Source organism: Myiozetetes cayanensis, unplaced genomic scaffold, assembly GCF_022539395.1.
Source record: "Myiozetetes cayanensis isolate MyiCay16 unplaced genomic scaffold, myiCay2020 scf1, whole genome shotgun sequence".
Classification (NCBI taxonomy): domain Eukaryota; kingdom Metazoa; phylum Chordata; class Aves; order Passeriformes; family Tyrannidae; genus Myiozetetes; species Myiozetetes cayanensis.
In genome coordinates, this window is record NW_026086604.1 from 149,181,232 (window position 1) to 149,322,818 (window position 141,587).

The 141,587-nt window shown below is 48.7% G+C and overlaps 1 protein-coding gene across 2 annotated transcripts; it reads left to right on the top strand.

Moving 5' to 3' along the window:
• Positions 1 to 2,926: 2,926 nt before the first annotated feature.
• Positions 2,927 to 58,494, top strand: WNT9A (Wnt family member 9A). Of its 2 annotated transcripts, none has more exons than XM_050309932.1 (4): positions 2,927 to 3,058; positions 38,289 to 38,504; positions 43,806 to 44,068; positions 54,785 to 58,494. In XM_050309932.1, exons 2-4 carry the CDS (start codon positions 38,291 to 38,293, stop codon positions 55,256 to 55,258), a joined length of 951 nt encoding a protein of 316 aa, XP_050165889.1. In that variant the 5' UTR covers positions 2,927 to 3,058; positions 38,289 to 38,290; the 3' UTR covers positions 55,259 to 58,494. The 2 variants fall into 2 exon arrangements, with proteins under 2 accessions (XP_050165889.1, XP_050165882.1); XM_050309925.1 differs by having other exon boundaries at positions 2,929 to 3,058; positions 38,245 to 38,504.
• Positions 58,495 to 141,587: the final 83,093 nt, after the last annotated feature.

Here is a 141,587-nt window from a genome sequence, read left to right on the forward strand (position 1 = left end):
GCCAGACCCTACGACCTGGGCCCTCACAGGTCACTCCCACAAGTGTTTTGGTGCAGCAATGTATTACATATTACATATTACATATTAATTAGAGCAGCACAACGGTGGGGTCGGGATTAGGAGGACACCGGGTTTCTGCTGATGCCAAACCAGAGGTGACAACCACCCTGGGGCTCTTTTCCCAGCATTATCCTTGCACCTTGGCATCTTCTTTTGACCCTACAGAAGGCAGCATGCTGCTGGCAGCAGCACTGTCCCCCGGTGTGGTCACAACCCTTTGGAGTTGCCACTTCAAGCATCACACTCCTTGGCTGCTTGGCCAAGCTCCGGTGTGTCCCCTCCATCCTGGACACAAACCACCCTGACGAAAAAGCCGAGGAATTCCAACGCGTCCCGGACAAGGCGCTGCGCCTGTGTGGCACTGCCCTCTGCTGTCGGTGGCCGTGGGGACACCGGGCTGAGCAGAAACACCGCGATTTATGTCACCTGAGGCAGCTGGGAAGCCGCAGAGCTGTCCCCAGGAGGACGCTGTGCCCGGGGCTGCTGGATGGTCCCCAAGGCGTGACGAGCAGCAAAGCCCCTGGAGGGCTCAGCCCTTGTCGGGCTTCCCTTTTTCCCGGGCTGAAAGCAGAAGTGGGGGGGCTATTTCTGGTGCTGCCTCACCTCGGAAAGAGTCACACGGAGCCCAGAGCATCACCCCGGCCACGGCACCTCCTGTGGGCAGAGGAAATGAGTAACAGCAGGGTCGCTGCCTTTCCGTGACCCTCTGCCTTGGGGCTGCCTGGAGGAACAGGAGTTTCCTTCCACGTGCTGGGATCACCAGCTTCTTGGGGACCTGCATGAAAAAATGACTCTTCAGCTGTCTTTTCCAGCAGAGAAACGCTCGGGAAAAGCCTCCCGGTGATAATATAGAACCTTGTTTGTCCTCCCCTCCATCAACAGCCTTATATTGCCTTTCCCAGAGCTGGAAGAACTCTTGGGAGAGGATAACAACACACAACATGACCCCAGAGGTGGTTCTATCTCCCAAATTCTCCTCAGTGAAAGGCCTCTAGATGGGGCTTTAATGCAATATTGCTGCCGGCCTCTGCCAGGCTGGGATGGCCCCCGGAGCCACCTCACCTCCCAGCACCCACGGGGGCAGCCGGGGGGGATGGCACGGTGGCACCTCACCCCCACCAGTGGGATGAGAGAACTGAAATATTCCCAGATCCTGGGGAATCACGGGGATTTGCGGAAGCTGGATTGGATTTCACACCCCTCCCAGCACGTTTCAGCCCCTACCCCAAGGGTGCTGATCCACAGACACAGTGGGAACCCCAAATCCCACGCAGGGGTGGATGTGGGAAGTTTGAACTGTGCTTTTCCATAAGGCAAAGGTTTGGTCAGGAACCGGGCTGAGATGTTTTATACATTAAAAATTAAAACATCTTCTCCTCTCCCACCCCCAAAATAAGCAGAATCCACATGGATTCCAGTGTTGGGAAAGCTGGAAATGCCTGAGTGCACGGCCAGTGGTGGGAATAAATTCATGGAGCTCCCAGTGTCACTCCAGGTGCTATTCCGGGACAAAAGGTTCATCTTCACTATCCCACCCCCTCCCCACCCCCGTGTGGCTCCTGAATTGGTTTGTCCACAGGCTCTGGGGGTCAGAATGACAGATGACCCCACCATGATCACTCAGGGTCTCACTTTGCTATGTACCCACTTGTCACCTGCTGGGCACAGCTTTGTGCAGATGAGCTCAAACCCCCAGACTTGGTGGCTTTTGAGATGAGAGCCCGGTGTGTGTCTTCCTGCCACGTGTCCCCGTGGGGACAGGGGGTGGCTCAGCAGTGACACACACACACGCTCAGGAGGGAAACCTTTTTGTTCCTGGGTGGCAGCAGCGCTGAAATTACCTCGGGGATGACGGTGCCAGTGACGTCACCTGGAAAAACGCTGCCACAAAGGGTGACATTTAGGGCATTAACCACTTCCCAGCCTCTGCACCACTGCTCAGCTCTTGCCTGAGCTCTGCACAACCACCCATCCCTGGCACGTGCACCCCTTGTACATCCAACCCCTGCACATCTGAGCCTGGCACATCAGCCCTGCCCTGGCACATCCACCCTTTCCATATCTGGCCCTTGCACTGCTGCCCATCCCTGGCCCAGCTGCCCATCTTTGGCACATCCAGCCCCTGCACACTTGGCCCTTGCACACCCAGCCCTTACACAACTGCTTGATCCTTGCCCAGCTGCCCAACCCTGCCACATCCAGCCCTTTCATGACCTCCCGGCCCTTTCTCAGCTGACCAGGTGTGGCAAATCCACCCTTGGCCCTTGCCCAGCTCCCCATGCCTGGCCCTTGCACTACTGCCCATCCCTTGCCCAATCCCTGGCACATCCAGCCAACCCCTGCACACCTGCCCTGATCCTTGCATGACTGCCCATCCCTGGCACACCCACCCCCTGCACACGTGGCGCTTGCACCGCTGCCCACCCCTTGATCCAATCCCTGGCACATCCACCCCTTGCACAACCACCCCACCGCGGGCACATCCAGCCCTCGCGCAATTCCCCGACCCTCGCACAAGCACCCAGACCCGGCACACGCAGCCCTTTCACACCTGCCCCCCTTGCCCCGCTCCCCATCTCTTCCCCAGCTCCCAACCCCTGTGCCACCCACCCCTCTCCCACATCCCTTCCCCCCCCAATCCGCACCGCACCCATCTGGGTGTCCCCCCCTTTTCCCCGGCTCCCTCTCCCTCTCCCGCTCGCTCTCCCCGCCCCGGCGCTCCGTCCCTCCCCCGGGGGGGGTGTCCCCTGCTGCCGTCCCTCCCCCCGGCCGTGTCCCGCCCCCGGCCCGCCCCGGCCGGCCGTGCTCTCGGTGCCGGCCGCGCTATAAGAAGCGGGGCGGGCGGCGGGGCCGCAGCGGGCGCGGCGGGGGAACGAGATGAGCAGCGCCGGCGCCGCTGCAAGATGCTGGATGGACACGTCCTGCTGGGATGGCTCTCCTCCTGCGCGCTCCTAGGGCTGCTCGCCTGCGCCCCGCGGCCCTCCGCCGCCTACTTCGGGTAGGTGCCCCCCTGTGCTCCTGCTCTTTAACTTTTACTTTAGTTTTTTTTTATTTTTGTTTAAATGTTTTTTGGGTTTTTTTCTCTATGTGCCTCGTCCGTCCCGCCCGACGTGGGGGATGCTGCTGCGCTCCTTCCCTCTCGCTGGGTGCGGGCATCCCGGGATGACAGCCCGTGCCGGGAGAGGGGTACCCGGGGGCGACATCCCCGCGCCTGTCCCGCGTCCCACCGCTCCACAGCCGGGCGACCCCCGAATTCCTTCGGCGCTGCCGGGCTCTCCGGGAGCCCACCCGGAGCTGCCGGGCTGCGGGAAGCGGCCGCTGAGCTCGGGGGAATGCTCTGTTCCCCCTTTTTTCCGAGGGGGTGACCCGCATGGAGGGGACCTGTAGCGCGCCAGGTGCGGGGCGTAACCCCCACCAGCTTGGGACAACTCCAAAAAACTCTTTTTTCGCCCAATTTAACCTCATGCCTCAACACCAGGTGCTGGCCAGCGGGTGCTGGCATCATCCCGGCGGTGTTGTTTTTTTTTAGGAGGGGTGCGTGCCGTATCCACCTTCCCGTGGCGTGGAGGTGATTCCCGAGGGAGCGGGGGGGTCCCCGCATCCCGGCGCTCACCTGTGCGCGGGGCAGGGTGTGGCCGGCAGGGGGCGCCCCGGCCCGGCAGGTGGATCCCGATCTTTCCCATTCCCGACCCCTTATCCCAGTTATCCTCTTTATCCCCCTTTTCCCCCTTATCCCCTCTCCGTGGGCGCGGGGTTGAGCTGGAGGACCCAAGTAAAACCCGCTCCCTCCCGCAGCCACGTCGCGGGGCTTCAGCTCTCAGTGTCTTTCCCCTCTCTGCTTTTTGGGGTGTCACTGCCTCTTATCCTTTATTTTAAAACTGTTTGTCCCAAAATGTTGTGTCGGATTGCGAGGGGAGTAGGACGCGAGCAGTCGTGTACGAGGTTTTGGTGCAGGTTTACTCCAGAATGGTGATTCTTGCTTTTCGGTTTTTTGTTTTTTTGGTTTTTTTTTTTTTTTGGGGGGGGAGGGATGTTATGTTGTGACCGCTGGTAGGAGCCACCGGACCAGCCCTGGAGAATGTTTTAGCAGACTTGAGGTTTTCCCCCCTTCTTTCCAGTAAAACAAATCCCGGTGTTGAGGCTTGTCCATTGCTTGTGGTCTGGCAAAGCTTTCCAAACAGTGCTACTTACATCTTCTGTTTCCAACTCCGCAACCATTTAAACTTCCTGCTGCCGGGGCTGCTTTTCTGAAGGCAGCAGCCTGCCCTGTGTGTGTGCAGGGTTTTTAGGAAAAGCCCTCTTCTGCCTCGGCAGCACACGGAGGGCTGCACTGAGCCCGCTGCTCGTGTGTCTGCTGGAGACCACCGGCACTGAGCGGCTGAATTGTGCCTTGGGGACCGATGGGGTTTGGAAGGAGCTTGGCTGGAACTCCCCTGTTAATCCGTGCAGTCTGGTGTCTGCTGCAGTGCAGCAGGTAACTCATTCCAGTTCCTTCTGGGATTTCTCTGCTGGCTGGGGGAGATTTTTAACTTAAGAGGGGAACACGTTGAGCCACGGCCGGGTCTGTCCTGAGCAGTCTGGGTTGTTCTCTGTCGTGGTACAGCTGCTGTCTCGGATTTGAGACTCCCTCTCTGGCAAGAAGGAGGGGATAGGAGGTTCCAGATGTGGACCCAGCCAGATGTGCACTCCAAGTGCTCCGGGGCTGCTGTGGTGTGGAGTTTGCTTATGCAAAGCATCCCGAGCTTAAAGCCCCAGCGAAGGAGCAGCATCTGCTGTTAATCTGCTCTTTGTTCTTCCAAGAGGCCTCAAGCAGAGGCTGCACTTGCTGAGCTGCTGGGGGGCACTGGGAGCACTCAGAGCCGAGATCCCAGGTCCTGATAATCCCTGGTGTGATATAACAAGTGCGTGTGGAAGAGCTGAGCCCTCCTCACCGCGGGCTTCTGTGTACTGATAAGGAAGGAAATCTTCCCTGGGGAAAAGCTGGATGTTCCTGCAGAACTCGGAGCCGGTCTCTGCCAGTGCCCTGTGAAGGCTCGTATTGACTTTTCTTCCGATGGAGAAGCTGCTCCAGGAGAGGCAGCACATCTGTTTATTCTAATAAATCTTTCCTGAATGTGTCACCTGAGCTAAAATACTGAATTGGGCTCAGCTGATGCCCCAGCCTTTCTAGGCAGGGGGAGGGATGCTCCTTCCCAACCCGGGGCATCACCAGAGCCACCAGGACACTTTTTGGTGGCCTGCTGGACCCTCTGCTCCGGGTGCTGCCACGCCTGTCACAGGAGGTGGTGGGGCACAGACCGTGTTAAGCAGATGTCGTGGTGTGGCTGCAGCTTGGCTGCTCCCTTCCCCAGTCTGGAGGGGGATAGGGACAGCTGTGGATGATCCCTTCCTTCCCCCCCCCCCATCCCCAATGTCTTATTTCAGGGAAAGAATTCGGTGTCTCCAAATGTGTGGCCTGGTGGGGAATTAGTGGGGACAGAAATGGGGCCCTGGTTATGTGATAACAAGATTGTGTCAGCGTGCAGTTATGTCTGGGGCTGTCCCCGGGGGCAGCAGGGGGTGCTGGGGTGGGAATAGCGCGGCTGGAGGCTGCTGCTTCCCTGGAATTCTGGCTGTGGTGTTCTTGGAGGGATGCATAAGCAGCCAAGAATGAGAAGTGCCCTCTGGAAGCTGAGCTTGGTGTGCGTGTGTGAGGTAATGCTGGTGCAGATGGGGCTCTGGCTGCTGCCTTGGAGGAGCTGTGCTGAAGGAAATGGTTCAGTGTCCATGGTGAAGGGAGGGACAGGTTTTTCCCTTGCCTTGGGGTGACCTGGGTGTTGCTGCTCTCCTCCCTGGAGCCAGGAGGGAAGCAGGTGCCCTGGAACTGATACCCAGCACAGGCAGGACCTCATGGGATGCTGGTCTGCAGCACCAGTGGAGGTGAGACCCTGCAGGCACCTGTTCAGGAGGGGTTTTAGGGCTTATAGTCAGCCCTAACCACTGGAAAACAGCTGGAAGAGACCATCTACAGGGATGTGGTGGTGCTACAGCTCCCAAGCCTTGTCTTCTTGATGGTAAAAAGGAAAACCCGTGTCTGCAAAACTGAGCACAGCCCCCGTGGCTTGCTGTGTGTTTAGAGCTGCACATGAGGACACCTGACGATGGTGGGTGTATTTTGGGGTAGGAGGTGGTGTAGGAGACGGCTACAGGCTCAGTCTGCACCAGAGGGGGAAGCATTGCCTTGAGAGAAGTGTCAGCTGAGAGCAGGGTGAGATGCTCTGGCCGTTCCAAAAGTTCCCCGAGCTTTTCTGCCCAGCCATCGCCTCTGCAGCTGGGCTGTCCGAAAACTAATTTGCACCATATTCCAACTGGCTGGTGGGGGTAGTTTGGAGCAGCCCCAGACTGCTGGGATCCCTGAGAAAGCATTGCATTTCACTTTTCCTCCTGCTCTGCTTTCCCCGTGCCTTTTGCACGCTCTGGGTGTGGGCACCTCCCCTCCTCCCTTTCCTCCTTCAGATGTGGCTGGGGGGTGGTGGAAATGCCGGAGCAGCATCTGGGAATTGCGTTGGGTCTTGCACTGCTGGGCTCTGGAAGTGGCAGATGACAAGATTAGCCGTGCTGGGATGACAGGCAGGCCGAGGAACTCCAATCCTGCTGCGCCCTGGTTGCTGGTGGGAAGGAAGGGAATCCAGCCCGGAGGAGCTGCTGCTTTCCCGAGCTGCCTGATCCTGTGGATCCGAGGTGACAGCCTGTGCAGGGCCATAAATCACCCCGCCCCGCCCTCTGTTTCTTTCTGGGTGTTCTGATTTAGAGTCTGATTCAGTTTTGATGCCCCCACCTCCCTTGTTTTTCCCTGGCCGAAGGAGCGTTCTCAGCGTGTCGGGATTTGCTCCGCTCTGCTTGAGCAGCAGAAGGAGCCGAGCAGCTCTGCCCCCTCTGCAAACACTTGTCAAGACAGTAGTAATGTTACAAGTGGCTCATGCTTACATAGTGTTTATATTGACAGATTGCAATGTTCTTCATAAATGTAACCGATCTGCGCTCCGCACGCAGGCAACAGGAACCCTCAAATGCTCACGAGGGGGAGAGGGAGGGAGGGGAAGCATAGCTTGCCCTAATTTACCAACACACCCCTGGGGAGAGCAGGTCTTTTGCTGCACAGTGTGTGTGTGGGGGGGGTTTCCAGCGTGGGAAGTGCAATAAATATATTTTTATTCCCTTTGGCAGGTGCAGAATAGGTGCCCACGGGCATAACCGCGCCCTGTAGGTGCTGTTGGGTGGAAACTTTGTAGTTCAGGGGTGTAATTTTGCTGAAAGCCCTCGGAAAAGAGCTGGATGTTGGATGCAAGGGGTGTTCAGGAGCTGCGATCGCCGAGGGGGTGGGTGGTCAGGCACTGAACAGGCTCCCCCAGGGCAGAGGGCACAGCCCCGAGGCTGCCGGAGCTCCGGGAGGGTTTGGATGATCCTCTGGGGCAGAGGGTTGGGACTGCTGGGAATGGGCCTGTGCAGGGCTGAGGGTTGGACTGGGTGATGATCCTTGTGGGTCCCTTCCAACAGGGGCACAATCCTTTGATTAGGGATGAGCCCAACCACTGTCACTCCGAGCGCCTGGCATCAGCTCGAGTGTCCCCTCCAACAAAACCAATCCCACGGCTCGGCTCTGCTGCCTGTTTTTTCCAGCCCGTGGGACGCTCCGGGTGCTGTCGCCCATCCAGGATTTCCGTGCCTGTCACTGGATGGTGGTGTGGGGCCACCCGAAGGCGCGGGAGCTCCCGGGGCGAAGCTGCGGCGCGCTGGCTTCTCTCGCTCGGCGTGCGTGAGATGGAGCAGCTGGTTCTCCCGGAGCAAACCCGAAAAAAACAAAAACCTGGGCTCGGGTGGCGAGGCAGGAATGCGCAGAGCGCAGGCAAACACAGCTGGAGCCTGCAGAGGCAGCTCCCCGGGGCTGGCAGGGCGGGCTCTGCCATCCCAACCCCGCCGCGTTCTGGGTGGGTTTTTAAGGGGCTGGTTTTTTTGGGTTTCTTACCAAGGGTGTGCCTGGTTTGGTTTGAGTGTTTTATCCCCCCCCCCCCCCCCCCCCTTTTTTTGTCACGTAGGGACTGCTCTGAGTCCTGCCTGGCTCCTCTCCCAAAGTTGGCCTCTCTGGGTCAACTCAAAGCAGTGTTTAACCTCCATTCCTTTAGCCCCGTTGGAGCCCCGTGCCCAGAAGCAGCATTTGCTTTGTAGATGCTTGGAAGTGGCACTGGATTTGATGGAGTGGTTCCCTGGCAAACCCAGGAACACTTGGAAAAATAAGTGTGTGCAGCTGAGGTCTGCCAGACCTGCATCTGCATCCCTGGGGACCAGGACCTGTCCCAAATCAGGCTGGGAAGTACCTGAAAGCTCCTCCTGCCTGCTGTGTACTTAGAGGATGGAACAACCCTTAATTTAGGTCAGGATTAGTGGTTTTTTTTATGCCTTAAGTACTGGATTGACCATGTGGCTTGAGACTTGGGGACCACTGCCTCGTGCCTCAGTTTCCCTCACTTGGGAAGACACTGGAGCTGTTTCTCTCTGAACTCAACTCAGTGGTGGGAATTTTCACAGCCTGTGCACCCAAATATTGCATATTTTCTTTGCAGGGCTGTAAATGACCCCCTGGGGGGAGAAGATGGCTTGTAATAAGGGGAATATTGAATGTATAATTGAATTGGCAAAGCAGGAGTGCAGTTCTTTAGCCTGGTGTGATGCAGGACTAGAGAGCAGAAATCCACAGGACTCTGGTCTCCTGGGGAAAGGCCTGGTCAATGATTAACTTGCTTTCTGGAAGCTGCTGACAACAATAAAAGAGAGTCCAGCCCCACAACCCCAACACAAAAAGCCCGGGAGTGTTTAATAATTAAAGGCCTTGTGCTTTATCCGGGGTAATGAGAATTGCCTTGAGGCTCATGCAGTGGCAGGTAATTGAATTAGCTGTGGGATTGGGAAGGGGGAGGACGTTGAGTGGAAGGTCTGGGAGACTTCGTGGAGTAGTCACTGTGATGCTTCTCAGTTTGAGTCTCTCTGACCAGGCTGAGTTTTGGCAGTTCTTGCTGCTTGCTTCATTTTTCAATATCCCATCTAACCCTGCTCTCTTCCAGTTCAGAGCCATCTCCCTTTGTCCTGTCGCTCTCTGCCTGTGTAAAAAGTCCCTCTCCAGCTCTCTTGTAGATGTTCCCCCCCAGGGATGCTCCATTCCATCCCCTTCACTTAAGGAGGTGCTGACAGTGTCTTTATTCCTAATAAATGTTAATATTTAAACACTCCTTAAGAGTTTCTTTTTGGTGGAAAATCTTCATCAGAAGACACCGTTGAACTTAAGATCCCATGGAGGTGACTGAGTAGGCAGAGGAGGTGCTGACCCCACTGCAGGAGGGAATTCCTGGTGCAGAGCTGTCCAGAGCTGCACAGGGGTGGTGGGACCTGCAAATCTTGGCTCAGCAGAGCTGAAGGTTGGACTTAACCAGCCCTGTCCCTGTTGCATCCCTGTGTACTGATGCCTTCTAGGAGGGACTTAAGTTGGAAGGGGGTTTTTGGAGATGTTCCACTGGAATATCCCCACTGGGGAGTCAGCCTTGGAATGTGGTTTGGGGTAACCCTTCTGAGGTTGGAAGGATTTCTGCTGCCAGAAGCTCCCAAATCTCTGCCCCAGTCACACAGAGCGATGTGGCACCTTCAAGGCTTGGACTGGATCAGCTCCCATCCGAATTTTTGCCATCTGAGGTGTTGGACAAGAGGGTTCAATGCATCAAAACTGTCTTGATCCGCTCTCTCCCTGTTTCTAACCGTGTGGTTCCAGCTGGCTCTTGGGTGGGGGATGGCACTTGCTTAATTCATACTTAAAAAATCTTTTGTTAGACACAAAACTTCACCCCAAGTGCCCAAACCATCCAGGCAGCAACCTGCCAGCTTCCCTGAGGGCGTGCTGAAGCAATCCAAGGAGTCTCCCACACCTGGCTTTCCAGACTGCAAACACGCTGAGCCCCTGGCTCCCCTCCACGCCGAAGCAGCCCTTGCTCTCTGCGGCCAAAAAAAAAAAGCTCTCTGGTGTCTTGTGGGGTGTTAATACGATTGGTTTCTCGATCTGAGGAGAAGCCCTCGAGCAGAGGGGCCCGTTGTTTGCACTCTTAAATGGCCATGGACTCAGGACTGGTGGGATGTGTTTTCCTGACTTACTGCCCCCAGAGCTCGGGAGCCAGCTCAGGTCAGGTTGGATAGGAGCTAGGCATTATTCTGGTGCTGGGTGGAAAGGGTTAACCCTTTTAGAACCCGGCTTTTTGACATCTAATTACAAATTTCCCCCTCTTCTCCTGTTCCTAACTGTGCTTTTTAAGGTTCCCTCAGACCGTGGCTGTAAGTGCTAATGAGCCTTATCTCTGGAGATAGCGTCAGAAAATACACTTATGAAGTTTATCAGCTCAGCAAGCTTTACATTTTATTGTAATGCGTGTTTGCACTGCTCTGAGTGGAACAGGGAGTTATTTTGACTGCGTGGATAAACACAGCAGTTACAAGATTTGCTGGAGCTGATAGAAAAATCTCTCCCGACTTTCTTCCCTCTCTCAGCTCTTGTTCCAAATGGATCCAGCAGCTCCTGCCTGCTCCCTGGTAGTTCTTCCAGCCTGCTTTGTGACCTTAAATCATTCTTCTCTGAGGTGTGGGGAGTGTTTTGTTAATTCAGTTGCTGAAGGGTTTTTTGGGGGGAGGGGGGGAGGAGAGGGGGGGAAATGACAGGTTAAAAAAACTTGAACTCTTTCTTTGGAAGGAACACAGAGGAAAACAGCTCTTCTGTGCATGCACTGCAGAACATGCAAACTCAACAGTACGTGACAGTACTGCTGAGTCTGTGCTGGCCTGGGAGAAGCTGCAGTTCCTGCTGGTGGGATCTTGGGCTCTATGGGAGCTGGCGTGGATTTTATGGGCAGATTTGACCTAGCTGATTAAAAAAAGGCGTTAATTGGACCGCCAGGTGCTCGTGGAGTTCGGGGTGAAACTTGCTCTGCCTCCTGCATCTGCTGTGCACTGGAGGGGTGAGTTTTGTAACTGGAGCAAAAAGTTTCCTTTCCTGGAAGAACTGCTCGGAGCCTTCCAGAGGCCTGAGGCAGCAGAGCTGGCCACTGACTGTGTGGAACAGGAGGTGGCTTCTTGTGCTGGGCAGCAACGTGTCACTTCCCCTGAATGTGAATGGATACATGGGCCTCCCAGGGCATGTCTGAGCTCAGCTCAAAACCCTGTCAGATGCTCCTGTCTGGCTGAGGAACGGGCAGAAGTTTAGGCAGAACCTTGGTCTGCTGTTGGAAACCTCTGAAACCAGGTGGTAAAGCAGCCTCCCAACTCAAGTGGGGTCAAGAAACTGTTGTTTCCAAGGCCAGGGGCTTTTGGAAGAGTTCAGCTGGTGAGCAAAAGAATTAGAATTCCATCTACTCTCGGTCTACTTATTTTTGTTTTCTCCTTCTGTTGTTGACAGTGGGAAATTAAGAGTTTATTTTGAGGGTGGGTCTGGAGTGGGACCCCTGGATGGTGTGTGATGAGCAGGTGGGTGAGACAGGAGGCCAAAAAGAATGGCTTTGACAGGCAGAGCCCACAGCTCGACACTGGGCTTTCTGCTCCTGGAACTTGAGCAGCCCTGGGGAGACCTGAGAGCTCTTTGCAGGGCCTAAAGGGGCTCCAGGAGAGCTGGAGAGGGTTTGGGGACAAGGCATGGAGTGACAGGACACAGGGAATGGCTTCAAACTGCCAGAGGGGCAGGGATAGTGGGATATTGGGAAGGAATTCCTGGCTTTGAGTGTGGGCAGGCCCTGGCACAGGTTGCCCAGAGAAGCTGTGGCTGCCCCTGGATCCCTGGAAGTGTCCAAGGCCAGGTTGGATGGGGCTTTGAGCAACCTGGGCTAGTGGAAGGTGTCCCTGCCCGTGCCAGGGGGTGGGACTGGATGAACTTTAAGGTCCCTTCCAACCCAAACCATCCTGTGATTCTCCTTAAAAGGAACTGCTCCAAAACCACCAGCAGTGCCACACGAGCATCTCCTTGTGGGGGGCGGGGGGGGGCTCTCCCGTATGTGCAAGAAAACCTGTTCTAACTCCCGGTCAGAGCAGGTTATTACCCTTTAAATTCCACCTCCACCGAGTGCCTCCTGTTCCCTGGGTGCCATCCATCAGCAGGAGGTGACAGCTCCCCAGCCCTGCCCGTGGGAGGGAGCCGTGTGTTGCTGCAGGGTGTGTGGGAGGGCTCTGGTGCTCGCTGACCCCGCTGGGGGGGCTGCAGGGTCCCCTCAGGGGCTGTCCCATCTGCTGAGCTCAGCCTGCCAGGCTCCTTCTCAGGACTTTCTGGGGGTCTTTGGTGCCTTCCCACCCGTCCTGATCCCTTCAGAGAAATGGCCCAGAGGCATCGCTGTGTGCCCTGCTTTTGCTCCCTGTTTTTCCCACAGCTGATTCCCAGGATAAACCTCACCCTGCTCAGCTGGGTGCATTGTTTTGGTTTTTTATTTCTTTTTTTTTATTATTATTTTTTTTTTTTGTTCAACTGTTACGGTGAGCTCAGGCCTTTAAATATCCTCATTTTAACGTCATCTCCGAAGATTGATTCTCTTTATTTAAAGATTGCCGATCTGATGCTTTGGTAATGCAACAAAAACAAAGCCAGGCAGCCCTGGGGGGTGTAACTGCACTTTTTTTTTCTTTTTTGAGATTCCAGCTGGAGGTTGGGGGGGGTGAAGGTGCTTCTTGCTGGCCCAGAGCACCCTGTGGGGCTTTGCAGCTCCGTTTTAGGGTTGCTGTCAGCACCCACCTTGCTCCCTGAAGCTGCCACGGCGAAATGTTCCGTCCTCTGGGTGTGTCCAGCTGCTTCTCCTTGGCTGTGCTGAAGTGGCTTCGTTTTGCCCTGGTGGCCAAGGCAATGCCATGCTTGGGATGGGGGTGGAAAACTGCAGAGTGTCTCCCAGAGGGACTCCTTCCCCCAAATCTTGCTGTGACTTCAGTGCCTCCTGATTCCTGTGGAAAACCACTCAGTGCTGTGTGCTGTGGGTGCAGAGCCCATGCTCCATGTCCCTCTGCCTCTGGCAGAGGTGGCTTTTGGAGAGCTGAGCCTCTTGCACTGACCCAGCTTTGGGCTTGCTCAGGGTGTGAGATGGGATGTGAATCCACGAGCTGTGACATCAGAGTGTCTGGGAGCCAAGTTCAGCTCCGGGATGAGGTGTCCACCTGGGAGTCAGAGCAGCTGGTGGGATTGGGAAACAGCTGAGGGATTGTGCTTGGGATGAGGGTCCTCTTCGAGCTGGATCCACTGGTGTTGGCTCCAGGGACCTCTCCCAGTGCAGTCAGTGCCTTCAGGGGACCATTCCCAGCTCAGGGACACGGAGTTCAGCTTACAGCCCTCCCGTGCTGCCCATCTCCTCTGCCAAGAAACCCAACCCTGGAGCCCAAACCCCCTCTGGGGACGGTTCACCAGAACTGAGACTTGATTTAAAAGAACTGACTTGTTCGGCTTAATCTTGACAAAATTCTTTTCCAGCCCTAATCCTCTCCTAGTGTAAGGTGAGATCTTGAAATACCTGGCAAACTTAGAGCCCGACTCTCTCTCTGCATCCCTGGGCCTCTCTGTAATCAAAGGTGAGGGGGGGGAGGGATGTTTTCAGCCCCTGCCAAAGATCAATCCCGTGCTGGGAGCAGGCAGGGAGCGATTTCCCTGCTCTGTGGTTTTAACAAGCTGATCTGACAGGCCAGAGGTGAAACAGCCACTTGAGCTGAATTACAGGGTCTGACCAAAGATCCAGCACTTCCCTTGGCTCATTAGCACAGCTGTGTTGCATCCCTGGTGACTGTTTCTATCTTCTGGCTTGTCCTGTGTTGACTCTGGGAATCCAGAGGGCTTAGCCTGAGTTTCAGGAGAGGACTGAAGCTGAAGAGCAGCTCTTGGGAGAGCTTGAGCCGGACTAAGGGCAGCTCTGAGCAGTGCCTGTGGTCAGTGGCACGGGCTGTGATGCCCACAGTGATTTCTGTAGCTGATGAAAATGTGTTTATGGGCAGAATCCTGATGTCCCTGCAGGGTGCAGGACACACACACTGGGCTAAGGAGGTGTTTGGAAAGGGGAGTGGGAATCCAGGAATAATCTGCATTTGTCTTCTGGGCTTGCAGAGGGATCGACAACCCTGCAGCAACAAATCTCACTGGATGTAGTGGAGATGCCTTAAAAGTAGCTGCAGGTCTGTGTCCCTGGGGATTTTGTGTTCCCAGTCTTCCCCAGTGCGTGGACTGGCTTCACCAGAGCTGTCCCAGGCACTGCCCTGTGGGAGGTACCAGGGTAAGGAAGGGCATCCTCCCTCATCCCTACATCCCTGGAGGCCCTTGTGCTGCTTGCAAAGCTCATGGAAAATCTGAGAGCGGGAGCTGGCGCTGGGAGGGGGGAGGTGAGCTCGACAGCTTGGCCTTGTCTGACTCACTGGGACAAAAATCCCTCAGTTTGGGACTGCACCAGGCTGCATGACCCTGTTCCATGATGCCACTGGGTGTATTTCTCAGCTGGCTGGGGTTGGGTGCTCTCCCTGTCAGCAGCAGGGGAGGGGGAAGGGGATCCCACCTGCTCCCAGAGGCTGAAGGCTCCAGCACCGAGGGAGGGATGGGGCTGGTGATGCTCTCAGGCGTGTTCTGCTGCAGCTGCTGTGGGACAGATGAGCAGGGACAGGGGAAGTTTTGGTGGCCTTGTCCAAACAGATGCTCCTGCCTGCGTGTGTGGGGCTGTTTGCTCTGTTAGCAGAGCTCTCGGGAGAGCTCCTCTCCAGTGCTGTGGATGGAGGTGGCTCTAAAGCTGGGCTCTGCTCTGTCTGGGTGTGTTCAGAGGCCTGAGGATAAGTTTGACCCAGTTGCCCTGTGGGGTGAAGGGAGTGCAGAAGGTTGCTCAGGATCTGCACAGCTTTGGGCACCTCAGGGTACTTCAGCTGTAAACCAGGACTGCTCTTGCAGTGAGCAGGCTGTGAGCTGGGTCAGGGACTTGGTGCACGTCCTTTGGTTCTTTCCAGGGCCCCAAAGGGCTGTTGGACTGTGGATCACATCTGAAAGTGCCTTCAGTAGATGCCTGATGAAGCAGAACCCTCTGGGTTGGAGTTCCTGCTCCTGTTGCAGCAGTAAAAGGAGTTCAGAGACAAAAGTATGGGGAGTCCTACCGATGGCTTAGTGAGCTCTGAAGTGTCTATAAGCAGGAGACACCAAGCTTCAGGCTGCAAGGTCTGACTGCAGAACAAGATGGGGAGTGGAGGCTTCATTTTAGGGGTGCAGTGTTGCACCTGCTCTCCTTTTCCGGGGCCTTGCTGGGGGATGTGTGGCTGCATTTCCAGGGCAGCTGCTGCCCTTGCTTAAAGCACCAGCCACGCATTTCTCTCGCTACTGTCAGCTGCCCCAGAGCCTCTGTTTGTGTGTCTAAAACTTGAAGGCTGGAGAAGGGAAGGAGAAACCTGACCAGTGCAATGGAAACCTCCAATTCCCTGCGGTCCCAGGAGGAGAAGAGTAGCTTCGGGCTGGAGCTAGGAATGAACTTCATTTGTACGCTGCCTCGCCTCTCCAGGAGGAGCAGCGGCCAGGAAAAATATCAACAGTTCCATTAAAAAGTCTGCTGGTTTGCTAAAGTAGTGGAATAAACATACCTGTAGGTAAAACGGCCCGAACCGCACAGGAAACATTAACGGGGGCGAACACACGCAGCCCCGCTGCCCGTCCCCTGCGGATCTCCCAGGGAAAAAACACTGCCTCCATGGCAATGTGGACATCAAACAGCAGCTGGGGGGATTATTCTTAGCTGGGGAAGAAACTGGCTCGGATCGAACAGGGGCTCGCTGCTTTCCTAGAAAGGCAAAACCTGCGCTCAGCCTGCTCGGTGCTGCTGCCCGGTGTGTGTGGGTGAGGGGGGAAGGCTGGAGTGAAAACTGGGGCAGGATGTGGTTTAGGGGTGGGTTTCAGCCCTCTCTTTGCTTGCTGTTGCCCCTCTTTAGCTTCCTGTTCCCTGTTTCTGTGGGAATTGTGACCTGCTTTTGCTCTAACCGGTTGAAAAGCTGCGGTGGAAACCGGGGGGAAGCGGGCAGAGATTTGGGAGTAGGGTGGCTGTGATGGCACTAAATGGGGATAACAACCACCCCTGGCATTGGTTGGTGGTGGAGTTGGTCCCTTCAGCCCTCCACTGAGCCCAGACACATCCTCTGGCTCCTTCAGGACGAGGGGAGTGGAGGCTACTCCATATTTCAGTGAGGGATGTGAGCCTGGAGCGTGGCTTGGCTGAGAGATGCTGCCAGCAACTTCTTGGAGCAGCAAGCTGGGCCTGGAGCTGCCCATGAAAACCAGCTGCCCCTTGGCCATGCCCAGGGAATATGGTCTGCACAGAAAATACACGTGGAAAATGCCTTTGGTTGCAACCAGATGGCACCTGTCAAGCACAAGTAGACGTTTCTATTAGTGTTCTTATTTGAGTGTTTTGGATCCCTCCCAGCCCCTCTCCCTGTCCTCCCAGAGCAGCCCCAGAGGCAGATTGATGGGATTATTGCAGCCCAGAGACAGTCCCTGCGCTCCCGGGCCTCATCTGCACAGCCACTTAGCACAACTAATCTGAACTGACTTTTAAAGTGGATTAGTTCAATTACTCTTAACTAGCCCTGGTGGAAACACTCTCCTTGGGGATTAAAGGTCCTTAATTCACTTTAACAGACTTGATTGCAATGCAAATCAGGCTAAACTGAATTAAGGGCACTTTAGAGCCTTGTTTGGAGGAGGCACTCCAAAAGTGATGTGGTTTAACCACCCCACTTTGCATTCCTGTGCTCGATTCATTCCACTTAGCATTGCTGGAGTGTCCCCTTACAGATGACTAATATAGGCAGCCTCTCTCAGAGAAAGCTGCAAACATTTTACCTCTGCTAATGTGTGAACCAGCTCCTCTGAAAAGCTTCTGCATCTGCTGATCCAGTGCTTTCTATTGCCCAACCAGGGCGTTTTAGAGGTTTTGCTCTCCCTTATTTTGTTCTTTTTTTTTTTACTCTTATTTTCTTTCCCTGATCGTGCCTTTTTTTTTTTTTTTTTTTTTTTCCTGTAATTCCCCAAACCAAGCTCTTTGCTTTTTCACTTAAAAAAATGCAGGGCAGTGAGTCACACCCCAGTTTTTCTCTGCTGTCCTGGAGGCACTGGATGAACTGGGAATACTTGACCAACAGCACACTCATCCTCCTGAGCTCAGTAATTTAACTCTCCAGTTGAGGATGAGCTGTGGTTGTAGAAGCCTCTGGCCTCTGTTTCCCTGAAGTTTGAGTGAAAAGCAGTCATGACATGAGCTTGGTGGGACGGGGTTTTCCTTGAGTGTTCTAAGAGTCAGACAGTGAGTGTGGTGAGGTGAAAAGGGGAATCCTGCCAGTGCCAGAGAAGATTCCTGAACAGAGGGGGGAAAAAACCCTGACCCAACACTTTTTTTCCCCTTGATTCTGACCCTAAACATTTGGGCTCTGCTCTCTGGAGGGCACAGGAGGTAACCCTGACCCTCTGCAGATGGTGCTCTCCATCCACTCTCTGTGTCCCCACAGCCCTGATCTCCTACCATGCTGAGAGATCCCTGTTTTGCTGCTCTGGGCCCGAATTTAATCCCTGCTCAGTGGCCACCAGTGGGCTGGGGAGGGAATGGCTCTTTGGCCCAGCTCTGCCACCTTTCATGGGCTGGTGGCTGAGGGAAGGAAGGGTTAAACCCAGGGACTGAAATAAGTGCCAGCATTGCTCTTGGTGCTGCTTCTCCAGCCTGCCAGGGAAGGTTTATTTTACTAATGGCCCCTGTGTAACTTCACCCTCCCCTCCTGCTTAGGATATTTCAGCTCCTCTACTTAGTTTAGCATCACTTGAGAAATGGGGGAGCAGTTTGGGTGGTCACAGCAGCAGCTGGCAGCTGTATAAGGATTTCTTTTTTTGGGAGGGGGACACACAAAAAACCTTTAGTTTCTTTAGGTTGGTTTTTTTTTTTTTCATGGCTCTCGTGGATAATCCCCACAGGCTGTGGAGAAGGGACCAGGCACTGCACACAAGCAGGATGTGGATGCTGCTGCCCTGGGGTGTGGGGGCTGTTTGGGAGGTTTTTTTCTTATTCTTGTCATAGAAAGGCTTGGGTTGGAAGGGACCTGAAAGCTCATCCAGTTCCAACCCTCTGCCATGGGCAGGGACACCTTCCATTATCCCAGGTTGCTCCAACCTGGCCTTGGACACTTCCAGGGATCCAGGGGCAGCCACAGCTTCTCTGGGCAACCTGTGCCAGGGCCTGCCCACCCACTGAGGAAAGAATTTCTTCCTAATATCTGACCTAAATCTCTATTCTTGCTCAAAGATTATTCTCTACCAGTATGGGGGGAAGTCTTATCACTGCATTAAATCCTCAGGTTTTTAATTACCTGACCAAGGAGTTTTGTCTCCCTGAGTTTTGGTGGCCATGCCTGGTGAGTTTAACACCCTGTGAGGTGTTGGCGTTTCCTCCTTGGAGATGTGAGGCCATCAACGTCATTTCTGGTCTTTCTTAAAGACTTTTTGGGACTATTGCTCTGGGAAGCACTGAAAACAATGACTGTGGAGAACACAGCACTTGTGTGTGAGCAGCCAAGTTGGAGCTTCACTCCTGAGGAGACAACGAGGTCTTGCTGAGAGATGTTTCAAGGCCAGGCTTGAAAAGGAGCTCCAGGGCTGTTTTTTAATTAATCAGAAGTTCAGGAAACCTAAAGGCAAGACCTTCATAGACTTGAGTTGTATTTGAGACCCAAATTAAATGATTCTGCTTGAGGTACAACCTCTTCCACTGTGCACTGCTCTGACCTTTGGGCAGGAGGGTGAAGGAGCTGCTGGAACAGCCCCTGAGATGGATCTTCAGTGGGTTGATAACATTTAAACTGAATTCCCCTTCCTGTGAATCTTGAATCTGGGGGATGTTGGCCTGTGGCATTCACGGGATTGGTGAAGTCTCCTTTGTTTCCAGGCTCTGTAAACTGACTCCTTCCTTCTGCTCCTGCAGCTTGTCCACAGGGTTGGAAATACCTGCTATTATAGGAGAATCTCAGCTTTCATCTACAAAAACAATCAGTATGAAAATTGGGAGTGATGGATCAAGTGAGATGGTGGTGTAAGGGTTTTTTATGGCTTTTTGTGATTGCAGGTGGGTGAGAACAAAGCTGAGAAGTTGAGTCCTTGCTGTGATCCTGATCCGACTCCAGATTTAATTCTGTTCAACTCCTCCTGGGTTGGAATTCAGTCTGGAGTGGTATCAAGGCTGCTGCCAAGCCCTGTCTCTGGGATTTGGGGACTGGTTTGCAGGATACCCAAGGGGGAAATTCCTTTCTTGCCCAGTTAGATAAGGCCAGCATCTCCTCCAGTAGTTATAAATGTGCCTTTAACAGAAAGGTGATGTTCTCAAAATCACTTTCAGACTCCTCAAAATCAATCAGAATCTCTGCTCTGGGATTTGTGTGCACCCTGCTTAAAGGGTTCAAACTGGAACACTTGTTGATCTCTTGCTGCCCTGTTTTCAGCAGCCTCTGGACAACCTGTGGGTCCTTGTGTTTAGGTGCCAGTGTAATTTGGTAAGGATTTGTCCTTTTTAATGGTTTCTTTGCCACCTCACTTTTTAAAGCTGCTCTAATTCCACGTTGCCCCAATTGTGATATGCAAACTTTAAAAGGGGAATCGCAGCCAATGTGTTTTAAGGTCCTTACAGGCCCCCCCCCTGCTTAACGTGATAAATTTGGACAGCTTTTCTCACTAAGAAAAATAGAAAGCCTTCCAAATCAAGAAAATTATGTAAGCAAATCCCATGAGTGCGCTCTAAAATTAAACCTGCCCTGCAAGCTCTCTGGGGCCTTCAGTGTGGAACCAGTGGGGTATTTTTGGGGGGGAAGGACATAAAAGCTTGTCTGGGGGATGGCCGGTGGTGTCCTGATGTTTTCTCCCTCTGATCCACCCACACATTTATTATGACCAAATGTTTAGGAATATAAACTTACCAGGGACCATCCTTGCCCAGGACCAGCTCACCATCCTAAACAAACCACGAGAGGTGTTTGCACAGAGACCTCATGGAAGCACTGGGTAACTTGTGCCATGTCCTCGTGCAGCATCCAGCTCAAAGGCAGCATGACTGCAGAATTCTAGAATGGTTTGGGCTGGAAGGGACCTTAAAGATCATCTTCCACTAGCCCAGGTTGCTCCATGTCCCATCCAGCTTGGCCTTGGATGCTTCCAGGGATGGTGAGTCCGCAACATCTCTGGGCAGTGCAGCTCAGTGGGGATTTGTTGCGCTGGAACAAAGTTACGGTGTCTCATCTGTGACCAGGGATGTCTGGTGTGAGTGTCCTAACTCTGGAGTTTGCAAACTGTGCTTGGTGAACTCTTCATATCCTGGTTATTTTAGGATGCAGGAGAGTTAGGCTTTGACTGCTAACTTTGTCATAAACCCCTCCCTCCTCCCTCCATGTGCCTTGAGGAATGGTCCTGGCTGTGTGTCTTCATCCTCCTCCCGTTGTGCCAACTAAACTCTTCTGTGCTTTGTATAAAGCATGTTTCTTCTCCACATTAAATATGTTTTTCTGTGGTACTTGGCCACAGTTGCTCTGGAGACCTTCATTCCCTTGCTGCAAACTGTGTTTGGAGGAGCTCAGCGTTTTCCTCCAGGGATGGCCACCAACACCTTCCTCACAAGGGGAGATGGAGGGGCAGGTGCTGATCTCTGCTCTCTGGTGAGCAGTGACAGGCTCTGAGGGAACAGCATGAAGCTGTTGGGGGGGGTTTGTGTTGGATCCCAGGGACAGGTTCTTCCCCCAGAGGGTGTTTGGGCACTGAACAGGCTCCCCAGGGCAGTGGGCACAGCCCCAAGGTGACAGAGCTCCAGGAGGGTTTGGACGTGGTGGGATTGTTGGGGTGTCTGTGCAGGGCCAGGAGTTGGATTGGATGGTCCTTGTGAGTCCCAGCTCAGGATATTCTCTGATTTGAGTGTCTCCATGAGGTTCCCTGTGGAGACTCTGGTGCCAAACACCCTTCCAGTTTGGAGTGGGAGAAGGGAAGACCCTCATCTCTCTGCGTGTGGTTGCTGGAACAGTTTCTCCAGTCAGAGCAGGAGTTAATTGACCTCCTCCTTAGCATTTGTGCTGAGGCAGCTTTGGGCTGCTGATGGGCTGGGGTGACCTAAAGGCATTCCTGGCACTTCTGCCTGAAGCCACAAACACACACCTGGAAAGTCTTAACATTTCATCCTCTGCAGTCTCACGTTTTGCTCCGAGTCCTTCTTGCACACCATAGATTTGTCAGCTTGGCCACGCAAGGTATTTCCATCTGGGGGAAAATCTCCCCTGGTTGTGTTTCCCTCTTTTATCTGGGGGCTGGTGACAGGTTTCCAGCAAACACAGGAACATTTGTTAGCGTTGCTATCCCTTCCCTTCGCCCGGCTCGCCCTCTCTCGTTCTTGGCCCTTGGTCCTCCCGAGCTCTCGCAGCCAGGAGGCACTGAAATCACAAGTGTGCAGAACACAGGAGGGATAAACATCTTAATCTCGTGGATACTTCAATCTAAATGTTTTCTGAGGCCCTCCTTCGGGCAGGATTAGCCGGTAACGGCGTCTCAAAGGTCGCAGCCTTACTTTGACTCGCGCCGCCGCTCGGGATGCTGGGCGCGTGTGAAAGCTTCAGCAAAAGGCCTGGGATGCCATCACTGTTCTCTTAAGGCTCCAGGGAGCATCTGTGTGTCCTCTTGGGCTTTGGACATTCGTCTTGGAGCCCTGCCTGCCTGTATTAGCCATTGTGATAGCGTTGCCTGGAGCGCCCAAATGTGACATGTATCAACTGGCATTTTGGCTGCGCTAAGTGCAAGATTTTTCCAGTGTAGGTTTATATCTGTTGTTTTTTTTCCCCTCTCAAGTGTGTGCATATTACTGTTATGATTTATTTTCAGGCTGTAACTTTTGGTTTTATCACTTGAAACGCTTTTGGAAACTTGGAGGGCTTTTTTTTTTTTTTTTTTTTCTTTTTTTTTTAAATTAGTCGCAAGCCCTCTTTACCTCGGAGGAAAATTCCAGTGTGAAGAACGCTTTTGATTCACAAAGAAATCGTGTTACAGAGCTCCAGCAGAAAGCTTTCCTGTTATCTTTGTGTTCTTTGGGCCTTACTTTCCTCCTTGAAGCTGCCATTTGCTTTGCTGAAGTTCCCTTTGCTCCTTGACAGCTCCAGAGCAGATCAGAGTTTGTTATTGAAATGTCAGCGCTCTCAACGTGGACGTCCTTCGGCAAGGAGTTGGGTGGGAAATCAAGAGCTTAGGAGACCAGTCTTGAGTACTTGCTTAAACTCTTTGACACAGGGTGGAAGGAATGAATATTTTTGATGACAAATGGCAGTAATTGTGTACTGGGATGGGTTGGTTGCTCTTGCTGCCTTCATGCTGAGACCTGCTAGTCAGCCTGAAACAACAAAGAGAACGTCTCCCAGTTGTTCCCTTGCTATAAGATGCCTTTCCCTTGATTTTCAGTTTCAGTGGTTTTTATTTCTCCAGCTGTGTGTGAGAGCTACATGTTGTTGGGGCGCTCTGAACCACTGCTATTTTGGGGCTGGAGGGGGTAAAGTGGAGGGATTCCTTTCTCCACCACCGAGGAGACAAACGGCACTCCGGGGGGACTGTGGTGGGAGCGAGAGCTGGCGAAGCAAAGCGAGGGGAGCTCCTGCCGCTCTTTGTTCCCGTGGTTCAGCCCTCAGAGCCGTAACCCGCGCCTCGAGGAAGCGAAGTGTGAGACTTGTGGGATGGTGTCCCTTGGGAATGGCAGCTCAGGGGATGCTGGATGCCTCCAGAACCTCGGGCAGGGCCGGAGGGAGCCGGCGCAGGGCTCGGCAGGAGGCGAGAGAGAGAGACCAAGGCTGGGGGTGGGACAGTTCTCTTGACACGGGGCCAACCGGAGAGTCTCAGGCTCAGACGGGGAGAGGGGCTGGGGAATGTGATGCCGTCTCCCAGGGAAGGACGTAAAGCCCCGGAGGAGGACGTGGGCCAAGTTTCGTGGCGGCGCTCTTGGGTTTCAGCTGCTGCCTCAGCAACGAGGCCGGGCAGGGATTCGCTTGGAGCTCGGGGAGTTCTGGCTGGGTTTGTACCACAAACCAAGGGGAGAGGAGCTCTCTGTTGGAACTCAAAAATGCCCTGAGTTTCCTAATTGTGTTCACCTTCATGCCCTTCCTGTCAAGCATGCCTTGCCCCAGGACCCACGGGAAAACATCACTGCTGCTGAATTCAAGTGCAGGCAGGGTAGAGATGGTGGCTCAGCCAGAGTTTAGCTTCTTTTATCCCAAATTATCTTTGTGTTATCTTGTGCTGAATGGGTGGGCAGCTCTGGTGCTGCTTATCCCCATGGGGAGGAAACCTGCTGGGGAGATTTATCCATGGACATATTCTTTTTTTGTTATTTTTTTTCATGGAAATACCGATTTACTTTTGCTCAACTTTCATTATTCATATTTTTTCTTAGATTTTATTCTGTAACTGAGCACCTTTGTGTCTCTTGGAAATGAAGTCAGATCTTCTGCTTTTTATTTTTTAATTCTTTTTTTTTACCCTATTGGTTCTGATTCTGATTGGTTCCATGTAGTTGTGCCCTGTGTCATTCTGGGAATATTGACTGCAGTCCCACTGAAATAGGTGGGATGTGGGAATTGCAGAGCAAGCCCACGTGCATTTTGAAGACAGATGGAAACTGCATTTCAGGCTGGAGCTGCTCTGGTTGTGATTAACTCTAATGAGCATCTGTTGATGGAGTAGTTTGAGAGGAGTTCTGGGTGTTCTTTATTACTGGTCATGTTGGGATATAAAGGGCTGAGCTGAAAAGGGAGACTCAGGTTGGTTGTGAAGCAAAGTTCTCTTGCTTGTGGGATATGCCCAATGTAGGGGGGTTATTTTTATATTTTATTTTTATTTTTGTGGTATTTTCTATTTTTTAATTTTTTATTTTTATTATTAATATTTTATGTTTAATTTTTCTTTTCTATTATTTGTTACTTTTATTTTTATTATTTAGTTTTATTTATTTCCATTTTTATTTTTGTGGGGTTTTCTAATTTTAATTTTTATTATTTATTTTTATTATTTTTATTTTAATTATTTTTATTTTTATTAGGTTTTATTATTTTTATATTATTATTTTTGTTACTTTATTTTTATTTTATTATTTTTGTTACTTTATTTTTATTTTATTATTTTATTTCTTTTCATTTAATATTTTTTTTATTTTTATTTTTTCATTTTCAGTTTGTATTTTATTTTGATTTCTTTCTTATAGTGTACCATTCCCATATTGGACAAATTCCACCTGATTGTCAAACATACTACCTTTTTATTTATCCATGCCACGGGATTTCCCTGGTATCCCAAATACAGGTTGGAGTCCTTGGAATTTGCTTGTTCCTTGGAACATAATTTCTGACAAATACATGTAAAAATTGACCCTAATTACTGAAGTGCATCAACCCAGACATGCCAGCACCCAAAGTATCTGGAGATACCTTAGCATACCCAGTTACTGTTCTCAGTTTAATTTGGGAAACTCCAGAGGTGAACTGGGGGAGTGACCTCAATCATCCCTGCGCTGCCCTGGAATTCTGCCTCGTGATTCCATGCGAGCTTTGTCCTGCAAGTTCCTCCCCTGTCCCGGTGACTGGGCAATTATTGAATATTCCCTGCCCGTTCCCATGAACTGCCTGGCCCCAGGGCTGATTTAGAGCTCGTTATCCCCGTTCTCTGCTCCGTGGAAAACACATTTAGTTCCTCCTGGGTGTTTTTGGGATGCTGTCTGAGCCACAGAGCTTGGAGAAGGCTGTCTAGAGTCCACTCACCCACAGCATCCCTTTTCATCCTGGAGCTTTTCCTCTCGTTCCTTTGGAGCCCTGGGAATTATTATCGGTCACGCCACGTTCCGTTGTCACACCAGGGAAAGGTAAAGGCTGGAAGATGAGGCTTGCAGATGACTTGGGGACGACTGCAAGAGCTCTCTGGCTGAATTTGCCCTCTGCTGTGGCCCTGCAGGAGTGGATTTTAATCTTGGAAGTGGCACCTGTACCATCAGTTTGCTCCTCCCGTGGTCCTTTGCCTTGAGTTGTCCTAAGGGAATGAAGGCAAGGTGGGAATCTGGGCAGGGATATCTCGTGCAGAGTAACCTTTTAAAATAGAATTGATTTCCTACTGCTTGCACATCATTATGCTGCTGTTTCCCGGCCCTTGAGGTGCCTGAAGTACAAACAGTTTGTATGGAACAATTTAGTTCTTTTTTGCTTCTTCCACTTTTGGTCCTCCAAGGAATTCCCAAGGAGTAATTTAGAGAGCAAACTTTCAAACCCCTTCATCTGTTTCGCAGGTGTTTCACTCTGTATGGTTTTGAATTCAAGGGGAGTTTGGGGATGTCGATAATTGTTTCAAAGGAGACGTCAGCTAAATGTCTTTTAAATTTGGGAAAAACTCATCACCCAGCCCTGGGCTGGGAGCTGGATCTCCCAGTGTGCCTTCAGACCTGCACAAACAATTTATGTTGTGAGGCAGAGCATCGTCCTGGGTCAGCACTCCACGGCTGAGTGCAGGAAGTGCAGCAGTTGGCTTTGATTCTTCCCAGAGGAGTAGATTTGATGGGATATCTCTCAGTTGGAGCTTCTGTGGTTTCTCACAGTCGGCTGGAGCCTTGTGCCCTCCTGTTCAGCTGTAATTTGGGAATCTTTCTGAAGGAAAAGATTCATATCCTGTACTGGGCATTTGGTGAAGAGGTTGCACCTGCTGACATTTCTGGGCTCTGAGGAGTAAAACTGTTAAGACAAAGGGAAATCACAGAATCCCAGAATGGGTTGGGCTGGAAGGGACCTTGAAGGCCATCTAGTTCCAAATCCCTGCCATGGGCAGGGATACCTTCCACTAGCCCAGATTGCTCCAAGCCCCATCCAACCTGGCCTTGGATGCTTCCAGGGATGGGGCAGCCCAACCTGTACCAGGGCCTCCCCACCCTCACAGGGAGGAACTCCTTCCCAATATCCCTTCTAACCCTGCAGTTTAAAGCCATTCCCCCTTGTTCTGTCACTCCATGGCCTCGTCCAAAGTCCCTCTCCAGCTCTTGTAGGGTCCCATTAGGTACTAGAAGTGTTTTCCCTCAATTAACTTGGGATTGTTCTCTGCATGTGGCCACCATTTCCCCCTCCAGTCCTTGGCAATGGCCATTGTATGGAATTTTGGAAGGACACACTCAGTATTACCCGTGGCAGCTTTATTGATCTCAGTAATCTCTCAGTATGGGAAGATGGGGCATCATTTTGCTTGGGTAACCCTCGATTTAAGGACTGTCTTTCTGCTCTGCTTGTTGTCAGTGGATGGTTTAGAAAATGGGAACTTGCACAAACTGGCTGAAGGTCTCTTGGATGATCTTTGCCTGCTGGGATAACTCCAAGCCTTTGGATCCTCTTCCCACAAGAGGCAGTTTTTCCCTCAGGATCTTTCCAGCATGTTTTCTTGCACTTCTTTACCTTAGAATTGAAAATGTTTCACCTTTTCTCTATCTGCAGGAACTGGGAAAGGGATTAGGATAGGAATAACAGTGTAGCTCTGCTTTTGTTGGGACTTCTTTCTCAGGCATGAACAACTTGCAGCTCAAGTGGTTTCTTTGCCTGCTTTGCTGCTTCTGAGGTCCCCTTTTTTAGGCAGTGGTTGTGACTCAAGGCTTGCTCTGAGCTGCTTCTTGGAACTGAGGTGAAACAGTCCCGGCTGGATGAAGGATGTGTCTCATGGAGCTGGGGAGCAGCCAAATGGATCATCTCTGCTAAATGAATATGGATGCAGCTGTGGCATCCCACAACGTGCATCTTTACATCCAGCCTTACAGCCAGGCTCTGTCCCCCCCCCCACCAAAAGTAACTTGAAATCTCTCAAAATGCAGCGAGGAACAGCTCTGACATTCAGTGAGGATTGGGCTGGCAAGGTACAGAGTGACATAATATGTCTTTGCCCTCTAATCTTTTACCCCTTCCAAGCTCCAGGCACACAAGAGCCGATTCAGTCCTTAATCTTGGTGTAACGAAACCACCTCGTGGTTTTCTGTGTGTTTGAGTTGATCTAAATTGGGATGGCAGGAGCTCCCGAATCCAGCAGCTTTAGGCTATTTTAGGTGGTGAAAATCTGCCATTGGCACTATGGGAGGCATTTATAAGTAACAAGCTAATTATGTAAAATGCACACTGTCCACTTGTTAAGATCTTCTTAAAGTTTCATAATCTAATCAGAATTTGCTATGAATAACACTTGGCTTGTTGTCCTCCCCTCTGCCTTTTTAATGCCACTTTGGGGGGTGGGTGGGTGGGTGGGTGGATGGATGGATGATCAATACAGGAAGGAAATGCTTTCCTTAAGACTGCTTGGTTGAGTGTCCCCACGTGCTGCTTTAGTAATTAAGGATTTATTTAATAATAAAGGATTTTCCTCTTTAATCGCTGAGCACAAATTGCGTTGATTTGAAGGTGGATCATGGAATCTGAGAATGGTTTGGGTTGGAAGGGACTTTAAAGGCCACCTAGTTCCAAATCCCTGCCGTGGGCAGGGACACCTTCCACTAGCCCAGGTTGCTCCAAGCTCTGTTCAACCTGGCCTTGGACACTTCCAGGGATGGAACAGCCACAGCTTCTCTGGGCAACCTGTGCCAGGGCCTGCCCACCCTCACAGGGAGGAATTTCTTCCTCATATCTAATCACAGTCTCTCCTCTTTTAGTTTAAAACTGTTCCCCTTTGTCCCATCAGTATCTCCCTGTGTAAAAAATTGCTCTCCCTGATGTTTTAAAGTTGGTTGTTTTTTTTTTTTATGGATGATAAGCAGTCCCATCTGCTCAGCAGCGCTCACAGAATGAAACCTTGGCTCTCCTGGCCTGTAGTATTTTGGTTAATGTGACTTTTTGCTGGCATAGACCTTACATGGCATCATAGAAAAAGGTGGATGTGCCAAAATCAGCAAGTATTCTGAGGGTGTTCACCTGAAGTGTTGGCAGGGGCAGGTCTGGCTGAGGTCCTGGCCAGTATTCCATAGTCATGTCACCTTCAGAAGGCAGGTGAGGGTCCTGCCAGCAGCACAGGCCTGTGAACAGCAGGTGATTCAATCATCCCCTGTGATTAACCACTGCAGCAGCATCTGCTCCCCTTCCACAAAACCCGAGTCCTTTGAGGAAGGGTGATCCCATTCCCGTAGTGCTGTGGGATCTGGGCCTGTCTTGGTGAGTGCCCATCAGGAGATGTTCAGGGGGTTTGTTCTTTCCCTCCTCTCCTGGTTTGCACCAACTGTGGTGTGGATGAGCAGAGTTTCAGGGTGCTGGGGGAGATCCAGGGAAAAGCAATGCCTGAAGGATGTCAGGGAGGGAAGCATCACACTTGCATCTGCAGCAGAAAAGAGTGGTGTGTGGTGTTGGTTAACTTGACTTCAGTAAGGACATAATCTCCTGCACTGGTGGTTTGTCCTTGTCTGATGAGTTTGAAGCCTTGGCCAGAGCTTTTTTGTTCAGCTGCAGCTCTGACCACTGAAATCTCACTTGAAGCTTGTAGACCCTCAGGACTTCAAAGGTCCTTCAGAAAGACATTCAAGAGACCCCTTTAGTCATGGGATAACCTCCATCTGAGAGCCTTTGAGTGTCCTCCTGTTGAGTTTTGTGAGGAACCAACCTCTGTGCTCACAATTGACTCCCCCACAACCTCTGCTGGGGCTCAGGAGGAGGACAAACTCTCCCATCCCATCCCATCCCATCCCCACGCTGCCTCCAGTGCATCCCGCTCTCTCCAGCGCCCCGAAAGTTTGTTTTTTCACCTGTTTAGTTTTGAAACCTGCCACGAGGATAATGTGACATTAGAGTGGAAAAGCAATCGCTGCTGTGCAGGGGAGGAATTGCAGACCCGTAAACTGCTCCCAAAATAGACGAGATGATGTGTCAACCCGCCCAACCATCTAAATACTCCACGAGCTGACCTCCCTGCGATATCTAATAGGGGCTGGGGAGCGTGTTTTGAGGGGAGGGAGAGGTGAACCCCCCCCCGAATCCACATGCTCGTTTCTAGAAGTTGTCATTTATCCAGAAGTTTGACTAGGAGCCAGTCTCTGCTTCCAGCTGGGACCTCCAGGTCCTGAGTGTAAAACGAGGGGAAGGAGGAAGAGGCTCATTCTCCAGTTGTTTTTTCTGTCCCGGTGAACTCGAGGAGCTCTTTGCACTCGCTGTGTTTCCCTCAGAGGTTTCATTGCCGTTGTGTTGTCGCAGAGTAAACTTTTATTTTCTCTTTAGCTGCTGTGCTGCTCCTCCTGTGTGTGTGTGTGTGGGTGTGTGCACAGGGATATCTCCAGGCAGCTTGGGAAGCTGCTGTGTTGGCTACAAGGAGTTTCTTCCCTGGCTGCCAGTGGCTGTGGTCTGGACAAGGGCAGCTCTGAGAACAGAGCGGGCAGTGTTTGGGAGGGACAGCGGGGTTTATCCAGCGGGATTTATCCCACAGGCAGGCAGAGGAGCAGCCCAGATCCCGCTGGATCGCGTCTGCTGCGGAGCTGCTTGAGGCTTTATCTCCCAAACCGAACAAAAGGGCTGGCTGAGGTGTTGGGGAGACAAATGGGCAATTCATTAAGGAGCCGGATCATTCCCTGGCAGGGGCGGCGGCAGAGACTGACACGGACACATGGCCGGCCCTGCCAGGCATTCCCACGTCCTGCCGTGGGTGGGAGGCTTGCTGGGGACGTGGAAGGACTGCTGGGAGGTTGCTCCAGGCCCCATCCAACCTGGCCTTGAACCACCTCCAGGGATGGGGCGTCCACAGCTTCTCTGGGCAACCCGTGCCAGAGCCTCGCAGCTAAGAATTGTTCCAAACGCCTAATTTAAATTTCTCTCACGGGTTAAAACTGTTCCCCCTGGTCCTGTCAGTATTCCACGTAAAAAGTCACTCTTCCTCTTATTTTATAAAGTCCTGGAAGGCCCCAGTTGCAGAACTAGCAGGTGGTGTGTGCTTGGCACCTCTGGGTTGGTTCTTGCCGTCACCCGAAGGGTTGGAGAGCGGGTGGGTTAAATGCTGCAGCCACACCGAGCTGCATCTTCCAGGGGACCTTTTCAGGTGCTGAGGACACAGCAGGAAGGTAATTCCTTCCTTCAGGACGTCCCACATGGGCTCAAATCAGTGGTTTGTCCAGCCAGACGTGGCCATCCAAGGAGAAGCGGGACAAGCGATGTGGCTCCTGACGTGTCCTGCTGGCTCCTGGCAGTCAGTGCTTTAAAAGCTTCCTGAGCCCTCGTGTTTCATCACCCATCTGGATGAACCCTCCTCCCTTTTCCTGAATTTGTCTAATCCCTTCTGGAATCTGGCCATCGTTTTGGGCTTCACAACATCCGGTGGCAATGAGCCTTGAAGTTTAATGAGGTGCTGGTTGGAAAAAAGGCTCCGTTCGCCCCGTCCAACATTTATTATTATTATTATTATTATTATTTTAATGCTGTGCCTGCTCTGCATCAAAAGGTCTGATCCTTGCACTGCCCTGAGTGAAGAGATCCCTGTGGAGCTTCCAGCAGACCTGCAGGACTTGCTTGGGTTTCCTGGCAGTGGCTTGACCTGCAGAGAGCCAGAAGGGACGGGCAGGAGGTGTTTTGGGATCTGGAGGTTACCCTGTGTGTGATGCTTTTCTGATTCCTTCTTTTTTAGAACTGCAGGGATAAATATAAAGCAGCAGCAGTGCCAAAAAAAAAAAAAAAAAGGGGAAAAAAGGCACAGGGAAGAAACATTTATGGAGTTTTTCTGGTTCCTCTTTTGGTTTAGATTTCAAATGCCAAATATCCTTTGCTCTGTGCAACTCTTCCTAGGCAAGGGAAGCTGCTAAGACCATGAACTTGGATTTTTGTTTGCTTGGAACAGGAAAACAAAGCTGTTGTTGCAGGTTTATAGCACAGATGACTTTTCTGGCTTTTAGGAATTCGAGTTTCATGGTAGGAGTAGATGTAAGAGTTTTTTATGGCTCAACTTTTTTGCAAGAAAATCATGCTGTTGAATATTGTGGCCTGTTTCCTGTCTTGAAAATCTGGTGTAAATTCTTTTGCTGTATCTGTCCTGTGGTCCTCAGTGCCACCAAAAAAATATTCAGAAGGAAGGCAGAGGGAGGGACAATCGTGTGTATTCTCTGTAAGGGTCATGTAGAAATGTCCCTTTTTTCCCCATGTAGTGTCATGGAAAACTGTTAGACTCAACTCTGGATGAAAATCATTGAATATCTGGAGTAGGGATGGACCCACAAGGATCAAATCCAGCTCCTGGCCAACCCCAAGAATCACACTGTGTGCCTGAGACCATGAACTACTTGAACCCCATATCAGGAGTAGAGCTGAGCTGTTTTTTGTTGGAGCAGGGAGCTGAGATCCTGGGATAGCAGGATTTTCAGCAGTTAAAAAAAACCCCAAAACAAACCCCAAACAAACAAAAAACCTCTCTATATTCTGAAAACAGCTTTGTTTTTTCCCCCTTTTGGACCATATGGAGCTAAAGAGGTTTAAACAAACCTTTTAATTTCTTCCCTGGGTTTATATCTTCATTTTCCATCGCATTTCTCCCACTTAACTGCTTCCCTGCTCCCAACTCCACGTTGCCCAAGGAGCAATGGGATTCAGGCCAAAAGAAATGATGTCAGGCTACCAAAAAAAAAAAAATTAAATAAAAATAAGCAGTGGCTGGCTAAGGAGCAGGGGTGTGTTGTTGGGGTGGGGGTCCAGGAGCTGTCCAGCTGGGCAAGGGGGGTAATTCCTGGCACAGGCTGCCAAGGGCCAAGCTAATTCCAACTTAAATCCAGAGTGAAAGCCCCTGTTGCTGCCTGGCCCATGCATTCCACTGGCACAGGCTGGTCTTAAGTTGGGTTGAAAATCCTTCTTAAATCTCCCTGATTGCTGTTTCATTCTTGAGAGGATGAAGGGGAGAGGAAACAGCCTTTCCCTCTTTCCCTCCCTGCCTCCTTCCTCCACCTCTGCTCCCTTAGGGACGGAAGGGCTCGTTCCAGTGGGATTGTTCCAGTGGAATTAGGTCTTGGGGCCAAGCTACCTGCGGCCTCCCTGGGTAAAGACCCCTCCTCCAACACCCCTGCAGTGTTTCCTGAAGGTGGTTTGGTGCTGGGAACTGCTCAGCACTCAGGAATTGTGAGGGAATGCTGGAAATGCCTGGAGAGCTGGTGCTGATGTTTGTCCTCGTGCCGCTTCCAATCTGGTTGAATCTTCTTCTCCATCCGAGATATTTACCTAAAATAAAGATATCTTTTGCTCTACCAGACCAGAAACTTCCTGAATAAGGTTTGTTGTGAGGAGAGGAAGGGAAAGGAGGGAGAGGTAGTTCAGCCTTCTGCTTCGGATACACCAACAAGGGCTGAAAGGCTCAAATTTGATTCTTTTCTCCTTTTTCTGGTTGTTTGTGCCCCCCTCACTGGGGGAAAGGAGGCAGGAGGGAAGGCAGTTCCTCCCTTCAATGAAGGAAATTTATAACACATTTATAAATACATAATAATTTCCTATGCCTGTAACTCATAACCTGTGCAGGTCTCCTGCTTGGCATGAATGGGAAATGCTGCAGCAGCTTGAAGTGTCTCCTTGTGGTGCAAACCCAGCTGGTCCCTGGGGCACAGTGATCCCAAAAATCCTATACAGGAAGGTGCCATCACAGGGACATCTCCAGCCTTCCACATAAGAGCTCCTCGCTCGTTCACTGAGATATTTTTCCTTCAGTCGAAGGAAATTATTTACCCTCATCTGTTATGGACCAAACTTTCTGGTAAATTGGGCAGGAGAAGGTGAGGGCGAATTTTGGCAGGAAATTGGTTGGAGGGTTATTTATACATAGAACAACCATCCTGTATCTGGGAGAAAACCATCCCTGTCTTGCTCCATGCACAGGAAAATCCCTTCTGAAGTGATGCGACAACCCCTTTTTTTTGGGGGGGGGTTTTTTTGTCCTCAATCCAGGACAAGTGGCCTGGGGAAATTCCTCTTGGACCTCTGTGTTCAGCAGCCTGGGAGAAGTTGGAAGTCTTCCAGCTCCTGTGTGGAGGTTAAAATGGGGAACTCCAGCATCTCTGTGGTGACACCTGGGCCTGAAAAGAGCTCTGGGATCAGAGTGGTTGCCGTGAGCGCTGGAAACATTTGGGAAAGCTGTGCTGGAAAGGAAGATTTGCACCAGCAAATTCTTGTGTCCAGAAGCAGCTGTTGTTTCTCCCTTTTTTTTTTTTTTTTGATGCTGAAAGTAGCTCTTGACAGCACCCAAGGCAAGGGTAGCAGAGCTCTTACATGTCCACTTGTCCATGCTGAGAATCTCAGAGGAAACCCCTGTAGGGATCTCTGCAGGCATGGTTGAAAACAAGCCTGAATGAGTGACACCTACAAGAATCTGCACCTTTTTCTCCTAAAAGCAACCCCAAAAAAATCTGTTGGAGCATATTGCACTGGGAATGTGATTGAGACTGGTGTGTCCTTCCCTGGTGAGTGATTTTTTTAGGGTCTAAACTAGCCAGGGTAGGAAAGCTTTGGCTTTGTAGCCCAGAGGATGGCAGGGAATTTAGAAACCAACTTGAGTGGCTCCAGGTTTTGTGGAATAGCAAATGCCTGAATTTTGGGGTGAGTGATGTGTCTTGGGGCAAAAAAAAAACCCCCACCAACTTAGTCCTGACTTTGAGGGGTGGAAAGAAAACAGAGAATTGATTATTTAGTAGAAAAGAGAAAACTTTCTGTGATACCAAGTGATTTTGGGGGTCCACCAGTGGTTCTGGCAGCTCTGGGAAGAGCAGAACTGAGGCTGGTGAATGTTCTTGAGATGGTTTCCTCTAGGGGACGTTGAGTGTGAGCAAAATGGTGACACTTGGACCTATAAACACTTAAAAACACCAAACAACACAGTGCACAACGAGGAGGTTGATCCTTCACTGGCAACTCTTGGTCCAAATCTCAAATCTTCATTGCTCGCCGTGAAATTCAGATTATTTTCTTGGATTTTGGGCTTTTTATGCTTCAGATATTCAGTTGGATTTTGGGGGGTTAGGAAGAAATAGTGGTGGAAAATGGAGAAAAAGGAATGGAAGTTGTCCATTTTCCATGAGTCTTTTTAATTATTAAAAAAGAAGAAATAGGGGTGGAAGGAGAAGGAAAAGGGCTGGAAGTTGCTGATTTTCCAGGAGTGGTTTTTTTGTTTTGTTTTGTTTTTTATTATTAAAAGGAAGAAATAGGATTGGGAAGAGAAGAAAAAGGGCTGGAAGTTGTCAGTTTTCCAGGAGTTTTTTTAATTATTACAAGGAAGAAATAGTGATGGTAAGAGAGGAAAAAGGGCTGGAAGCTGTTGATTTTTCAGCAGTCTTTTTAATCATTAGAGGGAAGAAATAGGGGTGGGAAGAGAAGGAAAAGGGCTGAAAGTTGTCAGTTTTCTAGGAGTTTTTCTTAATTATTAAAAGGAAAAAACAGTGGTGGGAAGAGAAGGAAAAAGGGCTGGAAGTTGTCAGTTTTCCAGGAGTTTTTTTAATTATTAAAAGGAAGAAAAAGGGCTGGGAGAGCAGCAACGCTGCAGGAAAACCGGTGCCACAGAAAGTGAGAACAGAATCAATCGAGTCACTGTGCAGATGTGCCACAGATAAATCTCCCAGCAGGAGGAAGTGCCAGGACAGGAATGCAATATTTCAGCAGGGCCTGTCGTTCCAGGTGGGGATGGCAGAGGCTTTTCCTTGCAGGAAAACAGCTCACCTTGGCCAGTGGCACTTGGAAAGGAAACTCCTGGGCGCCCCAAAAATGAGGGAGCACCCCCAGGTCCTTGTGGGGGCCCTTAAATCTGTGTCACCCTCCCCTCAAATTCCCATCAGGAAAGTCCCCACTTGAGCAAGGGAAAATCCAGGGACACTGCTGGAGGTGTGAGCTGATGAGGCAAGGAAAAAACTCTTGACTTCTGGAGATGAGCTGCAAGCAGGGCCAGCCTCAGATGGCCTGTCTGGAAGGAAGAATCCCACGGATAAAATCCCGCAGATAAAACTCGGCTCCACGGCTATCAGGGCGAGCTGTGCCGTGTTTGGGATCTCTCCCAAGTCCTGGATACTCAACCCCAGGCAAACAAAGCACTTAGCAACGTTTGGGATGAAGTTCCCCCACCCCAGGGAGCCAAATGCCACCAGGTAGAGTGTGTGTGTGCCAACTGGATGGGGTCTTGTAATTCCAGCAGGTGACAAGGAACCTTCTGGATCCCTGGTTTAAAAGTGGGGATAGGTGGAACTGGAGGGGGAATAGGGTGTTGCAAAGCTGGGACAGGTCCTTGCTGAGGTGTGGATGGTGCAAGTGTGAGGAGAAAGTCAGGAAAGATTAGACCAAAGCTTGGGTTATGCTGAGTGTCCTGGCTTTGCAGGTTCATGTTGCTCTCAGAGAGGCCGGGGTTAAATTGCAGACAGGTGAAGCTTCCTGGGTTGTGTGCAGTGAGCTGTTTGGTCCCTCTCCAGGTGCCACCATCTTGGAGAATCTTAAAATCCAGTTTAGAATGGTTTGGGTGGAAGGGACCTTAAAGATCACCCAGTTCCAACCCCCTCCTTCCTGCCTGCCACGGGCACTAGAAGGTGTGCACCTCACACTCAGCCCCCTCTTGATGCAATCCCAAAGGCCTGGCTGGCAGTTAAATCGTAACAGTTGTGGATTGGGGGTGTAAAAAAAAACAAAAAACAAAAAGCATGCCCTCCCTGAGAAATTTCCTTGGAAAGAACAGCTTGGCCTTTGTGAGGAGCTGAGAAAGCGTCCGACTGACACCGTTGCCTCACAGGACCTCACTCAGCCCGGGGTTGCATAAAAGGGCTTTATGGGATTAGGAGGGTTCTGTGCAGCGTGTCAGGTGGAGCTCCCTGGCTCTGCCTGCACTCTTGTTATTGATGCCATGCTCTGGGAAGTGCCACCTCACCCCTTTTTTTCCGGGCTTCTGGAATGTGTGTGCCGAGCTGAGGCTGCTGGACACCCACCCAGTGCTGGGGAGGGAGAACGTGTGTGATTCCGTGGGTGTGTGGCTTCTACTCAGGGGATTCTTCACCTGGAAGACTTTCATTGCTTGTTGGCTTTGAAAACCTTTTTTTCCCCCCTAAATTTACTCCATCTCTTATTGTAGGGATGCTCTTGAGCACTAATCCAGGCAGTCGTGGATCCATCTCTGCTCATTCCATACGTTGAGTGGCTTGTTCTTGCAGCAGCCCTGGCAGTGTTGTGCCTCTGTGCAGCACCAGAAATCCCCTTTTTCACCTTCTCCCTGTCCCTGGATCTTTACTGTGATCATACTTAGGTGACTTTTATCAGAGATCCCCCAGACCAGCTAGCTGAACAGCACCTGCTCAGATGGAAAGGTGAAATGGGAAGGGGGAGCTGTCAAAAATGCTCTGCCTCCCTCTCTCTCCTTTGCCAGCTGAGGGTCTCTTATGCCAACCGGTTTTCCATGTTTCCAGTGAATTTTTATCACTACAGGTTTTTTTCTGATCTTAATACTCTTGGAGGTAACTGAAGGAGAACATCTCCCTGCCCATCTTTTTTCTCCTAAAAATCCCAACTCAGCTATTTCCCCCCTCACTCCCCCCTCAGATATCTGATGTTAAATCACCTCGTCAGTGCATCAGGAATGATTAGATCTGTCCTGGATGCTGCTGGCTGGGACTCAGGGCAGGATTTTATGCCCTTTGTGCACCAAGGTTTGGGATTTAGAGCATCCAAGCTGCCTGCCCTTGGGAGCTGTGCTCCTGGCAGGATGCATCCCACTAATTAGAATTAAAACCAAGAAATCTCTGCTTCTATGGGACAGGTGGGAATTTAAAAACTTTCCAGGATCCATCAGCATCCAGCAAAGGGGGTGAGTGTGAGCTCCCCTCCAGGTTTTCCCTGGTGGTCCTGCAGCAACGGAGATGTCCCAGCCTGTGACCCATCCCCATGCTCCCCTCTTCAGGATTGCCATGTCCCAGCGACCCTGGAATTCCAGATTTAAGCCATCCTTCCTTTTTTTGGCTGGGGAATGTGTGTCCAGGTGCTCCAAAACGCTGCCTGGTGATCCCCATTGACTGCCTGGACTGGCACCCGGCCTTGGCCAGGGCAGGGCCAGGAGAGTGGGGTACAGCCAGCCTGGCCAACAAACCATTCCTGAGCCCAGCAGATGTTCCTGCAGCCTCTCTGCTCCCTGGGGCCGATGCCAGGCTGGTCCTTTTCCAGCAGCTCCGTCACTTGACACCGGGAACAGTTCTCTGGGCTTTTGTGGCACAGTGTACAGAGAGTCAAGGACCTTGTGCTGGGAGGAGGGAGGGGAGAAGGCAATGGGACATGAACTTTGTACTTCTTCAGGGCATTTTTTTTTAGGGGGGGGGGGATTTTGAGCTTGTTCTGTCTTGTAAAAGCTCTTGGCAGTGTCTCCTGGAAAGTGTATCCTGCTCTCAGACCTCAGGCTGTGGCTCACTGGGTTTTATGTCAGGATCTCCTCTGCTGAGGGCAGGGAGGCTTTATGTGCTTTCTCAGTGTCTTTTGGGGATTTGGTGGGACACACCATCCTCTACCCCTTCCCAAGCTGGTTTCTGGCTCTGCTTGATGTGCCAAAATGATTTTTTTTCCTTATGCACAGGACAGTGACAGTAGAGCTCGTGTCTCTTTGCTGTTTTCCCAAGTTCCTGCAGTTGGGAACCTTCAATTATTTCTTTCCAGTTTCGGTTTTGAACACAGTCCTACAGTGAAGGTGGCCAAGGGTTTATGTCCAAACATAATGTCCATTATGTCTGTGAGAGCTGGTAGGGAACATAAATCTACTTTTTACCCTTCTCCTGCTCCCACCCTGCTTTAAAATCCCTCTGTGCCCAGGCATCAAGTCCACGTGGTGGGTGCTCAACCACTGATGCCACATTAACCCCATGGGCTGTGTTTCATAGAATCACAGGATGATTTGGGTTGGAAGGACCTTCTGAAGACCATTGAGATCCAACCCACATGAGTGGGGACACCTTCCACTAGCCCAGGTTGCTCCAAGCCCTGTCCAACCTGGCCTCAGACACTTCCAGGCATGGGGCATCCACAGCCTCTCTGGTCAACCTGTTCCACTGCTCTGAAAGAAGAATTCCTCCCTAAAATTTCCTCTGAGTAAAGAACCTCTCCCTAAAATCCCTTCCCTCACCGCTGCGCCCGCTCTCTGTTTCTTCGCAGGCTGACGGGGAACGAACCCCTGACCATCCTCCCTCTGACCTCAGAAATGGAGGAGGCCGCAGTCAAAGCCCACTACAAGGTGTGTGACCGGCTGAAGCTGGAGAAGAAGCAGCGCAGGATGTGCCGGCGGGACCCGGGCGTGGCCGAGACCCTGATGGAGGCCATCAGCATGAGCGCCCTCGAGTGCCAGTACCAGTTCCGCTTCGAGCGCTGGAACTGCACCCTGGAGGGCCGCTACCGCGCCAGTCTGCTCAAGAGAGGTCAGTAGGGTGGGGGTTAAAGGTTTTTTGGGGTGGTGGCACCCCCTGCACCCATCTCCTCCCCCGGCATCCTGCTGTGTCCCGTGCCACCGGTGCATCCCCACCTCGCTGGAGAGCCAGAAAGAGCTGGCAGGAGGCTCCAGCTCAGCCGTCAAAGTGCCCAGCGGACAAAGGATGTGCTTAATGGGGGTAATTGATGTGCTGATGGCGGTAGTTTATGTCCTTCTGAACCCTTCTGCTTCCCGCTGGAAGTTGAGCTCTTGCTGGAGACGAAGGTTTTGAAACTCCCAAAGCTGTCGCCTCTTTTTTTTTCCCCCTAATTTTTCCCAGATTTTTTCTCCATTTTCCCTTGTTTTCCCTGATTTTCTCCCGATTTTTCCTTCCTATTTATTTTTCCTCTTTGTTTCCCTTCTTTTCCTCCCTTCTTTTCCCCCCCTTCTTTCCCCCTTCTTTTCCCCCTTCTTTTCCCCCCTTCTTTTCCCCCTTCTTTTGCCCCCTTCTTCTTTTGCCCCCTCTTCTTTTGCCCCCTTCTTCTTTTGCCCCCTTCTTCTTTTGCCCCCTTCTTCTTTTGCCCCCTTCTTCTTTTGCCCCCTTCTTCTTTTGCCCCCTTCTTCTTTTGCCCCCTTCTTCTTTTGCCCCCTTCTTCTTTTTGTCTTTTTATTCCCTTTTATTCTGCCTCTTCTTTTTATTTCCCCCTTTTGATTTCTTCCCCCTTTTGATTTCTTCCCCCTTTTGATTTCTTCCCCCCTTTTGATTTCTTCCCCCTTTTGATTTCTTCCCCCTTTTGATTTCTTCCCCCCTTTTGATTTCTTCCCCCCTTTTGATTTCTTCCCCCCTTTTGATTTCTTCCCCCCTTTTGATTTCTTCCCCCTTTTGATTTCTTCCCTCCCTTTTGATTTCTTCCCCCCTTTTGATTTCTTCCCCCCTTTTGATTTCTTCCCCCCTTTTGATTTCTTCCCCCTTTTGATTTCTTCCCCCCTTTTGATTTCTTCCCCCCTTTGATTTCTTCCCCCTTTTGATTTCTTCCCCCCTTTTGATTTCTTCCCCCCCTTTTATTTCTTCTCCCTCTTTTGATTTCTTCTCCCCCTCTCCCTTTTAATTTTTCCCTATTTATTATGCAAACATGGCAAATATGGAAACAAGGCAAACCAGCCTGTTCTGTGCTGTCCTGCTGGAGAGGGCAAAGGGAGCCCCATCACAGCACAGGGCAAAGCCTTCAAATGTTCGTGTCCTGTTACTGCCCTACCCAGGGAAAAGCTCCAGGTTGTGTGTGGAGGGTAATTCCCACACCTCTTCCCAGCAGTTCAGATGGAGGTGACCATCTGAATATTGGAGGATAGGGTGGTACTTTTATCTCCTTCCTTTGTGCTGTCTCACACAGTCCAGTTTCCCCCACTCTCCTGGTAAATCCAGTTATTTCCAGCTCACAGCTGAAATGCAGCAGGACTGTTTTACAGACAACGTGGATTGGTTTGGAGGGTTTTAGTGACTTCCAGAGAGGAGGGACCTGCACCTGGAAACCCAGGCGCTGATGATGTCTTTAAAGACAAGAGCAGAGGTTTGCAGTGCTCCCTCCCTCGCTAATTAGTGAGGAGGAGTAATTCAGAAGCGCCAGGGCTTAACTAATGCACTGTCACTGAGTGGTGGAAACAAGGAAAGTCCTTATGAAACCCAAGAGGTCCAAGAGCCAGAGCTGCAAGACGTTTAAAAATATCCCCGCATGCCAGAGGAGTCCCTGGATTAGTGGCGCCTTGGGAGAGCCAAGCACTTTCTCATGCTGACACCTGGAGGCCACAGCTTGTTCCTTCAGACGGGACCGTCCCCTGGACGAGGAGCAGCCCGAAGTTGAGCTGCCCCCAAAACACCATGGGGACCTCCCCGCTCGTCCCCCGCCTTGTCAGGGAGCTGGGTGATGAATGGCAGCCCTGAGGGCTGCAGGGCTCTGCCTGCTGCCTCCCTGGGGCGTGTTTTATATCCCTGCACCATCCCTGCCCTCCACCGGCGCTGTAAATCCTTCAGGTGCTGCTCCGTGGAGGAGCACCCTGCCCTGTAAATCTTTCCCCCCCTCCTCTCCGGGAGCTGCCGGTTCCTGGTTCAGCGTTGCAGCAAGGGACACCCCCGGGGCAAAGAGGCACATGGATCACCCTCTCAGACACAGCTATTCGGTGTGGGGGCTTCTTTCCTCTCCTCCAGGAGCTGCTTCTTAAGGAGAAATTAAAAAGGGGGCAAAAAACCCCCCAAAACAAACCAAAACAACACCAAAGCCCAACAACACTTTTTCCACTTAAAAACTTGGATCACCAGCAGAGCCCTGGCTGCTGGTTTAGCAGCTTGGGCTGATGCAGCCCGTTTCTTAAAATAACAGGGGATTGTTTGAGGGACTCGTTATCCTCTTCGGATCCTCGCAAACAATTTTTGGAAATGGCTGAAACTGGATAGCTGCGGCCTGCAGGCTGTCAGTGCAAGGGGGTGGGGGGTTAGAATGCCTGCATTGATCTGAAGCTCGTTATCTCGTTACCAAATCTCTTGGTGCAGTCAAACAGTGCGTGGCAGAGATGGCTCTGGGCCTGGCCAGGGCCAGATGTCACGAGGAGTTGGTTGGAAGAGCTGCACCGTGGTGGGTGAGACGATGCCTGGGGTGATGTGATGGGCACTGGGAACCTGTGGAGCTTCCAGGGATGGAGAATGGGAAGGGGCAGAGAGGCCAGGCTGGTGGGTGGAGGTTGATGGAAGGGGAGAACCTGGCAGATGAACCGTTTCTCCTGGATTTCTGTTGTGGTGGAATGGCACTGACCTTCATGCTGAGGTTTCCCACCTGCTCTGAACCCAGGGCTTCACATCAGGAGCTCTTCAGGCAGGGTGTGGAGCTGGGCTGATAAATCAGACCACATCCAGGCAGTTTGCTGTGATTTAAGTGCCCAAGGCCAGGTTGGACGGGGTTTGGAGCAACCTGGTGTAGAGGAAGGTGTCCCTGCCTGTGGCACAGGGGTTGGAACGAGATGGACTTAAAGGTCCCTTCCAACCCAAATTATTCATGATTGCAGTGTCTCAGACCTTCAGAGGAGAGTGCACACCCCCTGTTCCATCGAGGACTCTCTCAGCACACTGGTACCTCTCTATTTTGTAGCACAGTGGCAAGAAGCCAGTTCTACAATCCAGGAGCACAGAGGCTTGGGAACATCTGTCTGCAGCAGTGGCATCCCCTGACAGGCATGTGGGCAGGCTGACCTAGGGTGTAACCTATTAAAAACACCCTGCAAAGGGGGAAAGCTGCTTAGAAGGCATTTGCTACCCAGAGGAGTTCAGAATCCATGATATTTTAGTGTGTGAATTAAATAAAGGATTCTCCCAGCAGTTCCAATGAGAGTGTTTGCAGTGCTGGAGATGTTTCTGTGGTGTCAGAGGATGTGGTCTCACTTTTGGAGGGGAAAACAGATGGAAAAAGTATGAATTTGGTTTCTCAACCCTCACTAGTCCTTAAAATGTCCTCAGTGAGTGTGGAGTAGAGCCTTTTTTATTTTAACTTTCCTTCAAGTGAGGAAAAGGTTCCTGCTCTTCTTTTCCAGGTGAGCAGTAGAACGGTTGGATAATTCCTACCAGAGTCTGGTTTGAGTCTGAACCCTTGGGAGGACCAAACCTCAGTCTCCTGGGCTGGATTTTCCTCAGTCCTTGTGCACCTGGGAGTGTTTTGGGAAGGCAGGCTCTGGGAATGGGCCAGGTAGTGCCCCATGAGCTTGGACTATCATGGACCTCCCAAGGAACAGTTCCAAAAATGACCTGGCAGTGTCTCTGCATGTCCTTGGTTGACACACCAGCTCACAGATATATCCACTACTGTCACCATCCACTTGTGTTATTTTTGAGTGGGGGATTTCTTGAGCCCCATCCAAAGCTGGCCTGGAATTGCATCTCAAATATGCAGTCGTTTACGGCTTCCACGGCTGGAGAATGGGCAGCTATAAATACTGCCATGTTTGCTTTTTATTTCTGGCTTTTGTGATTTGGATTGAAATCCTGGGTCTCTCTGAGTGTCACTCAGGCTGCTGAGGGGAGTGGATGCTGGCACATCTCTGCAGGTGAGGGTGGAGGTGTAAAGGAGGGGGTTGTGCATGGAAGGTTTGAGGTGTAAACTGCTTTTTGAGGCACTCAAGTGAGGTGCTGTGTTGGGGTCCCAACCCTCAGGTGCCTACTGTTAATTTTGTAGGACTGGAGTAAGACCCAATGACTTTTTTTCAGGAGGGAGAGGGAAGAACAAGGAGCACTTGTGGTTCCTGCCCCAGCCATCAGACTGGAATCTGTGCTGGGTTTGGTGTCCCCTTGGTAGCAGCATTGCTGTCCCATGATACCTCCAAGGCCTGTCCAACCCTTCATGGAATCATGGAGTGGTTTGGCTTTGAGGGGACCTTAAAGAAAATCTCACTCCAACTCCCCTTCTGTGGGCAGGGACACCTTCCACTATCCCAGGTTGCTCCAAGCCGTGTCCAACCTGGCCTGGGACACTTCCAGGGATGGGACAACTCCTGCTCTACTCTGTTATCAGGCACAGACTGTGCACACAGTGACATCCACAGAGATGGCCAGACTTTGTTCACATCCTTTAATCCTAGCTTTTGGCACCTCCACACATTCCTTGCCCCCTCTGTGTCCTCTTCACCATCAGTGATGCACATAGAGCTTGACCTGCTTTGAGGGTGTCACAGGATGGACCAGGCTCTTCTCAGTGGTGCCGAGCAACAGGACAAGAGGCAACAGGCAGAAAGTGATGCCTCACAGGCTGAGAACAAACTTCATGGTCTGAATTTCCTCCTTCCTCAGTGTATGGAAAAGGATGGTATCAGCTGATGGGATGGGAGCTCTCAATGAGTCAAAACTGCAGGAGCCCAGAACCAAGTGACTGTCCTTAAAAAACACCTTTCACAGACTCACTGAATCCCAGAGTGGTTTGGGTTGGAAGGGACCTTAAAGATCATCTCGAATCTGATGCCCAGGATGTTCCACCTGAACCTGAGGAAGAAACTTCTTTCCTGTGCAGCGACCCAGCACTGGAACACATTGTCCAGGGAGGGTGTGGAGTCTCCCTCACTGGAGACATTCCAGAGCCATCTGGACACCATCCTGTGCTGTGGGATGACCCAGAGAGGGAGACAGTCCCAGACGACCCTCCGTGATCCCGCCCTGCGATCCCGCGGCTCGAGCTCTTCTCACGGCGGGGTTTTCCCTCCGCTTCCTACTGATTTTTTTTTTTTCTCCAACCCTTCCTCCACCTGCAACTAAAGCCTCTCCCTCCTCCCCCTGCCGCAGGTTTCAAGGAGACGGCCTTCCTGTACGCCATCTCGTCGGCGGGGCTGACGCACGCCATGGCCAAGGCGTGCAGCGCGGGCCGCATGGAGCGCTGCACGTGCGACGAGGCGCCCGACCTGGAGAACAGGGAGGCCTGGCAGTGGGGCGGCTGCGGGGACAACCTCAAGTACAGCAACAAGTTCGTCAAGGAGTTCCTGGGCAGGAAGCCCAACAAGGACCTGCGAGCCCGGGTGGACTTCCACAACAACCTGGTGGGCATGAAGGTGAGCCGGAGGCCGCTCGGGGGTCTCGGGGTGAGGGGAGTTCACGTTCGGGGGGGGGGATGCAAAAATGCGTGGGGTGATCTTTCTTCTGGAAGGGCGAGGGCTCACTCGTGGGGCTGTGCCCTTGGTTTTGTCGCTGTGCAAAATGTTGGAGGGACCAGAGGGGAAAGAAATGGGAGTGCCCAGGTCCAGGAAGTGGGAGGTGGGGATAAGGAGTGCTGGTTTTCCACAGGAAAGATGGGTTCTTCAGGCTTACATGGGGTGGGACACAGAAGAAGGGATTTTTCCTGCTGAAAAATGGGTTGGGAGATGTTCTTCTTGAGCAGTTCAGTAGAACGTGGGCAGTAGAGCATCTCCATGGCCAGGTTTCTTTAACACTGGCTGGAGAACCTGGCAGGGGACCAGGGTGGACAGATTAATTTGTGACTGTCCCCAGACCCAAAAGTCCCTTCAGCTTTGTTTCCTGGCAGAAAACCTTCCATATCACCCAGAGCTGATGTGTTTGCAGGTGACAGTGCTTGGGTGTAGAGTCCCTTTTTCCTTTCCCATCCTTATCCTCTCTGCTGGAGGACTTCCTAGCCTTGACACCTTGCTCTTCCTGTGAGTCTTTACTCTCCTGCAGGAATGTTCAGGAAACATTTGGACAATACTCTTGAGCACATGGCGTGATTTTGGGGGTTGTCCTGTGCAGGGCCAGGATTTGGACTCAATGATCCTCGTATGGCCCTTCCAACTCAGGATATCCTCTGACTGATGTAAAGGACAAAGTGTCTGCAATTGTGGGTCATCCCAGCAAGGAAGAGGGGGAGAGGAAGGGGCTTTCCACCTTCTCCCCTAATCTGCTTGGCTGTACCTAGAGTTGCCCAAACACGAAAATCCCTCAGATTGGCCAGCACAGGTGCTCAGGATCAGTGTTTCACTGCACCAACCTCCAAGGGGGGACATACTGTAAGGCCAGAAATAGCCTTCGAGCCTTGTTATTGTCTGTGTGATTGGACGCGGGCTTGGGGCTGGGATGGGGGACCTGGGTCTCCAGTTTCCCAGGCAAGTGCAGCCCCAGCCAGTTGTGCATTCTAGGAATGGCCACCCCAGCTCAGTTGTTCCCCTGTGTATGTAGAAAATGCCATTCCTCGCGACAGAGTTGGGCCATCGGGGAATGCCACCAGCCAGGGCTGGCCAGCAAGAGGTCTGCCCCTCTCCCCACCACCAGATGCTCCTAGACAGTGCCGAGATCAGGATTAGAAACATCCTGGATTTAGCTGCTGTCTGGTTTTGGCTGACAGCTTTGCTGCTCTGGATTAGAGGGCTCAGTGGCTGTGAACTGCAGTGGCAGCTCTCTGACGTGTGAAACAGGCTTTTGCGGGATGATGAAACCCGTTTTAGTCCCTGTGGTTGGTTGCTCCTGAGGGCCTGTCCCGTCTCTGTGGGCAGATGGGATTGACAGTGGAAGGTGGTCCATGGAGGCTGTGATTTCATGGTGGGTGTTGCTGTGAGATGTCCTGGCTCTCCTCCCGTTCCACAGGCACATAACAGAGCCTCAGCAAAACCTGCAAGGCTGTGGCTTTAGGTGCCGTTGGCATGTTCTAGTGATTCCATGGACATCTACCAACAGTGGTGGGGCTAAAAAACTTGCCCAATGGATTTGACACAACTCCCAGTGTTCCCAACCCCAGAAGCTGCAGTCAGGATGCCCCATATGGCTGAGGCCAGTCTTGGAATTAGGTCAGGTGTCCTTACTTATCACCTGTGCTCTCCACTGTGTCACTTGGGGCTAAACAAATCCCAAGGATGAGCTGGAGGGGTTGAATCTTCCCTTTCCTTCCCTTTCTTGATCCCACTGTGAGTTAGTTCCCAGGGGAGAAGATGCAGGACTCTCCAGCATCCTCTGCCTCCCCTTTTTTTTTGGCACAGTTGGGCTCTGGTCATTGGCAGTGGTTTCTGAGTGTAATATCTGCAGCTAAACAGCTGAGTAACAGTTGTGACAGTTGTCCAGACACTCAGAGCCCTCCTGGCAATCCAAGTCAAAGACCTTCGCTGCAGGTCAGTGCTCCACTCACTGTTCCTATTTTTGTCCACCCACACCGTGTGTGTCGAGTTGGGGTTGCTTTCCTTGCCCGTTTGCAGCAGCAGATGAACCGATTCCTCCGCTTGTGCCGCTGCAATAATTGGAACGTGGTCTGGTTGAAAGGCAAGCCAAGCACCAGATCCACACCACCACCACGAAACCAGGCACAGAACGAGTGAACTTCACGCTGAGAAGGAAGTTCTTAGGTGGATGGTGGTTCAGGATCAGGAGGACATAGACCTGTAGAGTCAGGATATGTGGACCTGAACCACTGGCACAATGTGGTGCCATTACGATGATCAGAAATGAGGACTCCAAACTGGCTTTGGAACTGCAAGGTCAAAACTTGCAGTGCTTCCTTCAGGTTCCAAAGTTGAAACCAGCTGGAAACCTGAGGCCATTGACCCTCTCGGGGTGGCTGGTGGATTGTCTTTGACATTGCTTACCTTGAGGTGTAGATTAATATCAGGTTCCACCTGTGCCCTTCCTCCTGGTCCCACTGCGAGTGCAGCGCTGGAGGAAGAGGTTGCTCAGCAGGTACCACCGAGTTTTCCTTGCTGAACTTACTCATAATTTTCCTTGAGGAAGGTAGTGGGTTAAATATGATCCTCAGCATGTTTTCTGCACTTGTCTGTCCTCAAAAGGAGCTGCCCATCGGTAGCTCCTGCCGTTCCAACCCCTGAGCAGCATTTGCCAACCCAGTGACTACAGCAGCCTGAAAGCACTTTGAACTTAGCCTGATCTGGCTGTTTTAACAGTAACTCTCATGGATTTGAGCACAGGCAGTGCAGGAGTGCAGATAGCCCAAAGTTGGGCCATTTTGGAGCTGAGCAGTTTGGAACTGGAGCACTTGGATGGGCATGTGTGTGTTCACCGAGGGAGTGGAGGGATATCCATTAAAGATGCAGCACAAGCTTGGTGGTCTCTCCCATGTCATTTTTCCCATCTAATCACTCCCAACCATGGCAAAACATACGAACAGTCCCTTGAGACCCAGCAAAAAAACAACAAAAAACCTGTGCTTAACTGAGTAATTTGGCAACCAACCTCCTGGTCAACACAGCAGTTTCTCCATGGTGTCACCCCAGCAAACAATCCGTGTGTTTCTGAAGGGTGACATTATCCCATCCCGCCTAGTTTTAGTGTCTCTTGGTGGAAGTTCTCATTTAATTATGATTTTACTTCTGCTTTTTTTTTAACAACCTTGATGGGCTGCCTGTAATTTCGCTGCCACCAGTGAACTAATCACCGAACATGTTGTGCCCGTGGTGGCTCACCAAGTTATATGATATGAGCTCAGTGGTTAATGAAAGGGCGAGCTTGTCTGGTGTGAGGATGAGGTAATTAGACCAGGACTTCTCCAGCCTCCTCTTTATTGAAAAGTAGGAGCTCTGAATAGACCACTTATTAAAAAAGCAATTTCCCTTCCTTTGCCCAAATCTGCTCTTTTCTCATCCAGCCATTCTTTCCGAGGGGTCCTGGGTGGAGAGGGTGTGTGCTGGGGGGGGGGAGATGGTTGTGTGTGTCGAGGGGGTGGTGCTGGTGAGAGAAGCCAACTGTATTAAAGCCCCATTGCCAGCAGTGAAGTCTCTTAGTTATATTAAAAGAAGCCCAGGCAGCCTTGCTAAACCTCTCATCTTCTCTCTATATCCTCCCCCCACTCCCTCCCCCTTGTACACACAAGTGCAGCCCTCTTTTGTAACCCATTAATGAAAAGTCGGAATATTAGAGCACTCAATTAGTTCCACTGGGCTTGAGTAAGTGATGTTTTAATTAAATTTGCCCAGTTTCTCAGCAAAGTATCATTAAACATGACTTTCCAACTCCCTCTCTGGAGCGTTGCTAAGTTTCTTAATCCCAGGAGTGCTGACCTCTTCCAGAGGTATGTCTGGTCAAGCATGTCTTACAGATCCAAGGGGCACTATTAAAGGGGGCTGCTGTTACCCAAGTTAAAAAAAAAAAATAAAAAAATTATCCTGTTCTCATTCCCTTTTTCCTTTATCCCTCCAGAAGGAGGGACACAACCCTTTGCCTTCAGGACCCTTGAGAGCCACAAGTGTGTAGTGCAGAACTGTGGGAGGGCAGAAATGGAGAGCAAAAAAAAAGGCATTTTCCCCTAAAAGGTCTCCCTTTAAGCAATGAAATGGAAAGCAAAAAAGTCTTCCCCCCCCCCCCAAAAAAAAAAGGTCTCTCTTTAGGAAATATCCTGCTTTGAAACTGGTTCCCTTCATGGGGCTTAATTGCTTCCCTGCCATGATCATCGTCAACCTTGCTGTAGGATTTAGGTCCAGACCCATCCTGAGACAGGTTACACCTGGAACACGTTGTACCTTGAGTCATATGGGATGCTCTGGGGGAGGATAGCGGGAGGTGCATTGACTTTTCCTTGCTTATTTTGGAATTCCATGCAAGGAATGGCTTTTTTTTTCCCCGCCTCAGGCAGTGCTGGCAGGGATCTCTCTGGAGGGGCCAAGCGTGCTGGAGACGGGCTCTCCATATCAGGGAGATGTTTGCCCGAGCTATCATCTGTCTGAGGAGCTTCATGAGCTATCACATAACAGGTTATCAGAGCCCAGCACCCTCCTCATTTCTGGAGCTCCGTTTTACAGGGTGGGGAAACTGAGACCCCGAAAGATTAAGTGACTCCCTAAAGGTCACACACACAGGCGTAGCAAGGCACAGGCTTGCACCCTGGGCTCCTGTTGCAGAGGCTGTGTTTACAAGCACTGACCATCCAGTCCCATCCAGTTCCTCCCAGTAAACACGATTCCAGTTGAATTCCAGAGTTTTGTCCAACAGGCAAATTTAAATGTTAATACCTGTATTGTTATTTTTTTTTCTGCACCCTCCAGATGAGTAATAATGGAAAAAAAAAAAGGGGGGGGGGATATAATGCATCCTTTAGGCAGCTTCTTCAGGGTTGTGCTTGCAGTGAGAAATCCCATCACATGTTTACCAGGGTACAAACCAAACCTAGAAAATAACGTCCTGAGACGAGCCCCAGACTCGATGCACAGATCAGTTTTCAGGGCCACCACCAGTATTAATTGCTGCAGGTTGTGACAGGTAGGAATGCCTATGGAATGTTTTCTGGATTTTTCCCTCTTTTCAGGCTGAGGTTGGCTCAGCCAAAGTCTTTCTAAGGCCTGGAAATCATAACTCTGGAAAAAATTGCTTGTTGTTGCCCATAAGTGTTTGCAGTTAATTGTTTACGTGGATGTGAGGCACATTAGGAATACTGAAGGAGGGGAAAACACTTCTAAAGGTCTCAGTTTTAAGTAGGGTTATGTTCTTCTGTGCTCAAGTGCTTGTATTTTAATACATATGTCACTAAAACACGAGTGTCCGTATTTTTGAAGAAGGAGGGGCGGTGGAAAGGGAAAACTGCTCTGAAGAAACAAGTTGAGAACAGGCTCAGAGGAAGGTTTGTTTGTTTGTTTGTTTGTTTTTTTAACAAGAGAGAAGGAAAAAGAAGGGAAAACTTCTAATCCAGCCAGTGTCATGGGGCAGTGCTAAGGGACAAGTCTGGTGTGCCGGCTGTGTGGGGACCGTGGCTGCTGTCCAAACAAACACTAACGCTCGGGCTGAGAGGCAATGACTAAGCCTGTTTAAATCGGAGAGGGAATCTGTGCAGAGGGGATGGAAGGCCTTCGATTTGTGGAGAAGCATCCCTGAGCCCTTCCTGGAGCCCTGGGCAGGCTTTTTCCCTGGATGAGCTGGCTCCGGGGAGGGCTCGGCTGCTCTGCCCCGACCATAGCGAATGGTCGGAAGCCTCGGAGCCGCAGCCCAGCCATGACGACAGCGGAGCCATAACCCAGGAATTCCCACTGCTGCTGCCCAGACAAGAGTTTGTCTGAAAACCACGGCCAGGGCCCCGTGACCCAGCTGGGAATGAATGGGAATCTGTCCTCAGCTAAAACACTGAGAAATTGTGTGTTGCAGCATGTCTGAGACTGATCATTACGGGGGCACTTAGTCTGAGCTTCGCAGCGAAACCATTGTTGGGAGGAAGGATTACATGTTGCATAGCAATGCTCTGCTGTGATCCCTTCTCCCCATGGCTCTTGTAAAGCCATTTGGGCAGCCAGTCCAGCAGCCCTATCTGATTTCCTCAGAGCGGCGAACGCCAGGAAAGATGGTTCTGTCTGGCTTTGTTTTCCTCGTTCCGCCTTTGTCGGTGTTTGGTGTTCTCACAGCGAGATCAATGGCAATGTGTGTTCCTAAGTCAAGCTGATTAGCTCAAAAAAGCTTCAATCCCCTCCCAAACTACTCTGTTTGAGGCTACCAAGACCAGGTGGTTGTTCAGAGGAGAGAGGGAGGACATAATTTCCGTGTGTGGTGCTATCCCTGACCCGCTAGTTGGCTTTGTTTGGCTTTGTTTGGCTTTGTTTTCATGGTGGAAGCTCTTCACAGCATAAAACACAAAGGATACTGCTTATTGTTTCTACTCCTGAGTTTACAGCTCTGCTGTGGAGTTTGGAGCAGAGGGAGCAAAATGAAATACTTTGTGCTTTGGATTGAATTGAGTTCATTCTGCCTCACGTCTGTGAGAAGGTAGAGGCATTTCAGGTGGCCATTTCCTTGGTGTGGATGAAATGGTTATTCAGTGGTGATGCTGTGTGGGTTCAGGAGAGGTTCAGGTCTGTGTAGGATGGAAGTAAATCTGGCTCTGAGCCGTGATATGCCTTGAAAAGAAAGCAGGAACTACCTCCTTATGAGATACCTTTAACACAAAATTATAAGTTTATAATAAAATCTTATTCTGCCTCATCTCCCCTAGACTTTTTTGGCTAATAAAAGCCATTTTCTTCTATCCTGGAAGCCCCTCCAGGTTTGAAAGCATGATCTAGACGTTTCCCCACTTGTCCCAGGGTCCAAGCCAGGAAACCTTTCTCCAGCAGCGCCCCAAGCAACCTGCTGACTTGGATCAGCCTCGCTCTGCTTCCTGAAGAAACGAGGTGGATTTAAGTGCCTGTGACAGGGGCTTGCAACAAGAGGAGGGAAGGTCTCTGTGGAAGCTGGGGAGCCAGACGAGAAACAGAGGAGGGGCTTTGCCAAGGCTCCTTCTGGCTCGTGGGTGGTTTGGGGCCCGTGGGCGGCGGTTCCCCGTCAGGCGTCGCCTGCGGGAGCTGCAGCGTGACTGACAGCGGCAGGGGAGGCTGCTGGGCAGGAGGTTTTTCCAGGATTTTCGCTTCTGCTGCCTCGTAACATTCTTGAGTCATTCGCAGCCCTTCCAGGAGCGGGTTTATGGGGCGGTTGGGATGCCCCACGCTCGCCCAGCGGCCGCGTGAAAAGCCACACGCCGCGTTCCGTGAACCGCCGCATTCATGGGAGCGGGGACAAGGGGAACCTTTTATGCTTGGGGCCACCAGGGCGTGACACCAGAGCTGTCCCAGCTTAACAAGGAGCTAGAAGTGAGTCAGGAAAAGCCAGGCTGGGATTCATTAGGGGCTTTGTTTGAGCCCAGATGAGGAGAACGGGTTCATCCACCTAAATATGCTCACTGATACCCTCTCAGAGACCCCTGGAGGGGCAGCTGGTGGTGAAGAGCAATGTTTTTCAGCAGCATTATTTGGAGTAGTGTTATTTAAACACCTGGGTTCGTCCCAGAGGGTGGGATGCTCCCAGGTGGGAATGGCTAAACTGAGGTGCCTCTGTGTGTGTGAGCTGGGTCCCCAGGCTCTCCTTGGGGAGTAGGGATGTGGTGAGGACACTTGGTGGGAGCCTGGAGAGCTGTTCAGTGGAGCAGGTGCTGCCTCACTGCACGATCCTCTGCCTGCTCTGGCGCTGCTGGGTCAGATGGGAGTTCAGAGGTGTTCCTCAAGTGTAGGTGTTTAAAATGTTTGCCTCAGTGAGGTCAACCCTGGCTGGCTGCTGTGATTTGAGTGCCTAAACCCACATGCTTATTCCTGGCTCCATCCACCAGCTGCCAATCCATCGGGATCTGGTTTTCTGACACGTGCTGTGCCCTTTCTACCAGCCCCATGTGGGTACCCTGGCAGTGCTGAACCTGCAATGCCAGCCCTCCCACAGAGCTCTGGTGAGAGGTGGCTCCTGACCAGAACAGCCCCATCTCCGGGTTCCCTTCCTGAATTTCCTGACCCTGTCCTGTTCAGTCAGCTCTAAATCCAGGAGCTTGTCTGCCAGCTGAGCCAGTTCCCGTTGGTTTCTTGCTTTCCCATCTCCTGTACAGTGGTGGGCGTCTCCTTTTCCAGGTGGAGCAGATGCAAAAGCTTCGAGGAGGGGGGTGGAAGGGTTGAGAAAAGCCTGAGCTGATGAATGACTGCAGTGTGCAGCCCTTCTCCGAGGACCCCAGCAATTTTTTGCTGATGGCCTGGGTGTGAAATCAGGTGGAGGAGCTTTGTTTCACATGAACTCAGCTCTCGCTGCTGGACAGGCAGTGAAATGTGACTTCACATGAGGGACCCTGTGGGTGAGGGCTGGATTTTTCACCCCCCCTCCTTCCTCCTCGCTGTTGAAACGTGTTCTGTACACTCTTGTCTGACATTGTGGGATTTCTTGTGGACTTGGCCAGACACTTTGGCACACAGGAGCGTGACAGCCCTTAACCAGGCCGGCCCAGCTGAGCGCTCTGAGCAGCAACACATCCCCCTCTGTAACCCCCCACTCGTCTGAATGCTACTGTGGATTACTGGGTTGCATTGGAAAAGGTCTTGGCTGTCACAGGAATGAAGTGTGACCACTGGCCGGGCTGTGTGATGCGTATTGTCTTTCTAAAAACGTTTCTGGAATATCGGGATTGGGCCGGGCCCCAATTCCGAGTCCGTGACCTATCGCGCATTTGCACATGGAGCTCAGCAGGATTCCTGCAGCCAAATCATTAAGGGCCGGATGGTCAGGAAGTGGATTGGAGCCAGTGCTGTGCTGTCAGGAGGCCACAACGTGGGCAGATGCCACAATGGGCAGAGGAGGAGGTTGTTTTCTCCTCCGTCGAATACCACGGATGCCCAAAGGAAGGGCACTTTCAGCAGGACCTCGTTAGGAGCCAGCTCTGTAAAAAAACCCCCTTATTATCTGCTATTTTAGGGGTTGGCTGTACCTTACCCATTTAAAGTCAAAATGCAACTTATTTGGGGGGGGAGGGAAGGAAGGGAGAATTAGAACTATAAATATCAGTTTATAACCTGTGGACAGAAGGCAGGTTATCTGTGACTGTCCAAGTCATGTCTCTGCTCCCATGCAGCCCGTGGAACGGTCCCAGGTGTAAATCTCTCTCTGTGGGAGGTGGGCTGGGACATCCCAATGCCATTTCTAAGGAGGTGGATGTGCTCTTGTGCCATGAAGCATCTTTATTGCAGCCTCATTTGCAAAGGATGGGATCCTCTGTTGAGCATCAGTCAGTTGATGGGTTTGGGATTGGGGTCCTTTACAGCACCCAGGGGCTGTTACCACCTTCATCTCTCTCCAAGATGAGTAACCATTGACTCTCTCCTTGTTTTCTCTTCCCTTCCTGATATTGCTTCTCCTCCCTGTGCTGCTTTTCCTGTTGAAAATAACCTTGTCTCTCTGTTCCCTCCATCTCAAATGTGAACACTGTGGTTCCACTGGCTCTGATATCTCTTCTCCATTTACACTTTGTGGTGATCTGATGAGAACCATCCCCATCCAAGCTCCCCCCAAAGCAGGATTTGGACATTTTGCTCCGTGGAGACTCGATTCTTTTTGTTTTGGGAGTAAATCAGATATTTTTGTTTTGGGAATAAATCAGACATTTGCTTTCTGATGTTTTGAACAAATTATTTCTCCTTTTAAGGGGCTTGAGAGATGAGTCTTACTCTTTGTGACAATGCCCATTGCAAGATTTTGAGCTTTAAAAATAAATAAACCAAATCAGTTAAGAAAGGATTTGAAACTAAGCCTTGCACTCAGTAGTGCCACAGTCTGGAATAATATCCTGAACACAGGTCGGAGTGGTGGAAGCTCCGTGGATGTTTTGGGAGCAGCTGCTTTTGTTGATGGTGATTCAGGCTGTTGTTCTCCCAAGTTTTTTTATATATTTATATCTATTTATTTCAGCTATATGAATGTTTTTCCCCCACTCACGAAGAGAATTGGGTGGGATGTCAAGCCCAGCCACTGCTGGTGGGAACAGCACAGCTTGTCCACGTTCTCACTGAGCCTGTGCTGCGAATTGCTTGAGTTTAGGGATGGTTCCAGTGTGTTGTGGTGTGGAGAAGGTTCCTGCTGCCCATGCCCCTCTTCTGGAGCCTCCCACCTCTGTCCACTAAACTGGCCCCTACCACTTCCACCACAACTTATCTGCATGTTATTACTGACACAGATAAATAAGTGTTAAAATACATATTAATCTCTCAGTTGCCTCACGGTTTCAGATCTCTGCCCACAGGATGAGTGGCAGCACTGGACAACCTTTGCGCACCTTTCTAGTACTACCAATTAGCAAAGTTCTGGCAGGTGGATGTCACATTCTGGAAAACTGGGACCCTCCTAGAACAGGTATTTCCTGGAGGATGATGATTTTTCTCTCCCCTTCCAGCAGATAGCCTTCCGAATTGTCGTCGCCTCGGTGCGCTCCCGAAATGTCTCCTAGCAGACGTTGATTGCGGTGGGTGTTTTGATTCCCTCCCCCGTAACTGACTTGTCTCTTGGGGCCCGTGTGTTGTCTGCAGGTCATCAAGGCCGGGGTGGAGACAACCTGCAAGTGCCACGGCGTGTCGGGGTCCTGCACCGTCCGCACGTGCTGGAGGCAGCTCTCCCCCTTCCACGAGATCGGGAAGCAGCTGAAGCAGAAGTACGAGACGTCCCTCAAGGTGGGCAGCACCACCAACGAGGCCACGGGGGAAGGGGACATCTCCCCGCCCAAGAAATCCTCCCCGGGGCACAGCGATCAAATCCCAAGGACTACAGACCTCGTCTACATCGACGACTCCCCGAGCTTCTGCATGATGAGCCGGTACTCGCCGGGCACCTCGGGCAGGAAGTGCTACAAGGACAAGAACTGCGACAGCATCTGCTGCGGCCGCGGGCACAACACGCAGAGCCGGGTGGTGACCCGGCCGTGCCAGTGCCAGGTGCGGTGGTGCTGCTACGTGGAGTGCAAGCAGTGCACCCAGAGAGAGGAGGTTTACACCTGCAAGGACTGACGCGGGCCCCGGGGCTGTCCTCGCCCTTCCTTCTGCCCGAGGCGGGGAGAACCCTCGGGCCACGGGCGGACCGCGGACGGAGACGAAACAGGGTTTGTGACGGACCTTCTGGGATCTGAACGCTGTGTTGAGACATGAGCACTTTGTAGGGTACAGGTGACCCAGCTGTGTTGCTGTTTTGTTCTGTTTTGGTTTTTTTTTTTGTTTGTTTGTTGTTTTTGTGGGGTGTTTTTTTTTCTTTTGTTTTGTTTGTTGGGGTTTTTTTCGGTGTTTTTTTCCTGTAGACTGAATTTCGATGAGGTCCAACCATGTGGAAATAAGTGCCTGTCCCACTGGGCTCAGACACCAGTGGTCCTTCACCTCGGTCGTCCACGCAGTTTTGACGGATCGCCTTTCCTTGGAACATCTCGGTTGTTTTCGCCGACCCTCTGTGAACTCCCCCCGGGCTGACAGATTTCTCTTGGGCTTAAATTATCTGTTCTACTTTACTCCTGGAGCTTCTCCAGCTGCTCGCAGAGCTGAGCAGCTACAAAAGGAAGATCTTTCTGCCCTGAGCACGATGGTTCGTTTCTCCCCAGACTGGAGAGAGGAGTGTTGGGTAGTGATGGTTCCCGACGGTTCTCCCAGTGGAGTTCCTGCACATGGAGCAAACAAGGCTCTGACAAAGAGACCCACTGGGAGGGTCAGCTCTTTAGTGACAGCTAAAGTTGGGTCCACCACGCTGCAGACAGAAATGCGTCCAAGGAAGAGGTTGGGAAGACAAGTGGAAAACCAGCCGTGCCTGTCCCCTCCAGTCCAATCACCTGTTCTATATTTAAAACAATTTCTCCAAATGCAGGTTCTTTAGCACTATCTCTGTCTTAAATCTAATTATTATTATTATTATAATTTTTTTTTAAAGAACCACTAGATATTTGGCCTCATTTTTGTGCATGATTGATTTTTTTTTTTTTTTTTCCCCCTCTCCTCTTCCCACCTCTTGCTGATGGAATATTCACCCTGTGGAAACCGCTTCAGGCCTCTGGATCTGGAACTTTATTCAGTCTCGTGCCAGCTGAACTGGGACTTGTGTTTTTGAGGAGGACAAGAGAAAAAAACCTCCAAGTGCCTCTTGGAAGCCAGGGCTGTCCTGCATCGTACAGCAGCAGTTTGGGCCTGGATCAGACCTCTGGAGGAGTTGACTTTTCCTTCCCTAGGTCATCATTCCATTTTCTCTGAACCATGGCAGTGGTACCTGACACAAGCTGTATGGAAACCCTATGACCTTAAGGTTTTTATTTTTTTTATTTTTTATTTTTTTTTTTAACCACTAGATCGAGAGCTTGTGCTTTCAAAATGCAAACTCTTGGATTTGGGAATAACCAACGGACACGGAGACAAAGCAGCAAGTGGCCAGAGAGGGCAGGAATTTGACTGCAGTGGTAGATCAATCCCAGTGCTGTGAAACAGATGACAACCTTCAGCTTTTCTTGGTTTTTTTTTTTCCCTTGGAAGAGGAGACTCCAGGGTTTGATGCAACAATATTCTTCCCTCGGATAAAAGCGGATTGGAAGCAGCCAGTGGATGCCCCAAGGAAGCTTCCTAAGGGAACAACGGAGTGTGGAGTGCGTTTAGTTGGATTTTTTGGTGGCAATTTTTGTTGTCCAGCAGCAGTTTCCACCAGTTCTGTGTAAGCCATTCAGTCCGTTTCTCAAAAGAAGAATTTTTCAACCATGAGTAGAAATCAGCGAGGAAAATGAGAGCAGTTTTCCTAGATGGACCATTATTTTTTCAAAGCCTTTTTTTCTCCTTATTTTTTCTTTAGTTTTGTGGGTTTTTTCCCCTCACCTCACAAACAGTAGCCACTAATTGAAGCTGTTCCTGTGCATCTGCTGGGAGGAGAAAAGATCTGGTTTGCTTTTTCTTGCTGACAAACACCTGCAGTTCCAGCCTGGTTGGCCCCATGGCATCAGATCTTGATTTGGGGGCGTGGGGAGAGACGGGGGGTGTCAATGGCACCCTGCAAAGTGAAGCGACCTTGGCTCTTTTTGGCTGTTTTCTGACTTGCTGTACAATTCCCAAGGTTTTGGGTAGTGCTGGAGGAGGAATGGTGGTGGAATTCCCACCTTCCACCTCGTGGGAAGGTCTCCTAGTTGTTTTTTTTTTGGTTGGTTGTTTTTTTTGGGTGGGGGGAGGGGATGCAGTGCTTTGAAAGTCACCCACGAGCAGTTTATCTGATGGTTTATAAAAATAAACAAGGCTAGAAACTTCTAATTCAGCGTGCACGTGTGTATATGTATATATATATTTATATATACACACATGCCGACACATAAATATATATATATATATATATATAAATATTGAACGGACATTTATTTATTGTAAAGCCCTTCAGAAGGACCTTCTTATGGTTTCATTGTGGTATTATGTTAAATTCTCTGTCTCCCTCTGCCTCTCTCTCTCTCTCTCACACGTCTGTGCAAACTCACTGTTAGGTTTTTGTGTGTGTTTTAGGATAGCTCTCCCCCTGCTCCCAAGTAAAGCTGGGCCCAAAACCTCCTCAAGACACGAGGAATTTTGGGGGGTCTCTGAATTCCTGTTTCTGGCTCCAGTCTTTTTATTTAAAAAAAAAAAAAAAAAAAAGAAAAAAAAAAGAAAGTCCTTAATTAAAGGATGGGCCGCAACTTACGTGCATTATTATTATTATTATTATTATTATTATTAATTATTATTATTGTTATATTTAAACCATGGGCCTCATTTTGCCTCTTTTCACTGGTGTCTCTGTCTCCATTGACCTCGCTGGAGTAAATCCACATTGCACTGGTGTGAGAGGAGAAGGAGTCCCTAGGACAGAGGAGAGGGTGGTGGTGGCACAAATATCCTCGGAGAGAAAATACTGGAGTGGGCTGGGATAGGGAAGCTGGGTGTGTTTGGTGTGGGAAAAGAGAGAGAGAGAGAGCTGGGTGGGAAATAAGGCAGATTGTCCAAGCAGCAAAGAGTGAATGAACTACTGAGTGAAAGAGCTCTTCTGTGTGTTAGAACTCAGCACTGAAGTCTGGATGCTTTCTGTAAGTATTTACAAAAAAAAAAAAAGAAAAAAAAACTAAAAAGAGAAAAAAAAATAATGCAAAACCACCACAAAATCCCCCCCTCCAAACTGTATTTATGTTTTAATGTTGTTATAATGTTGTATATTGTAAATAGCAAGGTTTATTCTCCTGTGGTTAAACAAACAAAAAAAAAAAACAAAACACACACACAAAAAAATAATTATAAATAACTAAACAGTAGCGAGGCACATGTGTTAAATGTATAGTGTATAAAATATACTAACACTCTGCAATCAGGAGAACTTGTCTTCTTGGCCTTCCGACCTAGGGTGGTAAAACAGATGTGGGTTATTTTTTCTTCTCCCCCCTCCCCTCCTCTCCCTGCACCGTGTTTGGGAGGGGGGGGGGTTGTGTTTAATTCCAGCGTTTTCCAACGTTTGCCTTATCCTTGAGGAAAGAATGGGGTTGGGAGGGGAGGGGGGGGAAAGCCTTGGTTTGGAAAAATCCCGCAGGATGGAAAGGAGAGAAGATGTAAAACCACCTCAGAGCCCTCCTGAGCGCTGGGGGGGTTTTGCTGGTGGTCCTTGAGGTGTGTTGGAGTTGAATGAACTCCTGCAGGAGCAGCTTCTGCTTGTGCTGCTCCCAAACCTTCCTTGTTCCACCTGCATTCAACTGGATTTTTCCAGAGAGGTGATTCCACTCCACCCCCTCCCTCCACTATTGGATCTCCAGTGCAGTTCAGTGGAATTACTCCTTTTTTTTTTTTTTTTTTTTGGTAAAACTACCACCAGAGAGGATTTGGGTCCCTGGTGTTATTTCATAGATATATTAAAAAAAAAAGAAAAAAAAAAAGACAACAAAAAGTGCAAAGCAACTTTCCCCCTTTTTTCTTACCCCCAGAGAAACAGGTTTGTGCTCAGATGTAACTGGAGAAGGAACAGGTGGGTGGAGGGGACATCTCTGCCCCCTTTCCACCCCCTGTGTCCCCCAAAATAGTGTTGGTTCTCCTCAGCTGATCAAGCAAGACTTGTGAGATCAGTTTTTGGGGTTGGGGGGGTGGTGCAACCATTATTTATATAACTTTTTTATTAATTTTTTTTTTTTTAAAAAAAAGAGAATTTAGCTGATGGAAGAATATTTTTATTGAATAGTGCATTTAGTTATGTCAGAAATATAAAAAAAATAATAAATATATAATATTTTTGTAAACAAGGCAAACTGAAAACGTTTGTTGTTTTATATTAGAATTTTCTATTAAAAGAAATAAAAACCCACGGAAATAATTGTTGCACCCGTCATCTGTTTTTTTTTAACAAGCTTCTGTTCTGTGTGACTGACTCATATATGTGGAGACATGCAAAACAAGTCCTAAACATTACATTCTCATTGTCTTCCAGTTACAAAATCTTGCTGAAACAGTCAGTGTTTAGTCAGAAGGGGCCCTTTTATTATTATTATTAATATTATTATTATCAACAGTAAAAATGAGTTGTTTACAATTCAGATATAAAAAAATCGACCCCAGATTTTCAAATTTACCCTTTTTTTTTTTTTTTTTTAGTTGAGCATCCTGGTTTTGAGATGGGTCTGGATGAAGAAAAGCCAAACCTATTGACAATAACCAGGGATTTGCCACTGAGAAAAATGATCCTTAAAAAAGATGATTTGGGGGTGGGGGGTAAAAAAAAAACATAATCTGAGTTAAATGACGAGGACCAAATTCCAGGCTTGATCCAACACAAGCAGTTTTAATCTGGTTGAGTGGGACAGTGTAAATTTGGGGAGCTGGGAATGACCTGCTGTGGTGCAGGATGCCTTTGGAAGCAGGGAATGACTTACGGACCCTCTGTTTTTCAAAGGAACTTTTGGGATTGCTGCTTTGGAGACCTGAGCTGGGGGCAAAATAACGTCTGAGAGGGGTTTGTTTGTTGGGTTTTTTGTTGTTGTTGTTGGCAACCAGCTCATTCCCAGGTCTGGAATTCTTTTGGGAATCATTTCTCAGCTGCCCTCCTTTAGCAGACGTGGTTTGGCCGTGGCGGGGTCGGACGAGACCCCGGCTGGAGGGGCAGATTCCTCCAGGCTCCTTTCATGGAGTAGATGCTGCTTAAGGTGATTTTCTGGTGGATTATGGTGCCTGTGAAAAATTCCTCAGTTGATGCTGCAGGGAAATCGGCTCTGTTCTGTTCCAGCTCAAACAGGTGCAGTAAAGCTCCCCGTTCCCGGCTGATCCAGCTCGGGGGGCACATCTGCTGCCTCGGCCTTGGCTGCCATGCCCAGCTCATCCTGCCTTTCCCTTTCCAAGGGCTGCTAACTAGGTGATGACTTCTGGAGAGCAGGGTTTTCCTGCAGGAGGTGCAGGAAAGGCCTTTCTGGTCCCGTGCTGTTGGTGTAAACGTGAAGGAGGCTGGGTACGGCACCCTAGAAATCCATGGAAATCCATGGAATGCTTTGGCTGGGAAGGGATCTCAGAGATCATCCAGTTCCTGGTTGAATCTGGTCAACCCCCTGAAATCTGTTCAGTGCTAAAGCAGCCAAGCTGAGGGCCGTGGATATTATCCCTGAATAGCTTTCATTTCTGCTCTTCACCGAGAGTTAAACGTTGGATCTGACCAAATTATTTACAAGTTCCAGGAAACAGAATATTCCTAAATCTTTCTGGGCAGGCTGTTTTCTTGGTGGGATGGGGAGGAGAAGCAGATGGACGTTGCAGGGCACTTTGGCTTCCTGGAGCTGCGTTTCTTCAGGTGTAGGTTCAGCCCAGAAATGATTCCAGACAATTTCAGCTGCCAGGGTGGGGTTTTTTTTTCCTCGGTGGTGGTTGCAACAGCCCTGGAATCTTCCCTCCTTGAACAAGGAGTCCTGGCTTTGCAATCACCGTCAGGTCCCTCCAGAAGGTCTTTTGACCCGTGTGGAGCTGCCACTTTCTCCCTGCCGACAACAGAAGGGGGATAAGGACACGGACACCCAGGTTGAGAGAGGCAGGGGTTGAATTCAGGATTAATCCAAATATGGGGATAATCCCCCCAGCTCCCCTTGGGCCCGTTTGAAGCAGCAACCCCAAACTAGCCCAGGAATTTCCCTTCTTCCACCCCCAGTCTCCAAAGATGTCCTTCGAGACACGAATGTAAAGTCTAGGATTTGTTTTGCACACCTGGGATGGCATTTCCTTTCAAAGGGAGGTGGGAATACTAACATGAAGGATTAGTATTTTTCTTGTTTTTCTTTGTTTTGTTTCGGTTTTGTTTTTTTTTTTTTTTTTTCCAATGTCTTATGGGAGCCTAAGTTATTTTTCTCTACCTCATATGTACAGCTTGTAGGTATAAATCTGATTCTGAGTGACTGTTGAGAATGTATTTAAGTTATTTAACATCTTTGTATAACAAAAAAAAAAAAAAAAAGAAAAAAAGCCAGAACAAATGGAACAATAAATGTATTTTAAATTATACTTGAAGTGTGCTCCTCTTTCTTCAAGTCTGTTGGAAAAGGTGTGTGTGCAGTGGCTGTGGGAGAGCCTGTGCCTCCTTCAGCCTTATTCCTGACCTTGAACCTGTCCTTGAAGCCTAATTTAAGCCTCCAAAGACCATAAAGCCTTGCAGACAAGAGTGTTGTGGTGGTGCCATGAGCTGGAGAGCTGTCTCCACACCCCTTTGCATGAGGAAAGAGTGACTTGTCTACAGAAAGGCCAAAACCCCCAGATTCCTGCTTTTTCCTCCCTCCCAGACATTCTGCTCTCCCTGTGGAACAGCTCAGGAAGCGGGATCTGACTCAGGATTGCTGGAGGGTGCTCTGATTTGGGCCAGCAATGCAAAGTTAAACGAGCTCAGGAGGCTGATGGGCTCCACCAGCTTCCCATGGAATTGCATAGTCATCATAGTTGTCTGGAGAAGTCATGGTATGCCTTGGCAGAGTGGCACTGGCGTGGTGTGGCCGCAAAGTGACTCTGATCAAGTAACTGGCCAAAGCTCGGAATAGGTTGGATGTGGCCAAATTTAGTCTGGATCAACGACAACAATTACAAAAATTGTCATTAGCCCAGGCTGCACATTGTCCTCCTTGATCAGATGTCTTGTTTTTGTTCTTCCCAGTGGCCCCCTGGAGCTGTTCACTACCTGAATGTCGTGGCAGCTGAGCTTTAAATGACCAGAGCCTGTTGTTGTTCATCTTGCAGCCTGCTAAGGACTCAAACAGGGGTCATTTGGGTTTGCAGAGCCCCTGAGGAAACACATGGTGGCCCCTTGTGTGGGTGCATGGGATGAGGTGCTGCTTCTTCCTCCAGCTGTGGGATATTCATGGAATCACAGAATATCCTGAGTTGGAAGGGACCTACAAGGATCTTTTGAGTCCAACCCTCAGCCCTGCACAGCCCCATCCCCAAGAGTCACCCCCTGTGCCCCAGAGGATCATCCAGAAGCTCCTGGAGCTCTGGCAGCCTTGGGGCTGTGCCCACTGCCCTGGGGAACCTGTTCAGTGCCAACCACCCTCTGGGGGATGAATCTTTTCCCTGGTATCCAACCTATCCCTGCCCTGACAGTTCCCAGGTGCTGCTTTTCCACGTGCACCAGGAGAAATCTGATTCACAAATCAACCAGCAGCCACCTGAGGTTCAGCTGCTCAAGATCCATCTCCAGGCATCCTTCTCACCTCCCTTGGGGGTCAAAGCTCAACTGGCAGGACTTCCCACCCTGCAGTCCCTTCCTGGCTCTCAGACACAATGGCCAGGTACTTCTTACCAACTGTTTGATGCCCAGTAGAGCCAACTGAGTGTGGTCCAAGTGATTCAAACAAGCAGAGAGACAGCCCAATTTGTGTGTCAGGCTCAGCTGGGCATGGGATAGAAACACTGAGCTTGGGAAGAGCTTTAGTCCCAGCTGTCCTTTCAGTGCACCCCTGGGAAGCTGCTCTGCAAGCCAGGTTAGACCATTAAACAAGGGCTGCTGTGCTCCTGGTGGGGTGCTGGGAGACCTTCCAGTGGGAGGTGTCCCTGCCTATGGCAGGGGTTTGGAATGAGATGATCCTAAAGGTCCCTTCCAACCCAAACCATTCTCTTGATTCTATTCCTTTGAAAACCCTGGCTGGTGCCTCCAAAGTGTTGCCCAAAATCCTCTGGGTTATCCAACCCTCCCATGCATTCAAAACTCCTTGCAGTTATTTACCTTCCACTGCCATTTCCTGCTGTGGTGCAGCAATCCCACCCAGGCTTTTAACCAACCCTTGAAGAGAGGGTTCTTTCCTCAGAACTGTCCATCCCCAAACAGAGATGATGGATCTCCACCCAGGATCCTGCTGATGCTGGGATGGTATCACGCTGTTTTACCCCTCACAGCTTCTTATTCACCCGAGGGAATGTGACTGAATCAGTGAAAAGCTTCACAGTAAACTCACCTCCTGCTTTTTGCTCTGCTTGGCCCCTTCTTGGGACGAGAAAAAATGGAACCGGGCAAATGCTCTGGCTGATGTTTGGCCCAGGTGGTTTTCACAGACTCGTGGAATGGTTTGGGTTGGAAAAGACCTGAAAGATCCTCCAGTTCCAACCCCCTGCCACGGGCAGGGACACCTTCCACTAGAGCAGGTTCAAAGCAAGAAGGGCAGATTGGAGATGGTGGGATGGGAGGTGGATCTGCCTCTGGTTTACTCCCCCCAAACCCCTCAGTGCACCTCCCTGGCTCCTTCAGCTCCCCGACTGACCTCTCATCACGCTTCCTGGAAGCGGGTAATGAGAAATCTCCGGCTCGAAACCTCCCAGCCAGCCCGGCCAGCCCCTTAAGGAGCTGCTAATGGGAGTCGTAAAGCCGCAGTAGCCGAGGATGGAGCAGCGTTTTGACAGCTGTTCCCGCAGAGGAAGTGGGGGAAACGAGAACGCGTTGGAAGAATTTGGGATTAAAAACAGTGTCAAACGAGAGATTTCACCTCCTGGAAAAAATAAAGCAGGTTTCTTTCCCCCTCCTCTCTCGCCGTGGCTTTGCTCGGTGTCGCTGCTGAGTGGTGTCATCCTGCAGCTGTGGGTGTGATGAGCACTAAGTAAAATCCAATTAAAAAAAAATAGAGGTGCCTTTAGTTTGGAAATAAATAATGGCTTGCCTGAACCTCTTACAAGCTTCCAGATAGACTGAGAAATGCATTCAGTGTGGAATTCTTACGGAATCCACCCAGGAAAGTAATGACTGAGAATGAGGAGGAAGAGAGAGAAAATAATGCATGGACAGATTTCATACAGAGCTTCCCCTTAAATAGTGCTGAAAGGAGAGAATCTGACTGTTAATGGGACAGAAATAATATTAATGAGCAAGAGATGAGATGGAAGAGTCAGGTCCCAGAATCATGGAATGGTTTGGGGTGGAAGGGACCTTAAAGGTCAATTCACCTTCCACTGGATCAGGTTGCTCAGAGCCCTGTCCAGCTGTTGATTCATCATCATCACTAACATAAGATGTCTTGGTGCTTTTGAAAATCTCCTCGTAGAGGTTCTCACTGAGTTATTTAAGAGACAGATGTGATTCCTACTCCTTTTTTTTTAGTCTAAATAGAATTACAGACACGGGGCCAGAGAGGTGAAGGAGAGGTAAAGTCGAGATGAGATTGGCCCAGACTCAGACCTCCCTCCCTCTGAGAACTGATCCTGGCACCAGCGAGTGCCTCAACCCCGTTTGTGGGGGTGCTACAGGAGACCAGGAAAGGAGCATTCCAGAATTCACCTCCTGCCCCTCTGCTGTGGGATGTGGATGGGATAGCAGCACGATTTCTGTGTTTCCCAGTGGATTTGCTCCCAGCTGGCTCTCCAGGCTCGCACCAGAGGTTGTCTCCTCCACTCCTGCCAAGCAGCAGCCCTGCAGAGGCAATCAGAGATGACTCTGAATGTGTTGGCTCCAGCACTGGGGGGGCTGTAGCCAGGCTAATAAAACAAAAAATGCTGTCAAATCCAAAGGGAGCATTTCCCTCAGGACCTGGGATACAGAGTTAGGGAGAGGAGCTGCTCCCAGCTGCTTGGAAAAGAGGAGGAGCCATTTAACATCCTACATCCTCTCCCAGGTTGCCGGGGCTTTTCTGATGTTGTAACAATATATTTGACCACTTCCCAGTGCCCAGGAATGCTCCTTGCCACTCTAAAAAAAAAATGGATGCAGAAACTCCAAGTGCTCCACAAATAATCCTCACAAGCCAAGCCTGAAGTTTTTGTTTGGTTGGTGCTTTTGATTTCTGCTGGTGGGGAAACCACAGTTCAGGAAGGTTGACCTTCCTGGCTGGCCAGGATTAAAGCAAGGACCAAGTCCAGCACATTTACCCCTGAAAGTGGCTTTCTTTAATGGTGAGTAAATATAATTAGACCTCAAAAAACTCATCCCTTTTTTGGATAAAGCACAGCCAGCCCTTGAAAAAAGCCTCATGTCAAATGACAACCAAAGCAGGGGTAATTAATTTGTGGGCTTATCAGTGTCTGTAGGTCCCTAAAATCCTCCCACTGCTTCATTCCACGTGCTCAAGGACTGAACTGCTGTAAGTTCTTTAATTACTTAACTGAGGTACTTATATAAGGAATTATATTTAATTCTTTGAGGTACCTATATAAGGAATTATATTCAATTATTTAACTGAGGCACCTGTATAAGGAATTATATTTAATTACTTAAACTGGGGTGCCTATATAAGGAATGCAGGTGGCATGACCTCCCCCTGTGGTTAATAGGGAGATAATCAGAGGTAGGTGGTGCCTTTCCTACACCTCTTTATCCATATTCCTACCTTGGGTTGTCAACATATGCCTGTGCTGGCACTCAGGTATTTCTTCCTTGCATGTGCTTTCCCTGGAATTGTCCAAAATAAATGTGTAGATGTGGCACCTGGGATGTGGTTTGGTGGTGCTGGGTTAATGGTTGGACTTGGTGATCCTAAAGGTCTTTTGTAATCTTGATGATTCTCTGATTTCCACTCACATATCCTATAAATTTAAGGGCTGGAAGAATTCACTGTAAGAATTCCAAACCCAGGGACTGAGAGAAAACCTTCAGGAGTCCACAGGCAGGCACTGATGGGCTCTGATCACAACTAGTGTTAAAATAGCAATCATAAATATTAGGATTCAGGTCCAGAGCCTGTTTTCCAGCCCGTTTTCCACCTCTGTTCCACGATGAACTACCCAGAATGGCATTTCTGTCCCGGCTGCTCTTTCATCTCTGGCCTTCTCAGCTTCCCCGGGCAGTGTTAATTTTCAAGGTGCTAATTACAAGGGCACTCATCATAAATTATCACTCATTTCTCCCTCCCGCTCGCAGGGAGGAATTCCTTGAGGGATTAGGCCAGGTTGGACAGGGCTTGGAGCAACCTGGGTTAGTGGAAGGTGTTTGGAACGAGATCATCTTTAAAGTCCCTTCCAACCCAAACCATTCTGGGGTTCAGTGATTCCTCTTGTTAAAGGCTCTCTGTGAGGGATATCCCAGGAGAGCTGGGGGGAGGGCTGAGGGAATAAAGTGAAAACAAAGGTGGTTTGGCACTGGATGGACCTTCAGCCCTAAGGAATGCCCCAAAATGCGCTGGGAAACGCTGCCAGTTAACCCTGCTCGATGGCTGGGACAGAAGGCTCTGCATGGCTGAAATCTCACTTCACTTTTTGGAGGAATTAGAGATGAAAAAATAGGGTTGATTACTTCTAATGAGGTAGCATTTGAAGGATTTGACACAGCTTAAAAAGAAAAACCCGAAAAGGCATTAAAATAAAAGACATTTGAGGCACCAGTGGGTGTCCTGGTGGAACCTCCCAGGCATCAAGGCTGGTCTGCTGTTGTGTTTTCCGTGAGCTTCCTCTCTCTTGTTCTTCTGTTTCTTGTGTCCTGAGGCAAGGAGAATCCAACAAACCCCCAGGTTTCCCTTCCTCAGGTGGGAATGACCTCACTTGAGCCTGTTTGCCTTCCTTTATTCCCTGGGAGGAACCCCTGGGATACACACCCAGCTCAGAAGCTCCACGAGGCCACAGCGAGGAGGGGATTTATTTACAGCTGAGTTTTATTCCTGGATTGCATTTGCCATCAGCTTTAAATTTTCCCTCTTTTTCTACCAGCTGATGTTTGGAAAAACCAGGAAAAAAGCCATCCCAGCTTTTTTTTTTTGGATCCTTGAAGCATCCCAGCTCAAAGCCCATGAGCTGATGATTGTCTTGCCCAGACCTTGCTGGGTTGAGTTTTCCACGATTCCTTCTCCCTGCTGGGCTGGTCCATCTCAGCTCTGATGGCACTGAGATGTTAATAATCATCAGCCATCAAGAGGAATTACTTTCCAGGCAGTCAAATCATTTGTGTCCTGATTTCCAGGTCGCAGAGGAAGGAATTCCAGGCCACATTTTGAGGTGAGAATCTTCAGTCCCTCAATCCTGTGGACTCCAGTGGGTGTCTCCTGCTCTTGATCCCCTCAGGGATAGTTTGTGGTGCCTCTGAGTGAAAGAGGAATGATTTTAAATCATTGTGTCCATCTGGGTGGTTCCATGCAGGGAAGTTGTTTTTTTTTTGTTTTTCCTTTCCTGAAGCTTCAGCAAGGCTTGGTGACAGAAAATGAGCTGGAATGGGATATTCCAACAGCATAAGCAGGACATTGGTGATAAGTGGCTGCAGGGGATTGGATGATGTTTCAGATTGTTTCTTTTTTAACTGTGCAAAAAGCAATTGTTTGTTTGTTTGTTTTTGGGTTTTTGTTTGTTTTTTTTTGTTTGGTTTTTTTTTTTTGTTTTGTTTTGTTTTGTTGGTGATATGAGGAAAAAAAGCTTAGAAAAAGTAAGAATTTCTGAATTCAGAATTCTGGCTGAATTACACCAGCTGTGATGGCTCCTGAAAATCAAAATTCAACTATTTCTCCTCCCGCTCTTCCCTGTGGATTGGCCTCCAGGTCACACCAGACTGTCCTAAAGCTCCACATGTCCTCTCTGTGGGGGCTGTGGGGGATGAACTGGGGGGAACTTGGGCTGTGTCAGAGGGCTGATAATTTAAATATTCAGCAGTTAGAGAATTGAAAATATGGTCCATAATTTAAGAAATGTATATTTTAAATTAGACTTTTTTTCCCCCCATTCCTTTCTGTCCAAATTATAATTTTGGAACATTCTTGCTTTACACAGGGCTTTTAATTCACTAATTAAAGTACCTATCAGGTCCATTCAATGTAGGAATCACTAATGGAAGGAAACAGCTGCTGTTTCCTAATTAGTCCTAAAACATTTAAGGAATAAAAACCATAAAATGTGAGCAGATATCAAAATGAAAACATTTTACTAAATTCCCTCTCCAATTCCAGGCTCCCACCTGAGCTGTAGCTCAATTAGTGATCATGGGAATTAGGACAATTCCCAAAGATCCTTTGGAACTAATGAACTATTCCTGGCTTTACTCTGGTTATTTCCAAGCCCCTTGTTTTATTCTGGGGTTAAGGGAGATAACGTGGCTTTGGACTTAATTTTTCATTTACAATCAGCTTTATGACACAAGTCAAAAATATTACATATTTGGGGCTGTAGCCTCTTGATTAGCCAGGAGCCAGTCCCAGCACTCCCTGCCACTTCATGAGTTCTGATTCATTTTGATGTTTAAAAATGAGAAATTTCATATTTAGGGAAAAAGCTGAGACATTTTCATGATTCTTTTTACTTTTTTCTCTCTGTTTTCCTCGGAAATATGTTCTTTCATACATTTAAAATATCAAATTTCTAGTACATGAAAAAAGAGCTGTAATTAATTCCTGCTTTTAGGGAACTCTCTGCCTTTGGTCTGGAACTAGGGGGATTTTCTTTCTTTCCTTTTTTTCTTTTTTTCTTTCTTTTTTCTTTCTTTCTTTCTTTCTTTCTTTCTTTCTTTCTTTCTTTCTTTCTTTCTTTCCTTCTTTCTTTCTTTCTTTCTTTCTTTCTTTTTCTTTCTTTCTTTCTTTCTTTCTTTCTTTCTTTCTTTTTCTTTCCTTCTTTCTTTCCTTCCTTCTTTCCTTCTTTCTTTCTTTCTGTCTTTCTTTCTTTCTTTCTTTCTTTCTTTCTTTCTCTCTTTCTCTCTCTCTTTCTTTCTCTCTCTCTTTCTTTCTCTCTTTCTCTCTCTCTTTCTCCCCCTCTGTTTTTAATTCTCTTTTCCTTTCCTTCTCTCAGTAGGCACCAGCACAAACCAGACAATGATGTTTCTGTTGCTGTTCTGATTGTTTGATCTCAAGAAATCTGTGTTAAGGACCTGAGCTCAGACCAGTTGGACCTCCTCAGTGCAGTCTAAACATCTCACTGCTCTAGCTGCACTCAGAGAAGACTCATGATGGTCTTTGGGGATCTTTGATGGTCAAGAGGGACTCAGCTCCAAGGAAAATTCTGGAAAGAGCTGCCAGCTATGCCCCACCCCACTCACTCTGGGGACTGAATTTACCCACCACCTCATGAGGTGGCCAAAGCCACACAGAGTGGGGGACACTGGTAGCAGCAAACTGGCAGCAGCAGCAGCAGCTCCTCAATCCCTGGTCCTTGGAGCCCATCCCAGTGGCCACAGCAGTGACCCAGATGTCCCGTTTGCCACCAGGTGGAGCTGGGGGAGAAGTGCTTGGAAAGGGCCAGCTGAGAGCACCCCTGGGAATGCACAACCCCCGGTGGATCACCAAAAGGGGGAACCTTTGTTTGGCCATTTGGTTGTTTCCTTCCCTCCTCCCAGCCTAGGAAATTCATGTCTTACTGAGAAATTTCTTCCCCCCCAAAAAAAAAGATCAAAGAAGGGGAAGCTGCAAATCGCTCAGCCCGCGATGAGAGAACTGCTGCTCCATGGCTGGTCGGAACGAGGTGACCTTTAAGGTCCCTTCCAACCCAAACCATTCCAGGATTCTGAGATTCCATGGCTGCCTGTTGGCTGGGAGGAGCAGCTGATGCAACATTCATTTACCTCAGATGAGATTCTCCTGGGTGACAAGTGGTGGGACAAGAAGAAACCTCCCCATCACCAGTTCAAACCACCCCCACTGGGGGAGCTGACACTGGGCAGAGCAGAGAAGTGTTTGCTCCCAGGGTTCATGGAATCCTGGAATGGTTTGGGTTGGAAGGGACCTTCAAACTCATTCCAACCCCTGTGCCACGGGCAGGGACATTTTCCACTAGCCCAGGTTGCTCCAAGCTCCATCCAACCTGCCCTTGGACACTTCCAGGGGTGGGGCAGCCACTTCTTCTTCACCTCACAGTGAAGAATTTCCCTCGCAGTTTTATTCACACCCCACCAATGCGTTTGCAGCCTCTCTTTTTTTGTTTCACCCAGCTGTGCCACTCCTCCCTCCAGCTGCTTTATGTCTTTTTCCATGTGCTCCAAATCCTTCCCAGGGCTGCTGGAAAGGCTTTGCAAGCTCTCATGGAGGTACCATAGGTAATAAAATACATGTTACTGGATGCTATGCAAACAAGTGAGCTCACTGTGTTTAGTAAATCTGTTTTTCCCCCGACTGAGGATAAAACCTTGTTCTCTCAGAATGCTGGAAAGTCTTAACACCTTCCTTTTTTCCCCCTCTCCTTTTACTTCTTTTGCTCCTTTTTAATTCCCTCAGCTGGTTCCCCTGGTGAGTATCCCACCTCCTTATCCAAGGCCATTGTTGTTTTTAGGTGAGATTTTTTTTTTTTTTTTAGGTAAGATCTTGGTTTTTTGGCCAAGATGTTCCTTTGGTGAGCAGCCTCCCCAGCCCACAATGCTGCCTTTTTCTCAGCAGAGAAGCTGAGGATCACTAATACCAGCTTTATTTTCCTTGGCACTTCCCAGAGCTGGAGCCACCCAGCCTTTCCTTACCTTCTTAATCAATACTAAATGTCTGACAGGGCAGGCAGCTTCCCTCTGCAAGGAATTATTAATCAACAGGGAGGGGCTTGAGGGGTGAAGGGATAGTAATAAAAATAAGCCTTTAAGGTGGGAGGGAATGGGAAGGTGAAGCCTGAATCGGGTTTTGGCAGAGAGGGGGGGGCTGTGCTTGTGTCAGTTGTTGGTATTTAGAGTAGACATAAGTAAGAGATTTTATATAAAAAGGTTTCTCAGAGAAGCTGTGGATGCCCCATCCCTGCAAACATTCAATGCCCAGGGGGATGGAGCTCTGAGCAACCTGTTGAAGATGTCCCTGCTCCTTGCAGATCACCTTGGGAAGGTCCCTTCCAGCCCAAACCATTCCATGATCGAAAAATCCACATCAAGCCCAGACTTAAAATTAAGCTCTGGAGTAGCTCAAGTTGTACATTGACAATTTAATTGAATTGAATTTAAGGAACATTGCAGTTCTTGACTGACCAAATATATTTAGAAAACAAAGGGTCCAAGAATTAAAATCCTAAGAAAAGAAAGAGTTGGCTCTACCTGACTCTTTGAAGTCCTGCACTGCTGCTGAATGCATTGAGGAAAATATTTCAATTCCTTCCATTTCAATATAATAATTTCCTTTGAAGTGCATCTTCTGGGAAAGAAACAGTTGGGCAGCTGAAATTCTTGGAGAGCACAAACAACCCCCACTCTTTCTGACCTTCATATTGCAAAGCCAATGGGCAGTTTCCTGAAGGAATGTTTTCCTGCTGGAATTTGATAAAACTGATATGGGTTTGCAAATGCTAATTCTGATGCACTTTCAGTAAAAAGAAAAGCTTTGGTTTCCAGTTTCAGAAAGTGGTTTTATTTCCAATTTTTTTTTTCCCTTTTATGCTGCAGTGTCTTGGTCATAGATACCAATAAGAACCGTAATATTAATAATAATAATAATAATAATAATAATAATAATAATAATAATAATAATAGAATAAATATTTAAAATAGAGATTTAAAATATACATTTCAATATATAATTAAAATACATAATAATAATAAATATAGAATAAATATTAAAAATATAGAAACAATAAACCCCAAATCCAGCCCCCCAAAATTTGCCTTTATTTCCACGAACACTTTAATCAAATGCAAGGATCCTTTTCTCTGTTGTGTAGGAAATTTCGGAAAATATTTTGCTTTCCTTTGGATCTAGACTGGAAAGACATTTGAAAGCCTGGGATTTACCACGGGATGGACCCTCTCCAGCTCCGGTGTTTGCAGGTAACAGGCACTTCAGGGTGCTTTTAAAAGGGGATCCAGGCACAGATTGTGGAATTCCCTTTCCAGGAACGTGGTGGAAGCCCCTGTTTCTTGGGGAACGTTAGAGCTGATTTGACAAAGCCCTGGAGAGCAAGTTCTTGAGGGCAATTTGGGCTTGGCAGGCGAGTGGAGAGCTTGACTTAAGGCATTTTTGCTGCTGCCATGAAGGGAGGACAAGCTGTTTATTTTGGTTTCGGGGTTTAATAGGTCTGGAGATATTTCAAGCTACTGGAGGCTTCGAAATTATTCAGCCTGGAGACGTCTCCATTGGGGTTTTTTATTTTTTTATTATTTTTTTTCCTAGGTTTAAGGAGTAACAAAACTACATTTACCTCCACAAACCCTTCCTCGTGGCCCAGTTTGGGTCAGAAAGCCCTTTCCCATCTCGGGGATGGGGATTTTAGAGGGGGAAAAATCTGCCAAGGTTGAGTCTCCTTCAATCTTCAGCCGAAAAGTTGAGCTGGGGAGAAATAAAATCCCTCGGGTGAGTTTTAATTCCTCAAGTGAGTGAGTATTAATTCCTCAAGTGAACATTAACACCAATAAAACAGCTGCTTTCTGCACTAGGGGCTGATGTCTCGTGGCTTGCTCGCCTTCCTTGCTGTTGATGTTCCCGTGGGGCTTCATGGGGAACTGTGGAGACTTCTCCTGCCTTTCAGTTTTCCAACTGCAATTTTTTGGGCTTTCCAAACGTTGGTTTTCCAAAGCCAAACCCCTTCCTGCCTTGCAAAGGTCGACTCGAAGAGGAAACAGGTGATGTGAAGCCACCTGTGAGCAAGGCTGGAGCTGGAGGGTGGCTGCAGGAATATGGCATTCCAAGGGTTTTATCCAGAAATGCTGACCTGCTGAAGGGTGAAATGACCCTGATGGTCTTTTTTTCCTTTTTTTCCCCCTCTTTTTTTTTTCTTTTTCCCCCTCTCCTGTTTTTTTCCCTCTTCCTTTTTCTCCTTCCTCTTTTAGTGCTGGGTGTCCTTTTCCCTGCCCAGTGGGTTGTGTGTTTTGGATGAGGAGGAACCTCCCACTCTCTCCTGTGATGGGATTTCGAGGACAGGGCCCACCAGGAGCTGATAAAAACCTTGGGAAATCTCCCAGTCCAAGGGCTGAGTCACCAGAAGAGCTGATTTGAAAGGACAGCTGTACTAACATTGACTAAGATGCCTATTAAAAATATTGGCAAGTCCGGGAAGGATCACTCAGTATTTGATCATCCAGTTTGGAAATGAGCAAAAACAATCCTCAGAGATTGTGAATAATATTTTCATGCCGAGATAAGGACTTGGCCCTCGTGGGTGTCTTGTAGGGTTTTATGATTTCCTCCCACTTTTATTCAGGAAATTGTAGAAACACAAAATACTCCTACTCTGGTGGGGCTGATGTCTGAAATAAAAACAGAAGCCTGGGGGTGCATTTTGTGACCCTAATTATGAGTTTTTTCTCCCCCATGATCCATTATTCTCTCCATTAGCCTGAGGCAAACTGAGGCTGAGGGTTCTGGGAAATGAGTGATTAACTCCATGTCCTCAGGGGCTCAGGGGTGGGGTGTGGGTTTGTGCCTGGGGGAGGCATGAAGCTTTGGGGGCAGTTGGAGCCTTTTTGGGCAAGTTTCTCAGGGAGGAAGACCTCTTCTCCATGGGACCAGATGGACATTGTAAGATCTCCCAAAAGCTCCATGGTTCAGGTGTGATTTTTGGGAGATGCTCCATCCCCAAAAAGCTCCATGTTCAGGTGTGATTTTTGGGATATGCTCCATCTCCCAAAAGTTCCATGTTCAGGTGTGGTTTTGGGATCACCTCACAAGGTTTGTGCCTGTACCTGGCAATCCTAAGCCTCCATGGATTTTATCCATCAGGAATGTCTTGTTAAGCCCAGTAAGGTGCCCATCCATTCAGAGCATCGTTGTATCAAAGTTGAGGGGAAATGTTGAACCTCAAACCCTTGAAAACAGGAGGAACTGGTTCTTCTTCTCTGTTCATTCCAGGCTGGGATGATCCTGGTCCTTTCCATGCCCAAAGACAGCTGAAAATGCAGGGCAGAGGGTTAGGATGACTTTGGTGAGGAAGGACCAAATTCCTGGGATGTGGGTGAGCTTCAGGGAGGGATTCTCCCTGAGTTTCCTTCCAGGGAATCCCAACCTTCAGCCTCTGTCAGTCAATCCTTTCTACTTTCCCCCTTTATCTCTTACCAGAATGGGAAGTAACAGCGAAGGGGCTTTGCTGTTTGTCTGATCCCAACAGAGATTGTGAGGAATATCAGGACTGGATTCAGTGTGGAGACCTCTTGGCACCTATGGAATCACAGAACATCCTGAATGGGAAGGGACCCCCATGGATCACCCAAGTCCAGCTCCTGTAGACGTGACATTTCTAGAGCTGCCCCCATCTCCTCACCCATCTGCATTTGGGGTTTGTTGGACACCAGGGGCCCTTTTGCCTTTTGGTTCAACACAAATGATCATTTTCATGAGAACAAAATAACTTTTCACGTGGAAATCACCTCCAACTGAAGAGATAAAAAGAGCATTTCCTGGTTTTTCTTGGCAGAGGAGGGAGGGGCAAAATGTCTTCTCTTGTGTAAAGATCCAGTGCAAACAAGTTGAAGCTGAACCTGATGATCTCAAAGATCTTTTCCACCCTAAAGAATCCTGTGATTCTCTGAGCAGGACCTGCCCTGCCTGTTTGTGTGAGCCTGTGTGCAAATGAAAGCAAAGCACAAATAATATGAGTAAGAAACCATATATATTTTTTTTTTTCCCACAAGTACCATAAATATCTATTTTTTAAGAGCTTTCATTTATTTTTCTTACATCAGGGCTTACAAAACTGAGCTCCCTTGTCACAAAACAACAGAGACAGGGAGCCCCTTGGCAGAACAGCCAAAGAACTGCCCAAGGGTGACCAAGGCTGTCCTGAAATTCGAATTTGGGTATCCCATGCCCAGGAGAAGGTGCAGCCCCACCCAGGACAGGTGCTGGAGGGAGGGTGATGGGTGGATGCTGTGGCAGATAAACCTTTGCCTCATCTTCTCATGTTTTCTTCCAGCCAGGGCCTCGATGTTTGTGTGTGAGAGGGAATTCACTGAAAGCCTCTTCCCTGCCCAGCCAGAGCCCACCCAGTGAGAAGCAGGCTGGTGGCTTGACAAAACTCGGATTATTCTGTCCAGAAAACTCCACTTTTAATGGATTAAACATCTCTGCCTTTTGTGGTCGCCCTCTTAAGGAAGAAAATCGTTGCAAGAAGAAAATGTTGAGCTGGTGTGTATTTTCCTCGTTTGATTCAGAGTCATTTTTCTTCCCTCCCAGCCTTCCTCCCTCCTCCTCCTCTTCTGCTTTGCTGCAAATAGAGAAGTAAATTTTGTCTGCCTGATATTTCTTTGGCTGAACACGATTCAGCTCTGCTGGTGCTTTAAAATCAAGGTAATCAAAATAATCATGTTCTTTTAATCCATCCACCGGACCCAACCCTGTGTACTCCACACATACACATTTTTTTTTCTTTTTTTTTTTTTTTCCCCCTAAGGTTTGGCTCTGACATCACTGAAATACTGCACCAAAAAAAAAAAAAAAGCTCAGGAATAAACCAGCATTGTTAGTTCCTCCTTTCATCCCCAGCCAAGCACCAGCAGCTCTCCACAGGCCTCAAAGAAAACCTCGAGGTGCCCGAGCAGGATTCCTTCTCCAGGGCTGTGCTGCTGCTGCAAGGAGTGGATTCATTAAGGGGAAAAGCTGGAGTCAGGGATTCCAGGTGAATTGTAAGGAGTGGGGGGGAAAAAAAATCACCACAAAAATCAAAGAGAAGGGCTGATATCAAGCAGGAGGGCTCTGCTCAAATCAAAACCCATCACAATTTACTCCAGCTGATGATTTGACACAGGTCCTTCCACCTGAGCCTCTCAGTTGCAGTGCAAGGATGTGGAATCAGTGCTGATTTTCCTCATGAGTTCCTGAGTTCTCCTGATCCCCCAAGGTCTGCTCAGCAGAAAGCTCTGAGCTCCCTGTCCCCTCTTCCAGCCCATCCAGGCTGCTCCGTGTCTCATCCATGGCTGGGAATGGTGCTGGTGGATTGGATTTACCTCTTGAGGGACTGAGATGCTCGTGAGGGTTGTGGAAACTCCACCAGCAAGTTGGGCAATATCAGATAGCCCAGACTTCAGTCTTGGTTTGGGATCTAAATCTCCTCTTTGAGGAGCTTTCTCCTCTTGCTTCCAGGGCTCTGCACCAGCTAAACCTACTGGAAAGCAGGATTTGTCAGCTCAAATGCAACATTTAATGCAAACTTTGTTGTTTAAAGGACCAAACTGGTATCTCCATGTGGTTCCAGGCTAGACTGGAAGAGGAGAACTGGCTGGAGTGCAAGACTCTGCTCCATGTTCCACTCCCACCTGTGATATTCCCTACTTTTGGAGCTTCTTTTGTAGAAAAGACAAGACCTGCTGCCCTCCCTCAAACAACTACAGATGATTGCCAGTGTTGAAAATACAGGCTTTGGGGCCTCAATCTGGATGTGCAGAAAACCAGAGGGAAAGATGCATCTGAAACCACATCCAGCTTCTGAAAATGTCGTGGGTGTTCTTCCCGAGAGCTTTGGGAGCTGGAAATCAGCTCTGGAAATCAGCTCTGGAAATCAGCTCTGGAAATCAGCCCCAGCAGTTGCATTTTGCACCCAGTCTCTGGACACTGATATTTAGGGAGACTGCAGCCATTCCTCCCTGGAAATCTTGGCTCTGGGAAATTACTAGAAGTTCCTGGGAAGTTCCCAGCTCGAAGTTTCAAGGAATCTCACTGAGGAGTGATGAGTAACAGGAAAACAACAAAGGCCAAGGCTGGCTTTCCAGCTAACCATTTATTTTTTTCCCGAGAAGTCCCTTATTAATTTTTATGGTGCATAAATACCAGAAAACCAGACACCAATAATTAGTGACTGGTTTTGGTCTTCATGCTCAACTCAGTTCAATCCAAACCAAACTGGGATTTTTTTTTTTTTTTTTAAAAAATTTTTTTTTGTAAGGTTTAGAGAAAAGTCCATATGTGGGTAGATGGAGTTTGGTGTTTCTGAGCAAGTCTGCTCCTAATTTAAATTAGTTCAATTTTCTTTTCTATTCCAGTCACTGAGACCCTCCCTGCCTTCCCAGGCATTTTTCTTCCCATCTACCCCGTGTGTGCTGGGTTTAGGGACAGACACAGGATCCTGAAGAGTGAGTTCCATTTGGTTTGGATCTTGACCCAAAATCTCTTGGCTCTTGCACAGATATCCCTGGGCATCTTCAAGCTGGCAGGAGAGCCCTTTTGGGAAGTGTCTTGCTGAGGTGGTCCCAGTGCTGGGTGTGGATTCCATCTCTAATCCAAAAGCAGGAGGAGAAAGGCAGGAGGCAAAAGATGCACAGCAGATCCCTGCCTGTGTCTGCACGGGGGGCTCCAGCAGCAAGAAGCATTTTGGTTGCCAGAGTGGCATCAACAACATGTTCCTCCTCTGGTATAAAGGTCCCTGGACTTGACCTTCACCCCTCATGTCCCCCAGAGGAGGATTTGGATGGGCCCCTCCGTTGTAATCCAGGGGGATTCTCTCCACCCTGATCACCTGGAGTTTGGAGAAGACATCCCAGGCAGCCCTGACTGTCAGGGACCAATCTGCAGCTCCTCTCTTGGCTGGCAGTTGCTGACAGGTTTCTTCCTCGTGTGGAGTTTGTTTTAAGGTTTAGATGGTAGGGCCATCATTTAAAAAAAACCCCAAACAAACAGAAAATCACACCAAGAATCTGATCTATGGAACTGTTGAAGCTGAGAGGGTTTGAGTGTGATGAGTTATTGGCCACTGGGACTGGTAAAGGATGATGTTTCTCTGAGTCTGCACATGCCAGTAAATCACTCAGAGGTCCAACTTTAAATCTATTTGCATTTTGGAAGCATTCCTGAGGTATTGTGTTAACCCTTTTGTTGTCAGGCTGGATTTCAGCACCAGAGGTCCACAAGAGGTGTAGGAGGGGAGTGCACTGATTCCTCAGCACCTAATTCACTTGGATCCCGAGAAAACCTGTCAAATCTAAATATCTAAGCCCAGTTTGGTGGGACAGCCTTGGAGGTTGGACCTGCTGGCAGGATCCCACACTGGTGGTGTGTCTGTACAACACCCCCTCAACCCAACACACCGATATCCTCCTGTGGAGACCAAGCCTTGGCTTTGTGTCAAGCTCTTCTTGCAGATCCAGCTCTTGTGTTCCAACTCCCACAAAGTCAGGACGAGAAATCCACCTTACAAGGTGTTTTTCCGTGTCCTCCTCTGTCACATCTGATGAAAGATTAGATTGGTTACACCTCATGCCGGGTTTAGGTGTAAAATTCTTTCAAATCTCGCCATCTGGAACAGATTTGCTGTCTTTTCTGGGAGGGCATTGACGGTGTGTGAGCAGCTCCAGCTGAGAGAAGAGCCTGTTCCATTCCTCACTGCTCACATGGTGACTGATGACTGACAACAACCAATTTGCAAATTTATAATTCCTCTATTTGTTTTTTGGTTTTTTGTTTGTTTGTTTTTGGTGTTTTTTGTTGGTTTTGGTGGTTTTTTTTTGTGGGGTTTTTTGGTTGTTTTTTTTTTGTTTGTTTGTTGTTTTGTTTGTTTTTGTTGGGTTTTGTTTGTTTTGGTTTTGTTTGTGTTTTTTTAATCACAGGAATGGTAGAACCTGAGTACCTCTGTTATCTCGAGGAGTGTGTGTGTTTGTTCCAAGAGATGGGTGAAGCAGGGCTGAAGGTTGCAAGGATTTCTCCTCCCCCAAAAGGAGCAGGTGGGAAGGAGGTAAAGCAGCACGTTTTCTGCTTCTCTGTGGTGTGATTTTTCTCGTTGCCAGATCTCAGTGTCCCACCTCACTCCCAGCTGTTGTGCAGTAAAGCCACCAAGAAATATCCATCAACCCATCCAGGTAGGTTCTGTTGTTTGATTATTTGTAACCGCTCTCTGCTTAATGAAGCAGTTATTAAACAGAGGATCTAATTCCAGAAGCCATCAGAAAACAGAGCAAGGAGCTCAGCAGACTGAAAGCATTTTGCCTCCAGGCGCTGCCAACCCTTCTGAAGGAGGGGACAAAGTGAAAACTGGAGATGTGTGCGCTCAGACCGCAGGGCTGGGAAAGTGGAGCCGTCTGAGTGTTCGCTGGTGAGAAATGGTGTGAAAATTACATGTCTCCCGGACTCCAGCCCAGCTGTGCAGCACCCAGGGGTATGCACTGCTCTGCCTTTCTGCTATTCTTGGCTCTCTTCGTCCCTCTGAAGTGGCAGATGACATCTCAGGAGGCTCCATACGCGACACGATCCGCGCGCTCCGCAAAACCCCCATGCGGGATTAACGCGCTGTTCGCTCGGGAGAAGAATCTCAGGGTCTTGGGGGGGGGAGGGGGCTGGAACTCGGTACCACTGGGCGAATTCACTCCCTGAGTGGAGCACTGGGGAGTTTTGGAGCCTTGGGAAGGGCCTGTGTGTGTTCAGCTTGACCTTGTGTCCGTACTGCGATGTTATCCCCGCAGACAGCGCAGGGAGCGCTGGAGGCGCTCGGGTGGGATGGGGTAAGAGCGGTGAATGCTCTCTCTGGGTCCCTCTTTGCTTTGCTGCCCTCCACCAGTGACCAACAGCCCGTGTGTGGGCACGGAGATCCCCTCAAGAGGCTGCTTTACAGCCCAGTGACTTCACTGAACCCATTTTTTTTTGATGTTTGCCTGAAATACCTGTTGACATCACAGTTTAGCTGAAGACAGACTGGTCCATGGCTTGGGAGATGTAGGTGCAAGTCCCCCTGATTGTTCTGGGCAAGCCACTTTAACCTCCCCATGCCTTGGCTTTTATTTTCTTTTTTTCTCAGAAATGAAATGTTTTGGTTTTAGGCAAAACTTCCCCCTCCCACCAAATGGTTTTTCCCTCCTGATTTTATATTTTGGATGGATATTTTCTAAAAGTTGGGGTTTGATTTGTTTTGTTTTCCCGGTCCCAGTTCCTGTCGGAGAACTTTTTTTTTTTGATGGAAAACACAACTTTTCCCATAAAGTGTTCTGAGCTCCACCAGAGGAAAGTGCAATATAAGATCTATTATTCTTGTGGTGCCTTTGGGGTCAGGGCACATTCATTGGTCACGTAGCCTTACCCAGGCTGCTCTCCTGGAACGGGAATGCTGATGGGAGACAAACCCTCAAGGACATGGTTTGGGGTTTTTTGGGTCTATATTTGCTCTTTAAACATTTCTAACCTCTTTTAAATGCAGGTTTCTGCTCCCTTTTTTTTTTTTTTCATTTTATTTTTCTTTTCTTTTCCCAACTGTTTCCAAAGGGAGGAATCCCAAATCCATTCCTCCAGGCTTTTTACTTTATTTTTTCGCTGTGGAAGTACCACACACAGCTCTGATTACCCTCCTTCACCTCTCCCCCTCCCCACTCTTCATCCTCTGCCCCGGATCCCTCCCAAACACTTGGGTTTGGCTCCTTCCCGAAGCCAGTTTGGTTTTCCTTCAAGAAGCCTTTCCACAGCTCCTGTTGCAAACCACACATTAGCAAAGCAATGAGCTCCTCCAGCCCTCTTTGCTCCTTGCTGGCTGTTGGGAATCCAGGAAAAAAACCACAGAAAACACAACAAAATCTGTCCTCAGGAATAACAAACATCCTTCCCCCCGCCTGCAGCCCTGAGTGGAAAATTGGGATGCTCCAATCCCGAAGCAGAAATTCGTCGGGTCACCATCCCTGAAGTCCGGGATGGGGATTTGCAAGGAGTTGTTCCACAACCCTGAACTCTTTTACTGACCTTTCGGTGGGTTCTCTGCCTGGTTTGGAGCAGGACCCACGACCTGGATGGGAATGTTTGATTTCAAAGGGAACCTGGAGTTTAATTGTCCTTTGGGTTTGGCTCTGCTGCGAGCAGAGCCCTGGCTGAGAGCGTCTCGCAGAAAAGGCAGCAAACCCAAACCCAGGCAGGGCTGACTTGCTCTGGTTTGTTTTGTTTCCTTCACAGGAACGTAAACCAAGAGAGAAATGGTTTAAAAGTGTGTGGGGAGTGAGCAGAGGAGCCGGAATGTGCCGGAGGAAAGGGAAGAAGGAGTCACTCTGCAGCAGCTGGCGGCGTTCGCGCCCAGCCCTCGGATCTCCAACCTCGACTTCTGCTCGTTCTCACTCAGCCACCAGACGTGACGGGGAGTCAGGGCTCCGAGAGAGACACCAGGAGCCTTCCTGAGGCTGCAGTAACGAGATTTAATGACGAGTTTGGTGTGTGGGTTTGTGGCCGGGGAGGTATCGGTGCGTTCATCCCCACAGGCGCAGACTGGAAGGCACGCGGGGCGTGTGGGATCCAACCCCGGCTTTGAAGGGGGATGCTGGAATTTCAAAATCACTCTAAACTTCACCCAGCAGTTAATCCCCTTCCTTACCCTCTCTCCCCCAGATTGCTTGAATAACATGAATCATTCCACCCTCTGCATGTCAGACAGGGAAATTTTAAACTATTAATTTTCTTTTTTTTTTCTTTTTTTTTCTGGAGTACAGTGTTATCAAAGTCAACACGTTCCTATGTGACATTCCCATCTTTTTGCATGAAAAAAACCCCATATTCCAGATTAAAATTAAAAACCTCCCAGACACTCAAGAGCAACCTAGATCCTGACAAATTTTGGCACTGCTCCTTTCTTTGCCACTGGTTAAAACCAACCCAACCACGGGCAGAGTGTTGGAATGCCCCACTCTGCCCCGCTGGGAAGGAAAAGACTGGGATGAAAACATCACTGACTGAAGTCCAGGTTCTTTATTTGCTGCACAGCAGGACCCTGAGATGTTCTTCAGGTCACAGGTATCAATATTAACTTTCAAACGTGGGTATTTTAAAGTCTGTCCTTTGCTCTCTCTCTTTTGTGGCTGATGTTTTTGTACTTGCTCAGGGTTCCCTGTTCCTCCTTCCTCTGCCCAAATCCATCTTTTTCCCAATTCCTTGTGTGTGTTTGTAGCAGTACCTTGAAACAAGATTTATGTTGTTTAATGGCATTATGGCCTCATTTAGTCCATAACATCCATACAATGTACAAAGTGAGGAATATTTTAGGGAGATTATGGGGACAGAGCTGGCTTGTCCCAAGCACTGTCACCCTTGGAGATGGACTGGTGGGATGAGCCTGCTGGGAAGGTGATGTGGGCAGATGGAGAGATTTTCCTGTCATAGAGCATTATTGGTCTTCCCACAGGGAAAAATAGGTTTGGTTTTCCCCTTTTCATCCAGAGGGGGAAGCTATTCATGAAATCACAGAATCACAGGATGGTTTGGGCTGGAAGGATCCTTAAAGATCATCCCATTCCACCCCCTGCCATGGGCAGGGACACCTTCCATAGACCAGGTTGCTCCAACCTGGCCTTGGACACTTCCAGGGATCCAAGGGCAGCCACAGCTTCTCTGGGCAACCTGTGCCAGGGCCTGCCCACCCTCCCAGCCAGGAATCCCTTCCCAATATCCCATCTGTCCCTGCCCCTGGCAGTGGGAAGCCATTCCCTGTGTGCTGTCCCTCCATGCCTTGTCCCCAGCCCCTCTCCAGCTCTCCTGGAGCCCCTTTAGGCCCTGGGAAGGGCTCTCAGGTGCCCCTGGAGCCTTCTCTTCTCCAGGGGAACCCCCCCAGCTCTCCCAGCCTGGCTTATTTTGCTGCCCACTCATGTCCAGCTCCTCCCTGGCTCTGGCAGGGTAAATGATTAATAATAGTCAGGAGCAGATAACTTTTGGGAAGGATGAGGAGTGATCTGAAGCCAAGGAGAGGAGATTAAATTATTATTATTATTATTATTATAAATCACTCCAGAGCTCCCCTGTTTGTTGGACATTTCTGTCCAAGCCCAGAAAACCCCTCCCAAATCTCTTTTAGCTCCACTTTTTGTCTGTGTCCCTCCCTTGCAGTGACCCCAGTTTCCTTTGCCGTGAATGCATTTTGCACGAAGAGCGGCATTTTCCCTCCTCCCCATCCTCTCCCCGTTTTCCAGCCTGCCCTGGAATGTGGGATTAGATGTTGTAATGCAGCATTAGGAGCCCCAAAGGTCAATATGTTGCCCCCCAAAGTCACTGGGAGGCTCTCAGGCTTTGCTGATGAAAGAACCCCGTAACCCTCCCCCACAAAACGGGATTTAGGGAACAGCTCTGGGTGAGAAAGGGGGAGGGAAATAATAATGATAAATAAATTCAATAAAGACCTGCCCCAGGCAGGAGTCAGGAGCCCTTTGGCATCTGAGACACCCAGCAATTACGGACTAATCCATTTGGCAAATGCAAGATGGTGCCTGGGTCGATTCTTCCCAGCCCAGTTGTTTTGTGTGGCGAATGTTTGCTGACTGAATTAAGGAACAAGCCGAGAAAATCCCCTCCTTGTTCCCCCCAGGGCAGCAGAGGAGCTGGACAAAGCCTCTGGCTCCTTGGGCTGCAGCTTTGGGGAAGGTGGAGGATGCTGAGCCTGGGGATGTCTGGGAAGGCTGGAGGAGGAAGGGACATTTGGGGGGGGAAATTCCTGCCTGCACCTTGGCCCCCTCCCTGCTGGGGGGAGCTAATCCTGTGCAGTTTCATCTCTCACTGACCACGGTTCAGGCCAGGCTTTAGCACAAGCCAGGCTTTAGCACAAGGCTGGGGGCAGGAAGGAGGTCGTGGTGTGAGAGGGGAGGGTGGGAAAGGTGGAGATGCCGCGGCGATGGAATCGCCTCACCCTGGAACTCTGGGATTGCTTCTGCCAAGGACAGGATTTGCCAGGAGGAGGTGGGAGGTGTTGGCATGGAGAGCTGAATCCCAGCTGGTGAGGTCCCTTTTCCTGTTCCCTGGGGTCCTGGGAAGAATGAGGCTCTGGAGGACCTGGTAGGGATGTGTGGTCCTGTCCTTCCTTCCCTGCTGCTGGTGACATCCAAGGGTGGAATGGCTCCTTATCCTTCCTCTTCCTGCTCATCCTCACCTCTGGAAAGTCCTCTCCTAGGACAGAGGACTGCAGATACCTCTGGAAAACCCACTCCTTGGACTAGGGACTGCAGGTACCGTCTGGAACCCAGCACAGTCCATCCCTTTGTCTGAGCCACGAGGAAAACTGAAAGAGGTTGAGTTTGGAAACACCCCAAGAGTCTGACCCATAGGAAAGGAAATACAGGGCCAAGTTCAGCTTTTTCCTTAAAATCCAGAGCTGGCAAATAGATTCCTTCAGTATTTTTGTTGTTGTTGTGGTGGTTGTTTGCCTGTAAAACCTTGTATTTCTTTGTCTGAGGAGTTGAACCCTGCAGGAAGCCAAGGAGCTCCACAGGGAAAGAGCTGGGAAGGAGGGATGGCTATGGAATAAAACCTCTGCTCCATCATAAATCCCACAAACTGGTCACTGACTGGTTTCCTCATCCAATCTGTTTTCCCAGGCACCATCCTGATGTCTTGGGAAGCTTTTTGAGGCTCTGATGGGACTTTTACCCTAAACCTGAGAGGCTCCAAGGCAACATCTGCCTGGAAAACAAAGAGTTTTGAATGACAAAGAGCTTTTGAAATGACATTTTTCCATTAAAATCAAATAATCCAGGAACAAGGAGGTGTCCCACCAGCAAATTCTCAACTTCATCTGAGTGGCAGAGAGGAGAAAGAATTCACAGGCTGGTTGAGCAGGACTGTCATGTCAGAGTTTTTTTAGGGGGAAATCCCTAAGAAATCATAATAATAGTTTGGTCTGTTCTGGTTATTTCATGACTAATTTCATAAAATAAGAAGAGAAAACAAAATGTTCATTAGAATACTTCTGCTCTGGACTAGAGAGCTTTGTGCCTCTTCTTATTTGAATTCCTATAAAATGCTAAATGATCCCCATCTATCCGAATGCATCCAGTAAAGTGTGAGAATGAGCAATTGTAGGTGCAAAATTCAATTTGTATTTCAGGTTTTTTTTGCTTGTTTCTTTTCTTGGGTGTGATATTTTAACCTGCAATATCCCCTGAGGTGATAATCAGTAACCTCAGCATCGACTTCTAGAGCTGTGTAAGTGAGAAATAAATGAGTAGGTTGTTAAATCAATATTTTTAGAAATACCTGAGAGGTCAGAAACACGTCCCAGAGACTCTTATCACTGCCCTGGGTTTCTTGGGGGAATAAACCCATAAATTTATCCATGAGAAATCCACAGCAACACTTGGTTCCACAAGTCCTGTCCCAGCAGGCTCTGGGACGGTTGGATTTACACTAAAGTTGGATTGAGCTGGAATCTTTAAGAGGGTTTGTTTTTCTTTTTTCTTTTTTTCATTCTCAGATTTCCAAACCCCTCCTCAGGAACCTGCTGGAGGCTCCACAACACCCAAAACATGTTGGTTTTCTCAATTTTTCTGAATTTCTTACGAAAAGCTCCTATTCTGTAACATCTTGATTTCAAGAAGCATCAAGAGAGGTGGGGAAACTTTTGAGGGGCCAAAAGGTGCTTTGTTTAAAATACAAGTGCAAGGGAGCAATGCCCACTTCTCCCAATCTCCATTTTTTTAATAGCTCACTGTTATTGCATGATTTATTTAATAGCTCACTGTGATCATTTGTAATCTTGTTTTTTGTTTTAAACAGCTCACTATTATTGCTTTAAATTTTACTGTAGATGACCTTCTGTTTTATTTATGATCTAGTTCTTAATTTATTCTGTTCTTGCCGTGCTCTGCTTGGATCCCATGGCAAGGTCACAACTCAGAGCCTGTCAGGGTTATTAATTGGGATACTAATAACTAAAAAGTCATTATTTATCTACAGAGAGCAGAATTTCCCCATATTTTTCATCTATTAAAAGTCCTGGATTTGATGTAAGACCTGGTGTGGGTTTTTGAGTGATTTTCTCCTTGGGAATTTCCTAGGGACAACCAAAGACATGTTTCAGCTGGGGAGGACCAAGGTAAGTCCTGAAAAGGAAGAAAACTGGTTATACCACGTTTTGTCTTAATCTTTCTTTGGGGTTTTTTGTTTTGTTATTGTGGTGTTTTTTTGTGCTCCTGATCACACACACGGTGTCATCCAGGGACCCAGTTGGGAATTCAAGGGTTGGCTTTGACCACCAGGACAGTTCCCTCTAACCTGCTGCATTTTACCTTGGAAAGGTGTCTGTGAAAGCAAAGAGTCCCCCAGCTAAATATATCCTGTTGTTTCTCTGGATTATACCTGGCTAGAAAATAAAGGGCAGATTTGCTGCTCTTCCACCTGTGGATCTTCTGAGAAAGGGTCTGACAACCAACCTGTGCCACCTAAGAAGTTGGATCCACTCATATTATGGCAAATTTAATGTCAAATAGCCCTCTCCTGTTTTTTTTTTTTTTTTTCTGGAGGTCTGGTTGGAGAGCAGACTCAAACTAGACTGTGTTTTGGCTGCAGTGGTCAAAGGCTCTTGTGTGTGTGGTGAGTGACGTGAGATGGTTTTGCGGTCTCAGCCCATTTCCCAGTACACCCAAGGGCTGTGTCATCCTTAACAGCTGGCACTGGTCATCCAGGGATCCTGCAGAGGAGCCAAGCCTTGCTCTGTCAGAGGGGGTTAATTAATGGTCTCTGCAAGGGAAGGCTCAGTGGTTGGGAAGTGGGGAGAGACACGACGCTCTGACCCTGATTAAGTGGGGATTTGTGGGGAAAGCCACCTCCATCTGGGAACCTCTGGGAAAACCAGAGCAAACCAAAGAAAGGAAAGCAGAGGCAAAAGCAGAGGATCACTTCAGCTGGAAAAGAGCTCCAGGATCATCAAGTCCAACTGTTAACCCAGCACTGCCAAGGCCAGCACTAAACCATGTCCCCAAGTGCAGGATGTACACATATTTTAAGTCTCTCCAGGGGTGGTGACTCCACCACTTCCCTGGGCAGCTGTGCCAGGGCTGGACAGCCCTTTCAGGGAAAATGTCTATCTTAATATTCCATGTAAACCTCCCCTGGCACAGCCTGAGGCCGTTCCCTCTCCTCCTGTCCCTGTTCCCTGGGAGCAGAGCCCGACTCCCCCCGGCTCCCTCCTCCTGTCAGGGATTGCAGAGCCAGAAGGTCCCCCCTGAGCCTCCTTTTCTCCAGGCTGAGCCCCCCCAGCTCCCTCAGCTGCTCCTGCTGCTCCAGCCCCTTCCCAGCTCCCTTCCCTTCCCTGCACACGCTCCACCCCAATGTCCTAAATAACTGTCCTTTCCCTGTCTCCCATCCCCACTTACACATCAACCCAGACATTTTTCCACAGTTTTTCCACAGCTTTGATCACTGACTGGAGCAAGAGGGACCAACATCTGCTTTAGAGAACAATGCTCCAAAACTCTCAGGTCACCCAGGAGCTGAGACTGACCTGGTGGAAGGGTAAGAATCATGGGATGAATTAAAAACTGGTACTGAAGGATGGAGAGAGGAGCTCCTCACCTGACCCTCATGCTGAGAGGTGTCCAGCAGCTCTTGGTTCCTTCCCTTGATTCCTCCACTGACTTCCCACCCTAATGATGGGTTGGATGGGTCAGAGGTGGAACACAGCAGTTCAACCCCAATTCTGTTTCTCAGCCCAGCCAGGGTCAAATCTGCCCTAATTTACCCAAAATCAGCTGAGGTCAATTTTTAGGGCAACCACAAGATTTAAATCATAAAATCATAGAGTAGTTTGTGTTGGAAGGGACCTTAAAGATCATCTCATCCCACTCCCTGCCATGGGCAGGGACACCTTCCACCAGCCCAGGTTGCTCCAACCTGGCCTTGGACACTTCCAGGGATCCAGGGGCAGCCACAGCTTCTCTGGGCAGCCTGTGCCAGATGCAGATCACCTGTTTGCATTGCCTTCACCTTGGGGGGGCTTTCTGCCCCTCAGCCTTCTGCCATGTGAAGACAGAGGTTGGGAACATCTTTTCCCTGAACCAGATTTCCCCAGGGGCTTTTCCAGAGGTTGAATTAGACATAAATGTTAATAACCTTCCTATTCATCCATTTGTCACTTGGTTTGTGATGAACATGAAGGATTTAGTGCACTGCAGATATTTTAAGCTTCTCAAAGTGGCACCACATCCTTCTGGTAAATCTGTTGTCTTGCCTCAGTTTCCCCAATGTGGAAAAAACCCACAAAACAGTCTGTCATCCTGGTTTTGTGATATTATCCATGATTTCAAAGGCCTTTTCCTCATTGTCCTCAGCAGCTGGAATGGTGTGGCAGAGGGCACAAAGCGTTTCAGGACTCCACACTTGATGGTGACGAACCTTGGGCAAGAGCACTAAAATTCCAGCAATTTTAGCTGACTCTTGTCCCATTATTTCAGCCTTCAGGAATTACTGTTCTGCTGTTTAGCACTTTTATAATAAGCCCATTGCACTGGGTGCCAGAGGCTTGCAGCCAGTGATTTCCAGTGGGAGGGAAGGAGACAGTTTGACCAGGACAAAATCAAAGCCGGGGCTCAGCCCAAAATAGGAGCGTTATCTATTTTCAGAACTTGATTTCTAGTTTCAATGAAATCTTCAGATGGTCAAGCAGCCCTGTGGCTTTTGTAGCAAGTACTGGAGGTTCTTGATTCACGGACTGGGGGAGGCCTGACCCCTTTTCCTGTGGCACGGTGGTGGGATGGGGATTCTTCCAGAGCGGAGTCACCCGCACATCCCCAGGGAGCTGGTTTTTATGGGCTGGCTCTGATCACCAGCGGTTGCCTGAGGGGTGATGGTGTCATGAGGGGAGGTTGACAAGCCCTTTGTGACATGAATGAGGAGAGCAAAGTGATTTCTCAGAGCCCTAGGGGAGAGTTGAGGGATCCTTTGTGTGGTTAAACACCCACCGGGCTGTGCCTCGGAGCGGGAGGGAACCCAGTTCCATGAGTAATGTGGAACGGCAGGGCACACAAATCATCTGCTGCGCCCAGGAATGGTCCTGGAGCTCCTGACAGCAAGTGCTGCTGTGTTTGGAAAGGCTCTTAACTCATCCCTGTGGGATGCAGATGATCCGAGTGCCGGCTCTCCCATCCTTAGGCTGCAGAGGGGCAGGAGCCAGGGCTGGGCTGTGCCAATGCTGTGTGGGGACAAAGTGACAAACAGCACTTGCAGCGCCTGGGGATGTGATGGAAGGGCCGCAGCACGTGGAAACAGAGCCGGGAGAGGGATGTGGAAGTGCTGCAGTGCCTCTGCCAGCTGTGGCTGGGATGGATTCATGGAGCATCCAGCTGTTGCTCCGCTCGGGAGCGCACCCTCCGATCCCTCCAGCTGTTTCTCCTCACCAGCAGGGAACAACCCATCCCTTCCCCTCCAAAGGGATCAATACTCCCTGCCTCCATCCCTCGTTTCTCAGGGCCCCTTTTGCCAGGGTGGCAACCGGGAAATTTTTTGGGTGGATGTTTCGTTTCGATAATTGGGATAGAAACGTCTTAACGACACGCTCGGGTCTCAAATAATGAGCTCAGATTTCCCCCTCCTCCCCTTACTCCTGCTTTCCAGGGAATGCTGGCAGGTTTGGCTCCGTGCATCACACCACAAAAATCTCCCTCCTCCAGAAGGGGGCTTGCTCACCCAGGAGCTTTCCGCCAGGCTGATGCATCCCACATGCTTCGCGCATCACGCTTGCATTTCTTTCCTCCCGACAAAAGGATCAAAGCCACAGGCAGGGCTTTGGAAGTTGAGGGGGGAGAGCTTTAAATCCTCGCAGACACCCAGAGCAGGGCAGGGCAGCCGGGCTAGGAAGGCTCAGACGCAGCCAAATTTAAGAGAGGGTATTTATGAGCTGTGCTTAGGAATTGCCTCCGGAGACTGGAGAGCAGCTGGTGGCCCTCGGAGCTGCCGTCCGTACACACGGCACGGGAAAGACAAATTAGGGACAGAACTGGGGGATGCAGGAGCAGGAAATGATTGTTGTGTGGTCCAGGTTGGCTTTTTACAGATTTCTGTCGTGTTATCTGCACGAGGCTAAGGCAGGTATTAATCCCGAGGCTGAAAGGCTGCTGGGATGGGAATAAATTTAAATGTTTTCAGCTGAACCAGCCTTCAAAGGGGCTGTACTTAAATATCTGAGGTCCTAAATCCTCCTCCAGCTCTGAGGGTGTCCTACAGTCACACCCTGAACTTGGAGAAGTTACCTGGGAAAGAACACCAGTAGTTTGTATTTAACAGCAATAGAAAGAAGGATTTCTGTAGGAGGACCTACTGAATAATAGTCACCTAAAATATATTCCAAGACACCAATATTTAAGGGTTTTTCCAAGCAGGATTTACAAGGTTTTCTGTGCTTATTAAATGCTTGTTAAGAACCTGCACAGGGCCTTTGTCTTGGAGTTCTGACCAGGAATCATTAACACCCACTCAGCAGAGTTTCACATACCGGGCTCTGCATTTTGAGATGGTTTAATACATTCAGGAGACTCCAGGAAAGAACAGACCTGCAGCCTTTCGTCAGCTGAGCTGGTGGCAAATGGACATTGTCTCGGTGACACAAATGCCCTTCTCCCTTAGCTGTCCCCTGGTGAAGAAAACTTTCTGCCTGACCTCCCAGAAAACCAAAAAAAAGCAGGTTTTATGGTGAAATGCAAACCAGGTTGTGTGGTGAGACACAGTAAGAAGGTGAGACATTCAGCCATGCACTGCTGTCCCCAAGCTAGAAATGATGGGACATTGTCAACAAGGAGTTGGAAAAAAGGTGCTATTTCCTTTAAATGTGGTGGATTAATAACATCCCTGCAACCCACAAACGGTCAGTAGCTGTTAGACTGCAGTTTCTGTCTTTGATGGACTCTTTCAATGCTTCTTGAATAAAATTTTTGGGGTCTGTATCTTCCAATAGCTTTGTGTAGCACAGGGCTGTATCCCAGGGATGCACTGGCTCATCTCCACGTTAGCCCAGACCTCTCTGGAATGTTATTCCTGGGTTGGAATAGGCACCCTCATCTCTGAAATTGCCACCCAACAACCATAATGGGTGTCCCAAAGGTGGGGATTCTGAGCCTTCAGAGGGGTTTTGTCCTGCCTGAGCGGAGCTGAAGGACACCCAGCAGGTGAGAGGCCTTCAGTCTCAGGGTCTCTTCATTCCCTGGCATTCCCTGAGAGGAATAATCTCTCTCCATGCCTACATTCCCCCTTGCTGGGACACCCTTGGTCAAGACAGGATGAGAAATGACCTGTCTGGAAAAGTCCTGCAGATCTCTTGACCTCTGGGCTGCCTCCTCATCCTCCATCCCCTCACACATCACACACACACACATTATATCTATATATCTATATAAATATATCAATCTTTCACTTGTGCCAGATTTCCTGAGGACACAAGGCTTTCTGGGGGCCAAATCCAAGTCCAGAAGGACCAAACCAGACTCAATGACAGCCGTGTGGAGGGAGTGGTGGGAGGGAACTCCCCCTCAGCCCCACGGGCCCGGCGCAGGTTTTGCTGTTCCTTGGCGCTGTGTTTTCACGGCAGGAATATCTGCAGAGCTCAACAGGCGTTTTTGTTCCCTCTGCCCCTGCCTGGGTTGGCAGGAGGTGTTGCTAAGCACTCTTTGTGAGTGTTTGTACACACTCAGCACCAGGTTACCGTGAAAATTTGGGAAAGGCTCAGCCTGGAGGTGACGTTCCCACCACTCCGAGGTGACTCCCTCAGCAGTTTTCCAGGGGTGCTGGGGAATTCTCACTCTTTGATATGAGTTTTGTGGGTTTTTTGGTTTTTTTCCCCCAAATAATGCCAACATTTTTGTTGTTCTTGCAGCCTCTCACGTGGCAGAAAGTTGATTCATCAGCAGGGATGGAGTAAAAGTGGGAAGGAGCTGTGCTGTGGACACAGAAATTCATTTACATCACCCAGGGACAGGGAGGGTGCACGGAGTAAGCTTATCCCTTCCATTTGTTTGGAATTTGGGGGTGGATGCAAACCAAGCACCCTCTCTGGGGTGCTTTCAGGATGGAAGAAACCAGGCACCTCCCCACCACCACCTCATCCCAGTCTGACTCAACCCCTGCTTGGCAGAGCAGGAAAATCACAATTCCAGCATCCCGAAGGGCCGAGCTGGGAGGTGGGAAGGGATTGTGGTAGGGCAGGCTCCTGGAGCCACGGCAGGGCTGAGTGGGACAGCAGGTCAGGGGAAGTCTCAACCGGCAGGGGGGCAGAACAACAGCCCTGCTGCTGTATCCTGATCTTGCTTCGGTAGATTTACAGCTGGTTCCTTTCCTGGAATGAAAAGATTAGGATCGCTGGAGCTGCGTGTGCGTCTTCCAGCGAGGAGAACTAGGTATGCAGCAGCTGTAAAAATAAAGAGCCCTCTCAGGCCATCGTAGTAAAAAGGTTTGGAAACTGTTGAAAGTGGGGTGGGGTGGGAAAATCCTCAAATTTCCTACCTTTTTTTTTTTTTAATTTTTTTTTATTTTTATTCTGAATTTAAGCGTGTGAGTTTTGAAAGAAAGACAGAGATTTACATCGAAAGGGGGGGAAGCCTTTAAAATTAAAACAAGGTTTCAAAACTTCCTTGAACACTGCAAGAAAAAAAAAAAATTAAAATCAGTTTATTTTTGCCTCTTTTGTCTCATTTCTGCCTTTGCCAAGAGCTCTGCTGATACTGGAGGGCCCGGCTGCGAGAAATCAAGGCTACAAAACCTGCTGAGAGGAATTTCAGAGCCCTTTGACAAGGTTAGGCTGTGGGCTCAGTTATGGGGTTAGTTCAGCTTCTATTCATGATTTGGGGCTTCAGCTGATAGACCATTGGGAATCAAGAAAGGCCCATCCAGGTGTACAATGACAGGTGGCCAGAGAGTCACCTGTGACCCTGAGCTTGTGATTTGCACTGAGGCAGCAGTTGCTGAAGGGAAACAGAGTAGAATTATAATTATTAAGGTTATCAAAGACCTTGAAGATCATCGAGTCCAACCACGAATCCAGCGCTGCCAAGGTCACCTCTAAACCATGTCCCCAAGTGTCACATCCACACGGCTTTGGGACATGTCCAGGGGTGGTTTCCATCTCCCAGTGATGGCAGTGGTGAGAGAGGACACTGGGAGCAAGGAGTCCCCTTGTTCTGGGTCTGGACAACTGGAAATCAGCACAGACCTTTCTCCTAGCCCAGATCTGGAATCGCAGTCGTAGAGCTGGAGACTCAGAGACTCAAAGAATCAGGGGATGTCCTGAGCTGGAAGGGACCCACAGGGATCATCCAGTCCAACCCTCAGCCCTGCACAGCCCCATCCCCAGAGTCACCCCCTGTGCCCCAGAGGATCATCCAAACCCTCCTGGAGCTCTGGCAGCCTTGGGGCTGTGCCCACTGCCCTGGGGAGCCTGTTCAGTGCCAACCACCCTCTGGGTGACCCAGCCCATGGTCAGGCAGCGTTGGCTCCTGGGAAGGGGATGATGCACTGCCAAGCAGTTCAGCTCCTCTCAGGGCAAGCACACCATGAAGATCTTTTGGTGATGCCCATCACTAGCGGGGTGATTTGTCTGATGGAATTAGGCTTGATGGTTCTGGATGTGAGAACCCTCCTCCTCACTGCAAATGTTTCATTCCAAGCCCCTGAGTTCTCTCATTTGTCTCTCATACCCAAACCAGGCAGGAACGACCAGGAAAACAGTGTGGACTGAAAATGGCTTCATCTATTTGATTATGGAAATGCACCTCTTGCCTCTCAATAGGTGAAGTCTGGTAATGTCCTTACAATCTAATGCAAAGTTCTTAATTGTGAACTTTCTGGCTCGTTTATTCTGCTTAATTTTGAGTCCCTTGGACTTCACCTTCCTCTTTGCTCACCTCCTGTCCTTTAGCTCAGGGGGGGCTTGGCCTGGGATGGGAACTGCTGTTCTGACTCTAACTACAGATCCAGGACCTGTTCTAATTCCCAAGCAGAGGAAAGTACCATTTTCTACAGGAAAAAAAAAAGGCACAAAAACTTCCTAATAACAATCATGGAAAGCTGCCCTAGGAAAGTCTCTTCCTGAGTTGTGTTAGCAAGAAATCAGTTTATTCCAAGAGTTTTCGTGCCCTCTCAAAAGTGCCTGTTAAAATTCCTTATTAATATCACAAGGATGTTAATGATGAACGTTTATTTTAAGGATATAAGGACAAGAGTGGAGTTTGCAGGATTATTTGTTGTGTAAAGGCCTTTAATAACTTTTCACAGCCCCTCACAGAATTTGTTGAGCAACCCCTGAGATTAGAGGCTGGTTTGGACTTGGTCCTAGAAAACAAGCCAAGTAGGATAAATAAAATAAAACATCTGGATGTCTAGCCATCAGAATATCATCAGATAGCCAGTGATGTTGTGTATGAAAGGTAATAATCTGAAGTATTGGGCCGTTCATAACACATAACTCTCTGAAAGAATGTGGAACGAGACACCGAATAATGTTGATCTGCGTTGATTGTCTAGAAAATTTACTGTGGAAAAATCATGAGGTCTGTAATGAATAGCTGGATGGCTTGAACGAGAGTTCTGCGCCAGTAAAACCTAAACATATATTTAAAAAACAAAGATAACAGAAGTCAGGCCTCGCTCGGCGGAGATGCAAGAAACCATGAGAAGGATAAACACTGCTGAGAGGGGGAAAAGAGGCAAATAAGGTTCTAATTAGTGGGAGGGACCGAAGAGATTACACAGAGGAGATAAAAAGCCAGGAGACCTAATTGGAAACACAGCAGTGTGGTATCAAACAATCCCAAATATGTTATCTGGGACAAACGGGCTCTCGGTTCTTTCCACGGGCAAGTGGTGAGTAAGAAGGGTTGATGCTCTGGAGGTCAGAAGGCAGGAAGCAGAGAGAGGAACAACTATTAGTCAGGACTAAAAATGCCCATTTCCCAAACTGAGTAAGGGGCCAGGCAACCCTTCCCCATGCTGGGAACTGCAATTCCAGTCTCAGCCCTCATGGAGACAACGTGAGCATGGACTGGTGATAAATGTCCAAGGAGTTCAGCAAAGACCTGGACTAGTGATAAATGTCCAAGGAGTTCAGCAAAGATCTGGACTGATGTCAAATGTCCAAGGAGTTGGTCAAAGACCTGCTGCTTCTTCATGTCTTTCAGTGCTGGTGGAAGTAGAAGCCTAAACTCAGCCTGAGCACTGATAGAAGTTCATCTCTCCTTGGTGGCCCATGAACAAATTTGACCCTCTGAGTTTGGCCAAGCCACTGGAGGTGTCAACCATAGGGTTTGTGGTGTGGAAGCAGGAGGTGTCAGTGGGCCAGAAAGAGGGGTGGTAGCTTAAACTGGGTTGGAGAAAGACTTCAAGTTCAATTAGGGGCAGTGTGTGTGAACAGACACCTACCCAGGGGCTTTGCTGCTCCTTTTGGGTGTCAGCTCCAAATCCGGATTCTGGAGGAGCTAAAGGAGCAGGAAATCACTCTCCTGAGTTGGTGGAGCCTCTGCCTGCCTTATGTGCTGCAGCTGGAAATGGCAAATGGGACAAGTGGAGTAGGACCATCTGTTGTCCATGTGCAAACATCCTTTCTAGGAAAACCCACAGCAGCCCCTGGTGCTGTGTGGAACCGTCCTCCTTGGTGTCCTCCTTGTCAGCTTTGGGATTGAAGGCACAGGAAAATGGCCCAATTTTTCCCAAACTCTTTATATTCAGAGCCAAAGGAAGAGCTAAGATATAAGAAGGGAAGAACTAAGATCTAGGAAGGGAAGAGATGAGACTTAGGAAAACACCCAGTTTGGCTTGGATGCCAAGCACATTCACCCCTTGCAGAGGATGCAAAGGTGCCTTGCTGTCACTGCCTGGCTTTGGCTGCTCCTTTTCCAACCAGCAGACTGCCAGGCAGTGCCAGCCCCTCTGGGACACAAAACACAGGCAGGTTTGTGGTCATTCCCACTTATTTTGTAGGGCTTTGCTCGGCAGTGCTTGGGACACGTTGGCCTCGTGGATTTTTGGCCGAAGGTTGTGGTGTTGGGAGCCCCCTGTGAACAGTCAGTCTGTCTGTCTGTCAATCTGTTCTACCTCTGAACAAGCTCAGTTATTCCCAGGAGGGGGAATAATCTGCCTTTCCTCCTCAGGGATCAGCATATAAAGATCCATCCCCTCTCTCCCAGGAGCAGCTGCCCTGGTTTTCCAGGTTTTCTCTGTTTTTTTTTAGTAAACTGGACCATGGGACCTCAACCCTCTGCCACGGAGAACTTTGCTTCTGGACAGAAGCTGCCCTGCAGTTTGGATCTTTTTAAAAAGGAAAACATATTAAAAATTTTGAACTTGGCCTTTTCCTCTGCTGGGCTGTTTCTAGCAGAAGGGTCACAGATGCTTTTCACTCCTTCCCCCCTACACACACTTCCTTTTATTTTCCCTAAATCTTGACAAATGAACAGATATAAAAAAGAAACAGTTCTAATTCTCCCTACTGACAAGTGGGGTCAGTGAATAATTAAAACTTTCCAGCACTGGTACAGCATTTTTGGTCTTGATAGGAGCTCATGCACCTCTGATTAATATTGCACAAATTAATTCCCACAGCTTTGACCATCTGCCCCCCCTCTGATGGCACTGGATGACCTGACCACTCCAGAACTGACCAAAAAAACCAACAAGCCAATGGTGAAACATCTCTCTAAATAAGGACAGGAAAGATGGGTTCTAAAAATGAACGTTGTCTCATCTTAGCATGTGGTAAAATGTTGAGGTTATTGCTGGTGGCCAAATATAAAAAGCAAGCTCTGCCATATGTTCTCCTGATAGATTTCAAGCAGGGGGCCACGCTGTGGTTGAGGTTTGCAGCTCTCAGATACGGAGTGATAGAGTCAGAGAAAAATTTGGAACAGCAGCCAAAGGTCAGGAGCGGCAGCACAGACAAATTTGGGAAGTTTGGAGGCAGGATGGAGGTTCTGAGGAAAGCAAGGGGGTCAAACAAGCCATGGGAGCGAGACTCAAATGTGGGGATTGCAGGGGCTCAGCCAGGCACGGCTGTTCCTTGCAGGAGCTGGGGTGGGGTTTGTTCTCCAGGCTGGATATGAGGGAAAATTTCTTCCCTGGAAGGGTGGTCAAGGCTTGGAACAGGGGCTGCCCAGGGAAGTGCTGGAATCACCGTCCCTGGAAGTGTTCAGGTAATCTATGGATGAGAAACAGTGTTGGGCTGGTGGTTGGACTCGATCTCTGAGGTCTTTTCCAACCTTAATGGTTTTAGGATTGTGCCCTCCTGGCTCAGTCTCTCCAAACAGAGCTCTGCTGGATTTTCCAGGCTCCCACCAAATCCCTGCCTGGTGAGCCTCAGTCTCAAGACAACCTTTTCCCTGGAATCCAGAGCATAACACAGGGAAATTCAGGGTAGAGGGGACTTCAGCTCAGCTTGTCCAACCTCCTTCTCAAAGCAGGGCTGGAGATGAGGACAACCCAGATCTGCTGATGAGAGATGAGCTCTCACCTTAAACCCAGTGCTTGGGAAAGATCAAAGGGAAAGACAAAGGAAAAAATTCTTTAGGATCTGCCACGAAGGACAGGATTTCACGGATCAGACAGGGTGACATTTCCCCTTTCATCTCCAGCCCTGTGACCAAGGATGAGGTCAGGCTGGCAGAACTCCTGCTCTGGCCAGCAGGGCCTTTCAACCACTGAAAATAATAATAATAATAATAATAATAATAATAATAATAATAATAATAAAAAGCCAATTTCAAAATGCCCCAAAGTTGTGAAGGAAAAGGCCTCGTTTCTCTGGTTCCAGGGATTCACCGTCTGAATTCCTCATTTACAGAGAGTGGAATCAAAAGATTGAATTGGGAGCAGAATGGAAGATCCAGAGCTAAATTAGGCTTAAAGGACAAGGAGTTTGTGTTGGAGACAACACTCTGCAAGTCTGCCTGCTCTAGGAAGTGCTGGCAAAGTCTCCACTGCCACTAAACTGGGTTTTTTTGGTGTCTGACTGCACCATCTGAGGTGTGCAGTGGTAACATCCTCATTCTGCAAGTGGAAACTGGGGGTGGTCTGAAGGCAAGAGTTGGGGTGTTGCCCATGTCAGTCGATATTATCCATCTAAAATGTGGTATCTTCCATAAATTAGTCTTTTCTACATGGTTTCCTGGTCTAGCTGAAGCAAGACATGCACATTTAGAGGGCAAATCCAGTGATTTCAGAGGAATCTGTTGTAAATGACTCCACCAGAGGATCATTCTGATGATTGGAAACAGAATGGAGGAGGGAGGATGCAAAGCAAGCTAAAGGATTTCAGAATATTGCCTCTGATTGGAAAGATCTGGTTTGCTCAGAACCCCTGTGCCAGCAATCAGCAATAACAAGGACACAAACCTCCAGATTGGGTTATTATTAGTCCTTGGATGCTCCAGGTTCTGAGATAAATCCCTTTTCCCCTTTGAAGCCTGGGATTCTCTGCTCTTGATCTCTCCCTGGGAGCAGATGAGTTTCATATCATCTAGATTTTTTTTTTTTAGAATTAGGGAATTATTATTATTATTGTTGTTGTTATTCTTATTATTATTTTGACTTCCCAGGGCTTTTGTTTAGCTCCAGGGGAAAAAAAATAAATCAAAAAATAAATCAATAAAAAAAAAAAATCAAGAAATATCCCAGGAAAAAAACCAGCATTCCTAGAAGGTCAGGGTGCATGGAGCCACCTCAGCCACTGGAAGTGTCTGCAGGGCACAGTTCCCAGGCAGCAGATGAGGGAGGGGTGGGATTTCTCTCATTTTAATATCAGATGTCTGCAAATTATTGAAGTCTGTTCGAGTCACTCAATTCTGCCTTCCCAGCCTCCAGACAGCCATTCACTCCCTGGCCTCCAGGTTTAATGTCATTAAAGGCCTCTGCAAACCCGTTTAAAATCAATAAAAACCCCGAATCAAGCAAACCAACCCCAAAAATAGGTTTTCTTTTGCATCAGGACGGGTCGAACTGGAAGGCTGAGAGGCATTACTGTCTCTGAGCAGTGTCAGGGATTTTTTTTAAAAAAGTCAGTTTTATTCCAGCTGCTCTCTCCCCTCCTGATTTTTTTTCCTCACCAGAGACTCTCCTCAACCCCAGCCCGCTGCAGCTGACTGGAAACCCTGCAAGGGAAATAAAGAGAGCAGCTGAATTTGCAGCTCGAGCAGGGTCAGGTCTGGTTGGATTCCAAATGCAAAGCCAGGTGCTCCCCATGCACTTTGCAAGAGGGGGTTAAGTTACAAAAAGCAAACTTCCTTGCCCTGGCCCAAGCTCGTGGAGAAGGAGGGGGAAAAAGAAGAATTAGGGCTCATCCAATTCTACAGAGCTTGGCAGCAGATGGGGAAAAGCAGAGCAGGGTTTCTAGGAAAGCTCAGGGAAAGGCACTGCTTAGAAAGCTGATCTGGGGAATTTTGCTTTATTCCTTTTTTTTTTTAATTTTTTAAATTTTTTTTGCATTCTCCTGGATTCTCACAAACCCACACAGGCCAGGAGGGATTTGCTTCAGTGTCTGCCCCCGGTGCAGGGGGCCAAAAAGAAGCTTTTTGCAGAGGATGCTGAGTGTGCTGAGCATTTCTGTGGCCCTGTTTGAGCTGATAAAAGGAGAGCCCTGAAGTGCAAAGAGCACCAAAATGCTCTCATAACCTTCACTCTTCAGGAAAGCCAGACCAGGCTCGTGTCTCTCTGTGTTAGAAGTTAAATATGCATTTAAATATTAACTTTAAAATGAGAGTCAGGTCTCTGCACGTGAAGACAACCAGCCAGACAGGACCAGCTCTGCTTGGTTTGCAGGTGTCAAACCAACCCCAAATTCCCTTTTTCTCCCAAGCTCTGCTCTCCCTGCAGTTCTGCTGGACCTTCTCCAGCTGTGCATGGTCCTGGTTTCCCGGGATCACCCATCCAGTCCTCTGCTCCTGCTTTTCCAAGGGGTTTGGTGGCCACTCGTGGAGAGGGTTGGGATCCTCGTGGGGTTTTGCTTCACATCCCTGAGTGCTGGGTGATGAGTCTGTGACTTTTCCTCTGGTACAAGCAGGACTGGAGCCCTCTGGGACAGGGAAAACAAAGGGGACAAGGATTGTTTTCCTTTCTTTTAATTTCTTTTCCCCTTTCCAACCCCCTCTTTTTTTTTCCTTCATGACCCCATCAGCAAAATGGCAACTCATGGAGAACTAATTAATGGATATTTGATACTTGAGAAATATGAATAAGAAAGTGCATGTTGATGTTCAAAACTAAAGATAACTTTGCACAAAAATAAAGCTTCACTGGTGCCTTTGGGGTGAAAAATCCTCTGGAACAGCATGGCAAGGTATAAAGAAAATTGCAGGGAGGCTGGAGATGGAGCTTGAGCATGAGCACAAGCTGAGGATTTTAGAACACTCTGGTGGAATGTTCTCCCCCTACCTCATCCCTCAGATCAAATGGCAGGACAGCATTGCTGCTAATTTATATAATTTGTATGGTGTCCTTGTATTATTTGTTACTAACTCGTGTAATTTGTATTAGATGAGCAGTGTAAATATATATCTACTGCTAAAATAACATTTTTTGTTTGCTAGAAGAGAAAACAGGGGGTGCTTTGCTTTGGACAAGCTGCCTTTCTGCTCTCTACCTGGTCTTGCTCTTAAAGGCTGAGGTCAGGAAGGCTCTGAGTACCTCAAATTTTTCCTCACTCTTTGCCATTTGGTTCCCCCCCCCCCCGAAACCAACAAAAAGGAGATTTTCCTTATCCCTCCTTTTGTTGATGTGTTTATAGAAGCATTTTTAGTGCATTTTACAGTAGTATCCAGATTAAATCCTAACTGAGCTCTGGCTCTCTTGCTTTTCTCCCTGAATAACCTCCTGACATCCTCAGGGTCCTCCTGAGTCACCTTCCTCTTCTCCCAGAGCTCAGAAAATCTCCTTTTCCCCCGAGTTCCAGCCCAACCTCTCTGTTCAGCCAGGCTGCTCTTACCCAGGGCTTCATCTCCTGACATCCAGCTCCTTCACCTTGAGGATTTCCCTCTGGAAGGAGCAGGTTGTCCTGCTGTGGATGGGCTGCAGCTCCACCACAGGCCCAGGCAAAGTCCTAATTTCCATGGATCTCTCTGCACTGGAGGAAGGGCACGTGGCTCCCTAAAAATAGGTGTCTCCAGGCTCTTGGGAGTCTCAAACACGAGGCTGGTGGGTACCAGACAGGTCTTGTAGAAGATTCCTGGTCCTCCAGGTGCTGGAGAGCAGCTGGAATAGCCAGGAGCACCTCAGATAGCACTGGAACCTATATTTAAACAAGCCAATAAAGGGCTTTAATCCCCATGACCAGCTTGGAGAGAGGGGAAATGATTCTCCCTTTAAAAAGGATGAAAGATTTAAAATTCCAACACATGAAGGTCTGGCCATGCCCCCAATCCCACTGGGAAGATGAACCAGTAGTCACGGTGTTCTTTCACTTGCATATTCCACATCAGGAATATCAAAGCAGGGAAGACCACATGGTTACAACCAGAGTGTGTTGTTGTCCCAGTCTTTACTGGAGTGGAATCCCTCACTCTGGAAGTGAGGGAATTTTTGGGAATCCCTCACTCTGGAAGACAAGCAATTAGGAGGAAAGATCAAGAAAATCAAGTCCTAACCCTCAGAAGTGCAGAAGAAACCTTAAAAAAAAAAAAAAGGCCCAAATGGAAAAAAAAAAAAAGAAAAACAATCCAGCCTGAGAAGGCAAATAAAGAGCCTACATTTATTTCTGTAAAAGTCTGATGAAGTTGAAGTCGATAATAAGGCCGGGGTGGGAGTGGGATCGGGGGGGGAGGGAAAGGCAGTGAGAGGCTGACTCATGTTCTTTGAATGTTTGGGGTTAGCACCAGTGTGTTTGGCAAATTCTTCTGTGTGCTTAAGACGTGTGAAGGAAATTCTAATTGGCCCATAGATGATTTGTTAACTAAAAATAGGGCTAAAGCTGTAAAAATATTTGCAACATAAAATTTCACCGGCTCTTCATCATTCTTCGGTGCTTTTTTTTTTCCCCAAAACACCTTGCTAACTATGGGCTCTCTAAACACCTCTCCAGGGCAATTTCTCTGAGAGCTGATGGCAAAGCTGAAGATGCATTTCAGCACCTTGGGGGAGAGCTGCAAAGGCAGCTGGGCCAGGTGAGGACCCACCAAGGCCAAGCAGCAGCTCCTTCTCAATCACAACGTCAAATTTCCTCCCTGATTTCAAGGTTTTCACCCTCCCAGCGCCTTTTGTGGTGTTAGAAACTTGTTGTGGCCCTGTGTTTCTGAGTGAAGGAGCAGCAGCTGAGGGGTTGGGTGTCTGAACAATCTGTCCCAGGCTGAAAATGTCCCCGGAGCAATAAACTCGCCCCAGGATTCTTTTTTTTTTTTTTAATCCCCATCTTATCTTTCCAGCTCTAATTTTGCGTGTTGCCTCCATATTTTTAGCCTGTGAGATTGCCTTGGCCCCTTCTTCTGAGGCAACAGCAAAAAAACCCCGCTTGGACGCCCGTTTTTCCACAAGGAATGTTCCCAGATGTCCTCAGCAAACTTTCCATGAGAGAGGAACCCCGAGCGAGCCACCCCTGTGTGGTCTCACTCGTTACGTGGCACATCACCTCATTTTTTTTTTTTGGGGGGGTGGGGGATTGGGTAAAGTCACAGGGTGAACCTGGAAATGATTGAAAGTCCAGTTGAACTCGGTGGAAAAAATTCCTCCCCTGACCTTCCCGAGCTCTGGCTGCTTTCCAGGCTCATGATGTTCACACCTCCTTAATGCAGCCCCCGGCACTTGAGTCATGTAGAGCTGGGCTGGGGCTGGGGGAGTGGGGGGGAGAACGTCAGGTGATGCAGCCACCCTGGAGAGGGGACAATCTGCTCAGCTTTTCCCACCTCCCAGCCCAGAGTTTGTGACGTTGCTCCCCTCTCCCGGTCCCTCCAAACCCAGGGAGGTGCCACCAGCACCTCGCCGTGGAGCTCAGCCTCGCTCTCGCTGCTCTCCACCAGCTCTGCCCCCTCCCAGCCACCCCCCTTTCCTCTCTTCCTCTCCCCAGTCCCATGACAGCGGCGTGGCTGGCTCCAAAAATCTGTCAGCTGGAGTTCCTGCTCCCTGAAATTATAGGCGATGGGTTGGGAACGGCGGGGCCTGCTCAGCGTTACCTCCCTGTCACTTCTCGTTTGCCCTTTAGCAGGAGGGGGGATGAACTCGAGCAAAGCCCACAAACTCCTCTGCTTTCCTCTTTTTTGCCTTCCCATCTCATCTCTCTTCCACTTCTCTGCCCTGTCAACCCATCCTCTTCTCCCCCTTCGAGTCAAAAATCAAGATTAAACCCAGTGTCCCTTAACCAGTTGTACAAACCTCGGTCACAGCAAGAAGTGAGAAAATCCACGTGCACACACACACACACCCCTGAAAATGCACATTCAGGTGTGTCCCAACAGCCTTCACATCAAGTTTTTCATCTTGTTGCAGAAAGGGCGGAGAGTTTGGGAGGGAATTTGCCTGGGAATGGGAGCAAACTTCAAGTTTTCAGCTCGTTTAACTTCGATGTTTCGACCTCCACCCCAGCTCTCCACATTCAGCAATGGAATCTTTTTTTTTTTTTTTTTTTTTTCTCCTGATGGGGAATTCTTCTACTTGAAGGCACTGGATTGAATTACAGGTCACATCTCTGCTTGCTGTGGAATCAGCAGTTCCGTGGGTCCATATGACCTGACAAGCCAGCTTGCACTTCTCTGGGTGATTATATTCCCTCTCCACATCACCAGGGGATGCTCAGCACGGTCTGGTTCGAATGGACTGAGGTGATTGATGTCAAAAAAAAAAGGATTAATAATTTGAAGGGAGAAGTTTGGATCACAGTTAAACCCCAAGCTGGTTGGCTGTGCTGGAATCATTGGTTTCTTGAAGTCACACACCACAGGAAGCAGCAAAGTCTGTCCTGGATGGATCCAGTAGATTGTTTGTTATGACCTTCAGGCTTTAGAACTGGGAATAAACTGACAGTTTGTTAGATTAAAAACGTCAGCTGGGGATTTCTTGAATTAAGGTTTTTAAGTTTGGTCCAATTTTTAAAGCAAGGATGCTCTGTGCATTCAACACAAAATAAAGTGTGAAAGAAAAATTGCCCACCATCAGCCTCTCCACCCCTGGAGGTGTTCCAAGCCAGCCTGGCTGGGGCTCTGAGTTACCTGCTTTAGTGGAAGGTGTCCCAGCCCATGGCAGGGGGGTGGAACTGGATGATCTCTGAGGTCCCTTCCAACCCAAACCATTCCAGGATTCTGTGATTCTCTGCTCATCACCAGAGAGAAGATCCCAGCGGTCTGTGATCCTCTACAATGACTCCTCAAAGCTGGACTTCTCTTGGCATATCCCTGTGATTAGAGCTAAATAGACAAGTTTCCCAGGAGGTGACCAGATTTGTGCTCAATTTTTGGGGAGTTTTGCCTCCCAACCTCAGTCAGATTCCCCCAGACCTTGGCTCTGAGGATCCTCCTGGGTTGTTGGGCTGCTGGTGGAGTCTGGCCAGCTTTAAAATAGCCACTGGAGATGGTCCCTGCAGGGAGAGCCTGATGTCTGTGGTTGGAGACCACTGGATGAAGGATTCCCACCCCTGCAAGGGCCCTGGGAGACAAAGTACTGTCAGGGTGCACCTGAGCTGTGCCTCTCCCTGGAAAAAAACCCACACAGCAAACACCCTGGACAGGGGTTTTCCCTATCTTTTCCCAACATCAGGAATGTGCAAGTGCTGGATTGGTGCCAGTTCAGGTCACTGCACTCTGCACAGGGGAGGAAACACAACAGAACCCCCCAGGAGCTCAGCACAGAGGAGCAATCAGGGCCCCAGTGGCTGCAGCAGGTGGGCAACAAGCACTGGGCTGGGGCATCCTCAGCTGTTGGAACATTTGCTGGTGGAAGGAGATGATGAGAGGCTGTGTCTGTGTTACAATTTTGGGATATTAGTCATTAATTAAGAGCAGGTGTTGATTGTCTAGACAGCTACGTAGGGAGCTGGAAAAAGAAGTGCCTTTTCAGGTGATTATTAGTAAAAGGTTTAGAATTAACCACTTAATAACCTGCTTTTTGTTTTGGTTTAGTTTTCAGCGGTTTGGTTTTGTTTGGTTTTTTTGTTTGTTTGTTTGTTTTGTTTGTTTTGGTTTTTTGTTTTGGTGGGGGTTTTTTTGGTTGTTTTTTGTTTTTTGGTTTTTTCTCCTCCAGGAAGTCAATGCAGAATTTTATAAATTCAGAGCATTATCTTCAGTATTCACAGAACCACAGCCCCAGGGTGGGTCAGGTTGGCAGGGACCACAGTGGGGCATCTGGTGCCACCTCCCTGTTCCAGCAGGGCCATCCCACAGAACAGGATGGTGTCCAGATGGCTCTGGAATATCCCCAGTGAGGGAGACTCCACACCCTTCCTGTTCCAGTGCTGGGTCACTGCACAGGAAAGAAGTTTCTTCCTCGTGTTCAGGTGGAGCTTCCTGGGCATCAGATTCGAGATGATCTTTAAGGTCCCTTCCAACCCAAACCACTCTGGGATTCTGTGAGTCTGTGAAAGGTGTTTTTTAAGGACAGTCCTTGTTTCTGCAGTTTTGACTCACTGAGAGCTCCCATCCCATCAAATGATATCATCCTTTTCCATACTTTGAGAAAAAAGGATATTCAGACCATGATGTTTGTCCTGCTCAGCCTGTGAGACAGGGTTGGTTTTTTTTTTGGCCTTGGATGCGTGTGATGAAAGGCACTTAAAAAAAAAAAAGCATTTGATACTCATTGCTGGATTTATAAAGGGTTAATAACTGACCTGGGGAGAAGTCAAACCTCACACCATGTTTGGGAAGCACTGGGTGAGCCTGAAATCCACTGATTAATGACTCTGGTTTGGATCTGTACCTTCTGATCCTGAAGAGATTGAAGGACAGATGTCTCAGCCCAGCTGATGACAGAGTGCTGACTTTCACTGCCTTGCTAGAAGACACTTCTCACTGCACAACAACACACATAAAACCTTCTAAGAAGACCAAAAGCTGCTAAAAACACGATTATAAGAGCAGGAAAGAGCACCAATCCCCTGTGACTCTACTACATCCAAGCTGACCTCTCTTTGGAGGAGTCGAGGTTTCTGACTCAGATACTCTCCCAATAAAAATTGTCATTAATTTGGGCATCCTGGCAGGAAGTCTCAGAGCTCTTGAAACCTTTGAGGTGCAACACTCTCAGGCACGTGGTGGGATTTTTGGGGTTGTCCTGTGCAGAGGCAGGAGCTGGATTGATGATCCTTGTGGGTCCTCTTCCACCCAGGATATCCCATTATTCAACCATTCTCTCAACATCACAGTTGCTAAAAAATGAAATGAATTGTTTTCTTAATCAAAACCAACAAATATTTCAGTTCTTTGGGGATAAACTGGAGATTTTCTTCTGTAATTGAGGATCACACTTGACTCACACGTGCTGTTTTTTCCAGGAGCACTTAAGCACGTGCTTAACGTGCATCCCGTTCTCAGACTCTTTGCTGAACCGAGGCTTTGATCTCAACCTATTTTTTTTTTTTTGCTTCCCCCTCATCATTTCTCATCCCTTTTCTAATCTAAGCTGGACTTGCATAAATAAATCCTCAACTGATGTCATTTGTCTGTGCTATAAACACTGTCAGGTTTGCTCTTTGCTTCCTGTGGAAAAGCCACCGGCATGCTCCAGGTACAGAACCCCAAAGCTTTAGAGGCTGGAAAGGAACACATGGATTGATTTGGTCAAATTCTTCACATTAATTAACCATTCTTCTTGACTGTTCTCATTTTTTTGTCCCCCTCTTTGTTGAATGACACCATTACCTCGATCCCCAGAGCTTGAGTTTGGATTTGCTCTGGGGCTGAAGCAGAACCGGGGATGGTTTTGCTCGACAAAGATTGCTGGAAACAGGGATTTCTGTGGGGCTTTTTTTTCTTTTTAATTTTGCATCTTGCCCTTGCAGGTGGAATCAACCCAGATCTACAAATGAGGTGTGTCTAATTTCAACTACTGCCTGCTTTATTGGTGACAAATTTGCTGTAACTGTTTCCTGAGGGTATTTGTTTTCTTTTCCCTGCTTACACCGAGGCTAGGGGCATTATTTTGTCTAGATTTGAAAAGTCCACTTCCAGCTGAAACAGATCCAGGCTTTGCTAAAATATAAATTTGTTTAAATAGCTTCTTAAAAAAACAAACAAACAAACAAACAAAAAAAACCAAAAAAAAACAAACCTGGAAAAAAATAATAAAAATAAGAGGTCCTTGATCAGAACGTGGTTCTTTAGGCTTCATTAACAGCTTTGCCACAGATTTCCTCAATAACCTGGGAATGTTTTGTTGCCTCTTTACCTTGTTTATGAATTGGTGGAAAATATGAAAAACGCTGCCTTTGTCCCATCTGATCCTTCTGCAGAGCATTTAGAACATGTTTCACAATAACTGTGTGCAATTAAGTGTCACTTAAGGGTCTCTTTCTGAGGGCAGAATGGAGTATACATTTATATTTATATATATATATATAAGAATCAAGCCTTTAATCTCTTGGTGCCTTGATCTGTAATGACCATGATAATACTTCCTTTGTCCTTAAGCTCTTTGATCCAGGGTGATTTCCAGCTCCATCACTTTGGTGAGTGATGACTTTGTTCTTTGTTGGACCTGCTGCAACATTCCCTGTTTCCCAAAGCACAGCATATGTCTAAACTCTGACTGGTATCAAAAACCCCTGCCCTTGCCTCGAAGGTAGGACTGGAACAACCCCTTTGGCCCTTTCAGTGTCCAAAAATCAATGGGTTCCTCTCACAAACTGCCCATTAATGTCATATATCATTGACACCATTTGGGGTTTTGCCCCTGGGTAATTTTCTGAAAGCTCTTCAAACCCTGAGCTGAGAAAAGAACAACCTCTTTCCTTTTTGACTTCTCTGTGACACTCATATTTCACGATGCTTTCAGTCTTTCTGCCCATATGGACACCCAGAAAATATCCAAAAGTGTTCTCAGCAGAAAATTTAGCTCTGTTAACTTGGAGCTTTTTTTGTGTGCAACTGAAACAGAAGCAGAAACCACTTCTGTGTTTTTGCACAGAATTTAAATTGTGTTTGGGATGAAGGAAGAAGGAGAAATGAAGGGGTGTCACCACAGGCCTTTATTACAAAATAATAATAAAAATATAATAATAGAGAAGATTCTTCAGCTGAGCTGCTGCCTCTCAGCTCCAAAATCGGGCTCCAGGTTTCATCAGCTCCCTTGCCTGTGCTCAAATCCCTGCTCCCACCAAATCCCAAGGTTCAGATGAAGAGCCCTGGGGCAGGTCGATCTCTCCTTCACTTGTCAGAGCTGCTGAAGGGAATATGAAATGGCCACAGATGGAAAAGTCACAACCTTGCTTTTCAAACTTTCTCCTGTGTTTTCCCCCCCTTCACCTGGATGTCAGAATATGAAATAGTAATTAAAATATATCAAAACAAGGGGAGGGAATGAGGCTAAGTAGGAACGACATTTTTAATTCCTATATTCCTTGCTGCTGAAATTAGGAAAACAAAGGGATGAAGAAGATGATTTTCAACACCTTAAACTATTTTTTTTGGAGTAGTTATTGTCATGAGACACAGCTGAAAGTTACAGTGATGAGGAAGATGCTGCACATCCCTTTGCCAGGCAGATGACAGGATCTGGTGTGTGCACACACTTAAATCCCAGTATCCCTGCTTAAATCCCAGATGGAAACCCCAAATCATTTTATGCTGGAGCATATTTGAAAAACTATTTGGCCACAGACAGTCCTGAGCTTAGTGAGGAGGGAACACAGTCCTGCAGTGCCCCAATTTCTGCCTCCCTGTGATTTACCTTCCTCACTGGGAGGGAGTTATCAAGCCAGCTCTGAGTCTCCCAGGCTCCTGATGCCATTCCCTCTTCTCCTGGAGCTCAGCAGCTTTCCTGGGGAGGGTCTCCCTGGGACTGTCTCCGTGCTGTAAGCTGATCCAGTCAGGCAGGAGGTTTTAGCCCGCCTGAGGAATTTGGAGGAAGGGTTTCTAAGCCTCTCAGTGCATAAGCCATGCGAGCATATGGCCATAAATCCTCTAAGCTCGGGCACTTAGTGGTGATCCAATAGCACTGGATGGACCCCTCTGGATAATGCTGCTCTAATGGAAGGTGGATGCAGCAGGGAGGGACTGCAGGGCTTTGCTGCCTCAGGCAAATGTCCACTGTCCACACAGACAGCTCCAGCCACATAAATCCCCCCGGGGCAGCTGCTCCCTGAGCCCCCGGCACAGCGACAGAGCCGGCATCGTCTGCCAGGAGGAGTTTCGGGAAGGGAGGCTGGGTGTGCTCGTGGCACAGCTGAGAGCTTCCCCCTGGCCTTCCCTTCTCGTTCCCTGGCTGATGGGTTTGGCCTCCCCATCCCTTCCCTGCTGCCCCGAAACACGGCTCAGAGAATCAGGGAATCCCGGGATATCCAGAGCTGGAAGAGACACGCAAGGATCATCGAGTCCAACTCCTGATCCTGCACAGGACAACTTTGAGAATCACACTGTGTGCCTGAGAGCTTCTCCAAATGCTCCTTGGGCTCTGGCAGGTTTGTGGTCATGAGATCTTCCCTGGGAGCCTGTTCCAACGCCTGACCACCCTCTGGATGCAGAACCTTTCCCCAGAATCCAACCCAAACCTCCCCTGGCGCAGTTTCATTCCATTCCCTCTGGTCCTGTCGGTGGTGACCAGAGAGCAGGGATGGGAGCTGTCCTTCCTCTTCCCCTCATGACACGAAGGCTCTGTGTTTTATCCTGGGTGCCGTGAGCGCCAGGATCCCGAAATGCCACCCCTTGTGCCAAACCCCAAAAGCGCCAGGAGGGATTTCTCCGGTTTGTTTCTGTTTGGTTACAAGCCGATCGCGGCATTTCCTCCCGGGGCTTTACCGAGCAGCACCACCCCCTTCCTCCCCTCTCATATGTCCTGGGGATGAAGGGGCTAATCCTTTACATTAACCAGCCCATTAACTATTGTGCCTGTAAAAACACCCAGCCTGTCACAATTACTTCTGGCTCTGTTCCCTCCTGCCCATCAACTTGATCGAAGATAATGTGTAAGGGGATAGGGCAGCGCTGCGTGCTGTTGACACTGGGAAGAAAGATCCCGGGGCTGGAGTGCCACTCAGGTTACAGATGAGCTGGAAAAATCCACCCACTCCCGAGAGTGGTGACAGCTTTGTATACAAACTCTCGCTGCAGAGATTGCAGGGGAGGGAAAGTCTGCGAGCGCCCGACCGGCGGGACCTTGGCGAGAGCCGACAGGGAGAGGGGCTGGCTGGATGGTGCTGGAGGTCAGCTGGGTCATCCCTTTCTAAACCCTGATGCTGCAGCAGAAGTGGAATAAGTTATCAGCTTAAAATGAATCAAAGAAGGGCGTATCTGTTACGGCTCCTCCTTTTTTTGGGGCAGGCAGGTGGAGGAGCCGGACGCGCGATGTTGCCGTGGCCGTAAATTGCTCCCTGGCAAACACGCAGGGCTGCAGTTGGATGGGTTCCTACAAACCATGCCTGAGATGTGTGGCACTGCTGAAGCACCTACAGCATCCCAAGCAAGGCATTGGGACCAGCAGGGTCCCACCCAGAGGCCCCTGCCTTGTCCTCCTGGTCTGACCCCAGCACTCCACACCCCCCTGCTCCGCCTCGCAGCAGCAGTTTTATAAAACTACCTTCACAAATGCCTCAAGGCAAGACTCCAATATTAATTCTTCTTTTTTTTTTTTTTTTTTTTAACTTCACCCCTCAAAAAGTGTGGATTTTTTTTGATTTTCTCTCTCTTTTTTTTTTTTTTTTTTCATGGGAAAAGGTTAAAAAGTCACCTTCCAACCTGCAGTGGCTCAGCCCCGGAGCAGAGCGTTTCAGTTTTATCAGCTGGCACGAAGGGATCTGTTTCAAATCATTTTTTGACAGCATATTAAGCTGCATTTCTATCCCAGCTTGAGACTGGCCTGCCCATTGGGTCATTCCCTTTCTCCAGAAACAACTTGCTTTTCTCCAGCTGAAAGCCAGGTGAAATAGCTGAGCGGGGCAATCGCCGGGACGTGAACTCGGCTCTGAGGAGAACAAGAGGGACTGGGAATTTTTGGAACACAGATCAACAAAGGAGCAGTTTGATTTTCACTTGATCTGCAAATAACCCCTGCAGCCAGGTTTGACAAACAGAAATACAATAGTGCAGGAATCCTGCAGTTCCCTCACCTCGAACATTCATTTACCAGAAGGCACAGGCAGAGTTCACTGTTGGCTGGGACTTTCCATGGAATAGCAGGGAGGTGGAATAAAGGCTTCTGAATTCTCTGGGCTGAGCTTGCTTCCCTGGGAGGGATGAAATACGCTGGGACTCGAAGCATATTTTAGAATAAAAGCTCACCTAGAAGGATTATCCACGCTGGGATGGAAGAAGTTGACCAAAAATGTCTTTATATTTTTTCATACATGGCCCACCACTGGTGTTGTGGCACGAGGCAGCTCCTCTTACCAGCACAGAGAATGGAGGAGCAGGAAAATGACACTGGTTTTCCCAGAGAAGTTGGCCCTGGAAGTGTCCAAGACCAGGCTGGATGGAGCTTGGAGCAACCTGGGCTAGTGGAAAGTGTCCCTGCCCATGGCAGGGGGTGGGAGAAGATGAACTTTCAGGTCCTTTTCAACCCCAAAAGTTATGTGATTCCATAATTCCAGGGATTCTGCACCAGCCATGAAGGTTTATTTCCATGATTTGACCATTTCCATTCCTTTTTGGGCTTCCTAAAAGCTTCAAGACATCTCAGTCCTCTTGAACTCAGCATATTCTGGGATTAAAGGAAATTCTGGGAAGCAGGACTTGTAGGACCAGCACAGATGGTGTTATAGTTTCATTATGAATTAATAATGATCATTTTGGGGCTGAGACAGGATGAAAAGCAGGGTTGAGCAGGGCAAAGTGAGTTTATGGTGTCGTGAATGTTCCTCGACATCAGAGGGGTGATTCTGTCAGAATCTCACATTCCTGGGGTCAATTTAGGGGGGGAAAAAAAGTGAAACTAAGAGCAGATTTTGAAAAGAACAACTCACCAGCTACCTGTCACGGTCAATAATTCCAAACTCAGTGGTCAATAATTCCTCACCTGACAAAGGCAGGATCAAACAGCTGAGAATGGGGAGCCTGGAGCAGATTCCATCCTCTGTGCCTAAGCAAGGTGAACAACCAACAGATTTCAGCTGAAATATTTTCTGCACTGATTCCTCTGTCCACGGTGGCCTATTCTGGATGAAAAAAACTCTGGATGAAAATCCTCAGGAGAATTTGCAAACAAAGGCAGCAAAAGCAACGAGAAAAGCTGATAATGCAAGAGTTAAAAAAGAATACCTAGGAAAAATAAAATTATATGGATTCTACTAATTTCAAGCAGTTTTGGAGGCCTCTAGGAAATGGCTCTAGGATCCCATCGATTCAGTTGGCACACCCAGACTTCACCTGCCCAGAGCAGCTGTGGCTGCCCCATCCCTGGAAGTGTCAAGGCCAGGCTGGAGCAACCTGGGCTGGTGGAAAGTGTCCCTGCCCATGGCAGGGGGTGGAACTGGATGGGCTTTAAGGGCTCTTCCCACCCAAACCCTTCTATGATTCTGATTTTAGGATTTATAGAGTCTGGGCACCGTTGTGGCTCCAGATGTGGGAGATGGGGCAGAATTTGTGTGGAGATCTGAACTTCTCCCGGGTGCAGAAAAAGCTTTGTATAATTGACAACCCCTTGATAATTACGGTAAATCCTTTTTCTCACAGTAGACATAAAAGGTCTGACAGCAGATCTTTGATAACCTAAACCAAGAGGTCTCTTTTTAGTTTAGTTACTCCTACCTTTATGTCAAGAGCAGGAGCAGCTTTTCCAGGTTCCCAGGGTGCAGATGTTGCAACACTCCACGATGAAACATCTGGAACATCATCAGCAACCAGGGCAAGGCTGATTTCACCACATGGCTAATTTGAGCACCTTAATTCCATCTATAATGGGTGCTAAGGAGAATCAATCTCCTGGAATGAGCTTCCCAAAGCCAGAATTGGGAGATATATCCACCCTTATCAGATGGAAATAACGAGGGATGCTGGGAGCTGGTCAGTGCTCGATTAGGGCTATAACTAATGAAAAAGAGACCATAAACCATTTTCCTGCTCTGAGAAGCTGTTTGGGGGATTTCTACAAGGGATATTTTTACTTGGATAAAAGGGCTTTGACCAGAGACCACTAACCACTGGATTACACAGCCAGACTCCCCTTTGCTGCCTGCTCTTCAAGCACCATGAACCTTCATGGAATATCTTGAATTGGAAGGGACCCACAAGGATCACCCAGTCCAACCCTCAGCCCTGCACAGGCCCATCCCCAGAGTCACCCCCTGTGCCCCAGAGGATCATCCAAACCCTCCTGGATCTCTGGCATCCCTGGGGCTGTGCCCACTGCCCTGGGGAGCCTGTTCAGTGCCCACCACCCTCTGGGTGAACAGAGAATCTTGATGCAACATCAGCAGGAGGAAACCTGTGTGTTCAGACTCCAACTTAACCTTCAGAGTGCTTCTTTTTTTTTACCTCGTGGAGATGTTAGTCCACAGGTTTGACACTAGCTGTGGAAGATTGTTGACCACTGCAGTGGTCTTTGAAAACAGTTTGGTCCAATAAGTTGGTCCTTACCCAGGCAGGTGCTTCTGGGGGAGTTAAGTGCTGATGCATCTGTTTTCTTGCCTCAAGGAGGAAAACACGTGCTGGTCAGTCTGTTGATATATATAAATTTCTCATGCACAAATATAGAATATCTACATATAAATATAAAGTTATCAGTTTATCTAGTTATAATTCAGTTAACTAAGCACACTGGGCATTACAAGCACAGGTAGGAACACGAATTCAGCTTGAGAGACCTCAGTGTGAAAGATTAGGAGAAGGAAAAGAGAGAGAGAGAGAGTGTATGTGTGTGTGTGATGGGAGACTGGACTTGGAAAAACGAAACACCACCAAAAATGACAGCGTTGCTTTCCAAACACTTCATTCTGGGGCTTGGACAGACGTGGGGACTTTGGTTCTGCAGATGCAGGCATTCAGCTGCATCCCTGCTCATCTCTGCCCCTCTAGCAAGGCAGGAATCCTGAGCTGAACTCCTGGCAGCGCTCCGGCTGCCTCAGCCAGGCTTTTCCCTGCGAGCCCTGGGGTGAATGAATGGTTGAATCCCTTGGAGGGAGCCCGGAGCTGCTCTCTCGGTCCCTCCCCTCCTGCCGCTGCCCGCGAGAATCGCCAGCGAGGTTTGTGTGCAAATGTTGCTGACTCTGCTTCCTGCAGAGGGTTTGCAGCGCTTTTCTAGCTGGGCTTGCCCCTCCAGGCCTTGGGGCTCGGGGGTGGTGGAAGCAGGCGAGGATTTGGCCCGAAAAAATATGGGAATTGGTGGTTCCAGTAACCACTGGCTCCAAGCAAAGACAGAAAGCCAAGGAGGGGAGGCATCAGGGTCAGGAAGGAATTTCCACTACAGCATGATGTTGGCTTTGTGATCCAATACAATCCACATGTGGGGGGTTTTATTTCCTCTCCTCCTCCTCCTCCTCCTCCTCCTCCTCCTCCTTCTCCTTCTCCTTCTCCTTCTCCTTCTCCTTCTCCTTCTCCTTCTCCTTTTTTCTCCTTCTCCTTCTCCTTCTCCTTCTCCTTCTCCTTCTCCTTCTCCTTCTCCTTCTCCTTCTCCTTCTCCTTCTCCTTCTCCTCCTCCTCCTTCTCCTTCTCCTCCTTCTCCCTCTTATTAATTTTTTTGTTCTTGTTCATTTTCTTGTTGTTTTTCTTCTTCTTCTCCTTCTCTTCCTTTTTTTCCCTGCCTTGGACAGCACTGCAGGTGGTCACTGTACAACAGAGAGCTGAGGGGAAGCCTCATATACTTGGAGTATGAGGCAGATGAGCTCAGGATGGCTTCAAAAACTCCTCCCACTTGTGCAGCAGAGCCAAAACCCGTGGATTTAAGGACCATGTAGGCTCCCTTTCCTCTAAAGCCAAGGTGCTGGTGGTGGATCCACCTGGAAAAGCTGTGGTGGTGGCTTTGCAGGTTTGCTCTTCTCCAGGAACGTTCTCCTGTGGTTGGAAGCTTTCCCAAGAGACAGTTCTGTGTCCGAAACAGGATCGGTATTTTTAAATATTACTTTTTAAAGAAATAAAACCTCAGGCAGGAGGGCTGTTGTCTGCCCCCAGGCTGCATTTTGCAAACATATGTGTGTGTCTGTGCCTATGCAAATGTAGCATTCTGTGGGATGGAAACATTCTGTCTCCGTCTCTGGCGGAAAACAGAAGGACTGATTTTCATGTGGTCGTGACTTCTCATCCTGAAAACTGTTTTGTCTGATCTAATATCCATTTTAATCCCGTAAATTATTATAAGAGGCTTTACCTATTTCATACCTTTTTCTTTAATCCAATTTTTTTCATGCTCATTTCCCTCAAAAAAGCAATTTTCAGGTTCTTTTGATATTGTCAACTGTAATTTGCTTTTAGATTATTTTGAAGTATTTCAGAAAATAAAAGTTCATATTTTTATGCAGACTTAGAAACTTCTCAGATGCAGGCAAGCTGTACAATGCTTTTCTTATCAGAACCTCACTTACAGTTGGGTGCAAATCACTCTACATGCTCTAAGAATGCACATTTTTGCCCCATGAGCTTTATGTGAACGTTGCTGACATCACAGCTATGAGCTGTGAGGTCTCTCCAAGTCTCAACAGCAGGGAGAAGTAGGGAAAATAGGCAGCAGGTGCTTCATTCTACAGGGAGGGAATAAAGGACTTCCCAGCCCGTGAGGATGCTTGGAGGGAGGTGAAGAACATCTACAGTGGAGGGATGAATGTCTGGGCAAGGCACACCAAGGACTTTGACAATGAACAGAGAATGAGTCAGTGCAAGAGGGAGCACTTAGGGTGCAGTTCATCCCCCCAAAAATAGGCCAACAAAGACTGATAAAGACTGAAGAGGACAAGGAATCTGCAGCTGGAGTCTGTTCATGCATTGAAACCCATCTCAGTGGTGGGATTCAAGTCAGTACCTACAACCCCTCTGATGTGAGGCTGAACTCACCGTCCTTCAGCTTCTCTGAGCAGAGGTTACAGATCTCTTTTGATCTCCTGAGACCCTGCAGAAAATAAACCCTTTGTTTTGACCACCAGGTGTGGGAAAAGAGCTCTTAAATGACATCACTGAACATGCAATTTGGGTTGAAAGGGAACTTTAGGACCATCTCATTCCAACCCCTTGCCATGGGCAGGGACACCTTCCACTATCCCAGCTTGCTCCAAGACCCATCTCAGCCAGGTCTTGGACACTTCCAGAGATGAGGAACAATGAGTAAGGAATGATGGTTACTCATTTCACTGACAGTTTCTGTCTGAGACATTTTTGCAAGGGTTTTGGAAGACGATAAAATTCCACCCAACCTCTATTGCTCCTCACGGTCCATCACTACTCATGAGAAGAGACTTTGACCATGAAATCTCCCATAAAAAGTGACATTATGGGCCAGATTGGTGAGTGGTATAAATAGAACTCTCCAGGGGAGGTGCTGATTCACTCAGAGCTGAGGATGCATCACTCTGTTTTCCGTTTGGAAAGTCAGACAGGGATGTAGGGGAAGGCTCAGCCCCGTCTGGAAATGCCATCTGGGGAAGGTAGGGGGGCACAGGGGGCCATAGCTCAGTGGGTGATCACAACCACACAGTGATGACTGAGGGGAAAGGATGCCCTTCCCTTTGCAAGGATCTTCTGTTGAGTTGTAAAACTGCTGCTGTCTCGTGCGTCCCGAGAGGAAAATGAGTCTGAAATAAAACATTCATGGATACAACTGGTTTTTTTGGTCTCTTCAGGTGAATAAGGATCTTCCCTATTTTCCCCCCTATTTCCAAGCCATCCAACAGCAGTGCCAACTGTGCTTGTTTTTCTCCCCCCTTCTCCCCGGGAGCACTGGCAAATCCCGATTTCCCAAACTGATCCCTGGATTGCAGGCCCTGCTAAGCCTCCTGTTCGTGTCAGCACCTGACTGGGAGCTCGGGCAGCCAGAGAGCTTTGCCTTGGCTGCAGAGCTGAGCACACAAGGGGCAGGGGCTCAGCAGTGACAGGGTCCTCCTAGCATCCCCTTGCCTACCCTCTGGCCACTGCTGGTACAGGATTTGCCTCCTTCCCTGCCAGCAGCAATGCACAGGCTTGCACCGTCCCGCCGAGAGCTGTCCCGTAAACAACAACAAAATGAGCTTAGAACTTTAAGCCTCCCAATGAAATAAGAAGCTAATTTGCCCCATCACAGAGCTTGCCATCTGTAAGAATTAGTCCCAGGGGGAAATGAATGGGGCCATTATTCCTGCTGTGCTCTTGGCTGTGTAATTCCTACGGTGGTGAAACAGTAGACAGCGAGAGGAAAAACATAATACTTGTGTGACCAGGCTGCCATTGGCTGAAGGAGGGTGTGTGTGTCTTGCTGCTGAAATGAAGAGTCGGGCTGGCAGCTTAAGGGGTGACAGACTTCAGTGTCCCAACTGTTCCTTGGGCACTGAGTAGTTAAAGCAGGGATAGGAGGGCTGGGAGGCAAGGTAAGGGTTCATTTCTTGGTGGCTCCGAGGTTTGGGAATGACTCTGCTGCCAACCATGGAATGTTTGTGCTCCCTCAGAGAATCCCTGGGTCTCCTTTTGTTGGGAATGGTGGTAAAAGTGCAGCCTGAGAGCCCTGTTAACCCTCGCTGCTTGTTCATGCCAGGGCAGGTTGGATCCTTCCCTGGAGGAAAGTGGCCCCATTCCCATTTTATCCTGGGTGAGGATGTGGCCCTGGGACTTCTCAGCCAAGCTGAACCCAGGGCGTGAAGGAAAAGGTTCACAAAGATTTTCCAGCCTTAAGCAAACGTTGCTTTGTCTGAGAGGAGAGAACAGGAACGAGCACAAGGAGCAGGAGAGAGAGGTGAAGCTCCTGGCCAGGCTGGAAAATGGTCCTGGGGAAAAACAAAACAAAACAAAAAAGGATGCTGTCACTGAACACAACTGAGTAATTCCTGTCTCCATTGATGGTTTTCTTTGTGCCCTTTACTTTGATGCTTTTTTGGCTTTGCCACTGAGGGAATAAATGAGTCTGCTCGTGGCAGCACCATCCTGATTTGGGTTAGATGCTTCAACTTTGCTTTCAAAATGGAGAGTCTATGAGGCTGGAGGCGAAGAAAAAAACCACCACGGGACTGCCACCCTTTCAGGCGAGGAAAGGCTGCTCTGGTAGGAGCGAGGGAGTCAAATTTGAGGACTTAGTAAGTGATTCTGCATGATAAGCAGCTTTTCTTGTGCAGCCCAGCACCACTCTGTGCAGGCACTGCTCCCTGCCAACTTTTTGCTGCTGACACGACTTTCATAATTTTTGATTTGTTTTTCTGCCCAGAGGCCCCTGTTCCTGTTCAAAGACAAGAATGTCTCCATTGATGCTGCTGACTTGCCCTACTGCTTTTGTTTGTTCTTTCCCTTGATGTTCCATTTGGATGTGTGGTTTATGCAGTGCTATAATTGGAACTGCCCTTCCCTTCCCTTCCCTTCCCTTCCCTTCCCTTCCCTTCCCTTCCCTTCCTTCCCTTCCCTTCCTTCCCTTCCCTTCCCTTCCCTTCCCTTCCCTTCCCTTCCCTTCCCTCCCCAGCCCTTTGTAGGTTTGGGTCCCAAATGACCTGAGTCCTCAAATCTTATCCAAATCTGCCCAAATCTTGTCTTCCTCTAAAGACCAGCAGAAGAAAAGCCTTTGATGCTGAAAAGTCTTCTCAGGCACGGCAGGAGGTTCAAGAGGGGTTTCCACGCTCCACAGCTGCTCTCCCAAGCCTTGGATCTCCGTGTCCAAGAGGAGAGGTGCTGCTGTTCCACATGAACGCTCTGGGCAGGGGCAGAGCAGATTCCACATCTCCTCCAAGACCAGCAACTCCAGCAGCTCCAGCTCCTAAAAAAAAAAAAACCAGCAGCCTGAACCAAACTAATTGCTTATCACGTTGGGAGCTGGCAAAGGGGTGTTTTTCGGGGGCGGGGCGGGGGGTGATGGGTCTATTTGATGTGGAGAAAGGGAAAAGTATTGTGTTACTGACTCAAGGAAAGCGCTTTGCAGCCAACTTGCAGAGTTTGAGCCGGTTGCCATGGCGCTCCTGCAGGAGTGGGAGTCGGCAGGGGCTCGCTGTGGGATTCGAGGTCTCTTCCTCCATCCACCCCACGAGCCGTTAATCGTCCAGGAGAAGCTCACGAGGTGGTGGAGCCAAGAGTTTGCTGGGAAGGAACCAAGGCCAAGCGGGGATGTCGTGGAGGGCAGCACCGTAAATTCCACGCTGGCAGGCGGATCCGCACGGATCCACGGGGGCTGGATTGCTCGGAGCTGCCATGACGTCACCAGCAAACGTTACCTCCCCACAAACCCGCCACCCAAACTCAGATGTTCCCGCTGGGAATATCACGGCACGGAGCATGACGTCAGCCTATCCATCCCCCGGGCTCCCTGGGAACAGCGCTGCCTTTTCCGCCCAGCGCTAAATATTCCTGCCTTTCATCTCTTGGAGAGTTCCCAGCGGCTGCTCTCGTTCTAGGCACGGAAATCTGCCTTCCAGATCCTCAGAGCCAGCTAACACGGCCCACGGAACGCTCGTGTTCGCATGGGTGGACAACCTCATAGGTCAGGGGAGTCTCGTGTTGCCTCCCCTGCGCCAGCGCGGTGAGGTGATGGTGACCTTTTGGGATCCCTGGGCCTGCTCCAAGGACGTGAGAAGGTCACCATCACTGGGAGGATGAGAGGAACAGGAGGTTCACAGAAGCACAGAGTGTGCTGAGTTGGAAGGGACCCACAGGGATCGTCAGGTCCAACCCTCAGCCCTGCACAGGCCCATCCCCAAGAGGATCATCCAAACCCTCCTGGAGCTCTGGCAGCCTTGGGGCTGTGCCCACTGCCCTGGGGAGCCTGTTCAGTGCCAACCACCCTCTGGGGGAAGAACCTTTCCCTGAGATCCACCCTGAGCCTGCCCTGACACAGCTCCAGCCATTCCCTGGGGGCTGTCCCTGGTCCCCCCAGAGCAGAGCTCAGTCCTGCCCTTCCTCTGCCCCTGCCCAGGCAGTTGGAACTGCAGGGAGGTCTCCCCTCAGTCTCCTCCAGCTGAACACACCAAGTGCCCTCAGTGTCCTCACACAGCTTCAAATCAAGGCCCTTCCCCATCTTTGTGTCCCTCCTTTGGACACTCTCTCGAGGCAAGTGAAAGGTAGGTGTGGAGAAATCATCCTGAAACAGAGAGGAAATTAATTAAAACAGCAGAAATGTCCCCAAAGGTGTGACATAAGCAGGGCTGGATTGCCTGTGTTATTCATAATTAGATTGGTCCCAGCAGAATCAGAGGGTTGATGGTGTCAGAGGAAGGGAACCTTGTCCCAGCCCTTTGGAGAGATGAGATCCACACTGAAGAAGTTCTTCCCCTGATCTGTAAGATGTTCCCAGGTGGATGGTGTGGGTGCATCCAACCCAGGGCTGTCAGGATCAGCCTCCTGGGGAACATCCCTGCTGAGTGATGGCACATTTTTCTTATCTCAGACCTCCTTTTGACAAGACAATACCAAGCACTTACCACAGTTAAATTCAAAATTCAAAATTCTTTGCTCGACCAGGACCTGGATCTCTTTTAATCAACCTCCACAAGCTGCTTGTGGTTGCTGTTGGGTCCACAGGGAGACATTGTGGATCCCTGTTTCTAACTCACCCCTTGACAGCTGTCCTGACTGGAAGTGTCCAAGGCAGGGTTGGGACTGTGTGTCATCCATAAGAAACATGAAAAAGAGGGACAGCAATTTTTCACACAGGTAGATGGTGATGGGACAAGGAGAAATGGTTTTAAACTAAGAGAGATTTTGATTAGACATGAGGAAGAAATTCCTCCCTGTGAGGGTGGGCAGGCCCTGGCACAGGTTGCCCAGAGAAGCTGTGGCTGCCCCTGGATCCCTGGCAGTGTCCAAGGCCAGGTTGGACAGGGTTTGGAGCAAGCTGGGCTAGTGGAAGGTGTCCCTGCCCATGGCAGGGGGTGGGATGGGATGATCTTCAGGTCCCTTCCACCCAAACCATTCTGTAACTCCAGGATTCTCTGATTCTCTGTCTCCTGCCACAGCAGACATCTGTGTCTGGTGGGTGAGGAGTGGATTGTATTTAGGGCACCTATTAAAGTGCCTGAAATGGATGAAGATGCCCCAGATGGTGTTTCATGATGTGGCAGTGATGAATAATTCAGAGCACCCACTCTCAGAGCTGCAGGACTCTGTGCCTGTGGAACGAAGCAGTCACGACAACAGAATCAGGCTCCACGAGTGGGTGGTCAAGACACGGTCCCTTCTCCTCTCCACTCCCTGGGAAAGGTGCCAGTCTCTGGCAGCCCTGGCTGATGGGTATTTTGGGTTCTCATCACACTTCCATTACACCACAGAGCCCTTCCCAGACACGGATCCGTTGCCCTCGGAGGAAGCTTCTCGGAGTCTCTCCCTGGGCCTGCTGAGGGTGGTGAAGCTCAGCCAGCACAGATAGAAAATCAACCACCAGACAGCCCAGGATCCGGGCCCCTCTCATTATTTTAATTTTGGGTTTGCAGGGAGACAAGCTGGCAGCCTTGAGCTGCGCTTGGCACTGCAGAAGAGTTTAATAATCACCTCATAAAACTTTTCATCTGGCTTCCCACATCTCTGCCTTTCCCAGATTCCTGCCCTGCCCTGCACTCTCTATCAAGGATGTGGGGTTTGGCACAACACACATCATTGCTGCAGCAACCACCTTCTCCCTCCCTGCTGCTGCTGCTGCTGCAGGTATTTGCAGGTACCATCACAATTTCAGTCCCTCTCTAATCCAACTTCAGCCAAAATTGCCATTTTCAGTCTGTCTCCATGAGTTTCCTCGTACCCATTTTAGGGGGTTCCTCCCTGTCCCCAAGGGTAATGTGGTTTTATGTTTGGTCAGGAGCACCCAGAGCAGTTCAGTGCTGAGGGGGCTCAAGCTGTGCTCAGACTGTTCCTGCTGGTGATGCTCCAACAAAACCTTGAATTTCCCATCTCCTGTTCTTCCAAGGAAGGCATGAGAATTCTGGCCTTGACCAAAATGACACATTTGGAGATGGAACTGCAGATCAGCATCAGCCTGGGCTGACCCAAGGTGACTGAAATCATGTCTTTTATGGAATACAGGTTCCCTTCTCTTCCTTGCACTGTTCATGTCAGAGGGCAGCATAAAAATTAATCTATTTAAGGAAACAGGACAGCTGGAAGATGAAATTTATTTTTTTTTTTAAGAAAAGGGGGGGAATGGAACTGTAGATGTGCAATAATTGACAGTTCTTCACAAAAATTGCAGCTGAGCAGCAGGAGACAGGAGTGCTTGTTTGTCTTGTATCAGATGCTCCCCTTTGGGCCAAGGAGAGGAAATGGAAATTATAACCCTTCTGAAAGCAGCAAAGCATTCCCAGGAAAAAGCCATTTACGGAGGGCAGGGAGAGAATGAGGTACAGGCATGGACAGGAAGAGCCCAGAGGAAAAGCAGAGCTGGCTGGGAACTCTGGTGAGCACAGGGAGGGGGAAGGTTTCCAGTGTGACAAAGACTAAACCCCCAGGGGAATTAGTCCAAAGGGGACTGTGTGGAATAATTTGCAATCTGGGATGGTGCTGACAGTTCCTGGGCTGAAAACAAACCTGTGCAGAGAGACTCATCAGGCCACTGGGACCACACAGGGCAGGTGGGGAGGCTTGTTCACAACCATCTTTATTTTCTAATCTCATTTGGTTTGAGTTTTCCCAGCTAAAGCCCAAAGGAGTGGTTAATTCTTTGTCTTGTTCTGAGATTTTAGGGCTAGAAACTCCTTTTGGTGGCTTTGGAGAGGAGGAATGGCACAGGACAGAGGTAAATGGGATTTATTCCTGTACGGGCAGTGATGGTTTAAAGTGTTAATCAACCCTCAGCCTGATGTCAGGGCTTGAGAACATGTTAAACTGAATTTAGGGCTTCTGATGATGAACAAGAAACGCTGCAGGTTCCCAGAAAATAAACTTACTGAATTTATTCAGACGTTTTTGTTGGCCAGATAATGGAACAGCCCCATTTTACTCATCCTGAAGTGGATGCATTGATTATGTGATTTACATCCTAAGACCTTTCTTTTATTGTCCCTGAGCAGAGTCAAGAGCTACAAGCTCAGGTAGATTTCTGCACTGTGGACAGTTTGAATCCTGAAATATCTGGGTGGATGTTTCCTGGTCCAAATTCTGCAGGTGAGTTTGACAGCCCTGCTTGTGCTGAAGGCAGAGAAGGTGTGCAAGGATTTTAGTTAATCTCCTTTTTGGAACTTTGAGAACTTCTTGGAGCTCTCCTGATGCCTGTATCTCCTCCCTGGCAAAGGGGAGTCAGTGAGACAGATACCAGGTGTGGAATTTATTTGTCAAAGACGTTTGGAGTGGTGAAAGTTAAGTTAAAAGTCACTTTGAGCAGGCCCTGGGTTGTGCAAAGTGCCCCAGGTGTTCCGTGGACACACAGTCAGAAGGACAGGGGTTTGACTGAAGCAAAGCTCGTTGCCAGCTGATGGAACAGCACCATTTTTGATGGACAGTGGGGGTTCCACTGAGAGGAATCTCACCCAACCTCTGCCCTGGGCTGACCTTGCTCAGTCTGTGAAACCCGAGAGGATCCCGGCCCTCCGGATCCCAGCGTGTGTCCAAGTGCACTTGAGGAATTCCAGCAGGCAGATAAGCTGGGTAAATGTCTAAGAAGGCAAAGTTTCCTGCTCTATTATTGTTAAAAACACATCTATAGGATCCTTTTCTATTTATTTTATTTATTTTATTTCTTTTTTAAAGCGGTCATTTTGGTTCGTTCCCTTCGCGTGCTTTTTCTTTCAAAAGTCAGCGTTTGGCATCTGATACCTTGTGCAACTCATAATCCCCGTGGCCCAAAGAGCTTTAGGGAGCCAGGAAATCCAGAATCTTGGCATGGAGCTGGTGGTCAGCTCCCACAACACACGGCCTGCCTGACTCCCCTCCCTCCGTGGGGTCTCTGTGGCACCGTGGGACGGGGGGTGCTCCCACCTCAGCTGTGGCTTTTGTGCCTCCCAGGCCCTGGGAGAGGATTCCCTCCCACCCCTCCTGTCCCCTGCAACCTGTAGGAGCCCCAAAACAAAGAAGGGCTTGTTCTTTCCAAAGAAATAAAGGATGGCTGGGCAGGAATAAAAAAAACCCAGAGTGTTGCCCCCCACCCCTGAGGGGAGGGGAGGGAAGGAGAGGTGGTGGCCAAAGGAGTGACTGATTGGACAAAACCCCTTGACACCTGAATTCACCAATGGGATGTTGATGGGCACTGATGGCACAGGAAGCCCTGGAGCATCAGACTCTGGATCCAGGCATAAATTGTATTTATTGTGCCACTTAGGTGCCCTCACAGATTCATCTCCTCTGGGCTGAGAAGCCCTCCTGCACCTCAGCCTACACCTACACCTACTTCCTACACCTACAGCACACTGGAGGAGGAATGACTGCAGTTACTTCTCCTTGCACTGGATGAGGAATTATTACAGTTAATACTCTTTACACGGGTTGAGGAATTACTAAAGTTGCTGCTCTCGCCTCTCAGCATTCCCAGATAAAGTCCTCTCCACCTTCTCCTCTCCAGAGTGACCTGAAGCTCAGGGTGGGATCCACAGTCTTTGCACAGATGATTTCCACGTGCAATAAATAACTGCACCACGCAGGCAGCACTCAGCAGGGTTGTTTGGTTTTAATTTAATTTAATTTGAATTATTTCTATTAACACCCCCTTTGTAAAGAGGTTAAAATATTGCAATTAGTTAGGTTAATGTTATTTTCTGTTTTCAAGCAGTCATACAATAAACTGTGAATTTTCAGGGATCTGGCAGGAGCAGGTGAAGGAAAATAGAATTTGGAGAGGTGGAAGAACTTCTGGTTCCCATCAGCTGATCCCTGGAAGCTTCTCCTGAGGGAATCTACCTCAGTACAGACCACTGTGGATACCATTGTGAGTCCTTGATGGACTTAGAACCTCTCCTTCTTCCTTCATGAGACTCACAGAGCTGGAATCCCACTCTGGAGGGACTTTATTTTCACAGCAATTAATAATAATAAAAAAAAAATCCTAAATTTTTAATTATGTCCTTCCTCCAGAAAACTTTCTTGTTACCATGTGTGGAGAACACTCACAGGAGTAACAGATGGGAAAAAAAGGGAATATTGGTTCATCTTGACTCAATTTCATGGGTTTCTGAATAATCAGGAATTCTCACAGATAAATTTTAGCTCTCTCTCTGTATCTCTAACCAGAATTAGAGAGTTTTCAATTAGAAAGGAGTTTCAACTGGCATCATATAAAGTTAAGACTGGCAGCTGCCAATCCCTCACAAGGAACTGGTTAAGTGATAAGGCAGCAAATAAATAAATGGGAAACAATTTTTCTTCATTATCCAGTTAAAACTGGCAAATTGGGAAGAAAAACGAGTCTAAAAAGGATTCCTGTTTCGGAAGAGTTAAGAAGTTTTTCCAAAAGGAGGAAACCCATTTTTCCTTAAGGTAGAAAACCACGGAAAGCCAATGTTCCTGCAAATGTGCTGAAAATGAAACACAAATCCTCCATTCCTGCTGGGAAATGGATCCTAAACGTGAGACTCAGCCCGTGGGGCTGAACTGCTCACGGCAGCTGCTCGTCCCAGGGTCATCTGATGCTCTCTGGGGTGGGAGATTTGTCTCTGAAGGGTTTCTCCCCCTTCCTGGACGTGCCTGTTTCTTCCTCAGATCAAGAAGGAAGCCAAGAGCGAGTGGCTTACACTTCAATGTCCCATCCCGAGTTCGTGGTTAGTGGTCAAAGTGATTTTCACTAGAAAATAATCTTTCTCTGTGGGAAGAAAATCTGGAGAGTAGAAAAGGCAGGGATGGGATGAGAAGAAATGAAAATATGTAGCAAAACAAGCTGTTTGTACCAACACTATCCAGTTTTCCAGGCCGTGCAGATGAAGAAGTTTGGTGATTTCTTGGTAATAAATGTAATTCTTAGCTGAGACAGCAAAAGAAGGTGTGTATGGACATCCATCTGCTCACACAGAGGTACTTAATTTCGGTTCAGGTGCCCTGAAGTGTCTCAGGCACAGAATCCCAGAGCCATTAAGGTTGCAAAGACCCCTTAATTTAAGACCCAGCACCACCACCACGCTCACCATGTCCTCAAAAGCCACCTCCACATGTTTTCTGAACACTTCCAGGGGTGGTGACTCCACCACAGCCTGTGCCAATACCTGACAACCATTTCCTTGCCCAGAAAGGCCCAGCTTTATTTTCTTAATTATCTGTAGGGTCTTTTCACTTTGTGGTCCCTCAGTTTTCAAGAAGAAGGTACAAAGGCCACGAGGAATCCAAAAGGTGAAAATGTGACTACTTTAAAGAGCCACAGCTTGTCCTTGTAATGCCAGTTTTGTTGGTTGGCATATTCAGGAGAGCATCACATTCCCCACGTTCCACAACTGAACACACTGAGATAGGGACAGACAAAAGTGGGATGATCCCATATTTCACCTGGAAAACCCCAGGCAGGATATGAGCCTTACAAAATGGACTTATCAGTAGTGGAATGGATGAGGCAGAGGAGTAAACATCCTCCCCATCTGGAAAACTGCTGTGTGGGATGAGAGTTATGGATTCTGAGCCACCTTCATCCGTGTTGTGGATCATTTTCAGGGACATGTCTGTGACTACCTGTGACTTTGGATGATGAAACAACAAGATCATCTGCTTTAAAAAGCCCCAGAGTGGGCAGCAAAGCAAATCCTCACCTGGCCAAGGCATGGCAGTTCAAGGTGTGGGGGGGGAGCTGCATCCCAGAGCACTCAATTCCTGGGGCTGAAGCTTCAATTCTGACAGCAAAAAAAAAAAAAATTGCTTTGCCTTGACCTGACCAGGTTCTGGAAAACTGGGAGCTGTTTGGGAGGCAGCTCCCTGATTCCCGGAGATGTGAACCTCCCTCTGGATGGGAGGGTGGCTCTGCCAGCAATCCCAGAATTGGTGGGAGCTGCAGGAGGAAGGGATGAGTGTGCCTCAGCTCAGCCACGGGTCTCTGGTGACGTTCCCTGCGGAGGAACACGGGGAACCAGCCCGTGGCATCCAGAGCTCTGCCATCCCAGGCCACCTGACACCCATCATCAGTTTATTAAAGCTGCACCTTGGAAATGCGCTCGCATGGTGGGGAGAATTCCTCCCGTTCCGGGGATGGCCGGGTAAAGTTTCCAGCCCGAGTTAAGAAAGGTCAGGGGAGATGATCATAGGGTGTCTGCTGGCTCCCACGGCTCAAAATCTCTGCAGGGATTTAGGAGGAGCCAACACATTTTCACTTGGAAGTCGGGATTTAAATAGGGGTTTGGGAACGTGCTCCTCTCTCTTTCTCTCTCTTTGCTCTGCGTGTCAGTTAATCAGCACCAGGACTGAAATATTTCTGTTCTTCCCCTCATTTTGCCCCATTCCTCATTTCTTCTTCTTCTGTCTTTCAGAGCTGTAGCAGTAAAAAGAAAAAACAACAAACAAACCCCAAAACTGCAGCCTCAGTCCCACCAGGAAAGGAAAAGAGCTCAACTCCACTACTCTGCCTCCTCCCTGTCCCCAAATCCCCTCCTAACACCAACTGAACACAAAATATTTCATTATGCAGATAAATTTAATGCTTATTAGTGATTCCAAGCATGGTGTGTCCCACACCACTGCCCTATGTGGGCACAGAAACCATGGAAAAGCTGGGCAAGGGTTGGGAGTGATGCCACATCTTTTCTTGTGCCTTCAGGACCAGAAGTGCCTTGAAGGTGCTTTGCTGTCTCCCCTCTCTATTGAAAATGGAATCTGGCTGTGGAAAATCTGGATAAAATTTCCATGTTAGTGAATCTAATGAAGAATTAATGAAAATAATGAAGAGCTGGAAGGTTCACAGGTACCTGCATGGATTGAGAGAAGGCAAAACTGCTCCAACTTCACCTGTGTTGGTGAAGTAAAGTAAGGGGACACATCTAGGGACATAAATTTGGGATATTAATAAGGTTTGTGGACTTCTCATTGATAGGATAAATGCTAAGCTGCCCCTGCTGAAAAACAAGAGCCTTTAAAAAAGCTGGTTTTCATTTTTTTTTTCACTGAAATAAACCAAATTTGTAGCTCGTGCTCACACTGGGAAAAAAAAAAACCAATCCAGTTTGATGCCAGTGAGAGTATTGAGCATCTTGGCAAAGGCTCCTGGCAAAAGGCCAACACCTTCCAAAATAATGGCAACAACAAAAACAATGCAAGATGCCAATGAACTTGCTGTGCCACTGGGTGAGAGCAATCCATCAGCCACGGCTTACTGGGAATTCAGGGAGCAACTGGTTGGTCTCCTCTGATTTATTCAGCAGATCAGGCACAGTCACTCTGTGAGTGAACACCACGTTCTTTGCTTGCCCTCAAGTGAAATTATTATTGAGGTCAGCAGAGGTATAATGATCCAGGCCAAGAGGGAATCTGGCACAGCAGTTCCTAGTACTACAGCTACATTTTCCATGATTTTTCTTTCCTTTTTTTTTTTTTTCTTCTTCTTTTTAAGCAGAGAGTTTCAAAAAGAAAATGCTCCTTTGCGTGGAAAAAAAAAGAAAGTGATGATTCAGCAGATTAGAGGCAGACAGATAGAAAGGCAGATAAATGTGGTTGAAATAAGGAATGTCAGCTTTTGGTTGACAGAAACTGTAATGTTTCCCTGTCCTAAATCAGTCAGTTTTTGTCAGCATGACACGAACATGATGAGCTGACACTGAGGAGCTGTTGATGGGGGAAGACAGGGGCGCTCCAGCCCTTTCCTTGCTCTGGATTTTCAGGTGAGGAGATTAAAGATTCAGCCTCCATTTTCCTGCCACAGGCACCTTTTCCTTCTTTGCCCTGCTCAGAAACATCCTGAAAAGAAAGGACAAAGAAAATCCCATTTCTTTCATCCAAGCCTGGTGCCAGGACTGCAATTCCAGATCCTCGGGACTGGTGTGGGATTTTTTCAGTGGCATATCCAAAGATTCTGCTTTGGCACACCAGGATCTCCTCTCCCAGTCAGTCCCTGTCCCCAAATGTCACTGGTTTATGGGGCAGGGTGTGAGTCCATTCCTAGGATCAACCCCTGAGAGGGATTTGTCCAGAGGAACAACAACACCCCAGACAGCGGATGAGCCAAGACCCGACTCCTCCTTCACCCAGGAAGGTGTTTGGGGAAGTAGGAAGCACTGGCAAGAAATTGTAGTACTATCATTTTTGATTTTGGTGTCTGAAAGATTTGACCCACTCAAAACTTCTTCCTTGGAGGGATCATTTAATTATTCATGGGCACGAGCTGGTCCTGAACATGGGGCATAACTAAATTTTGGGGCATAACTAAATTTTGATGTCTAACTAAATATTGGTGTTTGATTCCCTAAAGATAAAACAATTTTTTTTTTATTTTCTCTGGATTTTTGGAGAGGACAATCAAACACCCTGTGTTTGGCTTTACCTCTATTTTACATTCACCCTAAAACTGTGCAATCAGTGAATCCCACGAGCTTAAAAACCTGTTGTAGGTTTTAATTTCTCTGTTCTGACTCTTAAATTGGTAGCTCAGATTTGAATGTCTGATTTCTGGCCATATAAAACCAGGGCAGATGAATCCCAGCCTGTATTCCCAATATATGCATGGGATTACCAAGGTAATTAAATGTGCCATCCTGCTTTTTGTCTTTCTCCCTGGTGGATTTTTTTTTTCCCTGTTCTTCAGCGTGATTCTGCACCAAATATTTGTAACTATTGGCAAAACGAAGGGGTAGGAGAAACTTATTTTAGTAACAACTTTATTACCTTGTTAGCATTGCTATTAAAATGTTCTGCAAGTAGATATCAAGGTGTTTAAACTTCCTAAAATTTGGATTCACTGGAATTTTTGTAGCTCAAATAATTTGATGAAGTGAAACTAATTGCTACATTTATTTAAAAAAATCAACAAACAAACAAACAAACAAAACCCCAAACAAAAAACCACACACAAACAGAAAAGCACCCAAAAAGCAACCAAAAAACCCAAAACAAAACAAAACAAACTAAATAAAAAAGGCTGAGACAAAAAATGAGGAGGAGAATTTTCTGAAAGTTTAGAACGTAAGAAAAAAATAATCTCTGTGGATTCCTGGGAAGTGAAAACAATGGGGAAAATTCCAGCACCGCTTCAGAAATTGCTCTTCAAGCCTCCTTAAAACACGAAGGAGATTTTGCTGAACGTTCCACTGAATCACCTTGTGATTTCAGGCTCCTAAGATCTTTCAGCAGGTTTTCTGGGGGGAGCTGGGAACAGGACAGTTCTGCAGGAGGGATGGTTTTGCTGATCCATTTGGGCTTGGGAAATAGGAATCTTCCCAGCTTCTCCCGTGGGTTCCTGACCCACCTCCCGCTGCAACTAAGCCGAATTTTAACTCTGCTCTGTACCAACCTCACCTGGGTACCTCCACTCCTACCCTGAAGGAAAATATTCCCCCTCTGAAACGCAGATTAATCTCGTGGAGTGCCTTTAGCTGGCCACTGGGAATTCCAGCCTGGACACCGGGATCCCTCTCCTGGCGTTCCCAAGGCCTCTCCTTTCTTTCTTTCTCATTATCTCAGCGCCTCGCCCAAGCGCCCCCGGCGATGGCAGCACACATAAATACAGCGGGGGACATGGCCAGCCCCTGATTAAACACCCTGATAATTCCGAGGCCCTCCAAGGTATCGTGTTTCCCACTGTCACGGCCTCAGCCGGTAGCCGCAATCCATCACTCCGCTCCCGTTCCTCCTCCTCCTCCTCCTCCTCCTCCTCCTCCTCCCGACTTTCTTGAGCAGGTGCCAAGTGCGTTAAAGGCCGATCGTTTTCCAGAGCCCGAACTCCCGCAGGGATGCCCTCAAAACCAGGTCCAAACAGGCTGCCTGGCAGTGAGACAGCCCCTGCCCGAGCCCTGCTAGCCCAGGGCTAACAAACAGTTAACCCTGCCACCCCATCCCACATCCCACTGACTGATGGGGCTGGCTTGGATAAAGCCAGCGAGTGACTGGAGAGCCACGGCCAGTTCCAAGAACACTCCGGGACCAGAGAGCTCTGGCTGGGTAGGGTTTCAAGGTCTTGTCCACAAGGATCCACAATTAAAATTTCTTGTGCTAAAGTTTCATGGTGAAATGAAAACCCTGAGATTCCAGCGCTTCCCCCTCCCCCCAACCCCGCACTCCTCACCCCCCATTCCAAACTCCCCTCACAACGCACAAGGAAAAAAAAGAAAAACCTCCAGTATTTTGGCAATCAGCGCTGCCCTCTTTTACATATTTCAATTCCATCTTTTGGAAGGGCTGTAAATCTTTCCCCCTGTTTTTCCCCCCCCTTTCTCCTTGTCCTGTCTTCAGCTTGCTTGGCTGTGTAATTGCAGCGTTCATGTTACTTGCCTGCGTAGGAAATGATGTTTTAAAGGGAAGGGAACTGAGGGCCTTTCTCTTCCTTTCCCCAGCTTTCGTGGATGTGACTTTGTGTGGATGTCACTGACACCTGAGGTTTAATGGTGAACACACAGTGGTTGTGTTGGATTGATGGTTGGGCTTGATAATCTTCAAAGTTTATTCCAATCAGAATCTGTGGTTCTGATGTAAGATGGTTTTTTCCTTCCCTCTACCCTAATTATTTCTCTATTTTTTTTTTTTTTTGGTGGTCTTCAGCTGTCCTGGGGTGTTACCTGGCAGGCAAGAGCTGGTGATGCTGGGTGCTGTGAATCCAGGCATCACTCCCATCCCAGCAGCCTCTGCCTCCTCCAGATGGTACCAACACTCCAAATAAAGTGGGCAGCAGGAACACCTGGGTCTCATCCTCTCCAGCTCATGGCTTGGATATGCCTGAGGTGGCTTCTGATGGCAGAGTTGAGAGCACTGTCACTCCCCCTTGGCCAGCAGAAAGGAAGAACGTGGTGCTTGTCCTTTATTCCAAACACACATCGTAATTCCAGGAGCTTTGGGAACACTTTGGGAGCGACAGCTGTACTGGAGCAGCCTCACAACTCCCAGATGATGGAACAGGAGCAAATGGCTCGTGCCTGGGGAGCCAAAAAGGCAGCAGAAGGTGAAGGTCAGTTTGCCAGACAAGGTGACCTCGATCCTTGTCCCTCACTGGTCACAATATTTGAGCTGTTGCTCTCCCTTCCATGGAGCTCCACAGGTGAGCCCTGCAGACAAACCCCGTGCAGGTGGTTCTGAGCAGCCAAGAAATGTTTTTTTTAAAGATCTGTCACTGTTAATATTCAGGATCTGTGGGCAGAAAAAGTTGGGGAAAAAACCCACACACAGTATTTTAGGAATAAAATGTTTTTTCCTTTCCGTTTATTGAGTGAACAAATTTGAATCCTCTCAAAACCTGATGGGATTTAATGCTGATTTTGGCCATGTCCTTGTGCTTGTACGTGGCATCTGGACAGGAACTGCTGATCAAATTTCTTGTTTTATTTCACTTAAATGTCAAAAAATGGAGACTTTTTTTAAAATTATTATTATTTCCTCCAGAAATGTTCCTGTCCTCACAGAATTTTCAGTGGGAAACTCTTCTGGCATGGAGGATGAAGTGGCCGAAGAGAGAGAGTGAGTCACAGCCCCTCTCATTTAGAAAGTGGGGTCAAGACAATCCCCTGGGATGTGGAAGAATGAACTTTGGGGACTTGTGTCCCACAGCATTGTTTTCTCCACCCCCACAGGGGTGAGTTCCTGGATGCTGAGATCCAAGAGCTCCCCGAATTCCTCTCCAGCTGCTGTGATGGCCCTGCCGTGCTCTGGGGAAGGCACAAACACAGTCCTTTCGTCAGCGGCTCCACTCCCACATCATCCGCCTGGGGGAGGCTCATTCCATGGCCTCATCCCTCTCTGGCAGGATCAGGGAGCTCTCTGGCCAGCTCTCAGGGACGAAGTGGTGCATCCAAGGTGTTTGGATTTGCCCTTGGCCTCGGTTTCCCTCTGACGTTGCCTCCGCTTCCCTTATTAAGTGTGTAATTTGGGAGGGCGAGAGCTCCTCCAGCTGCCAGTGCCTTTGGAGATGGGATAATTATCCTGAAGAAACCCAGGACAGCCCATAGCTGGAAACTGTGGCTTTGATGGAAAGGAAAATCATTGTAGCTGGTTTTACTGAGCGTGTAAACAGGGGCTTTGCTGGTGCCCTTAAGGACTGTCCTAATTTTAACCTTGTTCAGCCTTAAAACTTGCTTTGGGCTTAGCTTGGAACAGAAGCCTGGATTGGGGGAAATGGGGGGGGATGTGGCAATGTGTTTTGTTGGATCAAACATTAAATAAATGGGATGAGGAGCGAACAAGAAGGTGGGAGAAACCAGACAAGGATGGGCTGGGCCGTGGTAAACCAACACCTTATCCCACTGTCTCATTAATCTCAGTCAGATTCACAGGGAAAATTAATGGGACCATGTTTCTGCCAAAAGAAATGACTTTCTGATGGCAGCATCGCTGTAATTCCCTGTAATTCCCATGGTTGATGAGTTTAAGAACCAGATCCATTGTGAGTCTGTTTTCTGGGAGGATGGAATAGGTGTCCTGGTTGCCAGATAATGCAAATAGAAAACCATCCCTTTCCTCTTCTTTGGAATTAAAAGGTCAGTAACAGCCAAGTTTAATTAAGGGGTAAAAAACCTGATGATTCTGAGTGCCTGTAAACTTGATGAAATCAGCCTGGAAGAGCAGGGAGCTTTTCCTGTCTCTTCACTGCAGTTTGAAATCAACCTTTTGTTAGAGAGCAGAGAGCTCCAAGGTGGGGGCAGAAGGACACACAGCAAGTCTTTGTAGTCCCAGGTGATCCAACAGCTTCAAAATCAACCAACCTGATGTTGCACAGCTGGAAAAACAGGTGGGATTCATCTGAGTCCATGGTCCTGGTGGGTGCCTTCCAACCCAGGGAATTCTGTGTTCTGTGGCCTGGGATCTTTGCTCCAGGCTCTTTTTAGAGCCACTGTCACCAAAGGCATCGAGGACAAAATTTATCTTATCTTTTAGCAGGATCCTGCAATAGGTTCAAGAAATCATAAGGAAAAAAAACCCAAACCAACAAACCCTGTTGGGAATAAAGGAAACATAAAATCCTGATTATCTGATTCTCTGATACAGGGAGCTTGAGGTGTAAATGAGAGGATTTTAATGCCATATGAAATACAATCCTTTTTGTGCTAAAGAGGCTTCTGGGTGGAGAGAGAGCCCCAAAATCAAAGGGAAGAGCTGGTGTGACCAACTTGATTCTTGGTAGTGGACAAGAATTAGTCCCTTAAATTAAATTAAGGCAGGGCTTTACCTAATCTGGGTTCTCCTCACATCAGCCACATCTGCCACAGCTGGTGTTTTCCATCCTGCTTCCCTCTGGGTGGGGTTTATTCCCAGAAGAGGATAATCAAGACTTTCCAGCCTCCTTTTCCAGCTGCATTTGGGCCCTTTTGGTTTGGAACAGCTCAACATTCTCTCCAGGGTTTTGAGGGAGCTTCCTCTTGTTTGCTGCCACAGCCCCAGGTAACAGGTCTCTCAGGTCATCCTAGCAAGGATTTGGCTTCCCAGAATTCACGCTGCCCTTCCCACAATCTCCCTCTCTAAACTCCCAGCAGTGATTTGGGATGAAATTATGAGCGTGCCTCGATATGACTGACGTCAAGTTCAAGGATTGCCCGTCACACACACGAGGGAAAACCAGGAATCCTCTGCAGAGCAGGAGTGTGCAGATGCACTGATCCCTTTTGCCTCGACAATTAATTTTCCTTGATTCCCATAACTCCTCAGTAAGCTGCTGATGAGCTTTCTGAGCGGTCCCTAGAAAATGAAAAGCTTAAAAGTGCTAAAAGGGGCAAATATTTTTCCAAATCAGACACAGAAATCAGACTGCAGTGTTTCTGTGGGGGATGTGTCACTCTGCCTTAAAAATGTGCTTTTTGTAAGCGTTTTTATTCATTTTGCTCACGTGCAAGGCAGGGTGAGGGAGCAGAGCATTTGCAAGTCTTGCAAAATTCCGCCCAAAATCAGACGTCAGGGCGTATCTGTCAACCCCTCGTCTCACACGAACCAGGCCTTGCAGGGGGAAAAGTTCCTGCTCAGGATTTGTGGCTTGGCTGCTTTTCAGCCCGTGGGGACCGACGGGGAATCCTGGGCACTGGTTTTAAGTGGCTCTTAAGCTTCCTCAAGGACCCAAACTCCTCAGGTGCCAGGAAAACACTCCCGTGTGGTCACCATCGGGTGCTTTAGGGCACTTGCAGGAGGCTGAGGAAAGCCAACCTGCCACCTGGGCACCGAAAATATCCCCACCAGACCCCATTTCCCAGTCACCTTCTCCAGTTATGGGATCCCTTTGCTCTACCTGTGGGGAGGCACCTCCACCTGAGCCAGGTGTGACCCTGCTGAGGGCTCAGCCCAGGGCAGCAATCACACCTCTCTTCTGAGGTTACAATCCCTGCGTGGCTGGCACTGAGAACCTTAACTAGGAATGTGGCCAATGTCACATCACATGTGCTATTTGCCCGAGAAGAATTCTCTTTGCTTTCTCCTGTTTCTCTAGGAAGTGGCCACAAACGTCCAGTGTAAGGTTACAGGGCCCACACAACATTTTTACTTTTTTTCTTTTATCAGATTTTAGCAGCTATTCCTGGAATTACAGATTGTTTGGTCTTTTTTTTTTGAAGTGAAATGTCAGCAGCCCAGGTGTCGATTTTCATATCAGGGGCTGCTTTTTACCCTTGAGGAGTTCAAATTTTACTAAGATGACAAAATTAAAAGCAAAGGTTTGGATGACCAGGGATATCTTTCTTTTTTTTTTTTTTTTTTAATTGGTGATAGAGCAGATTTTTCTTCTCTAAAGTTCGAAGTTAAATAATGATTATGGTCCTGGGGGGGGGGGAATTTATTCTGCTAGAAGACTGCTGGAGGAAGAAATCAGGACAGACTGAGGATGTTTTCAGTGTCTGTGGGTGATTCCATGGAGGTTCCACAGAGCAGATGGAAAACAGCTTTTAGTCCTCACCATTCAGGAAGGGGGAAGGTCCAGAGAGCCCCAAAATTCATCCCTCATTTTTGAGCCCTTTCTTGTCATGAGAGAAATATCAAGGGGGGGGCATCTCATGTCTAATTCTTTGTCACTGCATGGAAAATCAAATCTTTGAGGTTTTATCTGCCTTGCCCATCTCTGTGAAGAAGAAATGTGAGGTTTTGGTCTTATTGTGGCCCAGCCTTAAATTTCAGATCAAACAAAGATGGCCCAAGGGAAATGTGGAGCTGTTGGAGCAAGTCCAGAGGAGGCCACGGAGCTGCTCCCAGGGCTGGAGCCAGGCTGGGAGAGCTGGGGGTGTTCACCTGGAGAAGAGAAGGATCCAGGGACACCTGAGGGCCCCTTGCAGGGCCTAAAGGGGCTCCAGGAGAGCTGGAGAGGGACTGGGGACAAGGCATGGAGGGACAGGACACAGGGAAAGGCTTCTCACTGCCAGAGGGCAGGGAGGGGCTGGAATGGATTTCCCAGAGAAGCTGTGGCTGCCCCATCCCTGGAAGTGTCCAAGGCCAGGTTGGATGGATTTTGGAGCAACCTGGGCTGGTGGAAGGTGTCCCTTCCAGAAGGGTTGGAATTAAATGGTCTTTAAGGTCCCTTCCAACCCAAACCATCCTGGGATTCCATGACTGGGATTCCATGGCACTAATCCCACAGCTGAAATGCTGAGGTAGATTGAGACATGAGTGGAACTCTCCCCAAATTTTAGCCATTTACTTATTTACTTACTGAGTGTCCTCTAAACTAAGCTTCAGCTAGACCAGTTAAACACCTGCTCTTGAGCTAAACTAGGATCAACCAACCCCTGTCCTTAGAAATGTGATAAATCACCTCCTGGAATTGTTTGCATGTGTTGATAGAGAGGGATCATGGATGACTCAGGTTAGGGCAGATGATCCCTTCAGATGCCTGAGATGTGTCCCACTGCAGTGGGAGCTCTGGCTTTTGCATCATTTTTAATATTAATATGGGAAAAGCAGGTAGTGAGGTGATGACTTAATGCTTGTGAATTAAAACTCTTGTGAATCAACTCAGGGATATTACCAAGGTGAAATTTTTTTTGGCTTTTAGCCTGATTGATCTGCTTCTCATATTCCCCCCCCACAAATCCACTGTTGATTTGTAAGAGATGTGATGTTAGACAGGGTCAATTAGCCAAGTGGATGTTTGATTAGACACTGGATGTTTGATAATGATTTGATAATGAATTGATAATGATCTGCCATTCTCAGGGAAATGAGTTGGATTCCCCTGCTTTTGGCACAGAACTGGGATGTCCTAGCGAGGAGTTCTGGGCCTGGACTTTCCACACAGCAGAAGGAGCAGGAGAAACCCCTCCAACACAGATCAGAGTGGCCTCTCCTGAGGCTCCTCCCTCTTCCAAGGGATTAGAGCAGGACCTGCACGTGGCAGTGGAGAACCCTCAGGTTAAATTGGGATGAAGCTGCCCCACTTGGCATCTTTGGGACATGGGGGTGAGGGTGGCTACAAACAATGCCCTTTGGTTCAGGGAGTAATCTCCCTGCTCTGGAGCTGGGATGGACTCCAGCTCTTTGAGCTGCCTCGGTTTGCTGATTGCTGGTTTCAGCTTTTTTATTCTCTTTAGCATTTTTTCCCCCTTCTTTTTCTTCCCCCTCCCTCCTCTCTCCAAGTGAATCTCAGCAAATTCAACAACCCCCACCCTCCCTGGCCCCCCTGATACGACTTCAACGCCACTGCTGCTGGTACCAGTGCTGAAAAAAAGCCCTGGCTCCTGTTCAAGTCCTTCTCCTTTCCAAATGTTTAGGGATTTGGAGCCCATACATACAATTACTGCGTGTTTCTGGGGAAGAGAAAATAGCCAGCAGCTGTTCAGTGTCTGATCAATTAGGAGCTGAGGAAGAGGAGTGAAGGAGAGGGGGGTTATTGCTCCGAAATCTGCACACAATTAGGAGACATGGCTAAGAATGGGGGCTGGGGGGGGGAGTGTGGGGAGGACAAACTCCCTTCCAGTGGGTCCTTGGGTGGGCAGTTGTGCAGCATCAAGAGATCATTGCCCCCAGCCTGCTGTGGGTGTGTTTGCCAAGGATTTGGGAAGGTGAAGGAGGAATAGGAGCCAGTGCCAGTCTGAGAACACGAACACTTGGTGAGTGGGTGTCTTGGAGTAGATCTCCTTGTCCCCAGTCACCTCCTGCACTGACTTCTGTGGCATCTTGGACACCCACTCCACGTGGAGACACAGAAATGGGGACAGCTTGGTCTGCAGGATGAATCCTATCCTGCCTTAGGGGCTTCACTCAGCTGCCCCCACACAGGCTTTGAGAGTCATGTGAGAAGCCCAAGGGAAAGACACACAGGACTGGAGAATATTCCTGAGTACCTTAAAACATTTCCTCACTAAAAGTCTTTGCAAAGGACTTTCATTCCCCTCTGGAGTTAAATCCAGAGATCAGAAGGTTTCACAGATAGCAGTAGCCTCCCACCTTTGTACAAAGGAATTTAGCCCCAAATCTCCAAAGAAAACCCTTTTTCTTTGATGTCTTGTCTCCCATTTTACCTGAGGTGTCTGAGGGGGGTGGTGGGGTGATAGACCCTTCACTTATTGGCACTACCCAGCACCAAATCATGGAATCATGGAATGGCTTGGGTTGGAAGAGACCTTGAAGATCATTTAATTCCAACCCTCACCAAGGGCAGGGACACCTTCCACTATCCCAGGTGGCTCCAACCTGGCCTTGGACACTTCCAGGGACAGGGAAGCCACAGTTTCTCTGGGAAAACCTGTGCCATTCTGTGCCCTTTAACTCCCAAGCCATGATCTGTGCAGCCTGCAAGTGTCTTATTGTGACTGAGTGTGGGTTTGGATGATGTTTATGTTTACCTGAGCTCCAGGTGACTCTTCCCCACATAGCCTGAAGGTCAAAGGATGCCTGAACATTACCCTGTATCATAACTTGGAAGTTTGGGGGGAAGCTGAAGGGAGGTGTTTTTTGGTGACCAAATGAACTCATAAACCCATTGTTTACAGAGAATGTGGGTCAACCTTGAGGATATCATGTCCCAAATTTTGATGTGTTCCAGAGGTTTTCCTGTACACTGCTGACTCCATCTCAGAGAAACTAAAGCTGTTTTCCCTGAACCACAGTCCCAGAATGGTTGGGTTTGGAGGAGACCTCTGGAGATCACCTAGTCCAACTTCCCTGCTAAAGAAAGTTCAGCTAGAACAGGTTGCCCATAAACAAGTCCAGGTGGGATTTGAATATCTCCAAAACCTCTCTGAGCAACCTATTCTGGTGCTCTGTCACCCTCCAAGTAAACAAGTTTTTCCTCAGATTCACATAAAACATATTAAGAAGAGATTTTGCCTCAAAGGAGGTTCAGTAATCTGTGATGAAACAGGCACAGGGATTTACACCCAGTGCCAGGGAACGAGAACAAATGGAAAGATTTGGTTTACAAGGTACCAGAGGGCAAAAACAAAAATGTTTTTCAAAATTAGTCATTTGTGGGGAAAAGGTGGAGGGGTAAAACCTGACAGTTCAAAACGTGTCAGTGTGTGGTTACATGCACTGAGACCTTCAGAGCTGATGAATCTGATGCCATCCAGCACCCAGATATGTGACTCTACAGAAAGGTCAAGTCTATCCCTCCCCTCCTTCACTCAGCAACAGGAGCATTTGGGAAGTTCTGCTCAACACTCTCATCGCCATGGAGATGTTTGCTGTTTGTGCTGTGACGTGTGGAACCTCACCTGGAGTCCCAGTTCCTTTGCACTCACATAAGGTTGTTCATCTTCATTGAGATTATTCATCTTAATTAAGATTATTCATCTTCATTACACACAAAGTGCTCTTGATCAGGAGCACCTGAAAACGTGACCCAGAAAGCTTTCAGTGCTGAAGGAAAAGAGGCTCACGTTGCCCTAAAATGGATTTATTATTTCACCTAATTACTTTAAAATCTAGATGTCTAGTCAATACAGCTCTCTGCACCAGTGGAAAAAGCTAAAAAGTACCTAAATCTGAACCTAAAATATATGGGATGAACCTTCCAACCTTTCCACTGACTGCAGATTTGTAGATGATTGGCTTTGAACAGACGTCTATGACTGGCTTAGAATAAACATCCAAAACTCATCAATGGACTCTTGGATGGAGAGAACTGGGCGAAAAATCCAGTTTAACGCCAATCCAATTTCTTTAGAGGCTCTTTAAAGATGGAATCCCCCCCTGAGATGCCAGAAGAACTCAGGTGGAGCAGAGGTGTCCGGGCTACGTGAGAGCTCCAACGCGTTTTCCCCGCAGAGCCATCGGGAGATTCCGACCCCACAGCAATAAAACGGTGGCTCTTTTAGATTAGAGCTGCAATTCAATTAAAGCTGATTTCCAGGAACACTGATAGTGCTCCTGGCTCTGCCAAGTCCCATTCAAAGGTCGTGTTCCTCAGCTGGCTCTTTGGTGCCACTCAGGTTGAACTTGCACCGTTCTGACCCGTCAGGGATCCCCAAACCTCGAGGGTGCTCCAGCCCTGTGTGGTTCTTTATGGGACCATGTCCTAGTCTGGTGGTGAAAACACAAAGGGGAAGCTGAAGATGAAAAATTGCCTGCTCACATGGCCCAGATTAGATTTTTCCACGGTGCTGTTGCAGTTTCCACTCTCCCCAAGTGACTTGACACCAACTTTGCCATCCCTCTTCCCCATCTCCAATAGGACATCTCCCAGACTTTGCCCTGAAGTGGCCTGGGCCTCCTTCCACTCCTCCTGGTGAGTGACATGAATTCCCCTCTTCTGATCCCCTGAACCTCCCACACAACCATCACAGTCCTCATGGCCTCCAAACTTTTCCATTCTGCTCCTTCAGTGTCCCAAATCAGTAAGAAGGATGGGGCTCAGAGAAAGATTGTCCCCTTCCCTTCCCCAGTCCTTAACTTAAGAACCTGCTTTCAGAGACTCCTGGATGTGACACCTGAAAGTCCCAGAGTGAGACTTTCCTGACCTCCAGGATCAGCCCAACCTGGAGATGTTCAACCAGGGACTTCTACAGCTTGTAAAACAGTTACCAGTTGAGCAAACTTGGCTTAATTTTTGGCCACTCTTGATGGTCAAGAATTCCTTGGGACATTCTTCATGGCTGTTTCCTATACAATGGCTACTTTTTCCTACCTATTTTCCCCTGCCTATTTTCCCTTTATCACTTTCCTCTTTCTGTGTTCAGTATAAATTTCATTTTTTGTGTTTCTTGCCCAAATGTTTCTGTCAGAGATGATTTAGCTCAAAACAAGTTGGTTTTGTTTTTTTTTTTTTTTTTCTTTTAGTAAACAGAGACTGCAACTTTGTTAAACCCAATTGTGAGCATTTTTGGCTGGAGATTTGCTGGTAGAGTCAATCAA

Bases quoted from the DNA above. Each gene is read 5' to 3' on its own strand.
- WNT9A (XM_050309925.1), top strand. From the start codon at position 2,964: ATGCTGGATGGACACGTCCTGCTGGGATGGCTCTCCTCCTGCGCGCTC. The intron at 3,059-38,244 runs GTAGGTGCCCCC...GTTTCTTCGCAG, and splicing joins CCCTCCGCCGCCTACTTCGG to GCTGACGGGGAACGAACCCC. The intron at 38,505-43,805 runs GTCAGTAGGGTG...CCCCTGCCGCAG, and splicing joins CGCCAGTCTGCTCAAGAGAG to GTTTCAAGGAGACGGCCTTC.